Source organism: Notolepis coatsorum (genome assembly GCF_963971535.1).
Source record: "Notolepis coatsorum genome assembly, chromosome: 5".
Classification (NCBI taxonomy): domain Eukaryota; kingdom Metazoa; phylum Chordata; class Actinopteri; order Aulopiformes; family Paralepididae; genus Notolepis; species Notolepis coatsorum.
The window spans coordinates 83041798-83185976 of NC_140169.1; the positions used below are offsets into that span (position 1 = coordinate 83041798).

The following is a 144179-nucleotide window of genomic DNA, read 5'->3' on the forward strand; positions in this document are numbered from 1 at the left end:
GTACAGTCCAGCCTCTGGTTTTGTCATGGCCGGAACAGCTGCACCATATTCCCTCTAATCACCAAGCTGAAAAATAGAAATCACAAAAAAAAACAGGAGAGTATTTCGCCAAAAAGATAATTTCCCCTTAATTCAAAACAAAAACATTCTCACAAAACTCTTTAGCGAAAACAGATTAACAGCAAGAAACAAAAACAAAATTTGCAGACTCTTCACAAAGAATGAAAATATAATCTCAGGGAAGTCACACATAACTCAAGTTCACCATTGCAACGTACAGCATATTCAAAAACATCTCCATTCTGAACCAAGTTCAGTACATTATTACCTAATATCTCTTAGGATGATACCGTAATATCTGTATGTGTTTTGGTTCAAACTTGCCTCATTTATCATCTGTGACGAATCCCGGAACGGTCTCTTCTCCTTCCCCCGGCCGACGGTCCAAACAACCCCTCCTCTGCAGTCCATGGCTCCGATGCAAGACCGGCTGGCTTAGATCCTTGTCATCAGTTCATGCCCACTGAGTCTGGTCGAAAGCATGATGGAAGCCGCCTCTTAGATCTCTATCTCTGGACCACCCATAATATCAGGCTGGCTGTCAGTTGATGTTCTTAGCGTCCCATCAGCTGGGTGCACGCTTTCACCAGCCGATAGGCCTAGCTCTGCAGCAGACTGGGACAGCTTACTTTTAGGGATGCACGATAATTATCGGGCCGATATCAGCAATTATGACGTCATCCCGATAAACTCGATAACGTTATTAATAGCTCCGATAATATAATATATTTTTTGGTAAAAAAAAATGCGGTGTGGGTGAATTGGAATGAAGTGCGTTTGTTTTGACTAAAGGCTCCTCCCGTTTTGTCAGTACTGTGCTACGACTGACAGCGTGTGGTTTAGGAACAGGGCGTTTTACACAAATCCAGCGCTCCCTTTCTTGGCTGTGACGTAGCCACGCAAGTTAACGTTAACAACAAAGATGGCCGCGTCGGTACTCGGAGTTTCAGAGGAAAAAAAGATCGCTTGCTATTTGTAATAAATGCAATGCAGACGTTCCACAAGGAGGGAAAAGGGCAACAACTTGCAATACATCCAGCCCGACGGGTCATCTGCGGCATCACCACCGCCACGACGGTGTGTTATTGTGTTAACTTAGAAGCCCACGACGACGCGAGGAGCTAAGCAAAGCTAGCCCCTTTCGTGGCTGTGATGCAACCCTTGGTTGAATATGCAGTCACTTATTGCTCCGTAGTAGCCAGGTTAATTTGCACCACCAAGGACTGCTTAAAAGCTAGCGGCTTGAGCCCTTCTGCGGTTCCCTCGGTCTTCGACAGACAGACCGGCGCATGCAGTTCAGCGTCGCGGAGCATTTAGCCTGCTGGCTACCTAGCTCCACTTCAACCAGCATCGGGAGCTCCAGCAGCTTGTCGATGTGCTAATAGCCTCAGCAAGCTAACGTTAGCTGGCTCCAGCAGCTTGTCGATCTGCTGGAGCCAGCTAACGTTATGTTGCTGAGGCTATTAGCACATCGACAAGCTGCTGGATCTCCCGATGCTGGTTGAAGTGGAGCTAGGTAGCCAGCAGGCTAAATGCTCCCGACGACATCAACAAGCTGCTGGAGCCAGCTAATGTTAGCTTGACTGGTTGCTGGCTAACTAATGTAGCTACTTGTCCCGTGAGATAACGGCGCTGCCTGGCTGGTTGCCCTTCTGTCAAACTTCTTTAATTTAGCAAACGACTCGTCAATAGGTACAAGCGTGCTCGCGCCGTCGTCGCGGGCCCCCAACACCGTGGCGGTGGTGATGCCGCAGGTGACCCGTTGTTGTGGTGTAATATAATATTGAAGCCCACTCCCCTCTGATGCATCTGGGACGTACCAATATTGAGACTAAACATACACGCATCAAGAAGCTAGATGACTTGCTGGACGATATCCGATATCCAGACCACGCAATCCAACCGGCCGAACACTTCTTTATCCACCGCAAGGATCGTACAGCAGAGTCCGGTAAACAACGTGGAGGAGGTATTGCCTTCATGTTTAACAACAATTGGAGCGATCCAACTAACGTGAAGGAATTATCCAACCACTGCTGCTCCAGACTCCACGACGAGGTAAATAGAATACAAGCGGCGAACGTTAACGCCGCCATTTTAGTGCTGGGTGATTTCAATAGCGCCAATCTGAGAAAGGTATTACCTGACTTCTATCAGCATGTGACTTGCAACACCAGAGGCGGTAACATCCTAGATCACTGTTACACGCAATTTAAAGGTGGCTACAAGGCTCATTCTGATAGTGGCTTTGGTAAGTCAGATCACGCGTCCATTTTTCTTTCACCAATGTACAAACAGAGAATCAAAAGTACTCCTGTAGTCTCGCGAGAGGTGCAGAAATGGGATTTGACGTCAGAGGAGACGCTCCAGTCTGCGTTTGACTGCACAGACTGGAATGTGTTCCGCGACACAGATAACATTAATGTCTACACGGAGACAGTGCTGGACTATGTTTGTACTTTGGTGGAAGAAACAATCCCCACTACCAAAATGAGAGTTTACCCAAATCAAAAACCCTGGGTAGACAAATCCGTCCGTGAAGCTCTGAGAGAGCGCACCAAAGCATACAACGACGGCCTAGTGGCAGGCAACATGAATGACCACAAGGTGGCGCGATACAACGTAAGGAGGACAGTGTCAGAGGCCAAACGGCGCTACAGGGATAAAATTGAACTCCAGTTTGAACAGGCTGACTCTAGAGCTATGTGGCAGGGGCTCAAAACGATGACAGACTACAAAGGCGCCTCCCTCAAACTGAACAGTGACATCTCCTTAGCAAATGACCTCAATACCTTCTATGCGAGGTTTGATGCTGGTAATAACAACACCAGCTCACAAGCCACGGCAATGGGGGGGGGGGGGGGGTCGGCTGCTGATGGAGGCGCAGTGTTCAGGGTAACAGAGCATGAGGTGAGGCGGACCTTTAAAAAAGTGAATATCAGGAAGGCAGCAGGTCCGGACGGCATCCCCGGCCGCGTCCTAAAAGTCTGTGCCGACCAACTGGCCCCAGTATTCACTGACATATTTAACCTGTCCTTAGAACAGGCTGTCATCCCCACCTGCCTGAAGAAGTCCACTATTATCCCTGTACCCAAAAAATCCAAGCCTGCTTGCCTCAACGACTACCGCCCTGTAGCTCTCACCTCCATAGCCATGAAGTGCTTTGGGAAGCTAGTAAAGGGCTACATCTGCTCCTCCCTCCCCATCAACATGGACCCCCTGCAATTTGCATACCGCCCCAACAGGTCCACGGAGGACGCCATAGCCCATGTGCTGCACACAGCAGCATCACACCTGGACAAGAGGCAGGGGAACTATGTGAGAATGCTATTCATCGACTACAGCTCGGCATTCAATACCATAGTCCCCTCCATACTCATAGCCAAGCTCAGGGACCTGGGCTTGAACTATGACCTCTGCCAGTGGGTCTTGGACTTCCTGACTGGCAGACCCCAGGTGGTGAGAGCAGGCAACTGCACCTCCTCATCCATCACCCTCAACATAGGGGCCCCCCAGGGCTGTGTTCTGAGTCCCCTCCTCTACTCCCTGTACACACACGACTGTGTGGCTCAGCGGAGTAGCAATACAATCATCAAATTTGCTGACGACACAGTGGTGGTGGGCCTGATCTCTGCCAACGACGAGAGGGCCTACCTGGAAGAGGTCAAGGTCCTGGCGGGATGGTGCCAGGAAAACAGCCTCTCCCTGAACGTCAGCAAAACAAAGGAGATGATTGTGGACTTCAGGAGGTCAAGGACTACAGCGCCCTCAGCATCGACGGGGCACCGGTTGAGAGAGTCAACAGCTTTAAGTACCTCGGAGCCTACATATCCGAGGACTTGACATGGACCACACACATTGCCAGTGTTGTGAAGAAGGCACGACAACGCCTCTACTTCCTCAGGCGCCTAAGGAAGTTCCAAGTCAGTCAGAAGATCCTTAAGAACTTCTACTCATGTACAATAGAGAGCATCTTGACCGGCAACATCACCTCCTGGTTTGGGAATAGCACTGCACAAGACCGAAGCAGACTACAAAGAGTGACACGTTCAGCCGAACGCACAATTGGAGGGGGGCTCCCCACCCTCCAGAACATTTACAACAAGCGTTGCAAGGGCAAGGCTAAGAGAATCATTAAAGACTCCAGTCACCCGAACAACTGCCTCTTTGAACTGCTGCGGTCAGGCAAGCGATACCGGAGTCTCAAGGCGAGCACAGAAAGACTCAGAAGAAGCTTCTATCCCCAGGCCATCAGGCTGCTAAACGAACAATGAACACTACACAACAACAACCACCAAACGCACATAGCACACACATCCACACGCACACACTCACTTTAAACAAACACACTGTAGCACCCACTCCACACACTTTATAGCACACACCCACTTTAAACAAACACACTGTAGCACCCACTCCCCACACTTTATATTTATTGATGAAGGATTGCACTACAACTCGTACACCTTACTGTAAATTGTACCTAAATTGTACCTCATCCCATTTCTGCTTTGCACTATATAGTACTGTACATTAGTACACTGCATAGTATTGTATATTATATGGTAACTCAGAACATTGTACATATGTCTATACCGAACACTGTGACCTCATTTTCTTCTCCTAAATTACATGCTATACTATGTTATTTGATACTATCTTGTCTAGCACAGTCTCTGGAGCGTAACAGTAAGAAGCATTTTGTATGAAAGTATTCTGTACTTCTGTATGACAACTATTAAAGAAACTTGAACTTGAAACTTGACTATGAACAAAAACACCCTCTAACTACCAGACGGAGCTGTGGTTCCCAAGTCTCGGTTTTGATTAGAAGACTCTTATTGGGGGTCGTATTAATTAACCTGACTGTTTGTGTGAGTGTCATACTCCTATTTGGAACTGTTGCCTGAACTAAAAACAACCTCCTAACATATCCAAAACAAATATGTCCAATTTGAAACTCAACAGGTTTTTAAATAGTCAGCACGCTACGCTTTCCTGAAGCTGGATGAAGATCATTCCATTATAAAGCTCCATCTGACGTCTATTTCTGATTTTTAGATAGGTCATTGTACTGTATACTTGACCTCTTTATTTAAAATGAGTTGGTGAATGGGGGTGTGGGTGGCACAGAGTGAGCAGGCTACAGTAACCGCATCTGTACATGTGTGTATTGTATTGCGTAATGCATACCACCCACAAGACTAACCCTGTGAAGTCACATATATATATATATATATATATGTAGACATTTATCCCAAAAATAATGGAACAAACGCTCTTCATCAACACAAACAAAGTGAGGCAAAGCCTCCTGCGTTACCCTCAAGCAACATCTAATAAACAAACTCAAACAAACAAATCCAAACAATTCAAACAGGTGCTCCTTACAATCTGATATGACTCACAAATAGCTTCTAAAACCTACACTGCAGCCAAAGAAGGACTGCTAGGCCCACCACATGTCTGATCTAACAAAAATACTTACATCAGGTCCTAACACTAATTATATTTCCCGGCCCCCTAACCTACCTATACTGAAAGCTAATGCACTGTAGACCTAGCGTTCTTCAACCACACCTGCTACCAGCCAAAGATCATATCGACCATATACCCGTCAAGTATATTGTATAATACAAGACAAGTATATCGTACTAATCCCTTCAATGACTGCCCCAGGGTTACGTGGTACACAGGAAGCTAAACAATGAAAGTACCTACTTGTGGTGTCCACTAAACTAAATATTTAAACAGCATATAAGTGGTCAAATCAAATTATAAATTAAGAGCATACTCACCTGTTTGAAGACCGGCTAGAGCCCCCATGTTACATTCAAGCCTAAAGTATGGCTCGTGTAGGCCTTGAATGCAAAGTGGTGGACACAGGACAAGACAGGAGTTTATCAAAAATAACAATATCTATTGGAACAGCTATTTAAATGGACAAAAGGGTAAGAGCTGGGCGTTCCAGACTCCAAAGGTCAATAACAAAACTAAGGCACATAGGCCAAAATAGAACAAGCAGCAAAAAAATTAAGCAGTGAGAGCAGATGAGACTCTTGTGAGCTGACATCTCTTGTGAAAATGGGAGACACTGCAGCCTGCACTCTGCTCTGCTTTGTAGGGCGTGGTGCCTCATCACCACACCTGTGTCAATTACAAGGGCGGCCATTTTAATAACATGGAAAACAAAAACAGGAAGAAACAGTGTGACAACACACTACAACCACAATGTGAATATGCACCACAGACAGTAAGTATCCCTTCACCATGTGAAAGTAATACCCTGCAAAGAAGTTGTGCCTGCATTATCCCACTGTCCCCCCTAGATGGCGGCAAACTCAGTCTAGAGTATTTTAGCTGACGTGTCACTCCCTGGTCCTAATCTCCTCTGCGCAGCCATCTTGTCTTGGTGCAAATTTGTTGACCTTTCCTCTGCCCTGCACTGTTCTGGGCCCACACTCGCTATCAATGTTTTGTCTTACATTGGAATGTAAACATTCAGCCGTGCTAGTTGTCAACTGGCAGCTGCACTAAATTGGTATGTGTTCCATACAAGCTCTCGCCAGAGGCACCAAGCTCCCAGTAGCACCGCAAAAAAAAAAAATTGAATACAAAAACATTTCATACATTTATTTATAATATTAATAATAATATTATTTAATCTCCTGACAGCCGGGCTGCCCCCCAAAAAATGTAATACCTGTGCAAATTAAATTTAATATCTTTTAAGGCCTTAATTTTTTGCATTTTTTGCATTTTGTACTTAGTATATATTGTAACAAAGGTAGCAGACAGGGGTAGGTGGAAGGTGCAATATGGTTGTACAAATAATCAAACACACAGTCAAACAGCTTTAGCTCCCCGCTGGACAATGGCCAGGGGCATTTATTTAAACAAAACAGAAAATTAAGAAACAAACAAAAATCATACTGGCTCCCAGTGAAGCACCGAATTGTCTTTGCTATAGTCCAGTCTTTAACTAGGCCGGGCCGCTGTCCGGCTTACCGGCTGTTTAACTCACGGTTTGGTTGTCTCCCCACAGCTCTCCCACTCTCCATTCCAAGACACCCTCTGATGTTCTTGGTCTGTCCTCTTTGAGAGGCATGCTGATTGCTAATTGAAAGACAGCTGTGTGTGTGTGTCTGCATGTGTGCAGCTGTCAGTCTTCTTCTCTCCATTGGGGGGAGCCAACAGGCAGGAACATAGATCACCATTCCCCTCAGTCCCTTACAATATATATAGTATATTTTGCAGTGTTTGGACTTCCTTTTACGGCATGAAGCACACTCTCAGAAGGCTCACACAGAACCAAGCATTTCACTGTAATGTACATGTATGTACCTTAATAAAACTTGAACTTAAATGAAGAATTATGAATTTAAAACCCTTTTCTCTGTACCACTGTCCTGCTATTAGCCCTTGACAGCTCAGAAGCTCCACATATTTTCCACAGCTCAAACGGCACTGTTTTTTTTGTTTGTCTAAAGATAACCCTCGGGTTTCAAAACAAAAACGTGCCACTCTGATGTTATTCAAAACACACTCCTACATCGCAACAATTTTCTCTGTGTCTCATCCTCCTGCTCTCTCCTTGCGGCCATCTTGTCTCGCTCATAATCCAATGGCTACTCTTTCTCAGAAGAGCGTTTGTTTATATCGAATGATGTTCTAGCTAGGAATGTAAACATTCTCTCGCTGGCAGTGGGCTGCCAGCCACTAGACTGCTTCCTTCACCGTTCAAACCACCACCATCACCATGCACATTTCTGACCTGTCTATCACTCTTTTAATAACGACCAAAAGGCAGTAATTATAAGTGATTGTAGTCTATCGTTCTTACCCACGGAGAGCTTTTTGTCCTTTTACCCCCCCCCCCCTTTATTGTCTCTGTTAAATACACAGTGATGGTCAGATATAGGTAATTTGATTACTGATACTTTATCAATTAAGGCTAGGATGTCACCTAGATTATTGTGCAGCAGTATGGTCCTCTGCATCCAAAGGTCAACTAAAGAAATTGCAAACTGCCCAGAACAGAGCTGCAAGGTTAGTTTTACATTGTTCCATGAGAACAAACACCATCATCTTAATGCTGGTTTTCAATACAGTAAAAATTTTCAGGAACACTGTCTTTTCGTCTCAACCTGTTTTCTTATACAAACTAATTGTCAGATGCAATCAGGTTCATTCTTATTTTACTAGGTCAGCTGATGATGGACAGATTATGTTACCACGTCCAAAATCAAATGCTCTAAAGAGGACTGTTGTTTATCGTGCCATCAATCATTGGAATAACTGCCCACTGAACATAAGTAAATTGAATAGTAAAGTGTCTTTCAAATACCACCTGAGAATGCACTACTTAAATATGTGAGCAAAATATTCTGATGTTGATAATGATGTCTACAATGTTTACTGTTTTTAGATTATCATTGTTAATTGTGATTGTCATATGTATCTCATGTTGTTATGTTTTGTGTCTTCTACTCGCTCTGTTCCCTCTGCCCTGCCTCTGAAAGCCCACAACACATGACTGCACCACACTGCTTACAATATGTAAGGTACATTTTATTTGTTTCCTTATTGTACTTTAACCCTCACCTCAATCTTTCTAGGGAAATAGGATGCGCTGCCCCTCTTCTTGCTTGCCTGTTCTGGTGTGAAGGAAACGCACACAAACAGATTGTGGGATATTTGTGGATATCCTGATGAAGAATGTTCTCAGTCAACCGAGGTTTGGATAATAACAAGGTTTATTAACCAAACAGATAGAATACATAGAGAGAATGGCTGAGGGCTTCCCCCAGGTGATCAGCTGAAATGACCCAGGTAAAAGACCCCGATAGATCTCGGGAGGAGACCTATATAGGTAACAAGGGGGGGGTGTGGTCCAATTTGATAGGTCAGATGGGGGGGGGGGGGGGGGGGTACAGGTTTGGGGAGAGGGGAGGGGGATGTCTTATTCCACAGATAGGGGGGGGGGGCACAGGTAAGGGGATATAGGGGAGGGGAATATATTTACATGAGAACATTATGTTATAATTATACCACAAGATACTATAGAAATGTGACCATTAATTTGCTACTGTCTGTTTTAGTAAACTTTAGAGCATATTGCTTTTGACACTGGTGGTGTTCTGCTTATCACCTGTTGAAGTGCACGTGTGGCTGCTGGCTGTAAGGATGATTTTCATGCTGCCATAGTGAAGCGTCTCTATATATTAGTTTATAAACCAAATATACATTGAAAAACTCTCTGATTCCCCCCCCTATGATTCTAATAACCCCAGAATCATAAATCATTATTTGGTTTCTCAATTAATTATACCCAAAAATAGGCCCCCTCCTCCTGCTCCCATCAAACCTGTCTCAATGTATAGCAAATGGACCCTTTATCCATGATTGAATGAGTTTGAGCAAACTGAAACTGGACACAAGCCCTCTGTCTGGCTCTTTGTCATCCTTTTAACATGTACATGTATTATTAATGTACCTTGCCCCGCAGTACCAAGTACAAAATGTTAATAAAGTGTGAGGAAACAAACTGGAAACCTTTTTTTATTTATTAGGTTTCCATAATCAAATAAAGACCAAAATGTACACTATCTCTATTGGAATGGAGACTTCAGCACAGGATAAACTAGGGATGGGCAAAAATAATCCAGATTGACCGATCACATGATGTACTAGAGTACTCACGGAGGAAAACGCTGTACAAAAGAAACGTATTTTCCGGTGCTTTAGACTTTTATTTTGAAGCCCACCGCTCCGTCTTTTCCGGTGTTCTAGACTTTTATTTTGAAGCCCACCGACCGGACCGGAAGTATTGTTGTGTGATTATCCTATGCGCGAACAACTTGTCTCGTCCGGTTCCGTGTTTTTGAGCCAATGATAAAACAAATGTTGAGATTGTTGGTGAACAACTAACTTTAGGTTAGTTTTAACGTTAGCTACTAACGTTAGATGCAGCTACTACAGGCAATCAACGATGAGGAGGAAGCGTCAAACCCGTATATACTAGAATAGTAGCCCTGTGGTGCGTAGGCTACCTGTTATAATAAAGTAATTCATGTTTATTCTTGTCCCCCTGTCCAGTCCTTTGACTAGCCCCACCCGTTCATTGTAAACAATGATGCATGTAATTGTATTAACGTTATTCTGTGTTGTAGCTATGCTATACTTTGTATTTAGTTTGTCAGCTATTTAGCTAATGTTGTTAGCATCGAATGATCATAGATCTTTAATCTTTATTTAGCAGTCCAGTTTCTCCGGCAGTAGCGAGTAACTACTTGGGTCTAAAAAACAGCTAACGTTACCCTACACATAACGCTACTTGGTTAAAAGGAGCAACACTATTGAGAAATGTAGTTAAGCTATGTGCCGTTGCTATAGGCGAGCTACCGTGCTGTGCTCTGTAGTAAGGCCAGCGGCCCCCCACACGGAGATGACGAGGGGTAGGTACTGGTTCCGCCTCATTAAAACAAAATAGCAATTAATCGCGCCCGTCAAAATCATTGCATTGATTTTAATCATCGCAGCAATTAATCTATTTATTTATTGTATGATAGCGCACATAATTCCAGTGGGTCCTTTTAGACCTAGTGTCGTCTCTCTATGTGATACGTGCTCGTATCTCTGACCATATGCCTGTTTTATTTTCTACTGTTGTCCCATGCTCCACTGTTACCTTTCACTCTGACCCACTGCACTTCACCATTGCTCGTCACATGTATTCCCACTGTACTGTATCTGTGCTGTACAATGATAACACATTCGACTCTAATATCACAGACATGTAGGATAGTTCTATGTATTGATCACAGACATGTAGGATAGGTCACAGACATGTAGGATAGTTCCATGTATTGATCACAGACATGTAGGATATGTCACAGACATGTAGGATAGTTCTATTTTAGAGAAATGTCCATCGTCACTAAGAACTCCTACAGAAATATTGATGAGTATTTTGGTGGCTGGTACAATGTGATGATGAGCAAAAACAGTCCAGCTCTACTGTCAATAACAAGATACTAAAATGACGTAAATTCACCCATGCTAATGTCAACACATACAAACGATGCAGATAAAATAGCAGCACCCCTCCCCCTCTTCTGTATTGGGGAGAGGTGATAACAAACCCTTCGCTTATAAAAATAATGCCACCTAGCCGGTCTCGACTAGGAACATGCATTGCAAACTACTTTCAGTTATCAGATCATTGATTAAGAAAGATTTGTTGCTCAATGATCTAACATTCAGAAGGGCCATTGTCAGTGATTTGTTTACATGGCCGGTCTTAGTAGATTTCTGTACCTGTATTTCTATCGATCAGCACTTTGCTGTGTGCAGACCTCAATGTACACTGTGCTCTTCTATGACACTACAGGCCTGTTATAAATCTGATAGGGTTTTTCAGTGGAAATATCTAATGAAAAATTGCATTTCAACTAGAATTGTTTTCTTCCCTTTTCATAAATATCTAATGAAAAATTGTATTTCAACTAGAATTGTTTTCTTCCCTTTTCATAGCGTGCGTGCATGTAAGCATGTGTGTACGCTATACTCTGCCTGCCATCATCATGTCCTCAGGTCGATGCCTTCCAGCCGTGCCCCCCAGCCAATGCGCTGCCGGCCTCCGTCCCGCCTCGCAACTCTGTTTTCTTCCGTCTCGGGATCCTCTGCCCCACGGAAGCTGTGAGAAAAGTCCTCACCAGGGCTAACTGTGACTGCCCGACCGTCCAATCTCCTCGCAACGAGGCTGTTGTCGTGGCGGGAGGGCCGGTAACGCACCCGGGAACCTGCAGATGGGAAAGCACCGCCGTGGGAGAAGAGAAAGAGAACAAAGTGTTAGCTTCTTCCCTCACACCCCCCACAGGCTGCTCCCTGCTCCTCTAAATTGTCCACATCCTCCATTCTTTAACACGCTTCTTTTTCCTTAACAGACAAAACCTAAACAAAACAAAAATAAAATATGTGGCCCCCAAAAAATTTGTTTCCTCTAAGCACTCGGGGATACAAAGCTCTGTGAAACAGCGTATTAACAACGCCCTATCCTATTTCTTTTCAGAAAAACTGCAGTTTTGACCAGATAGGTGATAGAAACTAATCACACAACACAGCACCTGCCTCCCCTCTTGGTATTCCCCACGCACGGACTCTCTTCCCGCCTCCTTGTGAAAGAAAAACCCAAAAAAACAGAATCAGTGCCTAAAAGATAACCCACGCCTTGTGTCTAAATAGTGGGATTTATTGCATGAACTCTTGTAATTCCCAACATGCTCACAGTACACTTTGCACACGCCTACCTTATCGGATACAAATGTAATTCTCGCTAATTACCAGAACGTACCCCTTAAATCCAAGTGGTCAGAGGAAAACAAGAGGGTTACACACAAAAAGAAAAACTATGTTCTAATGTTAGACACCCACTTGACCCAGAACCCCAAAAATAACTTCAATATCCCACTCGCATCCCCATAGGATGCGAGTGTTTACCTGTCAGAGTTGACAAGACAGTCGTAGACAGGCGTCCCCCTTCTCCTTGTTTTTTTTCTCTGAGGATCTGAGGCAAGAGATATTATTTCTCCCCTGGACTGCTCGTCTGCAATCACCACTCTGTGTCATTCGCTGTCTGGTCAACCTAGACGCCCTAATCTAATCGTAACCTAACTACTAGGTCGGCTTGAGAATCATGTTGGCATTCGGGGTCTCGCACTAGCTTGGTTTAAATCCTATTTAACTGATAGAACACACTGCGTGGTCTATAATGATTTAACATCTGAGACCCTCCCAGTGCAATGTGGTGTCCCACAAGGCTCTGTCCTGGGCCCTTTGCTATTTTCGATTTACATGCTACCCCTCGGCGATATCATATGCAAATTTGGCATAAACTTCCATTTTTACACTGATGACACCCAATTATATATACCTATTAAGCCAAATGATTCCTCCCAACTACAAAACCTTGAGGCCTGCTTACTTGCCGTCAAAAAATGGATGTCGCAAAACGTTCTACTCCTTAATGCAGATAAAACTGAGATGTTAATTGTTGGCCCCCCAAACCACAGAGGCCTGTTTCAGGACATCTCCCTCAACTTTGATACCTGTCATGTATCCCAGAGCTCCACCATAAAAAACCTCTGAGTCATTTTTTATTCCTCCCTCTCATTTAATGCACATATAAAAAATGTCACCAAAATTGCATTCTTCCATCTTCGTAATATCGCATAAATTCGCCCCATTTTAACTCTGGCTGATGCTGAAACCCTGATTCATGCTTTTGTCTCATCACGTCTGGACTACTGTAATGCACTTTTTTCAGGCCTACCTAATTCAAGCATCAAAAATCTTCAACTCGTGCAAAATGCGGCTGCACGGATACTAACTAGAACTAGAAAATTTGATCACATCACACCAGTTTTGTCCGCCCTACACTGGCTTCCTATCCAAGCCCGATCTGACTTTAAAGTGCTACTCCTCACCTACAACATTTTAAATGGGCTTGCACCGCTCTATCTATCCGATCTCATCTCCCGATACTCGCCCGCTCGTGCTCTGCGCTCACAAAATGCGGGGCTTCTATCGATCCCTAGGGTTAAAAAGAAATCCGCCGGCCACAGAGCCTTTGTCTACCGTGCTCCCTACCTGTGGAACAAATTACCTGCCGTCATCAGGTGCGCCTGCTCTGTCGAAGCTTTTAAATCCCTGCTTAAGACTCATCTTTTCTCTCTCTCCTTCAACCTACCCTGATCTCACCTGGTCGGGGACTGACCTTTAGATTAATCTGTCTAGTTTAGTTAGGGTACAGGGTACTACATGGTACCACTGGGTAGTTTACTACAGGGTAGTTTAGTTAGGGTACAGGGTGCTGCATGGTACTACAGGGTACTGCATGGTACTACATGGCACTACATGGCACTACATGGCACTACAGGGTACTACATGGCACTACAGGGTACTACATGGTACTACATGGTACTACAGGGCACTATGGGGTACTACATGGCACTACAGGGTACTACAGGGTACTACAGGGTACTACGGGGTACTACATGGCACTACAGGGTACTACATGTCTGCTCTTTTGCAGCACCACAAACATGGGAACTCTCTAACTCACATGAGCTGTCTAACGCCTGTCCCGTCTCCCTGTCCCCCTATGACTTGCTGTCCTGGAGTGCTGACCGGAGTGTCGGACATCCCGTGATGAAGGCCGGGAGGTTGCGACCCCCTCTGCGTGCCCCCCTGTCTCCGGAGGTCTCGTAGTGGTGACCGGAGTGCTGGACGTCCCGCGATGATGTCGGGGAGTTTGCGACCCACTCTGCGCCGCCCCCTATCTCCCTGTCTCCGGCTGTCCCTGAGCAATGACTGGAGTGTTGAATGTCCCGTGACTAAGACGGGGAGGACGTGACCCTCTTTGCGCCGCCCCTGTGCCTCAAATAGATCCGCTATCAGCTCTATCTTTAATCTTTCAAAATGTTCAGTTGCTATCGCTATTAGCTTTATCTTTAATCTTTCAAAATGTTCAGTTGCTATTGCATGCACTCATCTGTGTTTCACTACACACATGAGTGCATGCTTACCAACTGTCCGTCTGCAACACTACTATCACCAACATCTAAGAAGGGAGATCCCCCCTTGAATGGCCCTTCTAAGGTTTCTCTCCTCCACACTGCCTGTGGAGCTTTTTTCCCTATTGTTAGGTTTTAGTGAGTTTTTCCTTACCTTCGCGTGGGGTATGTCTGGGAGTGCTTGCATTCTTTAATTTTAATTTTTTTTTGCATTCATCTAAAAATGTTTGGACCTTATGGTGTTCTTGTTCTGTTCTTGACTTATTGTTATGTTTTCTTCTTGACTTGTTTAAAGAAGACCTGTACGGCCCATGGGGACATTAACGTGTGTTGTCGGGCCTTATAAATAAATTTAATTTGATTTGATTTGATTTGATACTTTATAGATGCAAAACAAAACCGCTTTAAACAGAATGCCAACAGCTCACCGAATGTTCCCCACGCGTTCCCAAGGTTCAAGCCGGAGATGACAGCCAAACGGACGGCGCAGACTGTTCTCTCCCTCCCCCAGTGCGCGAAGGAGTTTGAAACAGGGCAGCGCTCCCCTGGAAACCAAAGATTCACCCTGTCTGCAGAGCCCGTTCCGCGGCCACCTCAACTCCCATCGCTTTAAAATCTAATAAACTAGTTTAAAAAAAATATCCCATAATTTCACTCGTCGCCATCTGTAATTGGAAATATTAAAGGACTAAACGATGAGCCGTTTACAAATCATTCTGAGTCATTATTAATGATAAGAAGAAAGTTTATTAACAATAAGAAGAAAGTTTATTTCACCGTGGCCACGTATGAAAGGACAGTCTACAGCCAGAGACAATATGTTAACCCACTAGCCTCTGGCCATAGACTGACCCAGATCGCTGTTCACACGTATGCCAAATACACAGTTGTCAGACATAACATAATATATCAGATATGATGACGAAGGTAAACAAAAATGGTTCTCAGTCAGTGGGAGCAACAACTTTGTTATGACTGGTGGGATGTCAGTGTGTTCTTAAAGAGACATACACACATCAACCAGTCAACCTGGTCATACTAAGTCAAGCTGTATAACATGATATCTCAACACAGATATATAAGAACATGATAATATATTTCCACGACACTAGCTAACGTTTCAACATACTTGTCTTGTTGCCCATCAGCACTGGCAAATGCACTATTACTAAACTAGTTACAGTAGGTTGCTAGCTACTATTTTTTTTATAGTTGACCAATGAGGTCAACAGGCTACTACCGGCAATCTATGTCTGTAATAATAATAATAATAATAATAATAATAATAAAACAAGAATAAAACATAAAAAAATGTAATTACAAAAGAAATTATAATAATAATATTTTTTATCTTAGGGGGGCTAATATCACATTCAGCCCCCCTAAAAAGGGTCTAGAACCGGCACTGGCTTGCACACAGATGGTTATTTTTGAAAATGATTTTGTTTATGGAATTCATTCTTATATACGTATATAAAATTCATAAAAAAATTAAATCAGAGTTGATAACTTGACACTTTAGGGAGTACAATTAACACTCCCAAATAGTAAAAATTTAACTCGGAGCAGTGTTATTTATCTAATCCCCTTAGTGTTACTTTAACTCTGTTTTGGAGTTAAAGAAGGAACTGGCATAGTGTTAAATGTTTAACTATTTTACAAGTGTTAATTGGAGCTATATAAACCCTGAAAAAGTGTTGAAATCAACTCTGGGAGTTAATTCAACACTGGTCTTTTTGCTGTGGGCCGGTCCTTCAATGTGTCCAATAGACTGCTGCAGTTAGTCTGTAGTGGCCAGCGTCCTCTTCTATGCTGGGGGCGCTACATCAACTCAAGGGACACCTGATGTAAACAAGACAAACGTCTTTCTCTGGTCTGCATCCCCTTAACAATTGTGTGTATTGAGCCGTACTGTATTGTACCCATTCTGCAATCTGTTAAATAAAGTTTTCATTCATTCATTCAACAAACTGAACAAGCTGAGCTCTGTGGTGGGAGTCGAGCTGGTCAGACTAGAGGTGATGACAGAGAGGGGGATGAGAAGGAAGCTGGCTGCTATCTGAAGTGTTATCGAGACATGCACCCCGGCATTATATGGTACCTACTGCCACTGCATATCACTACACTATCCTCGAGAATCCCTCCCCCACCCCCTCTACGAGCTAGTCAAGAGGATAACCAGTAGGATAACATTGATGTGTGTGCAGTGAGTTTGGTGACACTACACTCTATAAGAGTGAAGATATTTAATGTTTTTTTCCAATACAAAATCCCCAGAATTATGAAAAAGCATTTTTTTCAAATCTTAAGTGTTGTAGTATAACCAATAGGATACCATTGATGATGTGTGCAGTGATTTTGGTGACACTATACACTGTATGACATTGAAGTCATTCAATTTTTTTGTATTGTCTCTTTTCGGTGTTGCACTTTTTAGACGGTCCCTGGCTGCGCACTTGCCCCAAGGCCGACTGCACATATAGATCAATATATTATTAAATGTACAGCTCCGAGGCCAGCTCGCCTCGTTTAGGTGAAAGTAAGGTTGTAGCTCATTGTCTACCTTACTACGATAGGAAAGAGGTGTCCTTTGTGTTTTAAAAACATTTCGCTTAAGAATTATTGACCGCGGAAATTCGAATCTGTGAATATCTTTCTAACTTTACCTAAGTCTCCCGATTCCGATACAATAAAGCAAGTCTTCATCACAAATCATATTCTCAAAATAATCTGACCGGCAGATATTATTGCTGGCGGACCTATTTCGGCCTGCGAGCCGCCTATTGCCGACCACTGCACTGAACTAGGATATCTGTATAACGTGCGTTTAGACAACAACACTATTTGGGACAGACCACACAGGCTATTATGTAGGTTAGTTTATTAGGACAAGTGCATGACAGTAAGGTTAGTTAGGGTTAGATTTCTTTTAATTTAAATTTTTTAATTCAGAATGGTTGAAGAAGTGCGTCTTTAGTCGACGGCGAACGATTGGACGGGTTTCGGCTGTCCTAACTGGGGTGGGTAGTTCATTCCACCATTGTGGGGCAAGGACTGAGAATAGGCGACTGGTTTCAAACGGAAATAGGAAAACACCTCGTATTTCCGTTTTTTTCGTTTTTCCGTTTTAAATGAAAAACGAACTATCAAAACGTACACGGACCCACCAGGTCGCCTAAGGAGGGGTGCACCGGCCCAGGCCGGAGACAGAGCAGGCCAAAGCGGTCCGTGTACGTTTTGATAGTTCGTTTTTCGTTTCAAAAGGAAAAACAAAAAAACGAAAAAATACGGAAATACGAGGTGTTTCCTATTTCCGTTTGAAACCAAAATCGAAAAAACTGGGAAAAACTGAAATACGGACCTGTTTTTTGTATTTTGGTATCAGAATCAAATGAAAAAAAGGAGTCAATAATGGGCCGTGTACGTTTTGATAGTTCGTTTTTCGTTTTTGATGTGAAGAATGGAGAACGGAACCACGTGACAAGTACATTTTTCAATGTAAAAGCCATGCACGATCTAACGTTAACGAATATGTATAACGTTATGAATAAATACATAAATACATGCATACAGATCTATACCAGGGTAACGTTATGATACATACATTTTTTGTTTTGTGCATTTCATTTAGACATGATATTTTATGTGAAGTAATAGCCTAATAATATGGAAATAGCCTGTGTGGTCTGTCCCAAGCAGTGTTGTCTAAACGCACGTTATACAGATATCCTAGTTCAGTGCAGTGGTCGGCAATAGGCGGCTCGCAGACCGAAATAGGTCATCTGCCGATCAGATTATTATAAACACAAAGGACACCTCTTTCCTATCGTAGTAAGGTAGACAATGAGCTACAACCTTACTTTCACCTAAACGAGGCGAGCCGGCCTAGGAGCTGTACATTTAATAATAATAATTAATTGATCTATATGTGCAGTCGGCCTTGACGAGGCAAGTACGCAGCCAGGGACCGTCTAAAAAGTGCAACACCGAAAAGAGGCACTGCAAAAAGATTGATTGATTGATTGATTGATTGATTGATTGAAAAGTTTATTAACAGATTGCAGAATGGGTACAGTACAGTACAGCTCAATACATACAATTGTTAAGGGGATGCAGACCAGAGAAAGACTTTCGTCTTGTTTACATCAGGGTCCCCCATTTTCAATTCATCATAACATATATGACATACATGACATACAGATAGACAGTACTGCTACATCTATACATTTATGACATATCAGATTTGCAAATACAGTACTGTTTGTGATACAAAAATGTCCAGAAAAAGAGTGTATATACATTTGGCGTAGAAACTGTACATTGGAGGAGGTTGGGTGGGTGGGGTGGGGTTGAGTGGGTGAGGGCTGTACATTGGAGGTGGGGGGGGGGGGTTGGGTAGGGGACACACACACATTTTACACTGTACATTGGAATACTGACAAAGCCTTACTTGGTCATTTACTGTACAACTAGGTTAGGACATTTGTAGGGGCCAGTTTCGAATTTCAGTCTCACGTAGGTGTTTTTTGAGAGTGTTTTTGAAAGTGGGTAGTGATTCACATTTCTTTACAGCTTTAGGTAGGGCGTTCCACATTGATGTGGCATAATTGCTAAACGTGTTTAGTCCCTTGTTTGAGCCGAATCTGGGTTTTACATGATTTGTGGAGCTCCCTCTGGTGTTGTGATCGTGGTATTCACTGACCTTTGGGAAGTATTTTGACATGTACATGGGTACCTTGGTCGCGTAGTGTATCTTGTAGACCAGGCCCATTGCAAGTTGCTGTACTCTGTCGTCTACTCTAAGCCATCCTAGGTTGTCAAAGTGGGCAGGGGTGAGGTGGGTTCTAGGAGTCAGGTCAAGCAGTAGTCTGACTAGCTTGTTTTGAGATGTTTGTAATTTGTTTTTTAGTGCCTTTGAGGTGCTTTGGTACCATGAGGTGCAAGCATAGTCGTAGTACCCTTGAATGAGTGCTCCTGCTAGAGTCTTCAGGGTATTCTTGTTTACCAGAGAGGAGATCCGGTACAAGAATCGCGTTCGTTTGGTTGACTTTTTTTATTACATTGGATGCCATTTTGTCACAGGAAAGATTAGCCTCTAGGATGGAACCCAGGTAGGTAATTTCATCTTTCCTTGTGATAATATTGTCACCCACTGTAACCGAGAAGCCGTCGGTCTTGCTGAGTTTGTTATTTGAACCGAAGAGAATGGACTCTGTTTTGCCCATGTGTAATGATAGTTTGTTGTCGGCGAGCCATATGCAGATTTTGCCTAGTTCCGAGCTGAGGGCTTTTTCAACCTGTAACTTGTTCTTGTCAGAGACCAGCAGGGCTGAGTCGTCCGCAAACAGGAACAAGTTGCAGTCACAAGCTGACGACATGTCATTTGCATAAATTAGGAATAGTAGCGGTCCTAGTATGCTTCCTTGTGGAACACCACAGCTCACTGTGAGGGGGGGGGATAGGGTACCTGTGCTGAAGGGTCTGCAATTAGGTAAAATTAGACCTAAAATAATCCCCCTTTAAGTTAATATGTGGGAGTTAAGTTATTATTTACCACATAATGTTACACTGTCTGCCTATTGATTGCATCTCAGGTTATATGACGGTGCTGCCATCTAGTGGGCCAGAGGTGGTTTAGTGTTCCCTCGTATCTGCGTCACTTCCTCTCTATGAGCTTGTGACGTTGAACTTGACCGGACACGCAAGAGAGCGGACGTACACACAGCGTTGCTCTCGTTAACGTTATAAGTTTGACGGTGACCAAGTATGTAAAGTGGCTTACCAAGCGGACATTATACCACCAAGAGAGAGTGAGTTTTAGTACCCAGCTAATTTGATGTTTAGTAAACGTCTGGGATTAGCATATTACAGCAGACTATAGTATTCCCCATCTATTGTTACCAGTTAGCCGAAGCTAGCTAGCTCGGCGCTAATACCTAAAGTAGCTTCGGCTCATGCTTCGATAGCTGCTCTATACTGGACATATCAGTCGATATATAACACAGACCAGAGAACATTTAGATAAGGTCTGTGTCGCTGTAAAAGGAGTAAAGGACACAACTAGTCCTAAGCAGTAGCCTGTGGTACAGAGGGGACCAGCGTGTCTGCAGCAGCTGTCGGCGTGCGCCGTGCAGCACCACGGAGCGGAGCGAGACACTCGGACCACCACAGCGGAGCATCTGGTCTGCAGGAGCAGACTGGTGGCGCCTATTGGACCGGGCAGCGTCTTCCCGCCCTCATCAACACGCAGCGGTCTACTACTCCTCATCACCTCCATCTCTCTCATCCTGCAGAGGGAATTGTTCCTCTGTCACAGTGGTAACCGCGGCAACTTGGCCAGAACACTTTATTAGAACTATTTGGGCGCCCATCTAAATTTAGTAATAGTATTTAATTAGGCTTTGTGTAATGTGATAACAATATTTTGTATGTATCCTTTTTCCCCTTTTTGCTTATATAAAAGCATTATGATTCAAACAGTTTCCTCGCTCTTTCTAGTTTAGGTGACTCCATTTTAAGTTATTCACTCAGTTGTGTATTTGGTACAATTAGTTTAAGAGTTAAGGCATCCTACCACACCCCCTAAGGTGATAATTATATACAGTCCTCTAAGCTCCCGCACAATTTGGTCACTTCGAGCCGGAGTTAAACCAGATAGGATGTCACAAAAGAGCGAGGTAGGTTCAAAGGCCCCCCCCCCCCCCTTCCCTGAAGGGAAGACACGTGCTCCTAGAGAGCGTAGATTACCCTCCCGACTAGATGACTGTGTCCTGGGTACACCCAGTAGCCCTAGTTCGGAGAGCAATCAGAATGTGCTAAACACACCAGCTGACCGGACAGTAGGGGACTTTACAACCCAGACGGCAGGCACACCCCAGCTAGTAGAGGGTGCTTCTGCCACACCACAGTTAGATCAGACGGCAGGCACACCCCAGCTAGTAGAGGGTGCTGCTGCCACACCGCAGTTAGATCAGACTCTGAGAACAGAGTCAGACCCGACTGACACCCCCCAGCGGCCTGAAGAGAAGAAGAGACACCAGGTGGCAGTCTCATGTAGTAAAGACATAACTACCTTCTCGCCACTGGATACCGCCAACCAAGATGAGTATGATGAGCAAGATGAGTCTGAAGAAGAAGAGGAGAGTGACTCCGCTGAAAACGACTCGCAACCTGGAGAGGATATTAATCCCCCAGACAGAGTGGAGCCACGCGGCAGGCAGGACTTCAATCACTTCCAACCGGGAGAGTTCTTCCTAGACACTCGCAGAACTAGTAGGCCCCCCAGCAGAGCACAAAGCAGAGGGAGCGTTACCAGCCAAACAGGACTCATGTTCCAATGCATGCAACAACAACGCGAAGATGCCCTCGCAAGAGAGGAGTGGCTCCACCGAGATGCGCTCGACAGAGAGAGAAGAGCCGCGGAAGCACTGGAGCGGGAGCGCGATAGAGCGGCAGCCCAGGCCTTGGAGTACACCCGGCTCGCTACCGCCCAACTGCAATCGGCCTCTGCCTCCAGGCAATCATCAAGAGCATCCACTAGGAATAACTCACCCCAGCGCCGCCAGCCTGAAAGGGAGGAGCACCCGGCTACGTATCCCCGACCCCGAAGAAGGGACAAGGCCGACTCCGAAGACCTGGAAAGGCGACTGGCTCGTCTGCAGGAGGAATATACGGCACCAAGAGAGGCGCCACCCCGCTCTCAATGTGAGCGGCTACCCGCCACACACAGAGCAACCTCCAGATCCCATCAACATTGGCCCGTAACTGCACCGGCCCCTAGGTACGACCCGCTCCCACAGCGCCCACCAGGGAGCGCCATCCCATTCTTCAAAGACAATTCTAGAAGTCAGTACCATGACATGAGGATGTGTCTGGAGTTCCTCCTGGGCGCCGCCAACCACAGCGAGCAACAGAAGTTCCTCGAGCTGTCTATGCACTGTACGCTGCCTGCGGCCAAGCTCATATGCACTGCCAACGCATACTCCCCCACCCCCTATACTTCGTCTCTCCAGGCCCTGGACGAGCGCTGGGGACGCCCGTGGGACCACATATTGGAGGAGATCCACGAGCTGGGAGAAATGGCAGACATAAAGGACGACCACGCCCTGGACGCATACTCCTTGAAGGTACAGGCTCTGGTAAGCCTCCTGACGTTCCAAGGAGCCGCCGGCCGCACTGAGCTCTATGCAGGCTCCAACGTAGAACGCTTCGTCAGGAAGCTTCCAAAGGAAAGGGAAGAGAGGTTCCGACGGGAACACGAGCGTCTCCACCCCCAACAGCCACTGTCTACCCTGATGGAGCTCTCAGAGTTCCTGAAGTCGGAGATGAGGCACATCCGCCTCCCCAAGCGGGAAGAGCCGAGAGGCAGTGGACGAGACAAGTCCGACCGAACGGGGCGGCCCGTTAGGGTGCTGACCACCGTACATGAAACCAGATCAAAGGAGCACCAAGGGCCCCCGAAAGGCCAACGAGGCTTCTCCTCCCAGAAGAAAGGAGAGAAGAAGACTCCGCCGCCATGCCAGTGCTGCACAGAGGTCCACTGGCTAGACAACTGTCCCGTGTTCAAGGAGAAGACTACAGAGGAAAAGAAACAGTGGATAATAGAGAATAAGCGGTGCTGGAAGTGCGCCCGTGAGCACAGAGCAAAGGACTGCACCCTCAAGGGACCCTGCAGACAGAGCGGGTGCGGGAAGATCCACCTCACGGCCCTCCACGACCTCAACAATAGAGACGACAAGGCTAAGCCTTATGTGGCGGAAGTCCGTGATGAGCCCTCTAGAGAGCTACGCAACTACTACGTGGGCCCCGTGAGAGGCAGCACTCCCCGCGTGCTGTTGAAGATTGTGCCGGTGGTCCTGCGGAACCGCGACAAGACTCTGGAGACCTACGCGGTTATTGACGATGGCTCGGAGCGCACGCTGCTGATGCGTGAGGCTGCCATCGCCCTTGGACTCGTGGGCGACGCAGAGGAGCTGGATCTCCTCACCATCCAACCAGGGCGCACCACTATTCGAGGAGAAAGTGTGGCCCTCACCCTCACACCGGCCGGACGGCCGAAGGAAGTCTTCAAAGTGAGCCGCGTATTCACAGCTGCCGGGTTGTGCCTCTCCAGTTACGGCTACCCGATGGAGTCCCTCATGAAGAGGTACCCACATCTCCGTAATCTGGGGATCAACGCTGCAATGGAGGTGAAGCCCACCCTCCTGCTCGGCTCCGATAATGTGAACCTCACTTTACCCAAGCACATCATCCCGGGTCCACCCGGATGTCCCGTCGCCCCCGAAGACTCCGCTAGGCTGGACCCTGCAGGGCCCCATCAGTCTAAGAAATCTGAACGCCCGTCAGACCCACTGCCTCTTCATTGGAGCGGGGCACGAAGACGAGGCATTGCTGGAGAATGTTCAGAGGTTATGGCGGCTGGACATTGCTCCATACAAAAACGAGAAGATACACACTCGCTCCAAAGAAGATAAGGCGGCGATGGATCTTCTCCAAGCCAAGACCAAGCGTGTCTGCGTGCGCAGTGTCCTCAGATACGCCACACCGCTCTTGAGAAGAGAGCCCATGCCGACCTTCAAGGTTCCCCCAGGAGTAGCGAAGCCGTGTCTGCTTAGCACTGAAAGAAGACTCAGCAGAGACCCCGAGACGGCTGCCGCCTACGCCACAGAAATGAGCAAGCTCATAGAGTCTGGACTCGTCAGGAGGCTGAAGCCTGAGGAGGCGGAAAGGAGTACCGAGTCATGGTACCTTCCACACCATAACGTTAAGCACAACGGAAAGAACAGAGTGGTCTTTAATTGCAGCTTTCAAGTGCGCCAGCAGAACCTCAACCGCTATCTCCTGCCCGGTCCGACTCTGACCCCTCCTCTCCTCGGAGTCATGGTGCGCTTCCGACGACAGAAGACCGCCATCAGTGGCGACATCAAACGCATGTTCCATCAGGTGTGTTTGCTCGACGAAGATAAGCCACTCATGAGGTTCTTGTGGAGAGAAAACCCAGACGACCCGGAACCGTCCATCTATCAGTGGGAGGTGCTGCCCTTCGGGACGACCTGCAGCCCGTGTTGCGCCACCTACGCCCTGCAGCTTCATGTCGACGACGGCGCCGCACCCCCCGGAGTCTCCGATGCTGTCCACCACAGTTTCTATGTGGACAACTGCCTCCACAGCGTGGAGACCGCGGAAGAGGCCTACAAGCTGGTGCATGACATACGCACCTTCCTGGCCACCGCTGGCTTTGAGGTCCGCCAGTGGGCCACCAACGACCCTGAGGTCGTCCGAGACCTCCCAGACGAAGCGAAGGCTGACAGCAGCGAGACCTGGCTCTCCCAGTCAAGTGAGGACGCCCAGGAAATGACTCTGGGTCTCCTCTGGCGTTTCAAGTCTGACACCCTGTGTTACCGGCAAAAGAAAATCGAAACTCGCCATTACGTAACCAGGAGGTCGATCTACAGTACTCTGGCGAGTCAATATGACCCGTTGGGTTACATCAACCCTTACACGACTCGTGCCAAGGCTCTGGTCAGCGAGCTGTGGACTGAGGCGAAGGGATGGGATGACCCCCTACCAGAGACACTCGGGGCGAAGTGGAAGAAGTGGGAAGAAGAGCTCCCCACCCTCCAACAGATCGAGTTTCCCAGGAGCTACTTTCCCTCGAGCGTCAGTCTGACCGGCAGCCAGCTCTCCCTTCATGTATTCTGTGACGCGTCTGAGAAGGCATATGGTGCAGTAGCGTACCTGCGCGCGGTGGAGCCCGACGACACAGTCCACGTCTCCTTCATTCTTGCACGCTCAAGAGTTGCACCCAAGAAGCAGCAATCCATTCCCCGGCTGGAGCTCTGCGCAGCTCTAAGTGGAGCCCAGTTGGGAAAGATGCTGAAGGAAGAGCTGCACCTCCCCCTTCACGCGGTGTCGATGTGGTCTGACTCCACAACAGTCATCCAGTGGATCCAGTCGACTTCGTGCAGATATAAAGTATTCGTAGGAACAAGGGTGACAGAGATCCAAGAGCTTGTGGGGATCAGCTGCTGGCGATACGTTTCGACAGATGTCAACCCGGCGGACGTGATCACCAGAGGTGCGACCCTCGAGGAATTGGCACGTCCCAACCTCTACCACCGTGGACCCGACTACCTACGCAAGCCAGAAGAAGACTGGCCTTCTCCTCCGAACTTGGAGAACGCAGAGGTGGAGGTGGAACTTAAGAAGTCCATCTTCTGCGGCCTCACTGGACTCCAAGACCCTTCAAATACTGACGGTCCCAAGGTTGAGGATTGCCAGACCCTAGAAGAGCTCCAAGTACGTACCTTCCACCACCGGAACCCCGGTCCCGGAGACCCGACCCCTCTCAGCGCCGACGACTACGCCGCAGCTGAGATCATGTTGCTGCAGAGGGTGCAGCGGGAGGTCTTCCAGATCGAGATGGCGTGCTTGGGACGGAAGATGGAGCTACCAAGAGACAGCAAGCTGAGGCTACTGGCCCCCGAACTGGACGAGAAAGACCTCATACGTGTCGGAGGCCGCCTACGACGGGCTCAGGGCCTCACTGAGGACAGCAAACACCCCATCCTACTCCCCTCGAAGCATCCGGTGACTAACTTGGTGATTCGTCACTATGACACCAAATTGTATCACCCTGGAGCGGAGCGGCTCTTCGCGGAGCTCAGGAGAAGGTTCTGGATACTTCGCGGCCGGGAGGCTGTGCGGCGTTACCAACGGTCATGCACAGACTGCCAGAAGCTCAGAGCCCAACCCATCATGCCACGAATGGCTGACCTCCCATCCTGCCGCCTCCGTCTCCAAGAAGCGCCCTTCCACAACACGGGCATGGACTGCTTCGGGCCCTTCACCATCAAGGCGGAGATCGGGAGAGCAACTGCTAAGAGATGGGGAATCATCTTCAAGTGCCTCACCACGAGAGCCGTCCATCTCGAGGTGCTGGCTGAAATGACAACAGACAGCTTCCTCCAGTCATTCCGTCGATTTACTGGAAGGAGAGGGCGACCCCATACCTTATGGTCTGATCACGGGACGAATTTCAAGGGAGGAGAAGCTGAACTCATCAAGAGTTACCACCAGATGAGTGAGGAGTTGAGGGACGAGCTGGCCTCCCAACAGGTCACCTTCTCCTACAACCCTCCAAATGCACCCCACTTCGGTGGAACGTGGGAGAGAGAGGTCAAGTCAGTAAAGGCTGCTCTAGCAGCCGCGCTCAGAGGACAGGTTCCGAAGGCAGAGGTCTTCAACACCGTGCTGGTGGAGATTGAAGCCATTCTGAATTCCAAGCCACTGGGGTACGTCAGTAGCGACGCGGCCGATCTCGACCCCATAACACCCAACAGCCTTTTGATGGGGCGGCGAGACGCGGCCCTTCCCTTTGCGGTCTACGCCTCCACCGAGATCATCGGCAGAAGACAATGGAGGTATAGTCAGGCTTTAGCCGACCAATTCTGGAAGAGGTTCACCACCGAATATCTCCCATCGCTGCAAGGCCGCCGCAAGTGGATCACTGAAAGAGGCAACCTAGAACCAGGAACCCCAGTCATGATCGTGGATCAGGCGCTTCCCCGAGCCCGCTGGCTCACCGGAGGGGTGAAGAGTGTGGTAAAAGGGCAAGACGGAAGAGTCCGCTCTGCTATCGTGGAGGTCGGAGGAAGAACATACCACAGACCAGTGGCTCGACTGATCCGACTACCCCCGTACTCTGACTCTGACCAGCCTGAGTGACTACTAGACATTCAGCAGACCTCAGTACTGATTAGCGCCGCAAATCAGGGGGCGGCTGTGCTGAAGGGTCTGCAATTAGGTAAAATTAGACCTAAAATAATCCCCCTTTAAGTTAATATGTGGGAGTTAAGTTATTATTTACCACATAATGTTACACTGTCTGCCTATTGATTGCATCTCAGGTTATATGACGGTGCTGCCATCTAGTGGGCCAGAGGTGGTTTAGTGTTCCCTCGTATCTGCGTCACTTCCTCTCTATGAGCTTGTGACGTTGAACTTGACCGGACACGCAAGAGAGCGGACGTACACACAGCGTTGCTCTCGTTAACGTTATAAGTTTGACGGTGACCAAGTATGTAAAGTGGCTTACCAAGCGGACATTATACCACCAAGAGAGAGTGAGTTTTAGTACCCAGCTAATTTGATGTTTAGTAAACGTCTGGGATTAGCATATTACAGCAGACTATAGTATTCCCCATCTATTGTTACCAGTTAGCCGAAGCTAGCTAGCTCGGCGCTAATACCTAAAGTAGCTTCGGCTCATGCTTCGATAGCTGCTCTATACTGGACATATCAGTCGATATATAACACAGACCAGAGAACATTTAGATAAGGTCTGTGTCGCTGTAAAAGGAGTAAAGGACACAACTAGTCCTAAGCAGTAGCCTGTGGTACAGAGGGGACCAGCGTGTCTGCAGCAGCTGTCGGCGTGCGCCGTGCAGCACCACGGAGCGGAGCGAGACACTCGGACCACCACAGCGGAGCATCTGGTCTGCAGGAGCAGACTGGTGGCGCCTATTGGACCGGGCAGCGTCTTCCCGCCCTCATCAACACGCAGCGGTCTACTACTCCTCATCACCTCCATCTCTCTCATCCTGCAGAGGGAATTGTTCCTCTGTCACAGTGGTAACCGCGGCAACTTGGCCAGAACACTTTATTAGAACTATTTGGGCGCCCATCTAAATTTAGTAATAGTATTTAATTAGGCTTTGTGTAATGTGATAACAATATTTTGTATGTATCCTTTTTCCCCTTTTTGCTTATATAAAAGCATTATGATTCAAACAGTTTCCTCGCTCTTTCTAGTTTAGGTGACTCCATTTTAAGTTATTCACTCAGTTGTGTATTTGGTACAATTAGTTTAAGAGTTAAGGCATCCTACCACACCCCCTAAGGTGATAATTATATACAGTCCTCTAAGCTCCCGCACAGTACCGTTTACCTCCACCATCTGTTCCCTCCCCTCCAGGTAGGATTGTATCCAGCTCACTGATAAACTATCAAAACCAATTGCTTTTAGCTTCACGTCATACAGTGTATAGTGTCACCAAAATCACTGCACACATCATCAATGGTATCCTATTGGTTATACTACAACACTTAGATTTGAAAAAAATGCTTTTTCATAATTCTGGGGATTTTGTATTGGAAAAAAACATTAAATATCTTCACTCAGAGTGTAGTGTCACCAAACTCACTTAACAGATCAATTTTATCCTATTGGTTATACTTAGATTAAAAAAAAATATATATATATATATATCCTTTTTCATAATTTGGGGGATTTTTGATTGAGGAAAATAGTATAAAATAGTTCACTCTTGTACACTGTAGTACCACCAAATTCAGTTAAAAAAAGCATTGCAAAATCATCACAGTAGAAAAAAAAGATTGCACATCGGCGGAAAATATTGCACATGAACCATTATTGCATTATTGCACATGTCCCAACATCTGTCATATTGCACATACAAGTATAAATTATAGTGAGGTGGATGTAGATGTGGTGGCAACAATAGGGGGGGGGGGTGATTGTTCAGTTCAGTGATGGCTCTCTGCAAGAAGCTGTTCTGCAGCCTGGAGGTGGAGCTTTGAAGGCCCTGTATTGCCTCCCAGATGAAGGCCCTGTATCGCCTCCCAGATGAAGGCCCTGTATCGCCTCCCAGATGAAGGCCCTGTATCGCCTCCCAGATGAAGGCCCTGTATCGCCTCCCAGATGAAGGCCCTGTATCGCCTCCCAGTTGAAGGCCCTGTATCGCCTCCCAGATGAAGGCCCTGTATCGCCTCCCAGATGAAGGCCCTGTATCGCCTCCCAGTTGAAGGCCCTGTATCGCCTCCCAGTTGAAGGCCCTGTATCGCCTTCCAGATGAAGGCCCTGTATCGCCTCCCAGATGAAGGCCCTGTATCGCCTCCCAGATGAAGGCCCTGTATCGCCTCCCAGTTGAAGGCCCTGTATCGCCTCCCAGATGAAGGCCCTGTATCGCCTCCCAGATGAAGGCCCTGTATCGCCTCCCAGTTGAAGGCCCTGTATCGCCTCCCAGTTGAAGGCCCTGTATCGCCTCCCAGATGAAGGCCCTGTATCGCCTCCCAGATGAAGGCCCTGTAACGCCTCCCAGATGAAGGCCCTGTAACGCCTCCCAGATGAAGGCCCTGTATCGCCTCCCAGTTGAAGGCCCTGTATCGCCTCCCAGATGAAGGCCCTGTATCGCCTCCCAGATGAAGGCCCTGTAACGCCTCCCAGATGAAGGCCCTGTAACGCCTCCCAGATGAAGGCCCTGTATCGCCTCCCAGATGAAGGCCCTGTATCGCCTCCCAGTTGAAGGCCCTGTATCGCCTCCCAGTTGAAGGCCCTGTATCGCCTCTCAGATGAAGGCCCTGTATTGCCTCCCAGATGATTAGTTTGCACAGACTAAAGACAATGCCTAATTTCCTCTACGAATGGAATGTAACACATTTCATTCACAAGTTTTGTGTTAATGTATCTGAGAACGTATTTGAACACACTTGACGACCTGAGCTATTGTTATGCAAGGTAGGCAGGTGGGTACTTAGCGAGTTGGCGCATCAGTCGAGTGCAGCGCATTCCTCATGAGGTTTGGTGTGAACGATGGTCTGACTCAGGCAGAGCACCGTTCACACCAAACCTGTGAATGTGATTGCCATGAATTGTTATGCTTATGCAAGGTAATAATAATAATAATAATGGATTGGATTTATATAGCGCTCTTCGTGACACCCCAGAGACCCCAGAGCGCTTACAGAGTCCATTATTCGTTCATACACAGTCATACCGGTGGTGGTAAGCTACAATTGCAGCCAGAGCTGCCCTGAGGCAGACTCACGGAAGCGTGGCGAATAATCATCGCCTACGGCCCCTCCGACCACCACCAACATTCATTCACATGCATACACATTCATACGAGGCAAGTAGGTTAAGTGTCTTGCCCAAGGACACAACGGCAGTGGGATGGACATGGGCTTGAGCGGGATTCAAACCACCAACCCTTCGATCATTGGACGACCCGCTCTACCCCTGAGCCACGCCGCCCCCACTGCCCCCCAAGGTAGCCAGGTACACGCGACGAGTCGAGTGCAGCGCTTTCTTGCATGCACGCGCTTCTGCTCACAAAAGCTTGGTTGCCCGGTGTGCAACCCCGTCCCATGAGCAACGCACCTCACACCAACACCATGGAACTAATGACCAATTTTACAACGTTCCCTGTCAGAATAGTCAGTAATTTTATATAGTGCTAGCTAACGTTTCAACATACTTGTCTTGTTCCCCATCAGCACTGGCAAATGCACTATTACTAAACTAGTTACAGTAGGTTGCTAGCTACATCTGCTTCCACGTCTTGTGTTGAATGTCGGACTGGGACTTGACATGACATTACCAACATCTTTGAATATTTATTTTTTATTTTTTTATAGTTGACCAATGAGGTCAACAGGCTACTACCGGCAATCTATGTCTGTAATAATAATAATAATAATAATAATAATAATAATAATAATAATAATAATAATAATAATAATAATAATAATAATAATAATAATAAAACAAGAATAAAACATAAAAAAATGTAATTACAAAAAAAATTATAATAATAATAATAATATTTTTTATCTTAGGGGGGCTAATATTACATTCAGCCCCCCTAAAAAGGGTCTAGAACCGGCACTGGCTTGCACACAGATGGTTATTTTTGAAAATGATTTTGTTTATGGAATTCATTCTTATATACGTATATAAAATTCATAAAAAAAAATCAGAGTTGATAACGTTAGGTTATGGCTATAACCAAGTTCTGTTAGTTAGGGGTGACGCTTGGCATCACACTGCACTCCCTCGCGTACGTGCACGCGCACTGAATAAATTCCACAAATGTACCTTTAATACCAGTATTAGTCTGACCACACCCCTCATCAGCTTACCTTCATAAGCAGGTGTGTGGTCACCTGCTCTCCTCCTTCCCAAGCTTTCACCACAAGGTGAGGTCAAGGGCTGCAGCGGCCGTCTGATGCCAAGCGTCACCCCTAACTAACAGAACTTGGTTATAGCCATAACCTAACGTTCTGTTCCGTTAGGGGCTCTGCTTGGCATCACACTGCACAAAGGGAGGCCAAGCGGAGCCGCTGGCTGACAAATACACCCCGCTGACAGCCCCCCACAACCATCAGAACAGGGAGGGCCGAGCCCCCCCGACCCCCCCTAATGGAGGGCATCCCCCCTATTAGGGGCTTCACGGGAGGGCGACGGACCCGACCGTGCGAAGAGGCACTCAAGCAACTCAACGCACAGGGTGAGCAGACCGTGGCTTGACCCCACGACTACACACACGCACAACCCACATGCCACCCGGGAACAAACGGAGGAACAACCTCGTTACTGCCCCCAGAATCACGGGGTCAAGGGCAAACCCAACCCCGTGGCAAGGCCGTAGCAGCGGAGCGCGAAGGAAGACCCAGACCCACCAAAAGGACTGGACTCCCTGGAATGGGGGCCCGGAGAAGTCCATGATGCCAGCATCAAGACCCCACCAGGTGGGCACGTAGTGCCCCGCCCCCCACATCGCCAGCGTATTCGGACAAAGGCCCCTCAGTTACTGCACCTGGTATTCCCAGGCGGTAACCCATCCAAGTACTAACCAGGCCAGAACCTGCTTAGCTTCCGAGATCGGACGAGATCGGGCGTGTTCAGGTTGGTATGGCCGTAAGCCGAGCGGGCCCTGTCCCCCCAATAGTACACCGCCTGGCACACTGACCCCGCAGAACAGGCAGTCAGCATGGCCGTAAGCACACAAAAAAGGTTAACCAACGGAAGCAGGCAGCGCACCGGGGAAAAACCAGGCAACAGGCTGTTAACCCTAGCCTGGAGACTGCGGATGAGACAGGCGCCAGAGGGGACAGCTGAACACAGCCGCCCCGGCGGAAGGGGCGTATGCTGGCGTTGTTGAATGACCAAGCCTCCATTAAAAAAAACCCACCCAGAGGGGTTGAGGCAGAGAAGGCTGACACGATTGGCAGACGTCATGAACGTGCAGGGGCACCCTCAACCGGTGAACCCGAGAGTTGACACTGCTCCAACACACCAGGGAATCAACCACCTTGGCGTTACCCAATGCGGTGGTTGTTCCTATAACCCCTCAAGAAAAAACTCCAAAACACACCTGCGGGTATACACCGGCTATACCGCAGTACAAGTGTCTCAGTTTTCAAAAAAGGGTTAACCCAGGCCTACGGGTCGACGAACATTACCTCGGACCGGGCCTGGCGATACGGGAAGCACAGGGTCACCAGAGGAGGTCAAAGACCACCCCAACAGGCCCCTCTTCGCCATGCGCGAGAGAGGAGCGAAAAAGAATGGAGAACCAGCCCCTAAGCACACCGCACCTGGCCTTCCCAGGCGGTCTCCCAACCAAGTACCAACCAGGACCAACCTGTGTAGCGGCCGAGATCCGACGAGATCGAGCGTGTACAGGTTGGCATGGCCGCAAGCCATTAAGACAGTGCTGAGTAAAACGTACCCAACCAGGGTCCCCATAGCGCTTAACCCTGTGACACCCGGACCGACCTGGCATTTTTCCCCCTGAAAAAAGCCCAAGTCCCTCAGGGTACCAGAACAGCAGATCTGCATCCCCGGCGGACAACGGGTTCAACTGATCCGGACCAGCGTGACCAGAACCAGTCCCGTGCCCTAACCACGCCGACATGCCTACTCCAGGAGAAAGGGCAGATATGCGTGTCGATCTTAACATGAAAAGAAGGCGCCACCCAGACGTTCGGGCGAACCGCGCCTGGTGGCCCACCCCAAGGGCGTGAGACCCCTCTACATATGTTCAGATCCATTCCGTCATCATCCCCCAGACATGAACGAGAATCCGTCGAAAAACCAACCCAGGTCGTGGGATTTGGTCGTCGGAAGAGGAAAAACCCCCATCTCAGTTGCTTTATAAAAACGCTGTTTCAACCACAAGCAACCAAGGCGTGCCAGTCAGTCGCCTGTTTACAGCGAGCTAGCACTATACGTGCGTCGGGACACACCCCCATCAATGAACAGGCTATTTAGACCTGTCATTGAATCCCCAAGGCGCCCAGGGGAACGACAAGAGGGGTGTGACACTCCCTAACTCCAACACTTTTTGAATAGAAAAGAAGGAAGCATCAACAGTATGTATCCCAGTCTACACAGCCAGGGGTAAAACATTTTCACATTTTTACATCCCACCACCCTCCCATAGGAAGGAGACGGGGATCCCCAGAGAGACTTCCCACGCGAGCTGTACAGATTGAAAAGAATATATTGCACCTTGAGCCATGTAAAAAATTGGTTTTAGGGCTCTCCGGGGAAGAGGCACTGAACCCATACACACTCAACAATCGAATTGAATCGAATACATATACAATAGAATAGGACACCTTCTAGAGGGTCCACTCACTTTGACAATCTGAGGAGGAAGGCTCTGTACTCTGATGGAGGCTCCCTCACATGGAAGAAGGAGTCCGAACTCACAGAAGGCCCGAATAGGCGCTTGGTGAGGAGGAGCCCTGACCACCCCCCTGAAACAGATCCATCACATGGACCTGAACAGCACACGGAAGTCCTACCAACAGAGACGCGCACGGTGACTACTCTATGGCGGGGGAATTCCTGCGGTGCACACGCCCAATATACCAGGCCGTGGAACCAGGAAACTCCCCCCCCCCCCCCCCCCCCCGTAACGTGCCGAACCGCCACGTGACGGGAACCTTGAAGGACAGGGGGTGTACCCCTGACCGACAGAAACAAGGGGGAGAGGAAAGGTTGCCAGTTCACCCCTTTACGACCCCACACCCATGATACGATGTAATGACAAAAAGAGAATATGACACAGTCATAGTCAGCTCTATGAAGCGTTTGACAGCTCCACACAGCGCATGAGCTAACCTGCTATCTGATTTTTACTAAGGAAAAAACACAGAATAGAGAGGGCTCTAAGAGCCCCGGTCCAACATACACATGTGCTTCTGTGGCCAGTCCAACCCAGTTGTAGGTCACATGACACACACAACCCATCATCACCTACAAAAAATGGCAAAAACACTCTACAGAGGAACGCCGTTTTTCACAATGAGAGAATACATAATTCTCGATTAGTATCGGCCACAGGCTTTGCTAAGCACACACGACAGCGACCAAACCATCTTTTCTTTTAGGAAAATAAAGTTTCTCCAGCAGTTTTAGCACAACCCCAGCAATCAAGCTAAGGGTTACATCGCATCCCTACCACACAAAAGACACAATTCTAGTGCACAACATGTCTGATAGGAGGATGAAAAAGTCCCCAGGGAACCGGGGGGAAACACAATCCTCTTATTTTACCCTCAATACGGCCAGTTAAAACAGGAAAACGTGTTAATATGTGAACACACTGTTCATTGTCATCACAGGCTGAGAAAAGAACATTCTTTTACTCACTTGTCACCAAGCATAGCTTCATAGGTTAGTTACCTTAGTTGTGAGTACACGGTACATATAAACACCATGATGTTTCTCACACAACAACCAGATCATTTTCACATCTGTAACAACAACCCGATTTGCACGGAGAAGCTAACTGCCAGTGACAAAAACAGTACACACATAACTCGCGTCGTATCCTAAATGCATTGCAGCAACACACGTTTGGGAAAACATCGTTATCCACAAAACATTTAAAAAAGTAAAACCAGAAGACGTGTTATAAGGTCTGGTCAAACCTTGTCCTACCCGGAACGTAGATCAGCGAAGTGCAGTCACAGACACCGTAGGAACACAGCCGCTCCTGTGTTGTTCGAACTGGGCAGCGTCGCCGCTCCAACCCGCACTACAGTCCTCTTTGTTGACGCAACCTTGCCGTCCTGGCTCAGGGCAGGGTCGACGAAACATCCCCTGTCAAGGATGACGTCGTAGTCAAGAGTGTAAAACATGTTACAATCAAAGCACGTTCAACAGAGTAGCATTAAGCTAACGGCCGCTCCAACCGTTCGGGCGCTACTGCCCCTGCTCGCGAGACGCCGAGCTAACGGCGCACGCGACCAGAAGCGAGCTCGCGGCGGCGCGCGAGGAGCTGAAGCTCCCCGCGCCAGGCCTTGGCCTATAGCAGCAAGCTAACGTTACCTAGTGATCACGACATGCTAGCGCCGCAGCTAACAGCTGACTGGCTAACAGTAGGCCCAACCTAAGTAGGCCATGCAGCGATCCCAGCAGGCTAACGCAGCAGCTAACAGCTGACTGACTAACCGTAAGCTAAGCAGCTATCACCTGAACATGTATACAATGACATAACACTCACCCAGACAGGCCGCCGTTCTGAACCTCTCCTCACTTTTTAAGAGAAAAGAGAAACAAGATGTCAACACTGCTTTACAACGGTGATTTTACCAACACCCGACGGAATCAGCACAATACCAAACTGGCCTGTGTAGCTGACTTGAACATGGATCTGCCGCTATCGCACATCCATGCACATATCTCCTCGTGAAGGAACACTCTCATTTGGATATGAAAGAAGGGGCTTAACACGGGACAGAGAGAAATCCACTCGTCCAGAACACACAGGGATCACCAGCGTTAATGGTCGCGGCCCACTAGTTAAACTACCATGGTCTTCAGACCAAGGTCTTCTGTCGCCTAGGTGGCTGAACAAAGGACCCTAGCCTGGGGCCGGTTTCCATAAACATTGTCAAGTAGCCCCCATAGCACTAACAGACAAGTGAAGCCCGCCAGCAACAGTACTCACCCAACCTGAAACCCACCGCTTCTCACAACAGCGGCGCGTCCGACAGTTCAGCTGTGGCCTGACAGGTTTCACCCCAACAAACACAGCAAGGAACTGCAGTTGAGAAGCATGCAGCGGCGTGCTCCCAATACGAAAACCGGTGGAGGGTTTTTAGAATGATCATCATCTTCCAGACACTCCAGTACGAAGACAATATCGCCGTATTTTCTCGAAAATAGTGAGAGAGAAAATAAAGATATGATGTCAACGTATCTCCTTCCTTGTAAACAATATTTTTCTCCACGTCAACTAACAACACGTCAAGTGGGGTACTACCGAGGCACTTCCTTGTGGTGAAAGCGAGAAGGAGCAGAGCAGGTGACCACACACCTGCTTATGAAGGTAAGCTGATGAGGGGTGTGGTCAGACTAATACTGGTATTAAAGGTACATTTGTGGAATTTATTCAGTGCGCGTGCACGTACGCGAGGGAGTGCAGTGTGATGCCAAGCAGAGCCCCTAACGGAACAGAACTTGACACTTTAGGGAGTACAATTAACACTCCCAAATAGTAAAAATTTAACTTGGAGCAGTGTTATTTATCTAATACCCTTAGTGTTACTTTAACTCTGTTTTGGAGTTAAAGAAGGAACTGGCATAGTGTTAAATGTTTAACTATTTTACAAGTGTTAATTGGAGCTATATAAACCCTGAAAAAGTGTTGAAATCAACTCTGGGAGTTAATTCAACACTGGTCTTTTTGCTGTGGGCCGGTCCTTCAATGTGTCCAATAGACTGCTGCAGTCATTCTAGTCTGTAATGGCCAGCGTCCTCTTCTATGCTGGGGGCGCTACATCAACTCAAGGGACACATGATGTAAACAAGACAAACGTCTTTCTCTGGTCTGCATCCCCTTAACAATTGTGTGTATTGAGCCGTACTGTATTGTACCCATTCTGCAATCTGTTAAATAAAGTTTTCATTCATTCATTCAACAAACTGAACAAGCTGAGCTCTGTGGTGGGAGTCGAGCTGGTCAGACTAGAGGTGATGACAGAGAGGGGGATGAGAAGGAAGCTGGCTGCTATCTGTGTTATCGAGACATGCACTATATGGTACCTACTGCATATCACTACACTATCCTGGAGAATCCCTCCCCCACCCCTTCTACGAGGATAACCAGTAGGATAACATTGATGTGTGTGCAGTGAGTTTGGTGACACTACACTCTATAAGAGTGAAGATATTTAATGTTTTTTTCCAATACAAAATCCCCAGAATTATGAAAAAGCATTTTTTTCAAATCTAAGTGTTGTAGTATAACCAATAGGATACCATTGATGATGTGTGCAGTGATTTTGGTGACACTATACACTGTATGACGTGACGTTATTGAATCTTTTTGCAGTGCCTCTTTTCGGTGTTGCACTTTTTAGACAATCCCTGGCTGCGCACTTGCCTCGTCAAGGCCGACTGCACATATAGATCAATTATTATTATTATTAAATGTACAGCTCCGAGGCCGGCTCGCCTCGTTTAGGTGAAAGTAAGGTTGTAGCTCATTGTCTACCTTACTACGATAGGAAAGATGTGTCCTTTGTGTTTTAAAAACATTTCGCTTAAGAATTATTGACGCGGAAATTCGAATCTGTGAATATCTTTCTAACTTTACCTAAGTCTCCCGATTCCGATACAATAAAGGGAGTCTTCATCACAAATCATATTCTCAAAATAATCTGATCGGCAGATATTATTGCTGGCGGACCTATTTCGGTCTGCGAGCAGCCTATTGCCGACCACTGCACTGAACTAGGATATCTGTACAACACTGCTTGGGACAGACCACACAGGCTATTTCCATATTATTAGGCTATTACTTCACATAAAATATCATGTCTAAATGAAATGCACAAAACAAAAAATGTATATATCATAACGTTACCCTGGTATAGATCTGTATGCATGTATTTATGTATTTATTCATAACGTTATACATATTCGTTAACGTTAGATCGTGCATGGCTTTTACATTGAAAATGTACTTGTCACGTGGTTCCGTTCTCCATTCTTCACATCAAAAACGAAAAACGAACTATCAAAACGTACACGGCCCATTATTGACTCCTTTTTTTCACCTCGTATTTTCGTTTTTCCTTTTGAAACGAAAAACGAACTATCAAAACGTACACGGACCGTAAAGACATACATTTGGTTATTTTGACAAAATATTACAACAAAACAAGACAAAATGGCATGTTCGTGACTGCCTCCTACTGGATATCTGGGGTAAATACAACCCTTTTTCTGAGCACTTTCCAAAGACGTCCAAAGTAGGCACTGTTTCACCAACAGATTACACTGTTATCACTTACCGGTGCAAAACTGATACACAAATGCAAAATGTGAAAGCGAACCATGCATTTAACAGCTATTACATTCGTTTTTAAATGACTGCTGATTAGCACTGCCACTAGTTTCTCATCAAACATTTGGTTAAATAGGTGTATCGTAATACTGGTACATCTGTACTCTGTATTTTATCTGTGCCTTTGGTGTAATTTAATTATGATTGTAATTGATTATCCAAGAAAGACATAGGCCTATACTTAGTTAATTCGATATTTGTTTGTAATTCGGTTTCATTCAAATTCCTAAAAAGTTATTTATGCTACTAACTGAAAACTATACACAGTATATTTCCCAACATCCTCTCTACAAGTGGCTTCAGCCTTCAGAGGCCATGTGTTTTTTTCCCTCCTTAAAAATGTCATTGAGCTGTTAACTTAAGCAGATTCAAAGGTGAGCAAAACATTTCCATGTATCCCAGGACAACGCCAAGCACATTATTCTCTGATGATTCTAGCGCTTCATGTGTGCTGTTAGCATGTCTGGAATGAACACATTTGTCCATTTTGCTCATATGTCAGGCTCAGATTGGGACAGAAAGGGATCCTGAACCTGAGCAGGACATAAAAGAGATATGGACACCATGCATGTGAATATTAATTTCATGTCAATTACATGAAAATACCTTTATTATCCACGTTTCCCTGCTACCTAGCATATTTGATATTATCACAAAGCTTGGAATCTCTCCTCCGATTTAAAGCTGTGTGCTGTAGATAAAAGCAAAGGCAGGCTACTATTACAGTAATCTTTCCGTTTGATTAACACAGTAGGGGTGTGTTATTTTACATTAACACACCCCTACTGGACTAAATACAGTACTTGCATAAACAACCAAACATACCTGTTCATACTTCACTGACTCATACTCTTTGCACATAAGTGCCCAATTGCACAGCCCAGGCTATTCTTATTTTATTGTACTATATTCTATTGTGCTATATTTAATTTATATCCCATTTAATATTATTCGACCTCTTTATTTACAGTTGTACAGCCCTGGCCTATATTTTATTCCATAATTATATTCTATTGTGCTTAACTTAGTTCATAGTTCATTTGATCGTACTCCTCTTTATTGTATTATCTGTCTGTTAATGTCTGTCTGCCAATGTCGCACTGAAAATGACCAAAGCAAATTCCTTGTATGTGAAAACTACTTGGCAATAAAGACCTTTCTGATTCCGATTTAAAACTGTGCTGTATATGAGAGCAAAGCCAGGCTCACTGGTGGGCCTAGGGGAGTTTAAAGGGTTAATTCTACATGGAATAATTGTTGTCCAGATGGCATCACTCAAGAGGAGTTTGAGTTTTTCACTCCCAAACCACTTGAATTTGTGCTAGACTTGTTCACTTGTTTACAATCACCTTTATTTTCAGCGAAGCGCTCCTTTAATATAGTTTTTGACTTGTCGCCTACAGCAAACACGGTACAAGTTCAAAAAAAAAAGACACAAGATAAGTGAATAAACATTTTTATTTGATGTCCGGTGGTTAGAGTTTGTGGTCCTCTGAGTGTACTGTCTATCTGTATGTCATGTATGTCATATATGTCCTGATGAATTGAAAATGGGGGACCCTGATGTAAACAAGACGAAAGTCTTTCTCTGGTCTGCATCCCCTTAACAATTGTGTGTATTGAGCTGTACTGTATTGTACCCATTCTGAAATCTGTTAATAAAGTTCTCAATCAATCAATCAATCACAGCTCGCTCATCAGTCTGTAGATCCGGTGGTTAGAGTTCGTGGTCCTCTGGGTGGTACAGCTCGCTCATCAGTCTGTAGATGTAGGAGGGGGCGTTGCCTCCGATGTTGGAGATAAAGAGGGTGATGAGCTCCGGCGGGACGTAGTCGAACACGGGACAGTGCACGTTCACCTTGGAGAGAATCTCACCTGAAAAAGGTTAAACACAACCCCACCGACCAGAGACAGATTATTATGGGTCACGGTAGGATAAGTTCTTTATGCAAAAAGAGGTTATCAAGTCAAGTCAAGTCAAGTGAAGAGTTTTATTTGTCACAGCATACGAGTATACAATGAAATGCGGGTGGTCTTGCCCGCAACGATGTGCATAATACAATAGTAATAACATATAATAGAATCCAATAGAACGGCATTGTGCAATAAAACAAGTAAACAGAGTAGGGCATATCGGTATATGTACATACGTTATTTACAGAGCATGGTAGGACATGCTAGGTCCTGTGGTAGTGCAATACACTGTTAGCTACGGATGAGGCACTGGGTCTTTCTGTACATGCTATTTTATACAATCTCAAGTTATACTATACTATTCTTAAAGTGACCTTTCCTTAGTGGCCATAAGTGTGGGCGTGTGCAGCATGAGTGTGTGCTTGCTCATGTTAAAGTGGCTGCTAGTGTGTGAGCGTGTACGCGTATTGAGGAGTGAGATAAATGTACCACTTCATGAGTTGACGAGGACCGACAGAACGCACCATAACTAGGGTAAGCGGTGTGGGTTAGTAGACGAGGACCGACAGAACGCACCATAACTAGGGCACGCAGCCTCTGACGTGCTTCTAATGTGCAAATAAAAGCATGCAAAACACACTTAACTCTTTAATTGCCAGACCCGAGATATCTCGGGTTAACTCGCCATGCGTTGGACGATATCTCGGGTTTTGGTATTTTTTTCTTTTATTCAATATTTGTATTCATTATTCATCCACTGACCTGGTGTTGCCATAGGAAAGGATTTTGAGATCGCCAAAGTGCAATACCGGCCGCATCCTGCCAGATGGAAGTGTCGCCCACCCTTTGAAACCTTATATCTAACTCTGTGTTACACTCAAATGTCTCCGGCCGCTATATTTAGACGGAGCAGAGTAAGTCGCTTCATCCGACCACTTCGAAACGCATCTGGCACACTCAATCCATAAATTGTGCCAAATTATGTCCGGGACCAGATGGACACCAATACTGGAAATTGCGATCAGACAATTGGAATATTCTTTTTGGAATACCACCAACCACAGTTAATCTGACATCAATTTCAGCTTGATCCAACAATGTTTTCATATCCATCCAGCTGATCGGCTTCTGTAGTGTTCAACACGACGAGAAGGCCTACCGGGAGGAGGTTGATGTACTGGCACGCTGGTGTCAGGACAACAGCCTGCTCCTGAACATTGGTAAATCCAAGGAGCTGATCGTGGATTTTAGGAGAACACAGCAGGGGACACACACAGGGGAGGAAATTAGGCCACTTTACTGGCCAAATGCTGGTATTTTTTACGTTTGGCTGGTAAAAAAAATCAGATACCCGCCAGTTGGCTGGTAAGCCAGAAAGTTAGTTTCCTCCCCTGCTGGCGAGTATACAAAAAAATAAAACTTCTGCAATCACTGCACTGGCAAACGGTGCGCGTCTTCTGAGTGTTCGCTTTAGTTGACAGTGCCACGAGAGCACTGCACAAGACCACCCGCGGACATATAATGTTTAATAAACGTTTTCGCAGTACTGGCCAACCCGCGGACATATAATAATAAAAGTCCCGCGGTACTAGGCTAGCCATCAGGAGCACTCGCAAACAGATAACGTTAAACACAGCAGAAGATGGAAAACAGACAGACTGACCAACGGGAAACTGCATCCAACCCTAGTACAACCCTTGAGTATAAGTTACTAAGGACACATTTAAATCACAGAGGTGTAATGTTAGTCTACTGGAACTGTATACAGTGGTTAGCTTCTAGTTAGCGTTTTAGCTATAGCTGCTTGCTAGCTAACGTTAGCCCCGTGTGCTCAAAGCAGCCAGCTAGGTGTATCTGTTATGACTATAATGTTTCCAAAAAAGCACCGGACTACGACGTAAGGTTAGCCATTTTATTTCATGCTCAAAAGCCCCTGGCTTGCACATCGCAGTCACGAAAGGGGCTAGCTCAACCAGTGCACTGTGCACAACAGCACACCAACCCAACTGACGTTACCACAACACTTGACGGTACTTCACAGCACTGTCGTAAGACCACCGTGCTGTCTTAAAGGCACAGTGTGCCTACCCAGATGCATACACAACATTGACACGGCTTGACATACAAAGAAGTAATTATCACAATTAGCGATTCTTTTTGTCTGGTAAAAAATCTGTTTGGCTGGTAAAAAAAATCAGATACTCGCCAGTTGGCTGGTAAGCCAAAAAGTTAGTTTCCTCCCCTGGACACACACACCACTGTAGATAAACGGGGCTACAGTGGACAGGGTGAGCAGCTTTAAGTACCTGGGGGTCCACATCTCAGAGGACCTGACATGGACAACACACATAGACTCAGTCGTAAAAAAGGCGAAGCAGCGCCTCTACCACCTGAGACAGTTAAGGAAGTTCAGAGTATCGGGGAAGATACTCCAGTCCTTCTACTCCGGAGCTGTAGAGAGCATCTTGACTGGAAACATCACTGTCTGGGGTATGGAAACAGCCAGGCACAGGACAAGAAGGCCCTACAGAGTGGTGCGCTCAGCTGAGCGTACTACGGGTATTGCACTACCACCCCTGCAGGACTTCTATAACAAGAGGTGCAAATCCAGAGCCTGCAGAATAATGATAGACCCCCACCACCCCAACAACAGCCTGTTAAAGCTGCTGCGGTCAGGCAAACGCCTGCGCACACCAGCAACTAGGACAGAGAGACTTCGGCTCAGCTTCTTCCCCCAGGCCATCAGAGTCTTGAACACTGAACTCTCCACACACAAGCACACAGGAGCACACACACAACACACATACTGTATACGCTCACACACTAACAGTCACTTTAGCACGCACACACACACACACACACACATGCTGCACACGCTCACACGCAACGGTCACTTTACACAATGGAAAGCTCACCAAAAAAAAAAGAGAGAACGGGATTGGTTCTTGTATAGTAAATAGATGGATATAGCAAGATAGCATAAGGATATATAGTATAACTGTATATTGTATAGTATTGTATAGTAGTGTACATAAGACCCAGTGCCTCATCCGTAGCTTAACACTGTATTGTACTATCGCAGGACCTTAGCATGTCTTTTACCATGCTTTTTGTAAACTTTATGTACATTATACCTGTTATGTCTTATTACTCTTATAACTTGTATTATTGCACAATCGCTGCAGGCATGACCACCCGCATTACACTGTATGCCTTGTATGCTGTGACAAAAAAAACATGAATGCCGTTACTGGCCATCAAAACATAAAAAAACAACCCCCCCCCCCCCCCCCCCCCCTTTCATGCATTCATGATGAAACATAATACCTATTATATACATTTTATTTGGAAATAGTAGTGTGTCCAGGCAAGAAACGCCAACGCTTATAGTAGAATTCACATTGCACCCTATTACTCGCTTCCCTGGAATTATCCCGGATCACTCTGAAATTATACTTATATTCACCACGGGATAACGCGCGAACGTATGCATGAAAATATGATCTCTTTTGGATCATCTTGGACGGAAGAAAGTCACTGTCAAATGACCATAGTATTGTCCCCATAGCTATAATATAGAATATAGATATAGCTCTCCAAACATAGTGACGCACAGTGAAAATATGTAATGGAAATCTGGCACGTTAGCTAAAAGGCCAAGACTAATAGCTGGTGCTGAATGAGTTAAGGCACATTTCACAATTTCGACTTACAACAGTGGACATTCAATAATAATAATACATTTATTTTATATAGTGTCTTACATATAGTATCTCAAAGCACTTTACAGACATTGCATTACATGGACAAACACAGTACATGGACATTCACATTTCTACTTTATACTAAACATTGGTAGGAAAGTGGCTTTAAATCCAGTGTAGGAGTGTGTTTGTGTGTGTGTGTGTGTGTGTGTGTGTGTGTGTGTGTGTGTGTGTGTGTGTGTGTGTGTGTGTGTGTGTGTGTGTGTTTGTGTGTGCGCATTACCTTCTGTGAATGGAAGCACCTCGTGTGGAGAGACAAACTTATGGAATGTGTCTTCTTCATTTGGGAACTGAGAACACAGAAGACATTGCACATTATTGTCAGTCAGTGATAATGAAGCTATGAGATCTTAACAAACTAGAACGACCATAACACTTTCCGTGCCAGCCGTGCCAGTCCTATTAACGTGCCACCGCTCTATTCAATGACAGAGCTCTCACATTTGTGAACGCATAAACTATATCTTAAAATTATGGCTATGTGTCTAATACGACCGTCGCTTATCAATGAATTGTTTGCAGTCAACATTGTCGAAACGGATTGTTTTTTTTAATCGTTAATTTCCGTTTTATACCATTTTGAAAAACGCTCGTTTTTTGAAACTTTCAGAAAAAAATAGATTCTGCAGGAATCGCGCTTTACTGTAATACACAAAACACGTTGTCATTTTTCGGCCTATTTATGAATAGTTTTCAAATAAACGATAGATTATCGATAGTATATGTGTACCTATGCACACTATAGAAGCGGGCTGAAAAATCCATTATCTTATTTCCTGATCAGCTACACACACTCACAGCCACATACACACATAGGGGGAGTCGGGGGACACGCTGAGATATAGGTGAAAACAGCTCTGATTATCCCAATACTGGTCAAATAGATTCCTTACCTCAGATCAGATGTTCTCCAAAAAGATTATTCCAATTCCTGATCGCCATTCCAAATATCGATCGCGTTTATTGATCCAAAGCTGGGTGGTCAAAAGACATATTCCACGCTGTTCTGATGGTGGGCAATGACTGGGATCGTCTCCGGTTACTTGCCTGACAAGTAAAATGTGGAATCCGGACAATTTTTTCCCCATGCGTTTCATTCAATCCAATCCAATGGGGTGCAGTACTGTTTGTGTTAAATAACGAGACAGGAGACTAGAGCGTATCCACTGTGCGCCTGTATTGAATCCCAACCCATAACACAACAGCGTAGCTTACATCCTGGTCCCTGCTGGACCGTACCAACACACACACCATTGTGGGGGGGTTTATATAACAATCCCATTCTCTTGTAACATCTCCTTTTTTATTTTTAGATAACAACAGTTACAGCATCCCTTAGTGCAAATTACTATTATTACAAGAAACCCCATAAACGTCCTTATTTAAAACCCTAACCATCTTTTCTGTGCATTTAAATTTTTTTTCCCCCACCATACCATACCCATTACCCAGTCTCTATAAGTCCAGTCTTTGTGGCACTCTCACCAGCCTACCACTGGACGTCCTGTACTCTGGCGCTGGTGGAGGGTCCACCACAGGCTGGTACAGGTCGGACTTCCTGGGTGATAGTGTCATTGCCCGTGTTACTGTCCATCCCTTCGCTGGGCGGACTGCTGTGTCGCTCCTCAGGTGGGCCGCTGTGCTGCACTCTGTGTTGCTCCGGGCGGCGTCCAGTCACATCCACCTCCGCTGGTCGCAGGTCCACCCGGTTCCGCCGGTAGAATGTCACCTCGACATCCACCAAGTACGATCTGGGGGCCACCGGTTGCAGGCACACTCCTCTCCTCCACTTGCCCGTCCTGTTTCCAGGCAGGGGCTTCATTCTTATGTCCTGGCCGATACACAGCTCGGGCAGATCTCTGGCCGACTTGTCAAAACCCAGCATGGCCGGTTGATGCTTAACCCGCAGCTTCTCAGGAACCCCCGTAACCACGCTGGGGCCCAGGAGTGTGTCAGCGACCGGAAGTGGGGTCTTCAGCCTCCGGGACATCAGTCTCTGCGCTGGGCTGCTGAGCATGCCCTCTGTGGGCGTGTTCCTCCACTGCAAGATAGCCAACCATGGGTCGTTACCTGCACTAGCTGCCTTCTTGCACAGGTTTTTCACTATCTTCACCGCCGATTCAGCCTTTCCATTAGACCTTGGGTGCCTGGGTGAGGACATGATATGGTCGAAATCCCATTCCTTTGCAAACTTTCAAAATTTCTCACAGTCGAACTGAGATCCACAGTCTGTTACCACCCGGTCAGGCTGCCCGTGGCGTGCAAATTGGGCCTTACACCTTAACACCGTGGTGTCTGCTGAGAGGTCAGAAATCCGAATAATGATCAACCATGAGTAGGAAGTCTTTGCCCGCTTGTCTGAACAAATCCATACTGACAATCTGCCATGGCCGTGTTGGGAGTGCATGCGACATCATTGTCTCCCGCTGCTGCTCATGAGAATATTCATTACACGCTGAACACTGGCTCACGTAATCCTTGATTTCACCCTGCATGTTGGGCCAGTACAGTGTGTCTTTGACCTGTCTGTAGCAGGCATCTCCTCCTACATGGCTGGCGTGTATGCGTTTCAACATTTCTGCCCGTAACGTTTTCGGCACTATGACTCGCTGAGTCAGTTCCCACGTGCATACCCTACTGGCTGACCCTACTGGAACAGACCTGAGTCAGTTCCCGCGGTGCGTACCCTACTGGCTGACCCTACTGGAACAGACCTGAGTCAGTGCCCGCGGTGCGTACCCTACTGGCTGACCCTACTGGAACAGACCTGAGTCAGTGCCCGCGGTGCGTACCCTACTGGCTGACCCTCCTGGAACAGACCTGAGTCAGTGCCCGCGGTGCGTACCCTACTGGCTGACCCTCCTGGAACAGACCTGAGTCAGTGCCCGTGGTGCGTACCCTACTGGCTGACCCTCCTGGAACAGACCTGAGTCAGTGCCCGCGGTGCGTACCCTACTGGCTGACCCTCCTGGAACAGACCTGAGTCAGTGCCCGCGGTGTGTACCCTACTGGCTGACCCTACTGGAACAGACCTGAGTCAGTGCCCGCGGTGCGTACCCTACTGGCTGACCCTCCTGGAACAGACCTGAGTCAGTGCCCGCGGTGCGTACCCTACTGGCTGACCCTCCTGGAACAGACCTGAGTCAGTGCCCGCAGTGCGTACCCTACTGGCTGACCCTCCTGGAACAGACCTGAGTCAGTGCCCGCGGTGCGTACCCTACTGGCTGACCCTCCTGGAACAGACCTGAGTCAGTGCCCGCGGTGTGTACCCTACTGGCTGACCCTCCTGGAACAGACCTGAGTCAGTGCCCGCGGTGCGTACCCTACTGGCTGACCCTCCTGGAACAGACCTGAGTCACTGCCCGCGGTGCGTACCCTACTGGCTGACCCTCCTGGAACATACCTGAGTCACTGCCCGCGGTGCGTACCCTACTGGCTGACCCTCCTGGAACAGACCTGAGTCAGTGCCCGCGGTGCGTACCCTACTGGCTGACCCTCCTGGAACAGACCTGAGTCAGTGCCTGCGGTGCGTACCCTACTGGCTGACCCTCCTGGAACAGACCTGAGTCAGTGCCCGCGGTGCGTACCCTACTGGCTGACCCTCCTGGAACAGACCTGAGTCAGTGCCCGCGGTGCGTACCCTACTGGAACAGACCTGAGTCAGTGCCCGCAGTGCGTACCCTACTGGCTGACCCTCCTGGAACAGACCTGAGTCAGTGCCCGCGGTGCGTACCCTACTGGCTGACCCTCCTGGAACAGACCTGAGTCAGTGCCCGCGGTGCGTACCCTACTGGCTGACCCTCCTGGAACAGACCTGAGTCAGTGCCCGCGGTGCGTACCCTACTGGCTGACCCTCCTGGAACAGACCTGAGTCAGTGCCCGCGGTGCGCACCCTACTGTCTGACCCTCCTGGAACAGACAGCAACCAAGTCCTTTCTGACTTGCATCACTCTGGATGGTGACCGGCTTGGTCACGTCGTAATATTTCAGGATCGGGGCCACTGTGATCAGACGCTTGATCTCCTCGATCGCCGCACCATGTTTGGGAAGCCAGTGCCATGGGACGGCCTTGTCCAACAGCCTCCTCAGTGGCTCGCATATCTCAGAGAGGCGGGGCATGAACCTTGCGAGGTATGTCACAAACCCAATGAACCGCTGCACCGCCTTGGCGTCCGTGGGGTGTGGCATGTCTTGGACCGCCCTGATCTTCTCTGGGTCTGCCCTGAGCCCCTCTGCTGACAGGATGTGTCCATGAAACTTGACTTCTCTGAGCCTGAACTGCAATTTCTTTAAACTTAGCCTCAACCTAACCTCTCTGCACCTCTCCATGAGTGCTATCAGTTTAGTGTCATGGTCCTGTATAGCCTCCTCTTCTGTCTCCCCACAGCCCACTATCAGTATATCGTCTGCGATGGGCTCTACTCCACTGAGCCCTGCTAAAAGCTCATGCTGCTTTCGCTGGTATATCTCTGGGGCCACAGACACCCCAAATGTCAGCTTGAAAAGACATCCTCCAGCGTCGGCATTAAGTAGTGAGATCTCCTTAAAGCCATATTTAATGACTTTGGGTCTATACATATCCTCAGCTTCTCTGGCCGTCTGACAATCACCATATTGCTGATCCATTCTGTTGGCTCCGACACTGAAACCAAGTGGCCATCTTTCTCATATTTATCTAATTGTGCCTTCACTGCCTCCCTAAGTGCCACTGGAACATTACGTGGAGCAGCTTGCACTGGGGCTACATTACTGTCCAACTCAAAATGAACTTCACCTGGGACTGATTCCACAGGGGCGTTGAAAACCTCATCGTACGTACCGACAAGCTGCTGCCTGGTTAGTGGGACTGAGCTGCTATGTCCTACCATCAACAGCTCCTCAGGGATGGTGAAGCGCATTAAACCTAGGCGCTCACTGGTTTCACCTGACAAAAGGGGTCTCTGTCTGCTTCTTACTACCTCGAAGGTCAGCTTGTGTGTCTTCCCTCTCACTACACACTCTGTTTTGAATAAGCCAAATGAGGGAATTGATTGGCCTGAATACAGCACCAACCTTGTTTGACTGGGCAATAGCCTTGCTCCAGGGCCCAGCCTCCTCATGTCTTTTATGCTCATCACATCACAGGTCGCCCCTGAATCTAACTGGCACCTCTGCAACCCTCCGTTAATCTTTAAATTTGCGAACCATTTTTTTCCACCTCCCTGAACTGCCCCTATGCTCTCTGCTGTGTATATGTGAGCCTCTGCCTCCCCACTGTGTATATTCTCAAGGTATTCAGTGTCAATGTCTGCTGTATGTAGCTGTCGGGTGGCCTGGCCTCTCTGCATGCATACTACAGCAAAATGATTGAGTTTTGCGCAAATGCGGCAGGTCTTGCCATAGGCTGGGCACTGTTCCCGTTCCTGCCTAGGTGGATATTGAAGCCTGTCAGAGCGTTCCTGCCTAGGTGGATATTGAAGCCTGTCAGAACGTTCCTGCCTAGGTGGATATTGAGGCCTGTCAGAGCGTTCCTGCCTGGGTAGAACTCGTGGCCGCTGGCCATCTGACGCATGTACGGTCTCTGGTATCATTGCTGATGTCTGATGTCTATCCTGTGTCATTGCCTTTATTCTAATATCAGTTATTTCTGCAGCCCGGCATATCTCAATGGCTGATCCCAGTGTGAGATCTTTCTAGACGTAGACGACGGCGCACACTCTCATCACACACCCCCAGCACTACTTTGTCTCTTATCAACTGCTCTCTGAGTTGCCCATAATCACAAGAAGAAGCCTTCTCCCTCAGCCTTGTTATAAATGAATCTATGGGTTCCCATTCATCTTGATTGCATTTCCCAAACACATATCTTTCAAAAATAATGTTCCTTGTTGGCTTAAAATATGCCTCTAAAGCAGCAATGATGACGGCCACGTCCTTCCCCTGATCCGCCGTAAGTCCTGAATTATGTCTGTATATATGGCGACATTCACTGCCCATCAAGCGTCGCAAGGTTGCTGCTTGCACCTCTTTTACCTTGTCCTTCAATCCCGCTGCCAGTATGTAGTCCTCAAATTCCGATCGGAAATTATCCCAGTTACTTGCAAGATCGCCGCTCATCTTCATCTCCTCTGGTGGTGGTATCGCTGTTGCCATGGTGATGCTATGTTTTGTTTGTAGCTTAGCTCGCCGCAAACGCTCACCGCGTTTCGCGGGACAGTCCCGATAATGGGACGTTTGTCCCGCGTCTCGCTGCAACAGAACAATGTCCCGCATTTCAAAGATCATTATAAAAACAATCATAATTATTATTATTATAGACCATTATGGTCCTCGATATTCAATGTGCTCTCGATAGTACTAGATACCACAATACAGCCCTGTCCACTGTTGGCCATTTTCGGCGTACCGGCTGAGCCTCTCCCTATTAACACTTTAATCGCCGGAGACACCGAAACTCGTCTTTCCCCGCCATGCTCATTCTGCCGAAGACGCCGTAACACGTCTTTGATATCAATATTTCAAAAATCTGTGATCGAAATCATATTTCTCCCCCGGGGACCTGAGATATACTGCTGAGCTCCACTCAACTCTCTAACGGTTCAAGAGCGCCATCTGGTGGCCGATCGGGGGATCGCCCAGGGGAGAAACAGGATGTAGAAGCTGGTGCTCATTTCAATTCGGCCCGATCACTCGCTATAGGTCCCGGGACTCGAGCTCGACACAATACATAGCGACCTGTTGCCAATAACTCGATAAACAACATGATTTGGACGTATATACTATTATACAACCTGGAAATGGATCGGGTATTTCTCCATCCCATAATAGAAGAAATTCTGTTCCACGCTCATCTGCCAACGGCGCAAGGAAGCTACGGTGAGTTTCAGCGTTATTTTCTAATGTCCTCTATACTAACTGCTCTAATGATCATATCACCCACACTAGATGAATGATATAACGTTGCCCACGGAATTATAAACGACCCCCCGCCCATCCGGTCAACATCAGATCATACGTAGTAACTTCTAGAACTACGTGCAGTTGAAATTTTTTATCTGGCACCGATCGCTATCAAACTGTATTTGATCATCAATATAATGCATTTAGGGCTATAAATCAAGTTCTGGAGAAAGCTGCAGAAAACGATAAAAACATACTTATACTTTAGACCGTATTTTAGTATGAATATGTGAATGGAAAAAGTATAACGTTGCTACACCCTGAACAATAGATATAGGACATTGAATGGGCCATAATAATGTCAATTTAGCAATACAATTTAAAAAGTTATAGCCCTGCAAAGAAGGGGAACTTCTCCATAGACAAATAGAGCTGGCTATGGATGGTAAATTATGAATTTAACCATGGCGATCAAAGTGTTAAGCCAAACGATACTAACATGTTGGCTTTTGCCACGCTCTTGGCCAGACGGAGAATACTCCTAGCCTGGAAACTGTCTACACCTCCCCCCTTCTCCGCCTGGCTAAAAGATATGGTCTCGTTTCTAAAACTAGAGAAGATTAAGTATGCACTTAGAGGAGTTAACGAAAAATTCTTTAAGAAGTGGCAGCCGTTCATTTCTTACTTTAACAGCCTATCTGTTCTCCCTCCTGACTGAGTGTCTTCCTTCTTTGAGTGATCCTCCCATCTAACCAGGCCCAACAGTACTATGTAATACCACCAGATAACTATGTAGATCAGGGGTCAGCAACCTTTTTGACATGGAGTGCCTGTTTGAAATATAGTTGTAACTAGTGTGCCTCAACAATATTCCATGCATCGTAATTTTTTTCTTCTCATAATCAGGTCTTTTTAATGATAATTTTTACATTATTACATCATTATTGTTATTGTTATTATTAACAATATTATTATGATGGTTGTATCAACCCTAAATCTGAGTTGGGGGGGGGGGAATGCAATGCAGACAAACAGCTGCATACAGTGCGACCATTTCACTCACATTTGCCCATTAATTTTTGGACATCGGTGTGTGTGCTGTCATAGCTCCACCTACAGGCCTAATGGAGAACACCAGGAGAACACCAGGATGTGAATGGAGGGTGAATGTGAGGTATATCGTGTAAATAAGTTTTGATTGATCGCAAGACTACACTGTAAAAAAAAAATTATTAGTTACCAGAACTTAAAAATATTGAGTTCAGTTACTGTGCATTAAGGTTTTCAGTTTTCAATCCATAATAAGTTAACAGAAAAATAAGTACACAACCACATTATTTCAACCTAATAAAACTATGTTTATTGTCATTGTTTTAAGAACACAAGTTGACTTGGTAATACTCACATTTTGAGTAAAAAAATGGCTTTTAACATGTGCAATGTTCAATGAAATAGAAAAATAAATAATACAATTTGTTGATTAATCCCACTGGTCACAATGGTGACCGTAATAATGTTTTTGTTATAAGGCTCTGCAAATGTTACTGAATGATGTAGCAATGTATTTCCAGCTAAATTGAAATAATAAACAAATAAAGGGTCTCAATTAAATATGTGGAAGTAAAAAGAACCTGTGGGAGGATTTCAACAAGATAAATGCGACAACAGTGCAAAATAGTTCACTATAATATTTCAAAGCAAAAAAAAAAAATTAAATAAATAAAAAAAAAATTAAATAATTTTTTTATTTATTTTTTATTTATTTTTTTAGTGCTGCCCCCTGTGCCTATGCAAATGCCCCTGCGTGCCTATGCAGGCACGCGTGCCTAGGGTTGCCTACCCCTGATGTAGATACTCTATAATTGACTAATGTACCATATCTGACTCAGACTATTTTCCTTTTGTTTATTATTATTATTATTATTATTATTATTATTATTATTATTATTATTATTATTATTATTATTATTATTATTATTATATATATATATTTTTTTTTTATTATATTATTTAATTTGTCTTTGTTATTTTTGTATTATTTAACTTAATTTAATTGTATCATTGTAAGTAGCAATTGTTATTATTGTCTGTAATTTAACCTTTTCCCTTGTTGCATGTTATGTATGTACCCCTACCTGTTGATCAGTGGGGTGGGTTTGGGGGTGGGATGGGTGGGGTAGATTATACAAAAAAAAGGGAAAAAAGGGTGAATGAATAATTCTGACTTTGTAATTGTACAAACTTGCTTCACCAATAAAAACTTTTGCTTTAAAAAATTATTATTATTATTATTATTTAATTCTTTTTTTTAAATGTTGTTAATTTAATGCCTCACTCCAATTAAGTGTGTGAGTGTCACTCGAGTCAGAAGAAACATGCACCTCTACCCCTGCGGGGCCAGCCGTGTATAGTGTAACAGAGTGACAGCTGTCCAAGGTGCTGAACTGCTCTCTGGTGCAGCTCCGTGTTGACGGCTTGAATCCCACTGGGGGCAAAAGCCTGCTGCCTCTCCGCCGACCCCTCTGCCGGTCAACACGCACCTCTACCCCCCAATTGCCGTTTTTACGCGTCGACTTTAATAAACAGCACGGCTCAAATACTTGATATACCGGAAAGACAGTTGCGCTGTCTTTAAACTGCTAATAAATAATACTCCATGACTCCGGCGAGACGCGGACCTTGCCCCCGCCAGCGAGGGACCGAAGCTGTCCAGAAAACCGTGAGAGAAGCTCGCCACCTCACCCGCCACTAGCCCCCATCACTCACAGACACCGGGTCCGGTAGAGCTGGTCTAGGCCAGTGGTTCCCAAAGTCGGGGTCGCGACCCAAAGGTGGGCCGCGAGCAGCCACGGGTGGGCCGCGAGATGATTAAAAAAAAAAAAAAAAAATTTTTTATTTTTTATTTTTTTATTTATTTATTTTTTTGTCAGGCCACTGAACTTAGAAGCAGGCCAGGACAGTGTTTCTAGTTGTATTCTAAAATGCTATTCTATTGTATTCTAAAATGTGACTATATGGTTTTATATTAACTTAATAAATAAACAAAAACGAAAAATCTACTTATTTCAACGAACATTTCAAACTAAATAACAGATTATGCACATAAAACGCTGAAAACAACCGAAGCAACAATAGTATTTTAATGAGGCTATGATTATTATCATTATTATTTTGCAACAAGTTAGCCCTCTCATAAATAGCACATATAAATGAATAACTAACTTGAACTAACTTAATAGGATTGAAGTGATATTTGGCTTAAAAAATCGGTCGCCTGGCAAAAAAAATAAATAAAAAGCCCGACGATGTGCATTGGGCCGCGGCTCTCTGACGCCTTATTTTCTGGGCCCTGGCCTGAAAAGTTTGGGAACCCCTGGTCTAGGCTACAGAGTGGAGAGAGAGCCTCGCCGAGCCGAGCCAGCCAGGGCACGTTAAATAAATCAAGAGGGGAAAGAAGAATAAAAAGTTAAGCGCAGGCTGTGTGTTCTCAGTGAGAAGATCCTCCCGCAGCGGTGCTGTTGTGCAGTTACACATCCAGGTGCTAGGTGAAGCATCTACAGTTTAATAAGATTAATAACTAAATGTGCTATATATAGCCTACCGTCTGCGTTGAATATGAAATAAAGGCATTTAAATAATACATTTCTTTAATTTTAATTAAATTGGTCACCCTACCGTACCAACACACACACCATTGTGGGGGGGGTTTATATAACAATCCCATTCTCTGGGCGGCTACGTGGCGCAGTGGGCAAGGCGCTCGCAACGAATGCTGGAGACTAGGCTCGAACAGGATGCCTCCTGTTCGAGCCCCGCTCTCCACATTGCTTTCAGTTTAGCTGGTCGTCCACAGTAATACACATTGGCCGTATTACGGGGAGGGAAACTGAAGGGTGGGGATCGGGCGTTGTGGACAGCGACTCCTACAGGTCGGTTGGTGCGCCTGCGCAGTAGAATCAAGAAGCGACGGGGGCGGGGCCCCTCCAAAGCCCAGACCCCCGACGCTGAAAGATCGAGACGCGCAGGTGAAAAGATGCGACGGCTGTTACCTCGAGTATCGGAGGGGACTCGTGCTATGTGGGAGGCAAGAAACAACGTTCGAAGACAGGGGAGGGTTGAATTGGACGATATGAAAATTGGGATGGGAGAAAAATAGAAATAAATGGGAGAAAAAGTGGATACAAAAAAAAACAATCCCATTCTCTTGTAACAAGTACCATCCGGAGACACGATAAGGGGCGGTATTTTCCCTGTTTGAGCTCAGACAGATCCCCACTGGTAACGTGAGGCTATATTGATGAAATATGAATGGAAATCGCTAATAAAAAATGTACGATTAAACAACGAGATTTCTCGTCGTTGGCACTCAACGGTTGGCATGAACTAACGAGATTTCCCGTCGTTGGCACTGAAAGTGTTAAAGACGGTTTTCAGTGGAATGGAATTCTTTGTGCGTTGCTAGGCAACAGCTATAGCTACAGCTGACTTCCTGCCAAGTTTTATGCTTGTGTTTAGCTAATGTCACAACATGTTATTATACAGTTTAGATAAATAACACTCGTTTTCTATTTGGAAGTAAACAAATAATATTGCCAATATCAAGATCGATGGTCCTCATTCACCAATGGACTTACGAGAAAAGTTAAGTTAAATTTCATTGTAACTCCACCTACAAGCTTTTCGGGACGATTTTTGCATTCACGAACGGTTGCTTCTCGTGGATTCGCTCGTAGCTAACAGCAGGATTTACGAGCACGGAAAGGCAGTCGTAAGTCCGACAGACTGGTGTGCGCCTTGTTCTTAACTTCATTTAGGAAAAATCATGGCGATTGCGTTCCCGTCGATTCTACAGACATCCTCGGATTAAAATAATTATAATAAATACGACAATATTTGTATAATAAAAAATTATGTTTTACATCTATAGTCATGCAGAGGCATCGTGATGTCCGAAAGTAAATATAAGCACAACACGAACACTGCAAATGACGGTGAATAAATACATAAATAATAACTAAACTCAATCGCGTGGATATAGCTATAGTGGAATAGAATGGACACCTCTACATTCTGCTCTCAGCACACCCCATTCCTTTCATGTAGGCTATATATTTAATTAGAAATCTATAGTTTATTAGCAACAACGTACTTGTTTATTGTACTGTATAATGACAATACATTGGAATCTAATCTAATTTAGCAAATCGCTTCCGCGCTACCAGTTGAATACGGGGATCAGCACAACCCAGTTGTTTAGCCTCTCCCTTCCGGAGGAGCTGTTGAATCTGTTTGCACACAGTCCTTCATGCCCTTATAAGGAGCTGGCGGGGCATTTCTGTATGCAAATTCAGGTGTACGAGAACACGCTTTCAGTTTAAGAATGAGTGACGTTCTTCATTCAGTTGCGATCATTTTGGCAACTTACGACCACCTCTCCACACGTTCAGGAATCCAGGGAGGACTATCGTAGGGTTCCTCTTACGAACTTCTTACGAGGTTATTTACGAGGAAACTTACGAGAATGTTAGTGAATGAGGTTCAATGTATTCCTTGGCTGTAGTGAGAGCTGGCTGGAAATCACCCGTAGTCAGTTGGAGAACGTAAGGTTTGTAGTTTATTATTGTTGTCAAGTTGAAACCACCTATAGACATAGTGGTCAGTATCTCAAGTTACCTGCGGTGAGAGTTTGAACATGGGAGCGCACACGATGAGGGGTGTTGAGTGGTGCTTGGCTGCTAGAGCTAGAGTGTGTGTCCCATTAACGGCCCTCAGTCCTCCATTTGCCAGAATGGTCTGCGTCCCGATAATGACCTGAGGAGAGAAATCGTCAAAACAGGATGATATTAACGCTGCATTCCTTTATGGTCGGGGTGGGAAGTTGGAAGTGGGAAACGCGTGTCTTGGAAAATATTATCATGTCCATAGCTCTGTGTTAAATCTCTGTACAGCTTTGACTGGTTAATATAGTTAACTAGTATCAGTGCATGTGAGCGGATCGGAGCGTGAGCGGCGCGGGGCGCGGAGCGGCCGGTTTTGACGTGAGCGAGGAGTGGGTTTTAAAATGAGTCGGCGCGACGTCCGGAGCGAGAGTTCTCCTCCGCTCCAATCCACTCCAGGCCGCTCACAGTGGTTTAACACTGATGTAATATATACATGCAGTACAATGCCAAAGCAACAGATGGCGATGTACAAACATGAAGGCCATTTTCAACCAATGAGAAGGGTGAACCTGTGATAGGCTAGCCTGTTCAGGCTTTGTCACTGTAGAGACGCCCACACTCACTCCAGTTAGAAAAAGTATCAACGCCACTGTTGTTGACGTTAGCTTACATGCTAACGTTAATGGCAGCGACCATAGCATTGTGGCTCGGCTAGCCTATCATCGCTTAATAGAACTAGTGAATGGATAAACAACGTTATTTAACATTGCAGAATGGCTACAATTACAATGCGGCTCAATACAAACAATTGTTAAGGGGCCCAGGGGGTGTAGACTGTGGTAGTTTGAGCTAATTTACACCATGCTCCAAAAAAAAAAAAAAAAACTGCTGAGCGATCTGGCGCGGGGAGTGGGGAGCGCTCGATTCAAGGTGAGCGGGGAGCGAGCGGAGAGCGACTTGGGGGCGGGGTCAACATGAGCGATTAGCGGAGCGGACCAAGCTTTAAAGAGCGAAGAGCGGATTTCTCGGCCGCGCCGATCCGCTCACGTGGCCTGACTAGTATACAGTATACAGCTCAGACACTAGGGCGACAGTCTTAACAGTGTTCTTAAAACAAACAGCCAAAGGGCCAGGAGATATGACATTTGGCCATGTCTCCAGTTCTTGTGTGAGACACAACAAAGCCCCTAAACCCATCTTTTGTTTTCATTTTCTCATCTTTGGGCATTTTTGTTTACCTTTCTTGTCATATCTGCCTGGTCATCTTATGTACGTCATGTCAATTATGTATTTATTGTAAGGCTGACCAGAGCTCGCTGTCACTTTCTGATCAGACGCTTGTATGTCTCCGATTATAAACTAATCATACTCTTTCTGTGGCCATAGAAACAGATAATAAACTAAACTATGTTCTATTTTTATACAATTTAACTCGTCTGAATTTCTAACAGTTCACTGTCATGGCTGATTAAAAATATTCCACAACACGCGTCATCTCCGGCCTATGTGCCTTCCAGCTAGAACATCTGAAAAACACGAATGCTCAGCTATGTCAATTTTCTTGCCGATTTCTTTCTTACAATTTTTCTTGCATGAACTACAACTCACTAAGACAGTTTACAACAACATATAGCTAATATATTTACAAATGTAAAATGGCTAATAACAACATTAATGTTTATAGGATGCGGGGTGGCCATGTTGAAATGTGAATAACATGTGAATAACACTGTTTTGTTTTGTTTTTTTCTTTTAGAATACTGTTTTGGAATCTAAATTTTTGTATTTCTTTGTAAAGCTAATTTTGAAAACTACAAGGGTGAATAATACTGTTTTGCTTGCTTTTTTTTCTTTAGAATACTGTTTTTGGAGTCAACATTTTTGTATTTTTTTGGTAAGAATATAGGACAGGCACATATAAGCACTATGCTTCAGTCTGTACCTTTTCAGTCACTGTAAAAATCAAATATTGATAAATGATGGTGTATATTGTATTGTGTGAGATGATGACTGAAAAAATAAACTACTACTACTACTACTACTACTACTACTACTACTACTACTACTACTACTACTACTACTACTACTACTACTACTACTACATCAAATGACACGGAGGCTTGAACTGGGATTTGAGAAATTATACCAGAGTTTGCGACTAGGAACTTCTGAGCTGACACGTTGTTTTATTCGATTTTTCCAAGTAGGGCGTCAGAATTTCTGACCTAAGCGAATGCAGCATAAGACTGAAATGTTGTTTTGAAAAACATACGGTTATCCTATAACCATAGTTATATGAGTATAGTGAGCGCTCTGCTCGTAGTGGAACCTTAGGCCTAACAAAAATAATGGTTTGGTTCCGGTTGCCGACCGACCCTGCCGATTTCGGTGCGACCCAATTTATTTTATGAGTTTAAAAAAATAAAAAAATTTAATTTAAAATGTTTACAATAAAGTTTCATAAAAATCTAAGTCAAACCTTTAGTATTATGGATATTAAACATGCTGGCAGAGTACATGCATCCATGTTGTCGTGAACATTTTAATTAAATAAAGAAATTCCCTATCCTAAATTTATCCTATCCATGGGAAGAGATAAAATAAAATAAAATGTATTAAATAAATTCCCTACCTACTCATGGCCTTAACTGACAACCAAACAATCTTTTTTTTTATGCCTTATCCCTTTCAATCTAATTCTGAATACAATTTCTCCACATGTACACACCCATCCGCCTGGCCACACCCACATCTGCTCCTCTACATAAGTGGGGACGTGGCCATACTAACAGCTCCTTCCCAAGTCTTTCACCACCGAAGGCGAAGACCACAGGGTCCTCAGTGAGTCCGAGCAGAGCGCTCGCTATACTCATATAACTATGGTTATAGGATAACCGTATGTTATATTATCGTATAGCTTACGCTCTGCTCGTAGTGGAACACAGGAGCTGAGCAGAGCGGAAGCTCGACAAATGTACCCGCTGAGGCCCCCCACAACCATCATAACCGGGGAGGACCCGAGCCCCCGGACCCCCCTAGAGGGGGACGGGAGGGAATCGGATCCGACTGTGCGAAGAGGGTTTAGCAACTCAACGCACAGGGTGAGCAGATCATGGGACTTACCTTCACACAGAAAGGACCTGCGACTACACAGGCGCGCATCCCACATGCCACTAGGGAACGAACAGGGAAGGGGAAAAGAAACGTTACAGCCCCTAACATCACAGGGTCAAAGGTCAAGAACCCAACCCCCAGGCCAGTGATGCGGGAGATTACCTGTCCCTGTTTCACGTAGGCCTCCATTGACGGGAAGACGTTGCCAGGAACAGGTGCAGGCAGAGGCTGCGGCAACGCCACGCCATTAGCGGCTGCCGCCATGAGCTCGGGGAACAAGGCAAGCAACTCCCCTTGCGTACCTCCCTCCACGTCACTCGCGTCCCTCGCGTACGTGAGGCTGCCACGGGCGCCACCATCCGACGCGGTAGATAGCTGGGCATCTTGTCTGAGGGTCGGAGGTTCTAACCCAACACCGGAGAACAAGGGACCCCAAGGAGATGCAACACTCCCTGCCACACCCCGAGGGGGAGAATGATACGTCTCCACTGGGGCATCGAACAAGAGAGCTCTCGCCCCCTCCATGTGATCCTCAGTCTCCATCGGAAATGGAGACGAGGCAAGAGAACTCTCGTCCAGCTCCAGCACAACATCAAAGCCAGGCCGTTCGCCCCTGCAGCTCGCCGCCTTACGACGAGAGCGAGCAGAGGCGAAGAGTCTGCGTTGCAAATCCCCAGCCACCAGAGGAGCTGTTGGCCTATCGGCCGACTGTCCACTGGCGGGGGAACCAGGGCCGGAACCAGACCATCTCACGGGAGATGGAGGCTCAACGGCCCTTCGGAGAGGCAAACTCACCACCGGGCGCCGCCCGGGCATATGTGACCGCCACGACCGCGGAGCCAGAGACGCCCCACGACGCACGGAGGACGCGGCAATGGAGAAGCGCTGGTGAAGGGTGACGTTGTGAGCGTCCAAACCCTCCGAAGGTGCAAACATTATGTCTTGGCGAGAGAGAAAAATAAGATACAATGTCCACGTAGTTCCTTTCTAACAACTATTTCGGCACTAAACTCAAGTGGTGTATACAGACACTTGTCGGTGGTGAAAATAGGGAAGGAGCTGTTAGTATGGCCACGTCCCCACTTATGTAGAGGAGCGGATGTGGGTGTGGCCAGGCGGATGTGTGTGTACATGTGGAGAAATGTTATTCAGAATTAGATTGAAAGGGATAATGTTCCACTACGAGCAGAGCGTAAGCTATACGATAATATAACAGTAATAGCCTATATTAACGGTTGCTTTGAGGGTTCATTTCTGCTTCTGAAACCGGCAGAAACCAGGGGTTTATGGACACACAGCCCAATTATACAGTAATATATTACAATCCAAAAATATGCTTTCATTGTTATCGTAGCAAAGCCTATCTCGATTCATACCATTTTATTGCACAGCACTAGAACACTAGTATGACGTGTTAAATGTACCTTATTAACGCGAGACATCACAGCAAATATGGCAGCGTCTGCGATCACGGTCGTCTCAATGCCAGCTTTTGAAAGACTGGTGGCCATTTCATGTCCCTGGTGAAGAACGGTAGCAGAGGTTAGAGAAACAAACAACACATCCAACCAGTCCTCTTAGATAGTCTTGGTAAGACAAATCAAACGGGTTAAATTAATGGAAGCTGTGGCTTGTTACTGTGATCAGCAGGTGCAGGGGAGAGTACTAATGTTCCACTCGGCTTAAACTCTACCTCTGCTGCATCTTTGTGATGATGTTGATGAATAAAAAAAGTCTATTTTGGGATGTTTGGCCGGAAATGATGGCAGCTACCTGGCAGAAGGGGGCGCACTCCGCCACGATGACGTGGTTATGGCAGTTACCTGGCAGAAGGGGGCGCACTATGCCACAATGGCGTGGTTATGGCAGTTACCTGGCAGAAGGGGGCGCACTACGCCACGATGGCATGGTTATGGCAGTTACCTGGCAAAAGGGGGCGCACTCCGCCACGATGACCTGGTTATGGCAGTTACCTGGCAGAAGGGGGCGCACTCCGCCACGATGATGTGGTTATGGCAGTTACCTGGCAGAAGGGGGCGCACTAGGCCACGATGACGTGGTTATGGCAGTTACCTGGCAGAAGGGGGCGCACTACGCCACGATGACGTGGTTATGGCAGTTACCTGGCAGAAGGGGGCGCACTACGCCACCATGGCATGGTTATGGCAGTTACCTGGCAGAAGGGGGCGCACTCCGCCACGATGATGTGGTTATGGCAGTTACCTGGCAGAAGCGGGCGCACTCCGCCACGATGACGTGGTTATGGCAGTTACCTGGCAGAAGGGGGCGCACTACGCCACAATGGCGTGGTTATGGCAGTTACCTGGCAGAAGGGGGCGCACTACGCCACGATGGCATGGTTATGGCAGTTATCTGGCAGAAGGGGGCGCACTCCGCCACGATGACGTGGTTATGGCAGTTACCTGGCAGAAGGGGGCGCACTCCGCCACGATGATGTGGTTATGGCAGTTACCTGGCAGAAGGGGGCGCACTACGCCAAAATGGCGTGGTTATGGCAGTTACCTGGCAGAAGGGGGCGCACTACGCCACAATGGCATGGTTATGGCAGTTACCTGGCAGAAGGGGGCGCACTCCACCACGATGACGTGGTTATGGCAGTTACCTGGCAGAAGGGGGCGCACTCCGCCACGATGACGTGGAACTTGCGCTTGCGCGCAGCGTCTTTCAGGAAGGCCTCGACGGTGCGGGAGCGGCCGATGGTCATGATGACCTCGTTGGAGTGGATGTGCTCCAGGGCCTGCATGGAGATGTTGTCTGTGGTTCCCTCTGGGACGCGGAAACAACAGAGGCAACAACAGGAGATAAATACAATCAACGATTGTGGTACATTTCCAAAAGCACATGTTTTAAACTAAATTGTTAATATTCTATACTAGCGGCTATGAGACAGTAAATAACAGCTATGAGACTAAATGAATAAAGGGCACCCCACCCCACCTACCCAACCTCCTCCAATGTACAGTTTCTATGTCAAATGTATATACACTCTTTTTCTGGACACTTTTTGTATCACAAACAGTACTGTATTTGCAAATCTGGTATGTCATAAATGTATAGATGTAGCAGTACTGTCTATCTGTATGTTGTGTGTGTCATATGATGAATTGAAAATGGGGGACCCTGATGTAAACAAGACGAAAGTCTTTCTCTGGTCTGCATCCCCTTAACAATTGTATGTATATTGAGCTGTACTGTACTGTACCCATTCTGCAATCTGTTAATAAACTTTTCAATCAATTCAATCAATCAATCAAAAGGCTATGAGACACTGTAAATAACAGCTATGAGACACAGTGAATAAAGGCCATGAGACACAGTGAACAACAGCTATAATGAGACAGTAAATAACAGCTATGAGACACGGTAAATAATGGCTATGAGACACAGTGAATAAAGGCTATGAGACACAGTGAATAAAGGCTATGAGACACAGTGAATAAAGGCTATGAGACACAGTGAATAAAGGCTATGAGACACAGTGAAGTGAATAACAGCTATGAGACACAGTGAATAACAGCTATGAGACACAGTGAATAAAGGCTGAGACACAGTGAATAACAGCTATGAGACAAATAAAGGATATGAGACACAGTGAAGAAAGGCTATGAGACACAGTGAATAAAGGCTATGAGACACAGTGAATAAAGGCTATGAGACACAGTGAATAAAGGCTATGAGACACAGTGAATAAAGGCTATGAGACACAGTGAATAAAGGCTATGAGACACCGTGAATAAAGGCTATGAGACACAGTGAATAAAGGCTATGAGACACAGTGAATAAAGGATCTGAGACACAGTGAATAAAGGATCTGAGACACAGTGAATAAAGGCTATGAGACGAATAAAGGATCTGAGACAGTGAATAAAGGCTATGAGACACAGTGAAGAAAGGCTATGAGACACAGTAGTAGTAGTATTCCCATCACATGTGTTGCCATACAATGTGGCTCAATGCCACAGTTGACTGGTTTGATTACAATCACCCGTCTGTAATCAAATACTATGACTTACAATACTGCCATCTTAACGAGCTGCTGTACTTGCAACATGCAGTTTCTTACCGAGCTCCGTGAGCAGCTCATTGATGGCCTCGATGACGTTGGCTTTCAGGGGAGCGAAGTGCTGCCTGAAGTTCTCCTCGCTGAGGCCTCCTGACGTCAGCAGCTTGTGGAGAGACTCCTGCTGGTCCGTCTCCTCGCTGCTGCCGCGAGACCTGCGGACAAAACATCAAGAATCACAGACACTGTATCGGCCAAATACAAAGAACCACCATAAGATTTAGTTTATGGTCGAGGTTGTGTTTGTCAGATTAGAACAGTGGTTCTCCATCCGAGGGTCGGGACCCCGTTTTTTTTCAAATACATCATCATGTCCCTAAGCTTTTCTTGTGGAATAAGGAACATTTTAAGCTTTTTTCCTTGTGGAATCATTTACATTTGAAGTTTTTTTCCTCGTGGAATAGGGAACATTTAAAGTCTAAAGCCCTAATTATGAATCAAGTGAAATAGCCTGAAAAGGGGACATTTTATTTTTTCTTTGGTGTCAAAATTTACCATTCTGTCTGTTGACCATGTTAGGGGTTGAAAAAAGGGCATTCCTGTGTTTTTAGGGGTCACGCATAAAGAAAAGAGCTGAGAACCAAATTGATTATGCTTAATGCTTTGATCATAGCACTAAACATGCAGAGGGTTAGCGGTTCGATTCCCATTGGGGACACACCCATAGTAAAAAATCAACACAATCACAGTAAAAGCGCTGTAGAAATGTGCTACAGACACATGCAGCTGTTCATTACACATAATTACTTATGTTACAAAGTTATGCTATATTGTGTTATGTAGTGCTGTACTATATTCACTGCTGTCAAGTGAATCAAGTTTTTTTTTTAATATAAGTAAAAGTATATTCTATATTGTAAAATACTAAATTATGTTCTATCTAGTAAAATTAATGGAAGAACAAATATAAATGTAAGGGGGTAGGGATCAATAAGCTTAGCTTCCCTCTACTCCTTTTTTGGACATGTCTGCTAACCAAACACATTGCTCTTGACCTTTTGTTTATAATTCCTTTTTTTAATGTTTTTTAATTTGTTGTTATGATTGTTTGGTTTGACGGAACAAGATACCGTGATTTCTTTTGGAGGAAATGGAGAATTACATGTTCAAAAATAAACGTTTCATTCATTCATTCATACTTAATCTGAGACACACAGAAGCCGAGGTCTCAGTGGAAACGACAGCAATCCTGAATGAGATGCGGCCTCACCTGGCATATTCCTCCCTGATGATCTTCAGCACACGTCTCACCATATTTCCCACATTCGTCTCTGAGGGCTGGGCAGCCATCATCCTCCGCCCCTCCTTACGCACAATCTCCATCAGATCCCCTGAAGAAGACTACATGTTAGTAAATAGTATCATGTCTGAAGAAGACTACATATTAGTAGCATGTCTTAAGAAGACTGTCTGTTAGTATCATGTGACTGTGAAGAAGACTACATGTTAGTATCATGTCTGAAGATTACATGTTAGTATCATGTCTGAAGAAGACCACATGTTAGTATCATGTCTGAAGAAGACTTGCATGTTAGTATCATGTCTGAAGAAGACCACATGTTAGTATCATGTCTGAAGAAGACCACATGTTAGTATCATGTCTGAAGAAGACTTGCATGTTAGTATCATGTCTGAAGAAGACTTGCATGTTAGTATCACGTCTGAAGAAGACCACATGTTAGTATCATGTCTGAAGAAGACTTGCATGTTAGTATCATGTCTGAAGAAGACTTGCATGTTAGTATCATGTCTGAAGAAGACCACATGTTAGTATCATGTCTGAAGAAGACCATATGTTAGTATCATGTCTGAAGAAGACCATATGTTAGTATCATGTCTGAAGAATGGAGGTCTGTCGGTCCCCATTACTATTAGAGCAATGGCTCTCAAAAGATTTTCATGTCAAGGACCCCAGATTGCTAACACATTAGCTAGGCCACAGCCTCCCATTTGATGAGATTTTGTCTCAGACAGGGACGCATATCTTTTTAATATGTTTATTGTTAGATATAATATGACTGTCCAGAATTCTATAGATGAGATACCAATGCTGGAGAAAGTGAAAACTATGATCAGAATTGATCAAATGTGAGTGAAAAATACTGAAATGAAAAACGACTGGATGGACATCACATTGATCTGAAGAGCACCTACGGGAGGCTGCAATTCGAAACTGGCCACCGTAAATGTCCAACCCCCCCCCACACACACACCCCGTCCTAATAGACAGTCTCCTTCCCACCGACCGTATGTATATATTCTCTCCCACCCACCCACCCCCTCCTAATGTACAGTCGCCTCCCCATCATATGTATATTTCTCTCCCACCCACCCCCTCCTAATGTACAGTTTCCTCCCCACTGTATGTATATATCTTCTCCCCACCGTTTGTATATATTCTCTCCCACCCACCCGCCCCCTCCTAATGTACAGTCTCCTCCCCATCATATGTATATCGTTTCCGTTAGGATCTCTGGGTAACAGTACTGTATATTCGGATATCGTATGTCACAAATGTAATAGTACTATATACCTGTATGTCATGTATGTCCCTATGCCATAAATGTCATGATGTCATGCATGTCATAAATGTCATGATGAATTGAAAATGGGGGACCCTGATGTAAACAAGACGAAAGTCTTTCTCTGGTCTGCATCCCCTTAACAATTGTTGAGCCGAACTGTATTTGTACCCATTCTGCTAATCTGTTAAATAAATAAAGTGTTCATTCATTCATCAGTCTAGCAGCTGAGGGCTGCTTCCATCCTCACTGTGTAATAACTCGGCTGACGTGTGTTTGACTGACAGCTGTCAATTAGCTCTCAAACTAGTTTGAGCGAGTAAAGTCAGCTAGGTGAGAATTTAACAAAGAGGTTACTAACGTCAGTCAAAAGACAGATGTAAAAATTTGTATATTTTATGGCATGATGATTGATAGATAAGAGTGAATGAATGAATGAATGAATGAAAACTTTATTTAACAGATTGCAGCATGGGTACAGTACGGCTCAATATACACAATTGTTAAGGGGATGCAGACCAGAGAAAGACTTTCGTCTAGTTTACATCAGGGTCCCCCATTTTCAATTCATATTGACATTTATGACATACACAACATACATGACATTTATGGCATAGGGACATATAGGTATTTAGCACTGATACATTTGTGATGTAGAGAGCACTACACCGCGAGCAGCGTTGTAAGCCTGTAACGACCTGCGCTGCTCCATCGCGCCTGGGATGTGATTCTGCGGAGCAAGGCTGTCGTTTCTCGGGCCGTCTCTGCCGACCCTCGGAGAGGTCCCGTCCCGCTCCCTCCGCGCTTCAAGTCGGCTAGAAAGGCCTCAATCCTCTCGGTGAGTTCTGTTTCTTTATCGGCACCAGGCATTTTAGTAACTAAATGTTGTTGTTGTTTTTCTATAAGGCTAACAACAAGTGTCTTAACAACAGAAACCGTCGATGTGTTTGCATCAGAATTATGACCCGGAAGTGAAATGTTCTAATTCTTCTTGATTTTTTTTTTTTTTTTTACTGCGGTTGGCATATAATAATGTTGCATTAGCGCCATCTAATGTCGGACCACTTAATTCCATCCTATCACACAATCCGGTTCCTTTATAAAGCATATTAATTAATCAGAAACGAGGAGGAATATATTCGAATATATATCACCTGTTTGGTTTCCTTTTTATATCTATGGTTTCCTTCTTATTTTTGTGAAATGTACAGCTTCGAGGCGTATTGCTGCCCTCCACAGGCAGATGTAGGCTATTTGTTGTTGGAATCATTACTGTTTTATAATAAATAGATTAACTGTTCTTCTTGAGTCCAAAACAGTTATATCAAAAACAAAAAAGGAATTTGGTCCAAATTATTTTAAAGGAGCCAAGACAGTGAACTGTAGAAATTCAGATAGTATATTTTCTGTGGCCACAGAAAGTATCCTCAGTTTACAATCAGAGACCAGTGTAACACAAGCGTCTGACCAGAAATTGAGAAAGAGCTCTGGTCAGACTTACAATTAAATACACCAGAGTTGGAAAATACAAATGAAAACAAAGATGACAAAATGGAAAACAAAGATGGGTTTAGGGGTTTTGTCGTATCTAACACAAGATTGATTATGAAACAAAAGACAACAAAGAAAAGATGTGATTTTCTTGGACATATGTCATATCTAAGTTCTTTTAAGAACATCGTCAGACTGTTGCCTATAGTGTCTGACTAGTTAAAGCTTTGTACAGAGAAATAATATTTAGAACAGAGAAACAAGGGCGGCTAAGTGGCGCAGTGGGCAAGGCGCTCGCCACTAACGCAGGATATCCTGGGTTCGAGCCCAGCTCTCGGCGTTGCTTCCGGCTTGGCTGGTCGTTCATACTAATACAATTGGCAGTATTAGGGGGTGGGAAAGCCGGTGGGTGGGGATCGGACGTTCAGGGGACACGTGATGCAAGGCTTTGTCCACATTGCAGCCGACCAGTGGGAGGCATGGTCTAACAACGTTCAAGACCCCTCACCTCCATCTCGAAAGTCATGGAAAAAATAGTCTACGAACAGGTCGAAAAGTACCTAGCGGAAAAAAATCTAATCTACGAATTCCAATCTGGCTTCAGAACATCCCACTCCACTGACACATGCCTTCTCTATTTGAATGACCACATCAAACAAGAGGTGGACGCAGGCAAATACTGCGGCATGGTCATGCTGGACCTACAAAAGGCCTTTGACACGGTCAATCACTCCATTCTGATTGACAAGCTAAAAGCAATTGGTTTTGATAGTCTATCAGTGAGCTGGATGCAATCCTACCTTGAGGGGAGGGAACAGATGGTGGAGGTAAACGGTACCCTATCCCCCCCCCTCACAGTGAGCTGTGGTGTTCCACAAGGAAGCATACTAGGACCGCTACTGTTCCTAATTTATGCAAATGACATGTCGTCAGCTTGTGACTGCAACTTGTTCCTGTTTGCGGACGACTCAGCCCTGCTGGTCTCTGACAAGAACAAGTTACAGGTTGAAAAAACCCTCAGCTCGGAACTAGGCAGAATCTGCATATGGCTCGCTGATAACAAACTATCATTACACATGGGCAAAACAGAGTCCATTCTCTTCGGTTCAAATAACAAACTCAGCAAGACCGACGGCTTCTCAGTTACAGTGGGTGACAATATTGTCACAAGGAAAGATGAAATTACCTACCTGGGTTCCATCCTAGAGGCTAATCTCTCCTGTGACAAAATGGCATCCAATGTAATAAAAAAAGTCAACCAACGAACTCGATTCTTGTACCGGATCTCCTCTCTGGTAAACAAGAACACCCTGAAGACTCTGGCAGGAGCACTCATTCAGGGGTACTACGACTATGCTTGCACCTCATGGTACCAAAGCACCTCAAAGGCGCTAAAAACAAAATTACAAACATCTCAAAACAAACTGGTCAGACTACTGCTTGACCTTACTCCTAGAACCCACCTCACCCCTGCCCACTTTGACAACCTAGGATGGCTTAGAGTAGACGACAGAGTACAACAACTTGCAATGGGCCTGGTCTACAAGATACACTACACGACCAAGGTACCCATGTACATGTCAAAATACTTCCCAAAGGTCAGTGAATACCACGATCACAACACCAGAGGGAGCTCCACAAATCATGTTAAACCCAGATTCGGCTCAAATAAGGGACTAAACACGTTTCGCAATTATGCCACATCAATGTGGAACGCCCTACCCAAAGCTGTAAAGGAATGTGGATCACTACCCACTTTCAAAACCTCTCTAAAGGGACACCTACGGGAGACTGCAATTCAACACTGGCCCCTGTAAATATCCTAACCCAACCCCCTCCAATGTACAGTCATTTACCTAGTATGGTTTTGTCAATAGTTCAATGTACAATTGTGTTTGTTTGTACAGTGTCTCCTCCCCCCCCCCTCAATGTACAGTGTTACTTGTTTATACAGTGTGCCCCCCGCCCCCCCCCCCCCCAACCACCTCCAATGTAAATTACCCAGTATGGTTGTCAATATCCCAATGTACCCAACCCCCCCCACCCAACCTCCTCCAATGTACAGTTTCTACGTCAAATGTATATACTCCCTTTTCTTGACTCCTTCTGTATCACAAACAGTACTGTATTTGCAAATCTGGTATGTCATAAATGTATAGATGTAGCAGTACTGACTATCTGTATGTCATGTATGTCATATATGTCTATATGAATTGAAAATGGGGGACCCTGATGGAAACAAGACAAACGTCTTTCTCAGGTCTGCATCCCCTTAACAATTGTATGTATTGAGCCGTACTGTATTGTACCCATTCTGCAATCTGTTAAATAAAGTTTTCATTCATTCATTCATTCATTCATTCATTCATCATTCATTCAAGACAGGGGAGGGGAGAATTGGCAATACGAAATTGGGATGGGAGAAAAATAAGGAGAAAAAGTGGATACAAAAAAAAATGTCATGTTTCTCTGTTCTTTTTTTATCTACTTTTTCTCCCCATTTTTTATTTTTCTCCCATCCCAATTTCATATGATCCAATTCTACCCTCCCCTGTCTCGAACGTTTCGGCTGTAGTGAGGATAGAAGCCTTGCATCACGCGTCCCCTCCGGTACACGAGGAGGCAGCCTGTCGCATCTTTTCACCAGACAGCGCGGACTCTCAGTGGCGAGGAGTAACGCATGGGAGGCTCACACTACCCCCGCTACTTCCTGTCTCTGCTGTGCAGGCGTCACCCAACCGACCTGCAGGAGTCGCTGTCCACAACGTCCAATCCCCACCCATCGACTTCGACCCACTACCTCTTGTCAATTGAGATAGTATGACGACTGGCCCAAGCCGCAGGCAATGCTGACATCGGGATTCGAGACCGGAGTCTCTTGCACTGGTGACGAGCGCAATCTCCGCTACACCACCCAGCCGCACCAAACATGACATTTTCTATACATGTTGTAACATGATATTTGCAACAATATGGGGCAAGCAATACTTTCCCAATACAATCCTACTGTATGAACACTCTGAGAGCAGACCCTGCAGGCCTTTCTCCAGTATCTACCAATTGAACTTGATTGTAGATCAGCTGTTTCCCCGGCGAGTTTTGTCACCAAGTACGGACAGAGTCCAATATCATTGTATATATCGACCTTTGTCTCAAAAAACATTGTTTACATTTTGCTGCCCCAAACCAAACCTCATGTTGGTGTATCTCCAATAATATTCTACCTCATTTTGTTTTATTATCCAAACTGAACTTACCAAGTATTGGGGAAACTACTCTGAAACTGTAGTTACTAGCTACTTCACAATGAAACGTATTTAAAGGGGCTATATAACATTTTTGTCGAGTAATCATAGACGGAAAAAATGTGTGGGTCCAAAATGAATGTTGTTGTTTAAACCCTACTTCCCATTTCCCCACATGGAATGCACCTGAAAAAGTGGTTTGTCAAACTAAAAACGACTTTGAAGAAGTAGTTCCAACGACATCATGTAAAATGATCACAATCTGAGTCTGGAATCGTCATATAGTCACATGGAGCAACAACCAAACTGAGTAAAGTGGGTGTTTGATGTAGGGATCACTGGGCAGGCCTGTATATTGTGTCCTATATTTTTACTTTTGACTTTATAGTCCATCTTTTTTATATACACCATGGGAATGGGGGAACGCAATTTCAACTTTCTGTATGTCTTGCATAAATAGAAAATGTACAATGAAGTTGACTTTGACTTAATCAATAACATTTTGGGGGGAAAGCAATAATTTCATTCTGCACCTTTCTAAAGGCGTGCTTGTATTTATGAATACAAAATAAAGATTACTCTACATAAAATGTTATCTATAGCACCTTTAACTACTGAAAAAGCGGCTGAGAGTAGTAGTTAAACTACCACCCACCCAAATAGTCATTGTAGTTAGCTACTCCCAAACACCAGCATCTGTAAAATAACATTGGGTTGAGAGTGAGAAGGAACATTGCCATTGATCAACTCTATGCCCACAAATCGCTGCCTATGTCTCATGATGTTAAAGCAGAAGGCATACACTTCGGTAAACCCATCCAATATTTTATTGAATAAAAGCCCAACACAAACCTTTACAAAATGTCATCAGTCAATATAGAAATCATTGATTGCGCACAATGCGCATGTTCACCGTTAAAATTGTACCCACATAAAATATGCCGTAATTAAACTGTCAAACAAGCTAGAACCTGTAGTCATCACCAACCACATCATCACGTCATCCAAGCCCTAGAATTCACTTCCTTACTAAACGAAAAGAAACAAGAAAAAAGCTCATTGGTTGGATCTGTAATTAGGTACTGTAACTTGGTATCAATTACTGTGACCAGTAAGCACATTTTTACCCAACAATGTATACAGAAAAATACTACTCTGTGGAAAACATCAAAGGGAAAAGTTGGGATTTATTCCACAGGCCCTTCTAAAACCACCACCTGGCTAAACTGGCATGTGAAAATTGCAGAATTATATTCATTTAATAGCCAGAATTGAAGCACAGAAAATGGCTTACATTTTATATCTGCAAATAACTGAGACACACAGAAAGTGTTGTAAATGTTTTTCCTATAAAAAGGAGAACAATCTACACATGGTTGTTAGGTGTCTGGATATTGTTGTTGGATGATATAAATGTATGAGATGGTACATTTATCTTTGTAAAAACAATTCCAGAACATGCATGGGTTGATGGAAGTGACCTATTGTATGACAACTCTTTCTGATAACTTACAACTCTTTCTGATAACGTGTAAAAGCAAGTAAGTAGCATTTACTATATGAATACAAACTAAAAGACGCTGCCAAATTTAGCTACCAAACATGTATGCAAATTAAGTGACAGAACACAAAAATCCAGTGGTTGCTATAGTTTTCTCTTCAAAAGTAACCACAATCCACTTTCCGCAATCAAATAAGCCTTCACTTGATAAAAGGGCACCAAGGATCTAGTTTGCTTGGCATGGCAAAGATTTTGTACAATAGACATTCTCTCGTGGCACATCCAGTTAACCAATAAACTGAATCAAACTGTACATAAAAGAAAATCAGCTGAAACAGGAAAGTACTCAATGGGATGGAACCGTCGGAAAAAAACAGCGCAGACAGAAACGCGAGGCATCACAGAAAATGAAATATCTCACTTATGCAGTGAAGTAAAAACCCACCCCCGTGTCTTAGTGCATTTCTCCCTACAGCGGTTTTCATGGTTCAGCCCACTAAGTAAAAAGAGGATCACTTTCCAGAGGACAGCCTCTGTGCTCTTCCTCTCACAACCCTGAAAACTAGAGTCTGAGCCCCTTGGCTGTTTGCTGAAGCTAGTCCGAGGAGGGTGGATCTTGGGAAGCACGGGCTGACGGGGCTCCTCTCCCCTGATGTGGGGGCTTGGGGGGGAGGCGCTCTACTCGATCAGCTTCTTTGCCTTGAAGAAGCGCCGCAGGTAGAAGACCTGCCAGGTGGCCAGGCCGATCAGGCAGCACATGGAGAAGATGCTGAAGTACAGCACACGCGTGTTGGTGGACTCTGGGAGGGGACACACAATGGTTATGTTTATTAGCCACGGGGATGCAGTAGGGTGGTGGGGGAAACATCTATACAGTGCAATAAACACATGATGTATATATTTTAATTGCAGATGTTGACCAACTTTTCCATTGGGGACATAATTAGCAGTTGAAAAAGGGTGATAAATCACAATATATAGATATTACCAATATCGTGACTAATATGATCTTGTGGGGCCCGCTGGCGATTCCCACCCCTAGGATGCAGTATTATTTTGAATTCATCTCTTAACCCTTTCACTACCACTCTACCAAAGGGTTAACCCTTTCACTACCACACTACAGAAGGTTAACCTTTCACTACCACACTACAGACTGTTAACGCTTTCACTACCACACTACAGAAGGTTAACCTTTCACTACCACACTACAGAAGGTTAAACTTTCACTACCACACTACAGAAGGTTAACCTTTCACTACCACACCACAGACTGTTAACCTTTCACTACCACACTACAGAAGGTTAACCTTTCACTACCACACTACAGACTTCTGTAGTGTGGTAGTGAAAGGGTTAAGACTTGGACTGAAAACAGACTCACACTGAAGAACCCACAAGCCTGTTACATTCTTCTTCTTCTTCACCCGAGCAAGTTCAGACTTCCTTTTTTTCCTTCCTTCCTTTAGAATTCTATTACCGGTATTTAATATGTTTCTCTGATTGACCAAACATTCTCTTCTAAAACTACTCTTCCAGTTTAAAGTTTATTTTACTGCCACAGCCAGGCAGGTGGAATTAGTTTCAGTAATAAATATGTTCTTAAAAAAATACCTACTAATTACTATGGAAAAAAAACTTAGGACATGGGCTTGAAAAGCAGGGGGTGTAAAAAGTACCCAGAAATTATACTTAAGTGAAAGTATGGGTACTGTCTCAAAATCTGACTCAAGTAAAAGTCAAAGTATCTGGCTAAAAACACACTTGAGTCCTACTTTTAAATGTACTTAAGTACTAAAAAGTAAAAGTAATTTTTTTTTAAAGGGATAAACCAGGGGTCTCAAACTCATTCCATCGTGGGCCAAGTTTTCATTTTAACTATACATTGCACCAGGTGAGTTAGTTGAAGAGGTGAGCCAATTAGTGAAATCATCAGCTGGTGTTTAGGCATGGCTGGAATGAAACCAAGCAGACACTCTGCCCACAATGGAATGTGTTCTGCGATAGACAATGCTGAAATGAAAGAACAGAGGACACTTTTTTGCATTAAAATTATTTAATGCACTTCTCCATTGAAGGTAAACTAACATGGACGGCATTCACATCACAGCATGAATAATATGACAATATTAAAGACCGAATACTGTAGTATCCTGAATAATATGACAATATTAAAAACAGAATAATGGTGTATCCTGAATAATATCACAATATTAACCACAGCATACTGGAGTACCCTGAATAATATCACAATATTAACCACAGCATACTGGAGTACCCTGAATAATATCACAATATTAAAGGCAGAATACTGGAGTACCCTGAATAATATCACAATATTAACCACAGCATACTGGAGTACCCTGAATAATATCACAATATTAAAGACAGAATACTGGAGTACCCTGAATAATATCACAATATTAACCACAGCATAATGCCGATCTGACTGTCTATTCTTCTGATAGCAGGTGTTTAATCAAATATCTTCTAGTGTTGCACAAGGACCAATCAGCATGGGTATGGGCGGGTTCATTTTCCATTGATGGGGATTTGATTGGCTGTTTACCTGCGGTCGCAGGATTAATAACGTTAACGTTAGTTCGACCAGATAAACAATTCAAATATACTAATTAAAATAGTTGGACCTGTGAGATTTGTACTTTGTACTTTGTAGGTCTGCATTTTAAATGTAAGGAGTAAAAAGTATGTTTTTTTTCTCTGAAATGTAATGGAGTAAAAGTACAAAGTATACAAACCTAATAATACTTGAGTAAAGTACAAATCCCCCAAAACAGTACTTAAGTATTGTAACGAAGTACAATTACTCAAGTATTTACACCCCATGTAGCTCAATAGGTAGAGCATATAGCTCTAACGCTTTCTCTCTGGAGCCACTATCCATCAAATGGCATAGGTTTAACAAATAATAACCCAAGCTCTAATCCAGCTGTTCTCAAACTACGGGTCGCGACCCAAAGTCATGGGTAGGTACTTTAGAAATAAAAAATTAGAATGTTGGCTAAATATGCCTAGTTTTATAAATGTGTATTGATAACATAGTGCTGTAATAAAAATTTCTAATAAATATGCATGATCAAGTTCAACAATGTATGCCTTTATTTTGATATTCCTTAATTCCACGTTGAAATTCCACAATACATTAAGCGTGGGGTCGCCAAAAAGAAATCCTAAATAAAATGGGGTCGTCGTGGTATAAAAAAAGTTTGAGAACCCCTGCTCTAATCTATCCCCCGACTATGTATGTGCCATTTCAGACGTCTTCTTACCGTTGGTATCCCTCATCTCCTCCTCCCTCTTCTTCATGTAAGCAAAGTCGTTGACGATGGACTCCGACAGGTCCTCCAGCCGTCTCAGCTCCACCTCCAGAGGCTTCAGCTTCTCCACCTTGGCGATCTGAATGATGGACACGTGAAACACACATCATCAAAACCACAGCAAACACGATGGGTCGAGTCTGTGTACCAGCCAACCCGGCAGTATACCGGGGAAACGGAGCGCTGCTGAGCACCACCCTCTAGTGCAGGAAGCATCACCACACCCTCTCTGGACGTTCAGTAGAAATCTATCTGGCTGCAAGCTATAGCCTAGCTTAGCACAAACTGAACAAGCTATAGCCCAGCTTAGCACAAACTGAACAAGCTATAGCCCAGCTTAGCACAAACTGAACAAGCTATAGCCTAGCTTAGCACAAACTGAACAAGCTATAGCCCAGCTTAGCACAAACTGAACAAGCTATAGCCTAGCTTAGCACAAACTGAACAAGCTATAGCCTAGCTTAGCACAAACTGAACAAGCTATAGCCTAGCTTAGCACAAACTGAACAAGCTATAGCCTAGCTTAGCACAAACTGAACAAGCTATAGCCTAGCGGAGCACAAACTGAACGGACAGAGAGGAAATTGGTATCGCTCTAGTCTGAAGACGTTAAGCACATTTCACATAATGAGTTCTAAACTTTCAGTATCGATCTGTTCCGTCACTTTTACTTAAAAGAATAGACTTAAGACCATCGGTTTGGGGTCACTGGAGAAAACAAGTCATTCTGCTCCGATTTCTGACATGTTACATAGATTGGATTCTAGTATTGGGTAAATTCTCTGATACAGACACCTTATTTTAGCCTGATATCAGTGCATCACTAGTTCCACTGTGGGCTTGTGAAGCCTGTTGAGACATGTTATGTGATTTTGGGCTATACAAATAAACTTGACTTACATGACTAGAGCTTCTGGCAAAAATGCAAGATTAGATACCATGCAAACATAAACCCAAGGATCTCAGAGAGATCATAAAGCAACATAAACCCAAGGATTTCCGGGATCATAAAGGAGTTGAAAATATTTATTGCCCAGAAAATGGCAATTCAAAGTGTCAATGTCAAAATGAGGATGAATGAAACCCATTGTCACCATGTCGATTTCATATTAAATATATGCAACCTCTTTGTAACCTGGGAGGATCGTTGGTTTAATTGCAACACAGTAAAACGTATGCTACCAATTTTAAAGGAGCACTTCACCAAAAAAACAATGCAGATTTATTTTGCACATAATCTCACACACATCCAGAAACTCTTTAACAGTTTTGCACACATTAATTTAGTCTAGACAGTTATTGAGGTTGAATATGTCCCTCAAAGATGTCATTGGGAACATTGAATCCTTGTGTTGTATTAATTACAGCTCCATGAAATGATGTAGATGGAAAAAATAGCAATACTTTGTCTTATAGGGACTGATACCAGATTATTTGAGACGTCTCTACAAAAAAGGGATGAAATAATGGAAACATAGGGTAATCTCTTCAAACTCCTTTGGAATGTCAGGCTGTTGTGATACACTTTGTCCAGTAGGGGTCACTCTTGTGCTACGCAGCTGCAGTGTGGAGACATGCAGGAGACGTATGGTGCATGACGTCAGAACGAGGGGAAAAAAAACATTTGCCATCCTGCTAAGAGAAAATGCAAGGAAACCTTCCTCCAAGTGGTATTTGTACGGTCTCATCAACAAAGGTGATGACCGGGCCTATAAAAAGGAGATACTCATTTGTCCATGCGATGCATATTTCTTGGAATTAAACATCGAAAAAACCAAGGAGTTGGTCATCAACTTCAGTAGGAAGAAGGTGAATGTCTCGCCTGTCATCATTAGGGGGCAGGAGGTTGAAATAGTCCAGTCCTATAGATATCTTGGCGTTCACCTGGACTGGAAGCAGAACACAGATTCTGTGTTAAAAAAAAAAGCCCAGTCTCGGCTATTTCATTTGAGGAAACTTCGATCCTTCGACATCAGCAGGTCACTTCTCTATGTATTCTATCAAGGTATCTCCTGGCTAGTGTCCTGTTTAATGCTGTTCTCTGCTGGGGGGGCAGCATCACGGTTTCTGACAAAAAACCTATAAATAAAATCATTAAAAAGGCTGGCTCAGTGATTGGCCTTCCTCCTGATTCCCTGGAGATCACCATAGCCAAGCGAACCAGGACTAAACTGAACACCATTTTATCTTTTGAAGGCCACCCACTGTTCAGTATTTTCGATGCTCTGCGAAGCTCATTTAGACATTTAGTGATAGATTGTTGATGCCTCAATGCTCTACTGAGCGATTGAGAAGGTCCTTTGTTCCTGCTGCGGTTAAATTTTTTAACGAACACCGATAGCACTCCGAGGCTCTCCTACTGTGTTGTGTATCCTGTAGTGTATTGTATCATGTAACTGTTTCTTTCATTTGTATGAATGTTTCTTTCAATTTGTATTTGTGTATTCGCTCTGGTGGCAAACCATGTTTCCCCTGGGATTAAGAAATAAACCATACAGTATGTGACCTTCCTCCAAGTCGTTCTTGTAGGAAACTCAGGTGTGACGTCAACAGTTCTCTAATGTCATGTCAACATGGCAGCATAAACTATGAACAACGTCATTTTAACATGTTTGTAATCTTTAGAACACAAGTGAAGCTAGATTCTCAGCAGTACCAGGATGGTAGTCCAATTCAACAGTTACTCAGCATAAATTGTGCTCAGAAACCAGCCACACAAAAAAACAGCTTCTGTGCTTCTCCCTTAGATAAACTACATATTGCTTTTTTTTTTTTTTTTTTACTTTTTTTTAAGCGTTTATCGCTTTTCTGGTCAAGCATGACCGACAGAAACAGGTTGAAACGGGATGTAGAGCAGGGGAAGACATTCTGATAAATGACGGCGGGTCCGGGAATCGAACTCGTGTCCCCCAGATCCGTGACGAGCACGGTTTTCCCCGACGCAGAAATAGCGCAGAGATATGCGGTGAGCTACTGGAGCTCCCCATATTGCTTTCTTTTTATTTATACATTTTCCCCCTGAAATGTCCATGATGTGTCCAAAAACATTTTGGACAGGCATCATTTTCCTGGAAAACACAATTCTTTAAATTCCATCGACTCTTCAGGTTCTCCATGACTGTGTGAACCCTGTCTTTAGCACGGCATACTAATTATGTTAGATAACTGGACAATCAGGACGTACAGGTTATACAGACGGGACCCATACCTGATCCCAGACAAGATCAAGCCCAGAACTGGAACAAAATAGATATTTTTTATGATGCCGTTTTTATATATAGTTTAAAATTTTGATTTAGACCAAAACCTGAGATCAAGACAAGAGCTGGATGGAGGTTAACTGGTCTGGGTGTCTGCAACACTGCTTGTGTTTCAGCATTGTGTAAGAGACAGGGACTCTTGCCAACTCTTAAAACCTCACCCAGCCTGTAAGATTACTTCCACAAGCGTTTGCATACGTTTTCTTAAACACACCCTTCATGCACGCACTCACACGTATGCGCACGTACATGCATACAACACGTAACACGGTGTAGCCGCCCACTCCGGCAGGCGTCGTGCCGACAGTCACCGTTTCACATCTCCTCCTTTCGCACTCGTATAGGCTGAGGTTCACTCAGGAAGAGTAGCTCACTGCAGTGGTGTGTGCACGGTACGGGCGTGGGATTCACTCAGGAAGGGTAGCTCACTGCAGTGGTGTGTGCACGGTATGTGTGTGGGAGGAGGGAGATTCTCCAGCTTGCAGGGCTTTTCTCGCTTCTCTGCTCTGTGTTTAGAGGGTTCCCTTAGCGGGACCCAGGCAGCTACGGCTGTTGTAATTCACAGCAGGCAGGACTGACCTCAAACTCAACCGTAGCCTTGAGGTTTGAAAGCAAAGCACTGCAATACAGCAATACCACCATCTACAGTATGAGAGGCCCCTCACTTGATTCTCTATGTTATAAAACACGACAGAAAAGGTACTTTTTCAATTCACCAGCCGCAGAGGCAGATGGATTCATGAATGTTCTAGATACTTTAGGATTAGTCTACCAGCCGAAAATAAATTAAGTATTTTTAGTAGAATATAAAATAGTCTTTGTTTACCTGCCAAAGTGTCTATTAAAATGTAGACAAACTTACTAGTAAAATAATATTGACCAGCATTTGGCTGGTGCTAATTTCCTACCTTGATGACAAATACTTTGTCACTTTATCATCTATTACGACTATCTTTTTTTCTTCTTCTTTTATATTGATGGGATTTTGAACCGAACAGAATTCCTCAATGATTGAATATGGATTTATTACTGTAATTAATACAGTATGCTTAAGTTCTTTTCAACAAAGACAAAAAAAATTATAAAAGATTTGTATTAAATAAAATAATAAAAAAAAGTCTTGAACTACATTATTTCCATGGCATGTGATCGTATCATTTGAACCAAAGGGCCTACATTTTCTTTATACCAATAAGCAGAGCAGGGGACATGAGGCTCAGACTTAGAAATAACTAAACTGTCAGAATATGAGCATTATAATTATAAATGATATTGGAATTGAAATAGAAGAATGACAATGAGGTTAAAGTTCAGACTTTCAGCTTTAATTTGAGGGTGTTTACATCCATGTCAGGTGAACCACACAGTTGTAGTCCTTTTTTATTGTATACAGTCCCCCCATTTTAGGGGACCAAAAGTAAGTAAATAAATGTATACCGGTATATTTAAAAATAACAAATAAGTCATATTTTGTTGCAAAAAAATGTGCGACCCAAAATAAGTCCCTGCTTTTCCCCCAGCAACGGGTCTAACATGCTTTCACGGAATTCAGAAGATAGCATATCGCTCTTTAAGAAATAAAGTGGGGCGGTCAGGTGGCGTAACGGAGATTGCGTTCGTCACCAACCCCGGAGCGGCTGGATTCGCCTGTTCGAATCCAGCTCACAGCTCCGGGGTTGTCACCAGCTTGGCTGGCCGTTCACACTAATACAATTGGCAGTATTAGAGGGTGGGAGAAGCTGGCGGGGTGGGTCCGGGTCGTTGTAAACGGTGACTCCTACAGTTCGGTCGGGGCGCCTGCTAAGCGCGGATAGGATCTAAGTGGGATAGTGTGATCCTTCCACACGCTACGCCCTCTCAGTGAGAATCCACGCTGCCAGGTGAAAAGAAGCGGTTGATTGGCTGGACGTGTGTCGGAGGAAGCACGTGGTAGCCTCCACTCTCCCAGACCGACTGTGGGGGGGTAAGTGGGCAGCGACCAGGAAGGGGATTGGGAATTGGCATAACGACTAACATTGGGATGGGAGAAAATCGGAGGAAAAAGGAGGGGGAAAAAGAATTAAAAAAAAAAAGAAATAAAGTGACCAAATTAAATTAATTCATTAATTCATTAAATTCAATCCAGAATTGAAGAAACAAAACATGGTAAAAAACTCTGGAGTACTCTGAATCAAATCATGGGTAGAGACAAAATGGGTAAAATGCCATCATTTATTGAATCGGGGGATGGTTTCATCACTAAGCCCTTGGATATTGCAAATTATTTCAATAACTATTTCAGAAATAAAGTAAATACTATAAGAGACAACATGCCACCTGTAAATGGTAACTTATCAGATTCAATTATAAAAAGTCAGATCATGAAGGACAAAGAATGTGAATTTGAATTTTTTGTCACAAATCTTTCAGAAATTGAAAAGCTATTGTCTGAATTAAAATGTGACAAACCCTCTGGTCACGACAATCTGGACAGTAGACTTTTGAAGCTATCAGCTGGAAGTATTGCTGGTCCGATATGTCATATATTCAATTTGAGTCTTAACACTTTGACTGCCGGGAAACGTCTTTAGACGTCATTCCCGGCCATGCTCAAGTTGCCGGAGGACGCTTTACGTCGTCCTTATATCAATATTTCAAAAATCTGCGATCGGATTCATATGTCCCCTCCGCTGGCCTGAGATCGACCAGCAGGACCCACTGAGCTCTCTGGCGGTTCAGGAGCGCCATCTGGTGGCCGATCGGCGCAATCGCTTAACAGGATGTGCCATAGCGGTTGTGCTAGACGTCCGTAGTACTTCCGGGTACTCGCTATAGGTCCCGGGACTCTGGCTCGTCACGCTACACAGTGATCGATTGCCAATAACTCGATAAACAACATGATTTGGACGTATATACCATTATACAAGCTGGAGATGGACCGGGTAAATTTACATCCCATAATGATAAGATCTCTACTCTACGATGATCGCCCAACGGCGCGCGGAGACTGGGGTGAGTTTCAGCGTGTAACGTTACTGTCTTCGATACTAACTGCTATTATCAACATTTGACCCACATTAGATGATTGGTATAACGCTGCCCACGGAATTATAAACGCCCCCTAGCCCATCCGGTCAACATCAGATGACGTGTAGTAACTTCTAGAAGTACGTCTAGTTGGAATTTTTTATATCGCGCTGATTGCCATAAAACTGTATTGCATCATCAATATAATGCATTTGGGGCTATAGATCACGTTCTGGAGAAAGCTGCAGAAAGAGATGAAAACACTTATACATTAGACCATACTTTACTATGAATATGTGAATGAAAAAGTTTAACGTTGCTACACAAAGAACAATACATATAGGACTTTGAATGGGCCCTAATAATGGCAATGTAGCAATAGAATTTAAAAAGTTATAGCCATGCAAAGAAGGGGTACTTCTCCATAGACAAATAGAGCCGGCAACCTATGGTATATCATTAATTTAACCCAAGGCAACCAAAGTGTTAAGGAAGGAATTTATCCGCAAATATGGAAGGTAGCTAAGGTCACTCCTCTACCAAAAAATAGAAAAGAATCATTCACTGGACCAAATAGTAGGCCAATCAGTATTTTACCTGTTTTAGGTATACTTATGGAAATAATTGCATTCAAACAAATTCAAAATGACTTCTCCCTTAATAACAAAAATTCTGACTTTCAACATGCTTATAAACCTGGCTATTCAACATGCACAGCACTTACACAATTGGCTGATGATTGGCTAAGAAATATTTACTGTAAATTATTAGTTGGTACAGTACCGTTAGATTTTAGCGCAGCTTTTGATCTCATTGATCATGAACTGCTGCTTACAAAACTAGCTAATTATGGTTTCAAACACTCAGCTACTAACTGGATGAAAAGTTATTTATTCATGAGACAACAATGTGTCCTGTTTAATGGAACTTTATCAAGCGTTAAAACGCTACAATGTGGCATTCCTCAAGGAAGTTGCCTTGGACCATTATTATATTCAATATTTGTAAATGATATGCCACATAGTTTAAAAAATGCAAGCAGTTCCATTTATGCAGATGACACTACAATATATGCTTCGGCAAGCAATGCCAAAGACCTCAGCAGTCTTCTTCAAAGCGAGTTAATGCAGATTTCTGAATGGGTCACGGTAAATAAGCTGAAACTAAATGCATCCAAAACAAAATGTCTAATTATTTGTTCAAAGCATGCTCAGAGAGAGAATCACAGATTAAATATTTCTTTGCCGGGTGCAGATATTGAACAAGTTAAGGAGGCCAGATTGCTAGGAGTTATAATAGATGAAACACTCTTGGTCAACTCACATTAACAATATTGTAACAAAAATGAGCAGAAGTATTTCAATTATTAGACGGAATGCCTATTTTTTAACTGACACAGCTAGTCATACAATCACTAGTTTTGTCACATCTGGACTACTGTCCAGCAATCTGGTCAAATGCATCCAAACAAGACTTAAATAAAATACAGCTTACTAAACAGCGTTGAAAAAATGCACAAGGAACTGTCATGGATGAGAGTCAATGAGAGACTAGTGTGTAGTCTTATTTGGTTTATGAGAAATATTTATACTTTACATAAACCTGTGTGCCTCTTTTTGCAGCTGGTGCTTATTAGTGATGGTCATGGCTATGGCACTAGACAAGCCTTGAGGGGTCGATTTCAATTTAGGTGGGATTCAAGAGGAGACTAAGAGTGGCTGTAATGCAGAAAGATTGATTTTGGTTGGGTCTAATCTGTGTCTAATGAATGGGTTCTTGTGTTGGGTTATGTGTTGATTTGGAATGTCTTTGTCTAGTGGTTATGAGGAGTATTGTCGTGCTGTTTTTGAGCATGTTTTAGTTTTCTCTGAGATGTCTTCGTTTGTTGTTTTATTGATATTTGTTGTTTTATTGATATTTGTTATTGTTCTATATTAGAAAACTTGGCATACATATTTGTTTGTATGTCTGATTTTGATTGGTTTAATGTTCTATAATTGTTTGTATATTTTATTGGTGTCTTATTGATATTTGTTTTGTTTTTAGGTTGTTTTATTGATTATTCTTGTTTAATTCTATATGTTTGGATCCAGACCCCAGGAAGAATAGTCGCTGCTGAGGCAGTGACTAATGGGGATCTGAAATAAAGAAATAAAAATGCTTTGCATCCTCACCAAAACTAACGTTAGCTGCTAACGCTAACTAAGCTAACCCTGCTCAGAGGCACAGAGAAAAACAGCAGAGTTCCATTAGTGAGGAAAGGGGAGGGGGGGTTCAGCCTCTCTCTACGTTCAATGATTTTAAGTGGGAAAACGTTACAATATGAAAACAAACTGGATAGTTGATGATAAACCATTCAACTTCATTAGCTGAAATATTATAAAATCATTAAGTCTGCTATAAGCCATTCTAACTTTCTGTGTGTTTGGAAAGACCAGACCAGATGAGGTCAGAGGAGTTTGATAGTATTTACTGAGGATGGCCAGATAATGTTGATATTTAAACATAAAAAATATAATACATAATAAATGTATACTGTATGCAACATAAGAAAAATAGTTGTAGGAACGGTTTTGGAGAGAGAAGGGTTTTAGGTTGTGTGTTGCCAGTTCCAAAAAATGAAACTTAGTTATTTCAAGTTTAAAGCTCAATATTTTCATTGAAATCTGGAAGAGCTAAAAAATGTAAATGTCTAATTATATTTCCGTTGCCTTTTTTTTGTTGATCTAAATAAGGGTGACCATATTTTTATTTCCAAAAAAGAGGACATGCTGGCCCCAGCCTCGAGATACTTAACACAATTGGGACGGGCCACGTATATATCCGTGTTTCGAATCCATGCTTAACCCTTTCTCCGCCGATGACGTGTTTACATGTCTTTCCTCGCCATGCGTAATCTGCCAATGACGGGTTACGGCGTCTTTGAGATCAATATTTCATATTTTCGTCATGGTATTCACATTTCACCCACGGAGTCTTTGCTGGTGTTGTAGGACTCCGCTCAACTCTGTAACGCTTCAATACCGCCACCTGGTGGCCGATCGGCGAGTTGCCAAAACCGGAAGTGGCCGGAAGTGCTTAGTCCGTCCCCTATTCTGGCATGAAAGACCAAATGCAGTCATTGAAACTGCTCAGTTTTGCTTCCCAGGTCTGGCCACAACGTGCTTCTTCTGCCAGCTCCAATACAAACTTGGCAGCAGGGTTAAAACAGAACATTTATTTAAAGTAAAGTCTTCAATGTTAAACAGTGCCAGGTAGGGGTGGACGGTATGGTCTAAAATTTATATCACGGTATAATTTGACGCATAGACGGTAACGGTATATATCACGGTATCAGTGTTTCCGTTAGAATAATTTTTTTTGCCTGATAGGCAGGCTATATAAAGAATGACATCCTCAAGGCATGTAGATTTATAATATTTTAACTTAAAACTAGGCTACTTTTGCGTATAAAGTCATTATATTCCAAATAAAATAAGTCCCGAGTCGAGACTCCGTGCTGCTCCCATTGCCACCCGAACAACTGCCTCTTTGAACTGCTGCGGTCAGGCAAGCGATACCGGAGTCTTAAGGCGAGCACAGAAAGACTCAGAAGAAGCTTCTATCCCCAGGCCATCAGGCTGCTAAACGAACAATAAACACTATGCAACAACCATCAAATGCTCACAGCACACACACCCACACACTCACTTAAACAAACAACACACTGCAGCACCCACTCTCCACACTTTAGATCACACAAACACACTTTATATTTATTGATAAAGGATTTGCACTACAACTCGTACACCTACTGTAAATTGTACCTAAATTGCACCTCATCCTATTTCTGCCTTGCACTATATAGTATTGTATATTAGTACACTACACAGTATTGTATATTATATGGTAACTCAGTTACGTCTACTCTGCATCGAACATTGTACATATGTCTATATTGAACACTGTGACCTAATTTTTTTTACTTCTAATTTACATGCTATACTAGGGGTGGGAATCATCAGTTTCATCACGATACGATACGATATCGATTCTTTGGACAACGATACGATATTTGCCGATATCACACAGTCTGCCACGATACGATACGATACGATTCAATTCAGGTGCCTGCGATCGATATGAGGCGATATTATGTGCCCATTTAACACAATCAGTCACATTTAGATCAACTAAAAAAAGGCTACGGAAATATCAATTGATGTATTTATTTTTGAGCTCTTCCAGACATTTAAATGAAAAACAATCTATTGTTTTTAATACAAATAGACCTCCTGTTCACTTTTGTTTTTATATATTGAGCTTTAACACACACACAGACACACACACACACACACACACACACAGTCCCCCACAGCCCCCACCCCTCCTCCTTCCAAGTCCCCTCTCCATTCTCCTGTTCTCTCTCACGGTTAGCTGCTTAGCTTTTAAGCAGCCAACGCGACGTTCATTTAGATATTTAACGCGACGTTGGCATAAAGGAATGGCGACGATGCAACGCCTGTTATATGCATTTGACCCGTTGCGGGGAAAAAACTGCACAGACTTATATCGGCTCGCAAAATAGACGCTCTGTAGTGCTTTAGAGCAGACGCAAACACTGCTGTAATGTATACACGGAGTTTCACAATACTGGGCGCCGGCGGATATGACTCGCGGGGATTTTCAAAATAAGAGTATCGCAATATGAATCGATCTTTTTACGTTGCGTCGATCCTATTTGATTATTGATAATAGATCGATATATCGATCTGGATCGATGTATTGTCCCACCCCTATGCTATACTATGTTATTTTATTTCATATCTTGTCTTGAACAGTCTCTGGAGCGTAACAGTAAGAAGCATTTTGTATAAAAGTATTCTGTACTTCTGTATGACAACTATTAAAGAAACTTGAACTTGAAACTTGCAAACAGCGGGGCTGGATTTTGCTAGAAGCATATGTAGCTGCAGAGCCGCAGAGCCAGTGGCTCTTTCAGGTCGTTCAGCCGTTTGGTGGGGGGGCGCTGTTGAGCGGACCTGTGACCAGACCTGAAAGAGCCACTGGCTCTGCGGCTCTGCAGCTGCATGCTATTTCGCAAATCCACTGCTGCAGCCGTCCTCCCGTCGTTATCATAACACTACACACATAAACATCATAATGTTTACAGCAAACTGTAGTTGATCACCAGGTATGTTTTATTAACGTAGAATAATTTGTATAAAAAAAACGATAGGTAAGATCTCTTACCTTTCTCCACTGGTTAAAAATGCCAGGAACTGAAATTGAAATGACAATTGCGTGTTGACACGCCCAGTGCGCCCACTGCGCGAAGCCTCCTAAATAACTTTTTCCAGTTTGCACATATCTATTATCTATGACTAATTCGATCTATTTTTAGGGGCAAATGCGATTGAAATAGTCGCGCTGTGGTTACATTACGTCATTGCTATTTTAGAGCTGCTCTACCGGTTAGACGGTATAGTCAAAATCCATACCGTAGAGCAAATTCATACCGTTTATACCGTATACCGTTTATACCGTCCACCCCTAGTGCCAGGCATGAAAGCCCAAATGCAGTCATTTAGGGATGCACCGATATGAAAATTGGCCGCCGATACGATACCGATTGTTCAACTAACACCATCGGCCGATACCGATACCGATATTTGTATATAAGTATTTGTAATTCTTTTTTATTTTTTTTATTTTTTTTTATTTTTTAATGAAACTATTGTATATTTGTATGTGTATGTTTGTATTTGTAGGCCTCTTTACTTACTTAAAAAAGGAAACATCAAGAAATATGTTTATGGTATCACTATCTCTCTCCTAGAGCCATATGAAATCCGTTTTATTATTTTCCAAATTCCATTTTATTTTTTCCCAAATTCCATTTTTTCTGTTTTAATATTTCAGAATTCTGTATTTTGCCTTTTATGCTCATTTTACCATCAGAAATAGTGTCTAATAAGTGGGAATGAATAAATGTCCACAATTGAATAAGATATAACAGTCCATTTAATGTTTTTAAGTGCTGCAACTCAGAAATACAGTTCAATTTTACACAATATTTTTCAATTAATATTGTGACAAAATAAAAATACATATTTCAAGTGTAAACAATAGATACAGCTAGCTACTACTGACATTATCACAATGACAATGTCAGTAACCTAGCTATATCTATTATATTGTGATGAAATATAGTAATGCATAATTTAGGCACCTTTAGTTTAGTTTATTTCGTTTATAAAGGACAGTGTATAATGGCAATCGTTTGCATTAAACAAATGGATGGGTGCACTAGATTTAGCAAGAAGCTATCATTTCCATCTATAGTCCTATGTACTGTAACGTTTCATAGCTATTTAAGTTTATTTAGATTATAAAGGGCAGTGTATAATGACAATCGTTTGCATTAAACAAATGGATGGGTGCACCAGATTTAGCTAGAACTTCTAGAAGCTATCATTTCCATAGATAGTCCTATAACGTTACATAGCTATTTAAGTGTATTTAGTTTATAAAGGGCAGTGTATAATGACAATCGTTTGCATTAAACAAATGGATGGGTGCACTAGATTTAGCTAGAAGCTAAACGTCCTAACGTTATAGCTATTTAATCACAATAGTGTCGCAAGTGTTTTTGCGGGTCCAGTCCACGGAACGTTGACAGAATTAGCAAAACACCTTATCACCGGAGGCATAAAAGTCATTAGGATACTGTTCTGCTCTGAATTGAGGGCTTATTGTGGAATTGTTTAGCTTCTTGACGATGTTAACACTGAAGCAGCCAGACGCTTGAGCACCGCGGCTGTGTTGTGTGTAACACGCTGTAGAGTCCCCGGCTCCCTGGTCGCGTGTGCACCAAACGTTCCACCCAAAAACGAAATTTCAGTCCAGATTAGGCCAAATTCTGCAATATTCCACGTTTTGCAGTCGATTCCATTTTTATTGGTTAATTCCGCGATTCGATTCCGTCCGCGATTCCGTGAACGCGGATTTCATATGGCTCTACTCTCTCCCAGTATCGTCTTGCGGCCTGCAGAGGGATACTATTTTCTCAACCAGAGCTTTCAACCAATGCAATGGAACCATTCTTGCGGCCTGCAGCGGGATACTATTCTCTCAACCAGAGCTTTCAACCAATGCAATGGAACCATTTTGATTGACAGTCGATTCGGCCAATTACGCCACACCGCTAGCACCCACCTCCTGCTGTCCTTACCACCAATCGGCAAGCGTTTATTCATTTTTCTACTTTCGGGCATGCCGCCATTGTTCTGTTTGCGAGAGCTGAACACACTTAACGTAGCTACGTTAGCTGCCCGGCCCGCCGACCGGCGCTCCACAGCATGGAGCGCCGGACCAAATGAGACATAATGATTTTACTGCAACAAGTTATAATAAAACAAAGCCTTTCTATACATTTGTCTGGTTGAAAACTTTATTAACAGATTGCAGAATGTGTAGTTGGGTACGGAATGAGCAACGGAATGGAACCGAGCTATGAACGGACTAACGGAGTAATGCCTTGTTTACTGCTATCTTCGGGTAAATAATATGCTTGTTATTGAACGTGTAACACTAACTATATAACGTTAATGCCACAAAACGAATGTTTGTGTCATTTTAAAAGCAGATACTTTCTTAAATGCCATCTTCCAGAGAGAGGGTGTTGACGGGGAGTTGTGTTATTAATAGCATTGAACAGCTAACCGAAAGCTAGCGTTAACTATTGTTAAAGGTTTAGCCATAACGTTACCTTGGCTAAAGTTGGGGCTATTCATAATGCAGCAATAATGGCTGCAGACCTGCAAGCAAAGTACAGCAAGTTGGCAAAGGAGTATTACAACGCAAATCACATTTTCACCAGTAACGTTAGTCTTGCATCTCCCGGTAGCTAATGAACGGACTCGGAGTAATGCCTTGCTGCTATGGGTAATAATAATATGCTGATGTTATTGTCCGTGTAACACTAACTATATAACGTTAATGCCACAAAACGAATGCCTTGTTAATCATAAATAGTAACTTTGATGCAGTAGCTTGTGTGTGGGGGACGGCGGGCGTTGTGCAGGTAGGTCGCGAGTGAACTTTTTTTTTTTGCCTTTTGACGCTACACAAATTGATGGGTATTTATCGGCGACTGCTATCGGCACATTTGAGCTTATCGGCCGATAGGCCGATAGCAGTCAACAAGGCACTTATCGGCCGATACCGATACCCGACCGATATATCGGTGCACCCCTAGCAGTTAGTATCGAAGACGGTAACGTTACACGCTAAAACTCACCCCAGTCTCCGCGCGCCGTTGGGCGATCATCGTAGAGTAGAAATTTTATCATTATGGGATGTAGATTTACCCGGTCCATCTCCAGCTTGTATAATGGTATATACGTCCAAATCATGTTGTTTATCGAGTTATTGGCAATCGATCGCTGTGTATTGTGACGAGCTAGAATGCCGGGACCTATAGCGAGTGCCCGGAAGTAATACGGCCGTCCAGCACAACCTCTATGCCACTTCCTGTTAAGCGATTGCGCCGATCGGCCACCAGATGGCGCTCCTGAACCGCCAGAGAGCTCAGTGGGTCCTCCTGGTGGATCTCAGGCCAGCGGAGGGGACATATGAATCCGATCGCAGATTTTTGAAATATTGATATAAGGACGCTGTAAAGCGTCCTCCGGCAACTTGAGCATGGCCGGGAATGACGCTTTTAAGCGTTTCCTGGCAGCCAAAGTGTTAAAATAATATGAGACGGCAAAAAAAAGGAGGTTTCTCTCTTATCAGCTGCTCCGTTACCAGCAAGGTCTGGCCTACATTTTCAAATAATCCATATTGTGGTATAATGCAGCAAGTTCTGTCTTAAACAAAGTGCCATGCCTGTGAGCCACCACTAGGTGCAGAGTGGCTAAGGGGGCTTTCACACTAGCCATTCAGGGTCGAATCATAGTGTGATCGCACCAAAATAGGGTGTGATCGTCCCTGATGAGAACGCCCCCCCCGGGGACGCTGATTCGCTCCAAACCTGGACCGCTGGAATAGGTGGTCTCGGGTGCAAACCAGCGTCCCCGACGACGGAGCGGAGGGCGTGGTGTGCAAGCTTGTACCAAAACACGGAAGAGGCTTGTTGTATCAACTTGCTGACAGAATGCCTTCATGCTTGCTTGAATTTTGGGCAGATAAAAAACATACAGCAACAACTGGACAATACCAACAAAAACTATATTTATGGGCAATTTGGCGAGTTCAGACCTCAACCAAACAAGCATGTTGAGCCTCACGGCTCAGTGGATGAAAACATGAAGCCACGTTACAAGCACAAGACTTCCCTGGCTCGCATTAGGCCTGGCCATTTTTGTTGCCATTGCTATGTCTATACATTAGTTTCTTGTTCGAATGCATTTATTTCTATAGACCAGTGACATGCAATATAATTGACGCAAGCTATGGGCTAACGTTAGCTGCTAAGTTATCCCATAAATAGGCTAAGCTAACTAGCATTAGCCGCTAACCCTGGAAACGCTCTAAGCGGACTCCACGACACAAGTTCCATTCGTGAGAAAAAGGGGGTGGGTTATATTGACGACGCTTGACAACAGAGGCTCAAAGATAACTTCATATTTATTGGTTATTAGTTTCTTTATATCGGGCATCCAGTTTCCATCACCGTGTGTTCAACTGCTCGTGTTGACGTTCGAGAGTGACATCGCCTACGGCAGCTTACACGCTCAAAACGCAAACCGTAAACAAAAACCGGAGCGAACCAGACTGCAGTGTGTACACAAACCAGAGGGGGAGAGGGAGGGGGGGGGGAGTTCGCACTCAGGACGGAGCAAGGATGGAGCGGAGCACCCGTTCCTAATGAGAAAGCCCCCTAAGTGTGAGTGAGTGAATAAATGCACGAAGGAGTGAGTGAGTGGCATTGCTGAAGATAGAGGTGCTTCACATCTAATAAAAATAAGGTATATGGTCAAATATAACCAGAATTTTCCTTAAGAGCGTTTTTGACTTACCTCTTCATAGTTTTTGGCCTCCACACCGTGTTTCATGTCAAGATTTACCAGTTGGTCTGGAACCCTCCCAGTTCCTGGTGGACAACAACAGCACATTAAAGGAAAACTCCAACATTTTGGGAAATTTGCTTATTTAACATCTTCCCTGGAGTTAGACAAGAAGATACTAGGCTTGGGCGGTATCATTTTTTTCATACCGTCATACCTTGCTGACAATATACTCGTTATCACCATACATAACGCTTATATTGAAACACGTTGAGATTAGGGCCGTTCTTTCAACCTGAAAGTGCACTTTATTCAACCTCGAAGTAAACAAATCACAGAACGGTAGCCAGTTAGTAGGTATCAACGTGAGCTCCCGGAACGGTAGCTAGTTAGTTAGCACCATCCAGGTATCAACGTGAGCTCCCGGGACGGTAGCTAGTTAGTTAGCACCATCCAGGTATAAATGTGAGCTCCCGGGGACGGTAGCTAGTTAGTTAGCACCATACAGGTATCAACATGAGCTCCCGGGACGGTAGCTAGTTAGTTAGCACCATCCAGGTATCAACGTGAGCTCCCGGGACGGTAGCTAGTTAGTTAGCACCATCCAGGTATCAACGTGAGCTCCCGGGACGGTAGCTAGTTAGTTAGCGCACCATCCAGGCATCAACGTGAGATCCCGGGACGGTAGCCAGTTACCCCGCACCATCCAAGTATCAACGTGAGCTCCCGGGACGGTAGCTAGTTAGTTAGCACCATCCAGGTATCAACGTGAGCTCCCGGGACGGTAGCCAGTTACCCCGCACCATCCAGGTATCAACGTGAGCTCCCGGGACGGTAGCTAGTTAGTTAGCACCATCCAGGTATCAACGTGAGCTCCCGGGACGGTAGCCAGTTACCCCGCACCATCCAGGTACTACTATAACGTTAGCTCCCAGTCCCAGAACGATAGCCATGTAACCCTCTGCTGGCGTGTGCTGTGCACTACAATCAACTCAGTGTAATAGCAGTCTGTGACGTCACGGTATTGAGAATCATACCGGCGGGATCTCGAAATACCCTGGTATACCGTAATACCGTCATACCGCCCAAGCCTAGAAGATACATACCTTTTTCGTCTCTCTGCATGCATTAGGCTTAGGGAACGCCTGGACCGTTAGCCTAGCTTAGCTTCATCACTGGAAGTGGGTCAGACATTTACCCGAGTTCCCTACAGTCATGAAATACACACTCCAAATACAATCAAAATACAACTCCAAAACGTTCCTGTAAACATGTTGTGACCTATGTATTTACCACGTCTCCCAGTCACACAAGTCTCCCAGTCACACAAGTCTCCCAATCACACAAGTCATACGAGTCTCCCAGTCACACAAGTCTCCAAGTCACACAAGGCACCCAGTCACACAAGGCACCCAGTCACACAAGTCTCCCAGTCACACAAGTCTCCCAGTCACACAAGTCTCCCAGTCACAAGTCACACGAGTCTCCCAGTCACAAGTCTCCAAGTCACACAAGTCTGGAATCAGGGCTGGCGTTCTATCGCCATGCTCTAAGACAAACTCTAACCTTAACCAACTTCGAAAGAGGGCCTAAGCTTAACCGTCCAAAGAACTTGCCGTCACACGATTGGGCGCACATGTCACATGACCAGAAACGTCAGTGGCCAATCAGATCGCGCAAAAGGACAACTTGCTTGTGGGAAGTATAGACGCCTCCCAGTCACACAAGTGACTTGGAGACTTGTGTGACTGGGAGACTTGTGTGTCTGAGAGACTTGTGTGACTGGGAGACTTGTGTGACTGGGAGACTCATGTGACTTGTGTGACTGGGAGACTCGTGTGACTTGTGTGACTGGGAGATGTGGTAAATACACAGGTCACAACATGTTTACAGGAACGTTTTGGAGTTGTATTTTGATTGTATTTGGAGTGTGTATTTCTTGACTGTAGGGAACTAGGCTAGATGTCTGACCCACTTCCAGTGATGAAGCTAAGCTAGGCTAACGGTCCAGGCGTTCCCCAAGCCTAATGCATGCAGAGAGACGAAAAAGGTATGCATCTTCTTGTCTAACTCCAGGGAAGATGTTAAATAAGCTAATTTCCCAAAATGTTGGAGTTTTCCTTTAAGTATAATTTATAATCAACAATAGCAAATGCACATTTATATTTCATACTAGAGAATTCCATGTATCCAATGCTGTTTACTCAACTCTCTCAAGCTCTTTTTGATCTTTTCACGTTCATGGATTAAGGTATCCAACAAAGTTTTCTTGTAAACAGCTTGCTTTTGTTTATATTCACATCTCCACCCTGAATAGACAGTGGTTGTTCTATAGCAGGGGTCGCCAATTAGGTTTTGCGGCGGGCCAGATTTTCCCCAAGCCGTTGCTTCGCGGGCCAGGATCAAAAACAATGGCTAATTTAATATACTGATATTGAAAAAAGACAAACGTTTTTCTCTGGTCTGCATCCCCCCAACAACCGTGTGCACTGCGCCGCACTGCACTGCACCCACTCTGCAATCCGCCAAACAAAGTTCTCACTCATCCATTCATTCATGAACAGCTCTCAGCTGTTGCAGATCAGCTTAACAATTGTGTGTATTGCGCCGTACTGTATTGTACCCATTCTGCAATCTGTTAAATAAAGTTTTCATTCATTCATTCATGAACAGCAGATCAGCTGTTGCAGATCACCGCGGCGGGTGATGAACAGATCAGAAGACAGAATGCATGAAAACACGACTCACCATACCTTGTTTGTTGTTCAGTCCTCCAAAATCCCTGCTAATGTTTGAAACATGTCACATATCCACTCGCCGCCCTCCAATTCCAGATTGGCGTTGAATGCAGCTACTTTATCTGCCAACTTGAACACAGTTGTAATAACAACCATTTCCTCGTTGTTGTTGTCGCCACATATTATGCAGAGAGGACGTCGGCTCGGCACGCAAGAATCACCGACCTGTTGCAATAAACCCGTATTTTAAGTATGGCTCCTGTTTATTAAAAGAAGCGTTATATTTCCCTGTTGCATTTCCCTATCCAAAGATGTTTGTTTTGTTTTTTAACACATTTTGTTACTCGCTCCATCTCGAACGCGGAAGTGAAAGTTCGTTAGGGACTATTCCATTGGTTCTCCCAGTCCACGTGACCATTTCTAGCATTTCAATTGGCTATAGTGCTATTGATGACTACCGGTAGATAGATACAGCTTCACAATAAAAGACACCCTGGCGTCCCGAGTGAATATTTCCTGCGCGTAAAATAAATATCATATTCTCAAAATAATCTGACGGGCCAGAAATTATTGCTGGCGGGCCAATGTCGGCCCGCGGGCCGCCTATTGCCGATCCCTGTTCTATAGTCTACAAGCTGAATACATGTCCTACCTCACATAACCTCTGCAAAGTCCATTTTAGCAGTTTTCTTTGCTCTTGCAATATATATATTCACTTTCAGTTTTAGCGAACTTGTAATGAGTCCGACCTTCTTTGATTGACAGGCAGTTATATTTTGTTCGGATAGACCAATCAAATTGAAGCACAAGGGCATGTTCACACGTCTCCGGTAACCTCATTTCGAGTTTTATCTCTGTGAGATAAAGCCTGGTAAAGAACTACTGCCGAAAGTGTCTATGGGGTAGAATTTCCGCACTTCACACGTTTCTATAATTGTTTTGTCGGAAACGCCTGTACTTCCTGTACTTCCGTTTAGACACTTTAGGAGGCATATCTTGTCCAGCCTATGTCTCCGGTGCACCAGCCAAGCTTGTGGCAGTGCTCACGTATCCTCGTGTGAAGCCTTTCCTCCTACCGTGCGTTAAAGCGCCAATTACGGCAACTAGTACTCAAAAACTCCATTGTAAGTGGTATTTTGTACTTTTTTGCAGATCTCTTGTGGGAATGTGTTGTCACTTCCTATGTAGTCACTTCCTGTTTGTCTTGTATAAACTTGGGTCACTTACCCTTCATGCTTCATGCAAGCCATTCTGAAGAAGGTGTGTTCACACCGAAACGTCATGATTACAGGCTGCCAATAAATTTGGAAAAACCTGGAGTGCGTGCCTGGACATTGTTTCCCTATTTTTATGTATTATACTTTTAACATAGAAACATAAGATAAGCAGAGGTGTGCCTGCTGTGTCCTCAGACAAGTTAGACCCAAAAGGATATTATAGACTGAAGCATGAAACCTGCACAAGTGTATCCTGTGTGCGTGTGTGTGTGTGTGTGTGTGTGTGTTCATCTATTTTCTGCAGTGAAATTTGTCTTTGCACAGTTACACTAGTTTTCTTCATGGAAGCTGCCTCGCTTGAAGTCAATATGCCCCCCAATTAGTTATTGAGACATACAGCTGAGAGGGAGACACAGGAGAGAAGGTTCTAGTGAGATTCAATCCATGGTCAGCAGGTGTATATGTCACAGGGATCTTAAACCAGTTCACCATCTCAGAGGCCAATAGCAATACACTTACCCATGGGCGATTTGCTCTCAAAGCAGACCTCGAACATGTCATAGTCCTCTGTGGTAAAAGCAAACTTCCCTTTCGTTGCATCTTCCTTTGAGTAAAGAGTGTGGCTTGAGGAGTCTGTGATCTAAAGTGGGAAAATAAGGATACATCTGTGACGGGTGGCATTAATGAGAAAGGAGGAGGGGCCTCAATGAGCCAGGTTCCGTTATAGGGGGATACCTGCGGGAGGAACGTTAGTTGGAATTGTTTGTTGCGGCCGGTGCAGTGAGGTAGGTGCACACCTCACTCCGGAATGCAGGAACAAGCATTGCACGCTAAGGTAGGCAGTGGTAGTATTATGGTATAGGAATAGCGGGTTTTAAGGTGCTCGGCAATATGTGTGACATGGAGTGTTTGTTCCAGATCACTTGCCTGGTTCCCAGCGGGATTGAAAGTAGTCGGTAGGATAATAGGACCACCGACGAACCAGGTATTTTAAATGTAGTACTTTGTTTTAGCATGTAATGTTGTTTAATAATTATGCGTGTTATTGTTTTAATAATAAAGTGTTTTAATACTGTTGTGTTTGTTTCCCGGCAGAGCACCAGTGGTCCAGCTGCTCTTGTCGTGAAACACTTTTAGTTATTGTTTGGTAGTTATAATATAATGTCTAATCCGCCCGGGCCAATGGGCCGGTAGACGGGCAAAAATAATTGGGTCTTGCCCTTGGGCCGGATTAGTTTTCTTTACATGTATGTTTGTTTGTTTATTTGTGTGTCTGTTTCCCCCCACACCATAACACCAACCCATGTACAAGGTACCTCTCTCAGACGTGAACACGGGCAGGCTTAGTGTGCCATTATCATATGGATGCTGTGGTTATGCACAGTTTGCACAAGTTGAATCACCGAGTGGTAGGATATCTGTTTACTTCATTGTGAGAAGTTTGATATCCCTTTTTATACAGTTCTTGACGTGGTATTTATTGATGTGTGATAAAGTTTCCTTCATTGTGTGAAGTGCTATTTATTGACGATCGATATCGTATGAAGTGCTATTTATTGACAATTGATATCGTATGAAGTGCTATTTATTGACAATTGATATTACTCTCCTTCATTGTGTGAAGTGTCACCAGGTTGCTGTGAATAAAACCCTGCCCGGTCAAGACTGATTGGGGTTCCTGAGCATGAGGTTGAAGTGGGCTTATATAGTAATTTTGTCCACCCCTTTTTATGTAATAAATATTATGGTTAAATTAACCTACACTCTTGTGTCTTTCTTAAAGCTAGGAACTTAGCGGGTGTAACACATCAATTCCACAACGTCAAAAAAGCCCAACACAGAACAGTATTAGGTAGGTAGACTCCTAACTAGTCTACTAATAACCTGGTACAAGAATCACTGGTTACTCTCCCAGCAAAAAGATATCGCTCAAAATGTAGGAAAATCATAGTATTACTAACTTTGTTGACAGCTGTTGCAACATCTGACAGTCATTTTCTGATAAGTATAAAGTAATTTATAAAAATATATATATATAAAATAGTACCATCTTCTGGCTTCTATTAATGTGTGACTGGAAGTTCAAGCCGAAATCAATAAAGGCGTTAAATGTTTGCTTAATAACTGTACAACGTCAACATGTGAAGGTGCTAATCTGGCTCAACTGGTAACTGGCTCACGTTAATTGAGTAGTGGTGGTGGTGGGTGGGGGGTAAGACTGACGTGTAACCTCCTGAATGGAGCATCGAAGCTCAAATACGTTCAAATCTAACATAATGTACATTATATAATAACATTTAACTCAACACGAAACGCGCGAGAAAAGATCAACAATCAAAGAAAGCTCGGGTGTGTGTCCAGCACTGTTGAATCAAAAGATTTAAAAAAAGATCTCGCCATCATCAAACTCTCACACTAGGAGGAAGAAGAAGGGCATCATGTCAGCGAAGCTAACGGGAGCTAACACAACAGCTGTCAGTGCCGACGCTGCTGGCGCCATGTCTTCACAACAACACACTATCTTGAACGCAATTTAACCTGCTATTGTATACATTCAACGTCTCGTCGTTTCACTCATTCAGAAGGTGAAGACGAGGAGGTTGAATCCATTACAGCTAAAGAAGGCCCACCACCACCGGACTCACACACCGAGCTAACGCAGAAGGCGACGTTGTTAGCTAAACTACCTTAGCTAGCGTGATGAGTTAGCCTGACGTTGAACTGCGACTCTTACAAGAAAAAATCCTCACCTTCAAATTCGTTTTGGTGTTCGATTGTTCGCTGATTTCATACTCCCCCGTGACGAGGACATCTTTGTGGATCTCTTCCCGTAAACACTTTCTCGAATTGACGGGTAAAAAGAAAGAAATTGAGAATACCGACTCGAAGAGAACCGGTAGCAGCAGGAGGACAGCGAAGCGAGCCATGGCTGACGATGTCAACCAACCCGCGCGAGCCAGCTGGTCCCTGTAGCTTCAGTTACGTCGCTACGCGGGTCGCGTGAAGCTCTGAGCCTGTAGCGCCGCCGCTGTCCTGGAGGCGTAAAGATTTCCCCTAACGCACTTTCAGTTCCGCGTTCGGGTTCCGCGATCTGATTGGCCGCTGACGTTTCTTGATTGATTGATTGATTGAAAAGTTTATTAACAGATTGCAGAATGGGTACAGTACAGTACAGCTCAATACATACAATTGTTAAGAGGATGCAGACCTGAGAAAGACTTTCGTCTTGTTTCCATCAGGGTCCTCCATTTTCAATTCATCATATGACAAACATGACATACAGATAGACAGTACTGCTACATCTATACATTTATGACATACCAGATTTTCAAATACAGTACTGTTTGTGATACTAAAAAAATCCAGAAGAAGAGTATATACATTTGACATAGAAACTGTGCATTGGGGGAGGTTGGGTAGGTGGGGTGGGGCTGTACATTGGAGGTGGGGGGGGGGGGGGGGGGTTGGGTAGGGGGGGGGGACACTGTACATTGGAATACTGACATACATTTGACATGGAAACTGTACATTGGAGGAGGTTGGGGTTGGGTGGGGCTGTACATTGGAATACTGACAAAGCCATGCTTGGTCTTTATTGTACAACTGGGTTAGGACATTTGTAGGGGCCAGTTTTGAATTGCAGTCTCCCGTAGGTGTTCTTTGAGAGTGTTTTTGAAGGTGGGTAGTGATTTACATTCCTTTACAGCTTTGGGTAGGGCGTTCCACATTGTTGTGGCATAATTGCGAAACGTGTTTAGTCCCTTGTTTGAGCCGAATCTGGGTTTTACATGATTTGTGGAGCTCCCTCTGGTGTTGTGATCGTGGTATTCACTGACCTTTGGGAAGTATTTTGACATGTACATGGGTACCTTGGTCGTGTAGTGTATCTTGTAGACCAGGCCCATTGCAAGTTGCTGTACTCTGTTGTCTACTCTAAGCCATCCTAGGTTGGCAAAGTGTGCAGGGGTGAGGTGGGTTCTAGGAGTCAGGTCAAGCAGTAGTCTGACTAGTTTGTTTTGAGATGTTTGTAATTTGGTTTTTAGTGCCTTTGAGGTGCTTTGGTACCATGAGGTGCAAGCATAGTCGTAGTACCCTTGAATGAGTGCTCCTGCCAGAGTCTTCAGGGTATTCTTGTTTACCAGGGAGGAGATCCGGTACAAGAATCGAGTTCGTTGATTGACTTTTTTTATTACATTGGATGCCATTTTGTCACAGGAAAGATTAGCCTCTAGGATGGAACCCAGGTAGGTAATTTCATCTTTCCTTGTGACAATATTGTCACCCACTGTAACTGAGAAGCCGTCTGTTTTGCTGAGTTTGTTATTTGAACCGAAGAGAATGGACTCTGTTTTGCCCATGTGTAATGATAGTTTGTTGTCGGCGAGCCATATGCAGATTTTGCCTAGTTCCGAGCTGAGGGTTTTTTCAACCTGTAACTTGTTCTTGTCAGAGACCAGCAGGGCTGAGTCATCCGCAAACAGGAACAAGTTGCAGTCACAAGCTGACGACATGTCATTTGCATAAATTAGGAACAGTAGTGGTCCTAGTATGCTTCCTTGTGGAACACCACAGTTCACTGTGAGGGGGGGGGGATAGGGTACTGTTTACCTCCACCATCTGTTCTCTCCCCTCCAGGTAGGATTGTATCCAGCTCACTGATAAACTATCAAAACCAATTGCTTTTAGCTTGTCAATCAGAATGGTGTGATTGACAGTGTCGAAGGCCTTTTGTAGGTCTAGCATGACCATGCCGCAGTATTTGCCCGCGTCCACCTCTTGCTTGATGTGGTCGTTCAAATAGAGAAGGCATGTGTCAGTGGAGTGGGATGTTCTGAAGCCAGATTGGAATTCGTAGATTAGATTTTTATCCGTAAGGTACTTTTCGACCTGTTCGTATACTATTTTTTTTCTCTCACCGCCAATCGCGTTACGCCTAGTTCTATCACTGGTTAAGCTTGGCGACTCTTTCGAAGTTGGTTAAGGTCATAGGCGGCGCGTATATAAGGCCAGGGGAGGCTATGCCGACCCAGTCTGCGCATTATTATAGGCAGCCTAGGCTACGATATTGTGTGCGTGTGGGCTGCTGCAGCCCGGTGGTGACAATACGCAAGGGTCGGCCAACCAAGGTGTCAATGGCAGTAGGTGTGGTGGCCGTTAACATTCCAGACTGCAGGCAGTAACCAATCACGCCGCATCATCAAACTAACCGATGCCAGTCTGGTCTTCAAAATGCTCCATGGTCTAGCCCCACCCCCACTTTCCGATTGTTCACCTCCAGGTTCGCGTGTAGTCTTTTACCAACAAACTTGCAGTTCCGCGTTCGGGTTCAGAACTGTTGTACCGGGTGGCGTCTATTCGCATCCTAACACTAATTTCCATTAAGGACAAGTACATTTAGCAAATCAGCCCTCTCCGTGAGAGCTGCCAAGACCTGGAACTCCATTCCAAGTTACATGCCGCCTGGGCATAACACTGGATCACCTGAGGCCAAGGGCTTGCTCTACGAGGGCATGATGAGACTGAGTCAGAGTTAATCAAACCGTGGACACTTTTTAGAGCTACTATGTACATTGTTTTCAAAGCATGATGAGATCCAAATTATGGAAAACGTTTCCTTCATTGCCGTCGGCACCGCAACTTGTGAACGGCCTTTCCCAATGAGGCGCATCCGAAACTTTTGCTGCATTAAGGTAAGACAATGGTTAATCATATTGGATGCCTTCATTTGAACAATTAATTTGCACTATATGAAATGAGTGGGACTCGCTGTAGTAGCCTAGATGTGGGTGTGACATCAGAACCTGGACAGCACCGTTTGCGTGCAAGCAAAAAAGAAAAAGGGAAAATGTTGCGCGATACGCGCGAGTCTCATCCGATCTATAGCCTACCCTAATGTCCAGCTCACCCGCCACCTATGGTTAAGGTTAGAGCAGGGCGATAGTCGATAGGCCGTCCACCAGCCCTGATTCCAAACTCTAACCTTAACCAACTTCGAAAGAGTCACCAAGGCGGCCAAGCTTAACCAGTGATAGAACTAGGCGTTAGCTAGCTGGCAGACAGACATTTGTTTTTAAATGGTAAGGCTAATATATTGTGTTTCACAGAAACAAAACTAGACTCATCTGTTCAGGATCCAGAGATTGAAATCGAGAACTATTCGATAGTCAGGAGGGATAGAAACCAGTATGGAGGTGGCGTCTGTGTGTATATTCACAAAGATACCAAATTCATCAACCGTACTGACTTTAACCATGACGAGATTGAAACTGTTTGGATTGAAATCTTATTTGAAAGGGTGAAATCAGTACTAACCCTTTCTCTGCCATGCTTATATCCATCCTTATACCATCCTCTGCCAGCTCTATTTGTCTATGGAGATGTTCCCCTTCTTTGCAGGGCTATAACTTTTTAAATTGTATTGCTAAATTGACATTACTATGGCCCATTCAACATCAAGTATCTATCGTTTAGGATGTAGCAACGTTCTACTTTTTCATTCACACATTCATACTAAAATATGGTCTAAAGCAGGGGTGGGCAACTTTGTATATGGTGAGGGCCACACAATTTCCACAATCAATCTGGTGGGCCGCATTGTTTATCGGCAGTCCCGCCAGTAGTACCCCATCACTCAAATAGCCCATAATAGTCACAGATGTGATAAATAAGGTATATAAACAATTATAATTTGTTGTAACTTTGTTTTTATTCCATTTCAAATGCATTTAGTAATGCAATTTTAACTTTATGAATGTATAAACAGCTGAATTTAAAAGTATTGCTGTGTAACCCCAAATATATACAAAAATGATCAATTATAATTAAGGCTTCTAATAAAATAAATGAATGAACTTAAAGCCCACTGCTCAACAAACACAAAGCAGCATTCCTGCTGCATTTCACTACAACAGTAAATCAAAAGTGCAATAATAAATGATTTTGTTAAATATATAAACTTGTATCCTGCTACTAAACAAAACATTATAACACTGAAATGCATGTTATGGATATGAAGCACTCAGGAATGTTTTGTTTAGTAGCAGTATAAAAGTTTATACATTTAACAAAATCATTTATTATTGCACTTTTGATTTACTGTTGTAGTGAAATGCAGCAGGAATGCTGCTTTGTGTTTGTGTTAGTGTTATCTGAACACTACAAAAGTAAACAAGTAAAGTGCAAGTAAAGTAAAGTGCAATACTACATGCCTCCCATTGACCCTTCATCAAATTGGCATGACATTCACCCTCGCCCCACAGTGGGTCAATAATGGTTATAATAATAATAATAATAATAATAATAATAATAATAATAATAATAATAATAATAATAATAATAATAATAATAATAATAATAATAATAATAATAATAATAATAATAATAATAATAATAATAATAATAATAATGGTCCCCTCTCTACACCTCTCCATCACCCCCCCCCCCCTCTCTACACCTCTTCATCATCTCTCCCCCCCTCTCTACACCTCTTCATCATATCCTTCCCCCCCTCTACACCTCTTCATCATCTCCTCCCCCCCGTCTTTAATGAGACACTTGTGGTCTCTCTTGTTGGCGCACAATAGCAGGAATGTCAACGTCAATGTTTGTGCATGCGATCTGCATCAGATGAAATAATGTGTGACAGCCTGTTTCTCTCCTTTGACTTGATGTGCTTCATGTTTGAGAAATTGCTATATGTATGTGCTCCCAAACATACTGGCCATAGAGAGGGCAAAGTCCCTGAGGAGTGGGAAGCGGGGCTCAGGTAGCAGTTTCCAAAACGAAATTCCCCTCTCATTTCTCTTTGCTTGAAAAAAAGGATCTGACTGTAGCTCGCACAGTTCAAGCTGCAACGGTGGGGGCTGCTCTGACACCGTAGCGGTGAGGGGGCCGGAAAACAGCGCTATCTGTGACTGCCTGCCGTTGAAATCTTCAAACCGATCATTGAATTGCATTTGCAGTGTTTCAATGTCGCTCCTGTACTTTCCGAATGTGTCCTTATATTTGGGGTCAGCTGTGCGCATCTCTGTGCGCATTTCTTCACATGCAGAAAAGTGTGTGGACAAGTCCGGGTGGTCAGATAAAAGGCAATGTTTGAAAAGGGCAAGTTTCATCTTAAAGGCGTTAATGTGTGCATAGAGATCCGATACCGTTTGATTTCTTCCCTGCAATGGCAAATTGAGGCGATTAGGGTGCGAAGTGATATCCGTGAGGAAGGCCATGTCACAGAGAAACGCTGTATCTGAGTTTAGTGCAGTATGCGCTTGTGTCGCTCGTCAGTTGCTCATCCAAGAATGTGGGGATTTCTTTACGCAGCGCAAAAAACCTCTCCAAGCACTTCCCACGGCTCAGCCATCGGATTTCTGTGTGTAGCTGCAAGTCGCCATAATCAGTGTCCATCTCTTCCAAAAAGGAGACAAACTTTCTATGGTTTAGTGACCTGGCCTCCACGAATTAGATTGGTAACCTTGGTAACCAAATCCATATCATGCTGTAGTCAAGCTTCTTGGCACAGAGAGCCTCCTATATCAGATAAAAAAAAAAGAAAAGCGATTTAACGACTCTCGCATAATAATTTGACTACACTCGACTTGCATTGGTCATTATTAGTGACCCACAATAGATGGAAATTATGTTAGCGAACTTACCTGATGTATAATGCAGTGCAGCATTGGACACTCAACGCCACTCTGCCTTAGAAGCCCGGCGAATCCATCGGTAACAACAGCCGACAGTTTATCAAAACCCCCATATTGCTGCATGGCACTTTCAACAGCGTTGAATATGTCCACACTAGGGCTGACCCCTATTAGTCAAATAGTCGACTAATCGATCGAAAGGAGCCATAGTCGACTGCCAACTCTTCTTAGTTAAAAAAAAAAAAAAGTATAATTTTTTTTCTTTTTTTTTTTTTAATATTGGCCTGTGGCCACATGGAACGTCGGTGAGGGCCGCATGCGGCCCGCGGGCCGCCAGTTGCCCCTCCCTGGTCTAAAGTATAAATATGTTTTTATCGTTTTCTGCAGCATTCCATAGAACGTGAGTTATAGCCACAAATACATATATTAGATCATCAAATGTAGTTTGATACCGATTGACGTCAGATAAAAAAATTCAATTGTACAAGGTCCTAATCGTCATGCCTCATCATCTGCTGGTGACCGGAGGGGGGGGCTGTATCAGTTCCACAACCGTTCCTATTTCCGGGATAGGCCTGATTGGCCCCGACAGGCACGTGACCCGCCGCGGCCACGCCCCGCGGCAGCCCCAGGACGCGGCAACGAGGCTGCCGTGGTTCACCGCCGCTTTCCGCCTTCAACGCCGCAGAGTTACCATACGCTATACAATATACTATGCAATGTACTAATATACAATACTTTTCCCACTTCAATGACAGAGCCGCTGTTTAATAATATTGTTGCGGCGGAACTCCGTCGTGGCAGCATTATGTAGCAGTAATCCCCCCTTTTTTACCATCAACAACTAGCTCAATTGGTAACGCTGCTTGGCTGTGGATCCTATCGTCCGCAAGTTTGATTCCCTTAAATTTTTTATTTTTTTTTAACATGCATTCTTTTGATTGTTTTGATGTGAAAAGTGATGCTGCATAAGGCGTCTGCACTTAGCACTGACTGAGAAAGTACATAATGCTTCTTACTGTTGCGCTCCAGAGACTGTTGCTGTACCATACAATATACTATGCAATGTACCAATATACAATACGCTATAGTGCAAAGCAGAAATGGGATGAGGTACAATTTACAGTAAGGTGTATGCGTTGCAGTGCAAATGCTTCTTACTGTTGCGCTCCAGAGACCTGCTTTGGTCCAACATTAAAACGTCAAAGTAGAACTATTATGTACTTTCTCAGTCAGTGCTAAGTGCAGACGCCTTATGCAGCATCACTTTTCACATCAAAACAATCAAAAGAATGCATGTTAAAAAAAAAAAATATGGGAATCAAACTTGCGGACCATAGGATCCACAACCAAGCAGCGTTACCAATTGAGCTAGTTGTTGATGGTAAAAAAGGGGGGATTACTGCTACATAATGCTGCCGCGACGGAGCTCCGCCGCGACAATATTATTAAACAGCGGCTCTGTCATTGAAGTGGGAAAAGTGAGCCGTATTGTATATTAGTACATTGCATAGTATATTGTATAGCGTATGGTAACTCTGCTGCGTTGAAGGAGGAAAGCGGCGGTGAACCACGGCAGCCTCGTTGCCGCGTCCTGGGGCTGCCGCGGGGCGTGGCCGCGGCGGGTCACGTGCCTGTCGGGGCCAATCAGGCCTACCCCGGAAATAAGAACGGTTGCGGAACTGATACAGGCGGAGGGGGGGGGGGGGGGTTATAAGTCCGTGGCCGACGTTAAATGATTCATGTAGTATGGGCAGGGGTGTAAAAAGTACCCAGAAATTATACTTAAGTGAAAGTATGGGTACTGTCTCAAAATATGACTCAAGTAAAAGTCAAAGTATCTGTCTAAAAACACACTTGAGTAAAAGTAAAAAAGTCCTACTTTTAAATGTACTTAAGTACTAAAAAAGTAAAAGTAAAAAAATGTTTGGAAAGGGATAGACCATGGATCTCAAACTCATTCCATCATCGGCCAAGTTTTCATTTTAACTATACATTGCACCAGGTGAGTTAGTTGAAGAGGTGAGCCAATTAGTGAAATCATCAGCTGGTGTTTAGGCAAGGCTGGAATGAAACCAAGCATACACTCTGCCCACAATGGAATGTGTTCTGTGATAGACCATGCTGAAATGAAAGAACAGAGGACACTTTTTTTTGCATTCAAATAATTTAATGCACTTCTCCATTGAAGGTAAACTAACATGGACGGCATTCACACCACAGCATGAATAATATCACAATATTAAAAACAGAATGGTGTATCCCTGAATAATATCACAATATTAACCACAGCATACTGGATTATCCTGAATAATATCACAATATTAAAGGCAGAATACTCGAGTACCCTGAATAATATCACAATATTAAAGACAGAATACTGGAGTACCCTGAATAATATCACAATATTAACCACAGCATAATGCGGATCTGACTGTCTATTCTTCTGATAGCAGGTGTTTAATCAAAGATCCCCGCTTTCTAGTGTTGCACAAGGACCAATCAGCATGGGTATGGGCGGGTTCATTTTCCATTGATGGGGATTTGATTGGCTGTTTACCTGTGGTCGCAGGATTAATAACGTTAACGTTAGTTCGGCCAGATACACAATTAAAATATACTAATTAAAATGGTTGGACCTGTGAGATTTGTACTTTGTACTTTGTAGGTCTGCATTTTAAATGTAAGGAGTAAAAAGTATGTTTTTTTCCTCTGAAATGTAAAAGTACAAAGTATACAAACCTAATAATACTTGAGTAAAGTACAAATCCCCCAAAACAGTACTTAAGTATTGTAACGAAGTACAATTACTCAAGTACTTTACACCCCTGAGTATGGGTGATATGTTGATCATAGCAGTTTGCATGTATGATAATAATCAAACACGCTGAAACTCACCGCGGCTTCCTCGTAGCGTTGGGCGATCAGCGTGGAGCAGAAAGTTCGCTATTATGGGATGTCGATCTAGTTGGTCCAGTTCCAGGTTGTATAATACTATATACGTCCAAATCATGTTGTTTATTGAGTTATTGGCAACGGATCGCTATCCAGTGTATCAAGCTGGAGTCCCGCTAGCGATAGCGAGTGGCCGGACGAAATATGGGTGAGCACCACTTCCGGTGCGTCACTTCCGGTTTTGGCGATTCGCCGATCGGCCACCAGATGGCGGTCTTGAACCGTTGGCGAGTTGAGAGGAGATCAACAGCAAGTCTCAAGTCTCCGTGGGTGAAATATGATTGCCATGACAGATTTTTGAAATATTGATCTCAAAGACGCTGTACGACGTCATTGGCAGATTACGCATGGCGAGGAATGACGTCTAAAGTCGTCCTTGGCGATTAAAGGGCTAATAGGCACAATCTATAGACCGCCAGAACACAGTGGCTTCTATGACTCACTTGATGGGTGTTTAGCTGGGGTGGACGGAGTAGAAAAAAATCCTTATTGGGGACTGGAACACGGACATGCTACGTAAAGCAGCACCCGTCTTCAAGGCCTTCAGTAGGTTTTGTGATCTGCACGGCCTCAGCCAGCTAATCACCCAACCCACAAGGGTATGTGAATCAACTCAGACTACCATTGACCTCATCCTGACCTCTGACAAGTCCAAGATCTCCAATAAAGGGGTTATAGCATGCGGGTTAAGTGATCATTATATGATATTCTGTACCCGCAAAAAGCTAAAGCAAAAGGCTGGCTGTCACAAAACTAGAGACCTCAAAACCTACTCTAGCGAGGCCTTTAACCTTGAACTGGAGAGCCTGGACTGGTCAAATGAGCTCAATGGTACACTGGTTGAAGAAACCTGGCTTGGCTTCAAAACCAAATTCTCAACAATACTAAACAACATGGCCCCCCTAAGAACCACCAGGGTAAAAAATCGCGCTGAGCCGTGGATGCACACTGAAATACTGACCGCTATGAAAGCCAGAGACAAAAAATGCTCTGAGTTTCGTAAAAGTCAATCAAAGCTTACCAAAAGCACGAGCAGTGAACTCCAAGCCCACATGACTGAACTCAAACTAGAAAGAAACAGACTAAGAAATGATGTAAACTCCATGATAAAAACGGCTAAAAAAAAATTCATCAATGACAAAACTGAGGAAAACAAAAATAAGCCACGTGAACTTTGGAAATTACTCAATAATCAACTAGGCTGCAGTAAAAAACTTAAAACCAGGTTCTCAAACATAAACATAAAGACGGACAACACGCTCATCACAGACAAGCTGGATGTAGCCAATTACTTAAACACTTTCTTCACAAACATAGCCACAACACTGGTAAACAAACTACCCTCCCACTCAGGGCAGTATGGGGTAGAACACATAGTAGCATACTACAAGAACCTAGGCGTCCACAAAGACGACTTCAAACTGGTAATGGTAACTACAGATGAGGTACTCAAAAAACTGAGCGCCCTCCAACCGAACAAGGCCACTGGCCATGACAACATCCCCTCCAAATTCCTCAGAGACTCAGCAGCCGCCATCACCCCAGTCATCACACACATAATAAACCTCTCCATAAAACAGGGACACGTCCCCAAGGACTTCAAAATTGCGAGAGTAACACCCCTGCACAAAAAGGGCAGCAAATTACACCCAGGCAACTACCGCCCTGTTTCTATCCTTACATCCATCTCGAAAGTCATGGAAAAAATTGTATACGAACAGGTCGAAAAGTACCTTGCGGAAGAAAATCTAATCTACGAATTCCAATCTGGCTTCAGAACATCCCACTCCACTGACACATGCCTTCTCTATTTGAACAACCACATCAAGCAAGAGGTGGACGCGGGCAAATACTGCGGCATGGTCATGCTGGACCTACAAAAGGCCTTCGACACTGTCAATCACACCATTCTGATTGACAAGCTAAAAGCAATTGGTTTTGATAGTCTATCAGTGAGCTGGATACAATCCTACCTGGAGGGGAGAGAACAGATGGTGGAGGTAAACGGTACCCTATCCCCCCCCTCACAGTGAGCTGCGGTGTTCCACAAGGAAGCATACTAGGACCACTACTGTTCCTAATTTATGCAAATGACATGTTGTCAGCTTGTGACTGCAACTTGTTCCTGTTTGCGGACGACTCAGCCCTGCTGGTCTCTGACAAGAACAAGTTACAGGTTGAAAAAACCCTCAGCTCGGAACTAGGCAAAATCTGCATATGGCTCGCCGACAACAAACTATCATTACACATGGGCAAAACAGAGTCCATTCTCTTCGGTTCAAATAACAAACTCAGCAAGACAGACGGCTTCTCAGTTACAGTGGGTGACAATATTGTCACAAGGAAAGATGAAATTACCTACCTGGGTTCCATCCTAGAGGCTAATCTTTCCTGTGACAAAATGGCATCCAATGTAATAAAAAAAGTCAACCAACGAACTCGATTCTTGTACCGGATCTCCTCTCTGGTAAACAAGAATACCCTGAAGACTCTGGCAGGAGCACTCATTCAAGGGTACTACGACTATGCTTGCACCTCATGGTACCAAAGCACCTCAAAGGCACTAAAAACCAAATTACAAACATCTCAAAACAAACTAGTCAGACTACTGCTTGACCTGACTCCTAGAACCCACCTCACCCCTGCCCACTTTGACAACCTAGGATGGCTTAGAGTAGACGACAGAGTACAGCAACTTACAATGGGCCTGGTCTACAAGATACACTACACGACCAAGGTACCCATGTACATGTCAAAATACTTCCCAAAGGTCAGTGAATACCACGATCACAACACCAAAGGGAGTTCCACAAATCATGTTAAACCCAGATTCGGCTCAAACAAGGGACTAAACACGTTTCGCAATTATGCCACATCAATGTGGAACGCCCTACCCAAAGCTGTAAAGGAATGTGAATCACCACCCACTTTCAAAAACACTCTCAAAGAACACCTACGGGAGACTGCATTTAGAAACTGGCCCCTACAAATGTCCTAACCCAGTTGTACAGTAAATGACCAAGTATGGCTTTGTCAGTATTCCAATGTACAGTGTACAGTGTGTGTGTCCCCCTACCCAACCCCCCCCCCACCTCCAATGTACAGCCCCCCCCCCCCCCCCCCCCACCCACCCAACCCCACCCCACCCCACCCCACCTCCTCCAATGTACAGTTTCTACGTCAAATGTATATGGACACTTTTTGTATCACAAACAGTACTGTATTTGCAAATCTGGTATGTCATAAATGTATAGATGTAGCAGTACTGTCTATCTGTATGTCATGTGTGTCATATATGTTATGATGAATTGAAAATGGGGGACCCTGATGTAAACAAGATGAAAGTCTTTCTCTGGTCTGCATCCCCTTAACAATTGTATGTATTGAGCTGTACTGTACTGTACCCATTCTGCAATCTGTTAATAAACTTTTCAATCAATCAATCAATCAATCAGGCTGTTAGAGGCAGAAATAGGCGTAACGCGATTGGCGCTGAGAGAAACGTCAGTGGCCAATCAGATCGTGGAACCCGAACGCGGAACTGAAAGTGCGTTAGGGAAAATCTTTAGGGCCTATGGCCTAAAATTTTACAAAAAATCTGAGGGAACAGGGCTGAGGAAACATAGGGTGAGGAAAAATAAGACAGAGACAGACTGTGCAGACTGGAGGGGTAAGTGAAGCAGACTAACCCTTGAGACCTTGTATAAGCCATCTCCCTTGGATGTGAATGTTCGTTTCGTGAGAAGTCTGACCATGCCACTGTTTCATTTTAGTGTGTTAGTCTTTTGATGGTTCTTAATAAGCTACATGGCAAGCATGGCTTTCATTCTTTGTGGAAGAATATCGTGGTCACACTTTACTTCGGCCAGTGCATCTCAGACTTCTTCACACCAAGGACTCTAATCATGATATGCAACCAGGCCACAGACACTCATTTGATGAGATCTTTCTCCATGGAGGGAGAAAGCTAGATGTGATTACCCAGAATTATATAGTTGCCCATATTGTAGGTAGAAGAGGTAACAGTGGAGAGAGTCTTCAGAACTGTCTTCAGAACAGTCAATGGTCATTCATATACATCATGGTGCTAACTTCTGGTGAATTAAATAATAGTGAAATTAAACTATTCTTAATTTTGCTTAAAAGTATTTTAAGAATGATCATTATACATGTGTTTATTGACACATATAATGGCTCATGATTCCCTATACCAATAATCAGATTGCATTTGAGCCAAGATGGGTCAGTTTGTAATTTGTTTCTGTTATGTTATAAAAGAACAGCATGGCTGAGGTAACCTAAAGGTTGGTGATAAAATAAGAACAAAAATGTGATTAGATTAGATTAGATCAAATAAGAAGATAAGAAGAACTGTATTGTCCCTGAGGGGAAATTACATTATTATCACAGTACAGTAAGGCAAAATATAAAATATTATAATATGATAAAAGGTAAATGGAAAAAAATGATATATATATATATATATATATATATATATATATAAACAAATAAATGAATGGATAAATAATAAATATACAAAATAAAACAAAAATAATGATAATTATAATATATATATATAAATATACAATGTTAACAATAATAAACAATATACCACTTGGCTGGTCAAGTATACAGATCTCAACAGGTATAACATGTAACGTTATGTACAGGGTTATAGTAGCAGTTATATACAGTGTAGTGTACATACATAGTGTATACAGTACATAATACATATGTATTCAGGTCATATGTAGTGTACATACATAGTGTATACAGTACATAATACATATGTATTCAGGTCATATTCAGGTCAGTGCTAAATAAGTTATATGTATATAGAAGATGAGCAAGGCTACAGAAGGAAATATGCATATATTTGTGTTTTCCTTCGGTCATGGCATGCTTTATCGGGGGTGTGTCTTGGATGGGGATGTGGTCGGATTGATGTGTGAGGTGTTCGGGGGACTGGCTGTTCCCGGGGGGATTCACATGCCTTCGAGCGACATTATACTATTGTACTTATTTTATGCCTATTCTTAAATCTGCACGTCTACATTACACTACTTTTATTGTCTTTTATACCTATTCTTATGTCTGAAGTTTATGCAATTTTTTATTTTGTCAATTTGTGTGCTGATTTTATGCCCATGTTCATTTTTATTTTCTTTTAAATTTTTTTATACGAATTGCTGTGGTGCACTCTGGACTGAATGAATGAATGAATGAATGAATGAATGAAAACTTTATTTAACAGATTGCAGAATGGGTACAATACAGTACGGCTCAATACATACAATTGTTAAGGGGATGCAGACCTGAGAAAGACGTTTGTCTTGTTTCCATCAGGGTCCCCCATTTTCAATTCATATAGACATATATGACATACATGACATACAGATAGTCAGTACTGCTACATCTATACATTTATGACATACCAGATTTGCAAATACAGTACTGTTTGTGATACAGAAGGAGTCAAGAAAAGGGAGTATATACATTTGACGTAGAAACTGTACATTGGAGGAGGTTGGGTGGGGGGGGTTGGGTACATTGGGATATTGACAACCATACTGGGTAATTTACATTGGAGGTGGTTGGGGGGGGGGGGGGGGGGGCCGGGGGGCACACTGTATAAACAAGTAACACTGTACATTGAGGGGGGGGGGGGGGGGAGACACTGTACAAACAAACACAATTGTACATTGAACATTGACTGAGAGTACTATGTAGATAGCTATTCATGTTTATTATTGTTATATTGTAGAAATGTGTGCATTGAAATGTCTGTAAAGTCTCGACTACATTGAAAATGAGGGTGACCTCAATTGTAATTTCGAGAATAAATAAAGGTAATTTTTTTTTTTTTTTAAATGTCTTAACTGCATGAGCTCGTCATACATATGTTTGAGAAGCAGGCTTTTGGTTGGAAGGAGGTCACAAGTTTGATCCCTGGACCGGGGGAAGTGAATAAATAACTCTCTCTCTTCTATCAACACCCTATCGTTGAAGTGCCATTGAGCAAGGCACTTTCTGCTCCAGTGGAGATGCTCAGTGGCCAACAATAGAAAACCATGGTTAAACCGGGTAGCTCCCAGGTGTGAATGTGTGTAACTGCGAAGCATGAACATCGCTCAGCAAATCTATCCTGGGTAAATAAAGGTTAATGGCTCATACATAATTATAGCATATTAACATTCATTATAGCTGTAATCTTTAAATAAAGTGCTACCAATATATCATTAATTGCATAATACCCCCTTTCCAGTACAGAAGTGGTTAATCCAGATTACAAAACTGTAATATCACACTCTGGGTTGGCTGGGGCATTTTGAAAATCCCTGAAGCTATTATTTTGCTGTCAGAGACTCAGGGATTACCCAATTACATCTGACAGAGCTGTCTGTTGCCATGGGTAACAACCCTGTTGTTACCGATCCCTCAAGTGGATAGTCTGTCACTATAACTGAACAGTAATTATTGGACGAAGAAGAAGTCTCTGAAGTGCTGTAGCTCAGCACATCAAATAACCCCCACGAATAGTATATCAAACACTCTCATGCACCACAGCGATATTAAACCTCGGATGTTAATTTCCAGCTATAACATCATGCTTAATAACCTGTGTTACAATTTGACTTTTGTTCTTTTTGCCCTATTGAAGTGTTAAAATAAACCATACATGTCCTTTTCTAAACCAGGAAGCTCACCATATAATCAGATGTCTTCATATGATGTGATGTATACAGTTTGCAACCATTTCCTCAGTAGAACATATGAAGTTTCAAGTACCTCGGAGCCCACATATCCGAGGATTTGACATGGACCACACACATTGACAGTGTTGTGAAGAAGGCACGACAACGCCTCTACTTCCTCAGGCGCCTAAGGAAGTTCCAAGTCAGTCAGAAGATCCTTAGGAACTTCTACTCATGTACAATAGAGAGCATCCTGACTGGCAACATCACCTCCTGGTTTGGGAATAGCACTGCACAAGACCGTAGCAGACTACAAAGAGTGACACGTTCAGCCGAACGCACAATTGGAGGGGGGCTCCCCACCCTCCAGAACATTTACAACAAGCGGTGCAAGGGGAAGGCTAAGAGAATTATTAAGGACTCGAGCCACCCGAACAACTGCCTCTTTGAACTGCTGCGGTCAGGCAAGCGATACCGGAGTCTTAAGGCGAGCACAGAAAGACTCAGAAGAAGCTTCTATCCCCAGGCCATCAGGCTGCTAAACGAACAATAAACACTATGCAACAACCATCAAATGCACACAGCACACACACCCACACGCACACACTCACTTAAACAAACAACACACTGCAGCACCCACTCTCCACACTTTAGATCACACAAACACACTTTATATTTATTGATAAAGGATTTGCACTACAACTCGTACACCTACTGTAAATTGTACCTAAATTGCACCTCATCCTATTTCTGCCTTGCACTATATAGTATTGTATATTAGTACACTACACAGTATTGTATATTATATGGTAACTCAGTTACGTCTATTCTGCATCGAACATTGTACATATGTCTATACTGAACACTGTGACCTAATTTTTTTTACTTCTAATTTACATGCTATACTATGTTATTTTATTTCATACTTATCTTGTCTTGCACAGTCTCTGGAGCGTAACAGTAAGAAGCATTTTGTATAAAAGTATTCTGTACTTCTGTATGACAACTATTAAAGAAACTTGAAACTTGAAACTTGAGACACGTCTGATTATCCTGCAAGCTTCCTATTTTGGAAAAGGACATGTATTGTGGTTTTACAAGGCTAAAACACATTGCCCCATTGCAGCATGTTGGGGCCCGGTGAAAGGGTACAGCACAGGTTCTCAATAATAAGGTGATCAGTGAAATGATTTTTGGGGGCACCATAGCCCCTTTCGTGACTGCGGTTTGCAAGCCTGGGGATTTTGTGACCGCAGTCACTTGTTTATGGGACGCAACCACTTTAGAAAATACCAACCAAGCGTGATCGCATGGATGACTTTGTGTCAAATATATATCAGATATGAATTTCAAAGATACCCAGCGTACAATATGGGTTTAACACAGCTTTACAGTGTGGTCTGGAAGCTCGGAGTTGCTAATAAACAGTTTAAAACATTGTTAGGAAAAAAAAGTGGTACTCACAACGAACTTTGGCAAGATGTGAAAACTTTTTTTGTCGCATGCCTGGTGTGTCCAGCAATCACTGCGCTCCCTATCCCTAAAAAAGTTGCAGAAGAAGAAGACGCCATCTTGCCAAAGTTCGTTGTGAGTACCACTTTTTTTTCCTAACAATGTTTTAAACTGTTTATTAGCAACTCCGAGCTTCCAGACCACACTGTAAAGCTGTGTTAAGCCGTGATTTTCTTTATCATAAATCGATCAATAAAGACTGTATTAGATCCCCAATTATCATATCATGGGGTATCATTGGAAAGCCACACTCATTGGCTACAACCCTGTCCAGAATATTTCGAGATCGCCAAATGATTGACGGAGCTAGAGCCCCCGGAGGTCGAGGGTGGTAATGTGTACTTTGGCGCACGCCTCACATATCGGCATGTAACTAGAGAACCGCTGAACGGATTTTGTCACCTGAAAGGGCAATCGACAGGCAACAAATAGGGCTATAATTCTATCTATATATTGTATTAAATGAAATGCACACGCGAGCCGCTAAAGATCAGCAAAGTGGCGCGTCACGAATCGTCCTCATGAGGGCCCACATGTGGGCCCTTGGATGTTAAGAGTTTTTATTTTTTATTTAATTTTTTTTAGCCAAGAGTAAAGAACATAACCCTATCAAAACAGCAGTCAAAGTGTATATTTTCATTTTTACCGATGTTTTGTAAGATTTACCGAAAATAAGAATTTATCGATTTAAAATGCTAATTATATCTTTTTTTATCGTAAAACCGTGAGGAAATGACTAAATCCATATTTAACCCTGCCATTGGAAAGAGGAGCCTTTTCCCTATCCATAGATGTATGATTTGGCCATAATAAGGTCAAGGTCAAATTCAAGGTCAAATATGAATTTATAATTAAAATCGATTATCATTTATTACTGTATCTACAAATCCTTCTGTTTAATCATCTTCCCTTTATTCATTTGCTTAGATTTTTTGTACACTTGATCTCAATAAGGTGGTGAATGAGCTCAGTGAGCAAGCTCGGTTTGCGCACAATTGTAACATAGTGTTATTCACCGGCACAGATGCAAAATAATATCATCATTTATATTCTCCTTTTTTTATTACAATTTACTCAAGCCTAGTAACAGACACAATACATACCCCCAGGTCCCTAGATGTTCCTAGATACCAAGAACATGCAAATTGACCTTGTAGAAGTGGAGCAATCTTTCATTTACTTAGGCATGTACCTTTAGGCGAAATTTCTGAAAATAGGGCTGTTCCACCCGACGGGGTCGGTACCGACCCCAAAATGGCATATGGTCATAAATCAATATTTTTCAGAGTGTTGCATATTTTTAGCGATTTTGTAATCAAACGTTTTCAAGTATTAACATCACTAACATGTTACAAAAGCATGTAGAATGTATATTATCATCAATACGTTAGTTTAGCAATAGGTTAAAAGTGCCATTAGATAGTTTTAACTTCTCGATTTGCTGAAGTCTATTACAAGACGGCGACCATTTTGGAAAATTTTAATCATGGGAATTGTAGTTTTGTCGAGGGGATGCATAGCTGTGGATCAGCGTTGGAATTATTCCGAACTACACTTCCTGTCAGATACTGTGGGGGTTCAAAGTTCAGCGTTCTGAATGAATTATTTCAATAACTGTTATTATTCTGGATAATAAGCCACAAAAGGTAACGTATTTGACAAATATTGAAACGCAGTTAGTTTCTCCTCCCTATTGTTAGCATGTAGCAACAATTAGATCTGAAATTAGTTTCAAAATGGTTGCACTGTGGTGAAAATAAGAAGGTACAGTAAATTACAGTAGATATCATTATCTGTTCTTATGCACGCCTGGTGATACTAAATCCAAATTGAACTTCGGCATTTGAAAGATAATATATGTATATATATATAAATGTGCGAATTGGCTATAATAAGGTAATTTATAAGCATCATATTCTATATTCTATAATAATATTTCAAATTGCATTGGTCCGGATGGGAGAATTCAGTACTGTATCTACAGAACCTTCTGTTTAATCATCTTCCCTTTATTAATTTCCTTAGATTTCTTGTACACATGATCTCAAGAAGGTACTGAACAAGATCAGTGGCAGTTTTCTAAGTTTGGTCATTATTATCATGGTGTTATTCACTGTCAAAGATTCAAAGAAAAATCATAATTCATATTCTCCTTTGTTTCATCACAATTTAAGCAAGCCTAGTAATAGACACAATATTTCTGACACTGTGAATACATTCCCTGTATCCATAGATGTACCTAGATACCAAGAATATGCAAATGGTCCGTGTAGAAGTGGAGCAGTATTCCATTTACCTAGGTATATATTCTAGGCAAAAATATTCCACGGGTGGAACAGGAGCCACGCCCATATGACCAAATTAGGTCTAGATTGCCACCGCTTTAATCAATGCGAGGACGGGGATATTTGCGAACGCTTAAACTATATCTTAAATTATGGCTATGGGTCTAATACACCCGTCGCTTATCAATGTCTTGCTTGCAGTCAACATGTACGAAACGGATTGTTTTTTCATCTGTACATTTCCATTTTATACCGTTTTGAATACGAGTATAGTTTTGGAGATTTCTAGTAATTCCAGAGAAAGACACCATAATAGCCCTTTAGTGGAATACACAAAACACGTTGTAATTTTTTGGCTGATTTATGAATAGTTTTCAAATAAACGCTAGATTATCGATAGTATATGTGTCCTCATGTACGAAGAGAAGCGGGGTCTGAAAAATCGCTTCTCCGTACTTTGGTCGGCGCGAACCTCACACACACACACACACACACTCCGATGGTGGAGAAAGGAACATCTGATTACCCCAAGATTCGTAACATAAAGGCCTTACCTCATGTCATGCAAAAAGATTAATCCAATTCCTGATCGCCATTCCAAATATCGATTGTGTCCATTGATCCAATATTATAGTCCAAAACACAGTGATCCACGATGCTCCCAGTCCCCCAGTCAATGCAATAGTATCCAGCTGCATGCCCAAGAAGTAAAACCTGGACCGGACTTATTTTTTTGATGCACAGTCCCAGCCAATCCAATCCAATGATGTGTAATACCATCCGGGAGACGATAGGCGGTGGTATTTGCCCTTTGCGAGCTCAGACCCATTCCCAATGATAACGTCAGGCTGGATGGATATGGATATCGCTAATAAAAGAAATAACGATTAAAACCCGACTATACTCGTGATTGGCACTCAAGCGATGGCGAGTTAACCCGACTATACTCGTGGTTGGCACTGAATGGGATAACAGGCTAATAGAAAGACATAAATATACAGTAGACAATAAAATGTTATCTGAATATAAACATTTGAAAAAATAAACAGTGCAAACAATATAATTAACTCTGAATATAAAAATATGAGCTAAATAAACAACGGTGCAGATGAGGGTCTGTATGCCCTATCGCTTATATATTATATGTTATCCCTTTCACTACCACACTACCAAAGGGTTAACCCTTTCACTGCGACAATACAGAAGGTTAACCCTTCCACTGCCACATGACAAAGGGTTAACCCTTTCACAACCACACTACAGAAGGTTAACCTTTTCACTACCAACAGAGTGGTAGTGAAAGGTTAACCTTCTGTAGTGTGGTAGTGAAAGGGTTATATAGGCAATAAAGTGAAATGATGGCCTGTAGGCCATACTAGTCATATTTAAATACAGCCTGGGTTTTAAAAAGAACCCGTCCTTTAACCGTACTGTTGTGTGGGGCGGCTACGTGGCGCAGTGGGCAAGGCGCTCGCAACGAATGCTGGAGACTGGGCTCAAATAGGATGCCTCCTGTTCGAGCCCCGCTCTCCACATTGCTTTCAGTTTAGCGGTTTTGTCCACAGTAATACACATTGGCCGTAATACGGGGAGGGAAACTGAAGGGTGGGGATCGGGCGTTGTGGACAGCGACTCCTATAGGTCGGTTGGTGCGCCTGCGCAGTAGAATCAAGAAGCGACGGGGGCGGGGCCCCTCCAAAGCCCAGACCCCCGACGCTGAAAGATCGAGCCGCGCAGGTGAAAAGATGCGACGGCTGTTACCTCGAGTATCGGAGGGGACTCGTGCTATGTATGACTTAGTCCACATTGCAGCCGGCTTGTGGGAGGCAAGAAACAACGTTCGAAGACAGGGGAGGGTTGAATTGGATGATATGAAAATTGGGATGGGAGAAAAATAGAAAATGGGAGAAAAAGTGGATAAAAAAAAACCATACTGTTGTGTGTGTGAGGATTGGTTCTTTCCCCACCACAGGCTTCTTAAAGTACTGTGATGATTGGTCCGTTCCCCACCCACACGCTCCGTTCCTTTAAGGTACTTTGTTGATTAATTGCATTCCCCGCCACACGCTCCGTTCCTGTAAGGTGCCGTGTTGATTGGTGCTCTCCCCACCACACGCTTCTGGAGCAATGATCAATTTCATCCCGCAGCTGTCACAGCTTGTCATCAGCGCCCTGTGGCTTTATATACCCTGATCCCCCTAATATCGATGTTGGATCGTTTTGAATATACTCCTGCATTTGCCTGTCTTTCCCGTCGCTGTTCCCTGTCTGTTGCTCCCCAGGACTTTCGTGAAGTAATCCCTGTGGAGAACCTGATTCCCCGTACGAAGCTGCGCCTCGTTTATCTGCCCGCTTTACGCGTTGCGCTCTGGTTAGTTTTTGGAAACAGTTCTTTTTGGATCACCAGTTTTTTGTGTGTTTGTGAAACACCGAAGAGATCCCGTTTTTGTTATACTGTTCTCACCTATTTTTGTATTGGAATTACACTTTGGATTACCGTATTGTTTTTTCTCTGGACTCTGCTAACTGTGTGTGTTACACCGAAGATCAAGTCACTTGGATATTTATTTGGATCAGTCACCTCTCTGTTTCTGTTGTGCGCTGGGCTAACTCAGATCTCTCTCTCTCTCCGTTTCCACCTGGAGTGAAAGCTGGGAGGATCTGCAGAGCGGCTTCAGACGTCACAAGCTAATTCCTCACCACCACCTACTGGGAGAATCTGCAGAGCCGCAACAATCTTCACATGCCAGATTCCCTGTTTGTTCTGTTGCTCAACTTAATTCAACCTTGTGACTCTGAGAATAAATACGCCCTTGCTTTGGCTAACTCTGAAACAACTCTCTCTGTGCCGTTGCGCCTGAGGTCGGTTACAAACCCTAACATTACGATCCAACCATGACGACCTCAGCCGACACAGAGAGGGTTAGGGCAGCGTTGGCGGTCCAGATCGAGTTGGTCAACGACCACACCCAACAGTTGGGTGCGGTTGCGGCCGCTTTACAGGACCTCCGGGCCGAGGTCCAGCTTATTCTGGATGCCATTGGCACTCAGGAGTATCAGCAGGCTGTTGCTCTGCACCAGCTTCAGGCTCTCCGTTCATCATTAAACACTCTGCTTTTGACCCCACCTGTCCCAGGAGTCTCGGCCAGCTCACCACCGCGGCAGACCTCGCACCTCGGGAGCCCCGTCTCTCCGAACCACGTCTGTTCAATGGTAACTTCGAGGATTGTGCCACATTCATCATGCAATGTGAGTTGGTCTTCCATCATCAACCCAGCCGTTTTTCGTCAGAGGGATCCCGAGTAGCCTACATGACTAACCTGCTCACGGGCCAAGCAGCACAGTGGGTTACTGCCTCTTGGGCAATGGGGGCTGTTTTCTGTTTTTCCTACCCAGACTTCGTGGCAGAGCTCCGCAGGGTTTTTCACCACCCAGCCCGTGGCCGGGACCCAGGAGCTCGGTTGGGCACCTTCCGGCAGGACAGTGGCAGTGTCAGAGACTACGCGCTGGAGTTCAGACTGGCCGCAACGGAGAGCGGTTGGAACGATCAAGCGCTTCGTCTCACCTTCCTGAGGGGGCTCAACGACGCAGTAAGGGACCAGCTTGCGACCCAAGAGGAGCCCGATTCTCTCGAGGGCCTGATCAGCCTCGCTATCCGCATCGACGGACGCCTCCGGGAGAGAAGGCGTGGGCGAGCACGACGGGGACCCCCAGACGTACCCCCCGAGTACCACAACCTCGAGGAGGTTTTCAGTACCCCAGACGTACCCCCCGAGTACCACGACCTCGAGGAGGTTTTCAGTACCCCAGACGTACCCCCCGAGTACCACGACCTCGAGGAGGTTTTCAGTAAGTCCAGGGCTCAGGTCTCTCCGCCTCACCGGCCTTACGACTGTGCCATCGACCTCCGCTCCGGCCTTTGCCTCTACTGCGGCCGGGATGGACACCGTGTCTCCAATTGCCCTACCCGGCCAAGAAGACCAGGCTCGCCGGGACCCCGGGAGATCCTGGTGAGCCGTTTTTCCTGTTCCCCCACCCGTGCACCACCTAACCGTCTGGCGGACGTCACCCTAGCCTGGGCGGACCAGCGGGCGACGGTGGGTGCACTCATTGACTCTGGTGCTGATGGGAGTTTCATGGACGTTGGGTATGCCACCCGGGCCAACATTCCACTTGAGGACCTCGAGAGGCCCTTGGAGGTCTTCGCGCTGGATCATCGCCGCCTGGCTGACGTCACTCAACGCACCTGTCCAGTCCTTCTCACCATTGCTGGTAACCACGTTGAGAGACTCCAGTTTTTCATCACCAGCTCTCCTCTTGTCCCTGTGGTCCTGGGCAGGCCTTGGCTCGCGCTGCATGAGCCCCACGTCGCCTGGTCCTCCGGCACCATCAGGGGGTGGGGCCCCTCCTGTCGTGCCCAGTGTCTTCAGGTGCCGTCCAGCCCCCTCACCGGGTCCCAGTCCCCGTCTCCGGCCTCCCTCGCCGGTCCTCTGTCCCCGTGCCCGGCCTCCGCTATCGGGCCCCAGTCCCCGTCTCCGGCCTCCCTCGCCGGTCCTCTGTCCCCGTGCCCGGCCTCCGCTGTCGGGCCCCAGTCCCCGTCTCCGGCCTCCCTCGCCGGTCCTCTGTCTTTGTCCCCCTCTCCAGTGCCCCTGGTCGCCGGCTTCCTTTGGTCCCGTCCGGGCAGGCCGGGGCCGAGTGGGTCGCTGTGTGGCTCCCGTGGAGGGGGGGGGTACTGTGAGGATTGGTTCTTTCCCCACCACAGGCTTCTTAAAGTACTGATGATTGGTCCGTTCCCCACCCACACGCTCCGTTCCTTTAAGGTACTTTGTTGATTAATTGCATTCCCCGCCACACGCTCCGTTCCTGTAAGGTGCCGTGTTGATTGGTGCTCTCCCCACCACACGCTTCTGGAGCAATGATCAATTTCATCCCGCAGCTGTCACAGCTTGTCATCAGCGCCCTGTGGCTTTATATACCCTGATCCCCCTAATATCGATGTTGGATCGTTTTGAATATACTCCTGCATTTGCCTGTCTTTCCCGTCGCTGTTCCCTGTCTGTTGCTCCCCAGGACTTTCGTGAAGTAATCCCTGTGGAGAACCTGATTCCCCGTACGAAGCTGCGCCTCGTTTATCTGCCCGCTTTACGCGTTGCGCTCTGGTGAGTTTTTGGAAACAGTTCTTTTTGGATCACCAGTTTTTTGTGTGTTTGTGAAACACCGAAGAGATCCCGTTTTTGTTATACTGTTCTCACCTATTTTTGTATTGGAATTACACTTTGGATTACCGTATTGTTTTTTCTCTGGACTCTGCTAACTGTGTGTGTTACACCGAAGATCAAGTCACTTGGATATTTATTTGGATCAGTCACCTCTCTGTTTCTGTTGTGCGCTGGGCTAACTCAGATCTCTCTCTCTCCGTTTCCACCTGGAGTGAAAGCTGGGAGGATCTGCAGAGCGGCTTCAGACGTCACAAGCTAATTCCTCACCACCACCTACTGGGAGAATCTGCAGAGCCGCAACAATCTTCACATGCCAGATTCCCCGTTTGTTCTGTTGCTCAACTTAATTCAACCTTGTGACTCTGAGAATAAATACGCCCTTGCTTTGGCTAACTCTGAAACAACTCTCTCTGTGCCGTTGCGCTTGAGGTCGGTTACAAACCCTAACAGTGTGCAAGTGTCTGTTGGCTGGTTCATGAAATTATTACTATTTTAAAATGTAAGGATTCTCTCTGTCTCCTTCTTCAGTCCTCCTCAGTCCCATTGAGGATCTATCTCTGCACAGTTTTAGGAGATTCTTAGGCCAACTGACCTCCACTGGGGAAGAAATTCACTTTTATGACTACTGTCTTTTCAAGGGAAAGGCCGACAGCAGACAGGGCTGGGCGATATATATATATATATCTATTGTAATATCTGTGTTATCGTGTCGTGTTTTTTTTGTATTGTGAATTGTGACACATAATTATTTTGGTCTACATAATGATAAAAAGCAAATATGAAGTAGGGCGGCTAGGTGGTGTAGTGGGCAAGGCACTCGCCACCAGTGTGGAGACGCTAGGATTCGCGTGTTCGAATCCAGCTCTCCACATTGTTTTCAGTTTAGCTGGTCGTCCGCAGTAATACACATTGGCCGTATTACGGGGAGGGAAAACTGAAGGGTGGGGATCGAACGTTGTGAACAAGCGACTCCTACAAGTCGGTTGGTGCGCCTGCGCAGTAGAATCAGGAAGTGTCGGGGGCAGCGTGAGCCTCCCACGCGTTACTCCTCGACACTGAGAGATCGAGCTGCGCAGGTGAAAAGATGCGACTGCTGTTACCTCAAGTACCGGAGTCCACATTGCAGCCGGCTTGTGGGAGGCAAGAAACAGCGTTCGTGACAGGGGAGGGTTGAATTGGATGATACGAAATTGGGATGGGAGAAAATATAGAAAAATGGGAGAAAAAGTGGATCAAAAAAAAAAAAGCAAATATGAAGTCAGACTTCTGAGAATCGGTTGAAAATGTTTAATTCAACACAAACACTGATTACTTAACCCAGCAAGTATTTTCCATATGGGAATATTGCAATGTAAAAACATTTGTGCGACACTCTATCCATTCAAAAAATATACTGTAGGCCCTATACATCACTGTTTTAACGAGAATAAATTATGTACTTTTAACAGGAGTGTCACACTTCCCTTGTGAAATCTGAACTCATATTTAACCCTTTCACTACCACACTACAGTGTCCTTCTGTATAGTGTGGCATGCAGTGAAAGGGTTAACCTTTGTCGCGTGGCAGTGAAAGGGTTAACCTTCTGTATTACCGCCGTGAAAGGGTTAACCCTTTGGTAGTGTGGTAGTGAAAGGGTTAAGCAGCACCTACACACCTGGTTATTTGAGCATGTCATTTTTTTATAGTCCTATTTATTTTTCCGCCCCACCTCTAGCAGTAAACCACTCAGATTGAAACTGTGGTAATCCGATACTGTCACCACAATAATGATTGCAAAGCTTTTACGACCTCCTGGCTAATGGTCAAATGTTTCACAACATGGCGCTTACTTAACCAAACCATGACACTGTGACACAGATGTCTCTCCGCATCCTTAACCCTTTCACTACCACACTACCAAAAGGTTAACCCTTTCACTGCGACAATACAGAAGGTCAACCCTTTCACTGCCACACAACAAAGGGTTAACCCTTTCACAATCACACTACCAAAAAGTTAACCCTTTCACTGCGACAATACAGAAGGTTAACCCTTTCACTGCCACATGACAACGGGTTAACCCTTTCACTACCACATTACAGAAGGTTAACCTTTCAATACCACACTACAGACGGTTAACGATGAATACTAGTGACGCTCAGCGTCATTCTATGAATACTAGTGACGCTCAGCGTCATTCTGCACATATCTCACTTCGTGCATATGCACTGAATAAAAACTCACGATGTACCTTTACATACCAACATTCGTCTGGCCACACCCCTATCCGCTACCTTCATAAGCAGGTGTGTGGCCCCACACTTGCCTCCTTCCCAATCTTTTACCACAAGGCAAGATCAAAGGCCGCAGTGGCGTCTAGACGCTGAGCGTCACTAGTATTCATAGAACTACGGTTATATTCATAACCTATCGTTCTATATCATACTAGCTTCCGCTCAGCGTCATTCTGCACAACGGGAGCTGAGCGGGAGCTTGAAGCTCAACAAATGTACCCCACTGAGGCCCCCCACAACCATCAGAACCGGGGAGGACCGAGCCCCCCGACCCTCCCTAATGGAGGATACCCTCCCTATTGGAGGACGGGAGGGAGACGGATCCGACCGTGCGAAGAGGAACTCGAGCAACTCAACGCACAGGGTGAGCAGACCGTGGCTTGACCCCACGACTACGCACACGCACAACCCGCATGCCACCAGGGAACGAACAGAAGGAACAAACCTTGTTACCGCCCCCAAAATCACGGGGTCAAGAGCAAACTCAACCCTGTGGCAAGGCCGTAGCAGCGGAGCGCGAAGGAAGACCCAGACCCACTGAAGGGACTGGATCCCCCGGAAAAAGGGGGCCCGGAGAGGTCAACGACGCCACAGCATCAAGACCTCACCAGGCGGTCACTAGTGACACCGCCCCCCACATCGCCAGCGTATTCGGACAGGGCCCATCCAAGAGCGGGCCCTTCCCCCCACTAGCACGCCGCCTGGCACACTGACCCTGGCATACTCAGGCAGTCAGCATGGCTGTAACTCGAAGTACTCAAGAGGCTACACTACAGCGGGAGCAGGCAGCGCACCGGGGAGACGACCTCCAGAAGAGGTCGATCCCTCAATCCAGGCAGCAGGCATTTGACCCGAGCCTGGAGCACTGCGGACGAGACAGGCGCCAAAGGGGTCAACTGAAAACAGCACCCCGGCAGAAGGGGCGTATGCTGGCATTGTTGCGCACCATGACAAAGCCTCCACCAAAAAACCCCGACCCAGAGGGGCCGAGGCAGAGAAGGCTGACACGATTGGCAGACGTCATGAACGTGCAGGGGCACACTCAACCGGGTAACCCGGGAGTTGACTCCGCTCCAACACACCAGGGAATCAACCACCCTCTTGGTACCATATGCGGTGGTTGTTCCTATAACCCCTCAAGAAAAAACTCCAAAACACACCTGCGGGTATACACTGGCTATACCGCAGTACAAGTGTTTCAGTTTTCAAAAAGGGGTTATCCCAGGCCTACGGGTAGACGAAACACAACTTCGGACTGGGCCCGGCGAACCGGGAAGCACACAGGGATGCCAGAGGAGGTCCATAAGACCACCCCAACAGCCCCCTCTTCGCCATGCGTAAGAGAGAGGCGAAAAGAATGGAGAACCAGCCCCTTTATGATAGCACAGGGTACAACATGTACCCAACAAAGGGTCTCCATAACGCCCAACCCTGTGACACCCGGGCCGACCTGGCATTTTTTCCCCCTGAAAAAAGCACAAGTCCCTCAGGGTACCAGAACAGCAGATCTGCGTCCCCGGCGGACAACGGGTTAACTGACCTGGACCAGCGTGACCAGAACCAGTCCCGTGCCCTAATCACGCCGACATCCCCACTCCAAGAGAGGGGGTAGGTACGCGTGTCGATCTAAAACATTAAAGAGGGCGCCACCCAGACGGTCCCATTCGTACCGCGCTCAGTGGCCCACCCCAAGGGCGTGAGACCCCTCTACCTATGTTTTGATCTATTCCGTTAACATCCCCCAGATATGAACGAGAATTCGTCGAAACCTAGTAACAGGCGCTCGGAAGAGAAAACCTCCATCCCAGTTGCCCTATAAAAACGCCGTTTTAATAACGAGCAACCAAGGCGTACCAGCCTCATGCGTGATTCTTATCAGAAACACCCCGAACCAGCACTATGTACGCGTCGAGACCCAAACACATCAATGGATAGTCCAACAAGACACCAGATATTGTTCCTCCAAGTCGCCTGGGAGAACGACAAGGAGCCGTCGTGCTTCATGTCCTTTCCTCTTTTTATTAAAAAAGAAAGAAAAAACACAGACTGACATGAATCCCACGTGACACGGCTGAGGGTAAAACATTTTCATTTTTACATCCCGCCACCCTCACCACAGGGAGGAGACAGGAATCCTCAGAGAGACTTCCCATTGAAAAGTCACGGTAACATTGAGCCATGTGACCAACAGACTCAAGTTACACATATATCGAGCGTAGCAGAACACCAAGTTCCTACGCTCTGCCCCGACAACTTGACAATAACAGAACCACACATGGGTCTGAAAAAACTCACGGAAGCCGTCGTCCAATAGAAACGTGCCCAGTGACGTATTCTATGACGGGGGGAATCCCATGACTCAACTGCCCGTGATAGGTGCGGAGTCAGGGAAACCCTCGCCCCCCCCCGTGCCAAGCTGCCTAACAGCTTGGCCGGACCGAATGAAAAAGAGGGTAAAAAAAACCTGACCAATCAGAAGAGGGAAGGAGGGGTTTATCCGGTACCCCCTCGCAAGCCCAACCCTCGAATACGACAACAACAAATAGCCATATGATACCTTAAGTAGCCAGTATGCTAATGACAGCGCAAAGCTAACTCAATGCATGCTAGCCACAGACAAGTCTGTGAACAGGGTTTATAACAAGGCCAAGTTTTATATGTGTGAACCCGACACCCGTGTTTATGTTGCAAGACACAGAAGATTTGATAGAGAGAGAGAGCGGCCTGAAAGACCGCGGTACCTTTACACACACGAGCATTACTGCAGACCAACACAACAGTGTTGCGGCTCAATATCACTGTTTAAGCAACAGAGCACACAACTAACCTCTACCTTTATGTGAAGAACCTAATCTTCAGGTCGAGGCAGAAAAAACCTTTTTCAACCGAGTGTAAGCTGCAGGCCTTGCTTAAGCTCTATAACATGAAATGTAGCGACCAACAAGACTATAAGTCTAGCCCTCCTATCAAACCCACACTAGCGAAGGTTCACACATCGTATCCCCATCATATGTAGTGAATAAACACACAGTTTGTAACAAAATACAGTCCCTCCTAGGAGGGACCTTTTATTTTAGACAAAAATCATATGTTGGGCCGGGAAGGGAACAGGGGGAACCAATAGAGGGAAAAAGTCACTAGCAATGCCTCCCACGAGCCGCTCGGGGTTTGCCACCCCGGGGAGCCCCGGAGGGACGGTAAAGGACTGGAGGCTGGTCTCGACAATCCCTACCATCACTTCCACGCGTGGATGGGCCGGCTGCAGTGGCCGAGGCGCCCTCTCTCCTCCTGGCCTTCTTCGCTGAAGGACCAGCAGTGGCGGTGGTAGCAGCGGCGGCTTCGGCGGCGGAACCTCGACGACGAGCCTTCCGTCTGACTCCACCGGCGACATCGGGCAAGGGGAAATGAGGCTGGAGCACGGAACGCTCCTCCTGCATTTCCCTGCATGTTAAGGTCATCAGCTGCAACGCCGACCCAAAGAGCCCAACATCGGAGAGGGGTGCCGTCAGAAGTGGAGTCCTCTTCCTCTCCGGCACACGCGCCTGCTCCAGCCAAAGGTGGCACTGGGCTAGAGTGGCCAGGGCGCGTACTTTCCCAGCGGCGACGGCCTGCAGCTGGATCAGATGCAGGATGGCTCCTGCCGCCTGGGCGAGCTGATCACGTTGTACTTCGGTCAGCTCCGTACCGCCCGTCATTATCCCGGACATGAATCTCGCCAGCTGCGCGATGTTAGATGTGGCAGCCAGAGATTGAGTCGCGGAGATGAATGACTGGTCACTCCAGTAAGCCAACCGCCTCGCCGATTTCCCGTGGGGAACTGGCTTCCGTAAAGGCTCCCACACCACCTCAGGACAAAGGAGAGCTGCCATCGGCCTATCAAGCCGAGGCACCCCCTCCTTCATACCTTCTACCAAACCCACCACCCTCGTGACTCGCACGTAGGCGGGGGTGAGGCCCGTGATGTGGGAGACCACCTGTCCCTGACGGACGTAGGCCTCCATCGAGGGGAAAAATGGGCAGACAACGCCCGTCTCTCTCACAGGACGACGTTGCCATAGATGACCTATGAGATCATCAGGGACAGGAACAGGCAGTGGCTGCGGCAGCGGCACGCCGTTTGCGACTGCCGCCGCCGCCGCCATGAGCTCGGGGAACAAAGCATGCAGTTCCCCCTGCACACTTTCCCCCACCGAGCTCGCGTCCCTCACATGCGGCAGACTACTGGACATCGCAGAGCCACATTCCGATGTGGCTGATAGCAGGGCATCCCGCCGCTGAGTCGGAGGTTCTAACCCAACATCAGCGTATGAGGGACCCCAAGGAAACCTATCACCCCCCACCAGTGTAACCTGGACGGGAGGCGGACATGTCTCCACCAGGGCGTCAAACAAGAACCTGTCTGCCTCTACCATGTAGTCCTCATTTTCCATCGGCCACGGAGAAGCAGACGCATCCTCATCCGGCTCCAGCAACTCCCCAAAACCAGGCCGTTCGCGTCTACAAGCCACCATCTTACGACGGGAGCGAGCAGACGCAAAAAGCTTGCGTCTCAAATCCTCCGCCACCAGAGGAGCCGGCCGCCCAACAGCGGACGACTCTCCGGCGACAAAGGAACCAGAGCAGGAACCAGGCCATCTCACAGGAGACGGCGCTGGTGCACCAGCTCCGTGGAGAGGTAAACTACCCACCGGACGCCTACCGGGCGCGGATGCCGTCCACGACAGTGGCGTCAACCCCACTCCAAGACGTACAACAGAGGAGAAAATGAAGAACCGCTGGTGAAGGGTAACGTTGCTAGCGCGACCCTCCGAGGTAAACATTATGACTTCGCTTTTTTCTTTGTAAAAGTATGAGAGAAAGAAAAAAGCAAGAAAAAATGTAAACACGTAACTCAACTTTCTTCAGCTTAATACCCTTGTCAAGTGATTGGTATACAGGCACTTTCTTGTGGTGAAAGTGAAGAAGGAGGCGAGTGTGGGGCCACACACCTGCTTATGAAGGTATCGGATAGGGGTGTGGCCAGACGAATGTTGGTATGTAAAGGTACATTGTGAGTTTTTATTCAGTGCATATGCACGAAGTGAGATATGTGCAGAATGACGCTGAGCGGAACCTAGTATGATATAGAACTACAGAAAGGGTTCAACTATTTGCCATCATGCTCTTTATCACTTCGAGCTGCTGTAATGAGTGACAAAGGGGATACTTACCCACCGACAAGTGGGTAAGTAACGATTAAAACCCATGCAGTAGGGCGGCTAGGTGATGTAGTGGGCAAGGCGCTCGCCATCAACGCTGGAGACACTGGGTTTGAATCCAGCTCTCTGCGTTGCTATCAGCTTGGCTGGTCGTTCATACTAACACAATTGGCAGTGTTAGGGGTGGGAAAAGCTGATGGGTGGGTCCTGGGCGTTGTGGACAGCGACCCCTACAGTTCGGTCAGGCGCCTGCACAGCGAGGGTAAGATCTGGAGGGAGGTAGTGTGACCTTCCACACGTTACACTCTCCCGGTGAGAATCTGCGCTGCCAGGCTGGCTGCGGGCTGGCTGCACATGCGTCGGAGGAAAGCATGTGACAGTCTCCGGCCTCCCGGACCAACAGTAGGGGGGAGTGCGCAACAACCAGGAAGGGGGTTGGGAATTGGCATAACGACTAACAGTGGGATGGGAGAAAAATCGGAAAAAAGGAGGGGGGGAAAAGATAATAAAAAATTATAATAATAAAAAAAATAATAAACCCAGTAGTGTAGACCTTCTCAGCAGAAGTCTGTTGTGAGGGGAACAGCTTGGGCTGAAGTTAAGTTAAGATAACCTTGGAGGAAATTTGGGGTGTCATAGCACCATGGGGGAGGGAGGAGGGGAGGTATATATGGGCAGGCTAATAGAAAGACATAAATATACAGTGCAAACAATATAATTAACTCTGAATATAAAAATATGAGCAAAATAAACAACGGTGCAGATGATGAGGGTCTGTATGCCCTATATAGGTTATATTATATGTTATATATGTAACGGTTGTGACAATGTCACCTCAAACTTCGATGCCCCGAGGGAGTTTCGAACACAGGTCTCTCACGCCGCATGCAACAGCACAGACCACTATACCAAGAAGTGAACCCATAGCACCGCTATACTCACCCCAGCCCTCCGTGACTGCGCTTCACAATACCATCCGTTACATAAAGAATTTGAATCTGAGTATACTCTATGATTATAGGAGAAATAGTAAAAAGTATACACAAGGCTCCTGTCAGCTATTGTGTTAACAAACATCGCTATACGTGAACATGAAAGTGGGCCAATTCAGAGTGTTCACGTTGTCAGTTTGAAAAGGTCTGGTCACTTTATGGAAATGTCCATCTCACTGCCACATTCATAGTCAATACTCTGTTGACACAGCACCCATGATGGTACAATAGAGATGATATGGGAATTCTGAGCATATGATATTATAGACAAGCACCCGGTGGACCATGGAGTCCACAACCCCTGACCCCTGACCCCCCATGTTGTCATTGGATGGACCTTCTGGGATGTCATCCACTTTCGCACAATTATAGGGTTTTGTGCATGGGAGTCTTCCCCTGACCCTCAGTGAGTTTCCTTTCCCAAAACAGGATAATCAGAGTGTCTTGATATATATTCTACTGAGGACATATCAAAAGTGATGCGCTTCATAATCACAGGCCATTTACGCGGCCATTTAACAAGGCCAATGAAACTCATTATAATGTCTGATACGAATGTACGGTTTGCAACCGTTTGCCCAGAACACATAATGAGGGTTAAGGTCAGGATTGTTGTTCCATATAATATTGGGCTACATGATCAACTTGACTTGACCAGGAACGCATGTAGGAGGACTGTCCACGGACCACGGACGGAGTAAACACAAACAACTGGAGTGTCACTCACTGTCATGGTGAATTATCTGAACTGCTTTAGTTATTATTTTCCTCGGCACACAAGGTCAGTACTGTCTCCGTTATCTTGACGCCTAACCGACTTAATCATAATATCACTTTGTTACTAAACACGGGGGCGAGGGCGACGACGCTGAGGTATTCATAGATAGAACGTCCGAAGCATTTCGCATCCTCCCTCTCGAGAGCAGAGAGGTGCCACGTGCCAAAGGCCTGTTGTCGTGGCGCGGAGGCGAACTCTGCTATTGCGTCACTGCTGCGCTCCAAATTACACACGGCCAGGGTTCTCTGTGTGTCTCTCTCTCTCTCTCTCTCTCTCTCTCTCTCTCTCTCTCTCTCTCTCTCTCTCTCTCTCTCTCTCTCTCTCTCTCTCTCTCTGTCTCTCTCTCTCTCTCTCTCTCTCTCTCTCTCTCTCTCTGTGTCTCTCTCTGTTTCTCTCTCTCTCTGTCTCTCTCTGTTTCTCTCTCTCTCTCTGTCTCTCTCTGTTTCTCTCTCTCTCTCTCTACCTCACCACCTACTCATTGTCGTCGTCGACCCCCCTCTCCTCGTTCTTATTCCCCCCCACTCTTTCTCTCATGCACATAATGCTGCTGCCTGTTTCCTCCCCTGGGTGGCTGAACCGACGCAGGTTGGCGTCAGTGTTCTAATTTTACTGCTGTTGATGCTGATGTTAAAAGAAGCAATAGGCACCTGCTATTTCTGCCACCTCTCCCATCTCCCTATGGCCTGGCAGGGAGGTATTAATAGAGAGAGAGTTATTAAACACAGCATGATTGCACACAGACGTATTATCGAGGAGAAAGGGGCTCTGTTTTTGCAAGGGGACAGGCATTTGGAGTTCAGTAGTTTGAACATGCTTATGAAACACGCGGCGTAAGGTATTGTATGTGAGGAGAGGTTACATTTTACAGAAGGAGTAGTAGTGCCAATCATCACCCATTCGGGTGCAATCTTAATCCTTTGATTTTCTTTTTTTGGAATAGGCTGTGTGGAAGAAAAGGCCTGTAACCATTAAAGGAGAATGGGATTCTGTGTGATGCAATATGATGATGGTGAACATCTGTTGAGTTTAGTGTTGCTGGAAGGGGTGAAACAGAGTGCGGATGTTACTCTTGTCTTGACGTCCACCCTTCCCATCCTCCCTGCACGGCTGCACGCACAAGGCATGTCCTGGGTAGAGCCATTGAGTAAACTCCCTTCAGTTGAAACTACAAAGTGTAATATCAGCACAGTTGGAAATGAGCAAGTTAGTAAACAGGTGGGATGGGTGAGATTGTATAATATGTTGACTGGCATTTCACACCATGCCAACTTAAGAAATGCAGAAATCATCAATAGGATTATTTTATTTAAAAGAATGTGTGTGGTCCTTTTCAGTATGTATATAATGCAGTGTATGTATGTATATATTCAGTATAGGCTATATTATATATATATCCAAAGCACCATAGCAAACTTCCATTATAAGCTGATAATAACATGCTTCTCAGAAAGACTATCAAGATCAATAAGTATTTTGGTTTAATAATAATTTAGTCATTAAAATGCTACTGTAGACATCATGAAGCAACTTTTGCTAAGTCTTAGAGTCTTAGACTTGGTGATACATTCACTAATCCATAGAATAAGACGGTGGTGGTAACGTTAATCACGCTAATCATGTTTCACCTGGGAATAAGTTACTCTCTCCCGGCTGAGATCCGCTCTGCTACATCCTTGGACTCCTTCAAGACAGTCTACAGCCCCTATAGTCGTCTCCCTGTCCTGTTATTACTAATTACTTAGTCTATACCTTATGTGGTTTTTTTTTGCCTTTTGCAAGGGGACAGGCATTTGGAGTTCAGTAGTTTGAACATGCTTATGAAACACACGGCTTGAGCCGTAAGGTATTGTATATGAGGAGAGGTTACATTTTACGGGAGGTTTCTTGAAAGGCCCTATATAAATCCAAGATATTAATATTACATGACGTCTGCAGACAAAAATAAGCTTAAAGTTAACAAAATAGTCTTTGGAATATTATTTTTCAATCAATTTCTGTGTTAACCCTTTCACTACCACACGACAGGTTAACCTTCTACCACCACACTTAACCAGAAGGTTAACCGTCTGTAGTGCGGTAGAGTGAAAGGGTTAACCTTCTGTCTTGTGGCAGTGAGAGGGTTAACCTTCTGTATTGTTGCAGTGAAAGGGTTAACCATTTGGTAGTGTGGTATCGTGAAAAGGGTTAATTGATAGTGGAAATAAGCGATGGACCAGGAGGATTGGAGAGAGGGAGAGTGAGAGAGAGGACGTGACACGGTTACACGCATGTTCAAGAGCCAGATTTAGACACACAATGTTGTGAGTACATGATGCACCTTAACCCGTCTGGCCAAGAGGACACCCTGCAATGTTGTGAATTTGCAAGTGATGAAATAGAGGTTGTCATTTCTCCAATATGTAGGATTATGATGTAACGATCTCTTTATATTTACTATACCACTGCTGCTAGAAGATTTGCACTAAGTTCTCTTTTACCTCTATATTTATTTCACTCATTCATACATTTTTAGCTACTGTTTATATTGTATATATAGTCTATATTGTGTGTGTACATTGTGTCCTATATGTTACTTTATGTTTATATTAGACATTTGTATATACACCATGGGAAGGGGGGGGGGGGGGGGCGTAGTTTAATTTGTCTGTATGTCTTGCACATTATGGGAAATGACAATAAAGTTGACTTTGACTTTGATATGTTTCATTGAGGCCGGACGGACCCTGACACCTCAACCTGGATATACCAGTGAGTTGCAGCATCCTGGAACCACCCTCCTCTCACCAGGACCAACACTGTGTCATGGCTCATGGCTACCTGTGACCTACTCTATTCTACTCCAAAAATTGACATGCCAATAAATAAAGCAATAATATTTCCAGCATTGCTAAATCAAACAGACCAGATTGATCTCATGACCGGCTAATTCAGTCCAGAGAAATCCCAGTTTGTGTTGATATTCACCCAATAAAGCCCATAGGATCCTATGTCTGTGTGAAAGACCAATATTGGTCAATAATATCTATTAGGCTTTAAAGCATGCAGTGGTACTAAAACGTTTTGACCTTTTAATGCCTTTTCGCGAACCCTGACATGGTCAAGCAGAGACAGAATGGTAAACTTAGACCCCAAACATGGTTGAGAACCCCTACTCGAATGTACTCTGCACCCCTGTGCCTGCACTTGGGACAGCAAATAAAAATATCTATATGAGAACACAATAGTTATATCAGTCAGATACGATGCTATATAACTGATGAGGTTCTGGGTTTGCAGAGTATTCCTCTGGCCTTTGCTTCCCTATATGTTTGCCATTAAACTAATGTTCCATTACAAATCCATGGACAGAGATTATGCCTCCAGTATATCAGTGCTACTTTGAGAAACTGGACCATGGTGTGTCAAAGCAGACATGTACAGGCTATTTCTAAGCACCCTTCCCTCTTGACAGTTTGGTGAGATGTAGACCCAATATTACAGACAAATTAAAATTCGAGCCTAGTTATTCCTCAATTTAGCATCAATATGAGGGGGGGATATGTCTGGCTGTCACTCCACTCCAGTAGCAGGCCTCTGGGTATTTTGGTTGCAGTAAGTAGCTTAGGCATAAGGTAATATATCATTATTTTGTGGTCTTTAACACTTCAGAGCTTTATTATGTTTTATTCTAAGCCATCTGTAAAAAAGAAATAAAGGTACAATAGAGATGAGTGGACAGAGAATAGAGATAACCTAACGCAGATCGTAATTTTCCAAATGTATACGTTAACTCTCGTCATGCCTCGGTAAGCAGCATCCCGTTGTGCAGTAGGTCTTGAAAGAACAAAGGCAATTTACTTCCTTTGCATGTCAAGAAAGAGACACGATTCAGTCCAATGATTTACATAAATTAATCGGCAGATGTACACAGTGGAAAGCGACTGGTCGGCTGAGTGCGCAACATTCCATACATATTCTCACCAACTCTCGATGGCTGAAAGCAGAGGCAGCAAAATCTATATTTGGGCACGGAAGCTGACGTCATCGCGCTAGCGTTGCACAGTATGATAATGAGGGGAAAAAACGCACTGACGTAAGAGCCTTGACGACGTGCAGTTAACCTTGGCAACAGATGGAACATAAATAACAGAGATGGTTGATAGAGCCATTGAGGTGTGGGAATAAATAGACGACTAGCCTTTTATGAAGTCTAATTTTAAACATAATTGTAAAAACCATTCCAGTTTATATTCTTTCCAATGGTTAGTTAATTCATTATTGTATGCATATTAGAATAGGCTGTAGCCTAAACAGCAGTGTAGCCATATGTGAGGCATATTAATTATGTCAAGACACACCACAAGAGGAAAATCATTGAATTTAAATATATTTATTTATACATTATTTGCAAACAACATTCAACAGTTTGCGTTTTACTCTTTTTGTAAAAAAAATAATGGGAAATTTCATAAATTAAAAACTATAATGTTTTCACAGAAAACGTTCATACTAAAGATAGACCACTCAGACCATGGTTAGACAAAGCATGTCAGTTTTAAATATCACAAACATTGTACAATAATACTCACATTCCATCAACCAGAAAACAAAACAACTATATTGCTCTGAACACTACAACAACTTGGTCATCTAGCACCAACCATTAAATCAAATATTAAGGTATTTTGTAAACAAAAACGATTAGGTGGTATTAGTTAAAACATGCTTTGACTTGCTACATAGTTGAAATAGGCAAGTATAGTTGAGGCGAATAATAATAAAACTCTAAATATTTAGCTCCCTGGTATAGTAGTGTACATGTCCATTCCATAGCCCTGTGCTCTACACGTCCACCTCATATACATCATGTAACTGTGCTTGATAGGAAGTGATGTCATTCTAGACTAGAGATCAAGAGTCTTTTTCCTAAAGGGCCAGTAGGGTGGGTGAGCTGAGTGAGTCGGAGGACTGGTCGTTGCTGCTGCTGCTGCCTCTCCTGTGGGCATCGCCGCAGGTGGGGAAGGTCTCCGCCTCGGGATACGTAAACGCAAAGGAAGACGTGTACGTGGTGCAGGAGGGGGTGCAGGTCACCACGGGCGTACACAGGGACTCAAAGTCACTGCTGTTGGCCGAGGTGTAGAGAGGCTCCCAGTCCTGCATGGTGGCGTACAGGGAGTTGGACAGGTCGACCTCCGGCACCGAGCGCGCCGTCGTCTGCAGCGCGGCGGTGGTCTTGGTGAGCAGCTCTAAGGACTCCTCCAGGGCGACGGTGTCGTCCTCCTCCAGGTCGGACATCTTGACCGTGCTGCCGGAGAGGGCGAGGCCGCTGGAGAAGAGCGAGTAGGACGCTGAGGCGAAGGTGGAGTGGTTGGTGGTGGTGGCGGTGGTTGCTGCCGACATGGAGCACTGCAGGGTCTGAGTGGAGACCTCGTTGGACACGGGAGACATGGAGAGGACAGGGAAGGTGGCGGTGTCCAGCTCGGAGGGGATCTTACAGATGGGCCTGTGGGCGGCCAGGATGAACTCCAGCTTCTCCTTCTCCTTCATGAGGCTGTCGATGTCGTTCTGAAGGATAGACTTCTCGTCCTCAAGCTCGTCGGTTTCCTATACCAAGGGAGAGAGAGAGAGAGAGGGGGGGGGGGGGGGGTATTGCATTAATTTGGCTGTTTGTCAACATTACTATATGAAAACTGCTACAAAATGTCAGACAAAATGATATAGATGTGGTCATTTGGGGGGAATACTTACAGCTTGTAGTGTGTCGGTGAGCTCTTGCCTCCTGTTGCGGCATTTGGCCGCCGCCTGCTTGTTCCTCTCTCTGCGAACTCTCTTCTTCTCCTCCTCCTCGGGCAAAATCTGAAGACAAGAGTAGAAAGAGAGAAAAAAATGTTTAGTCCCAATGCGTTAATTAATGCATTGTAATGCAGGGGACGCGGCAACTCGTTATGCAAACGCTTATGATAATTCCTCTTCTTTGATGGAGGAAGAGAGGCGGTGTTTACCTGTTGCACTCTGCCCCTCCTGGTGGACGCTGTGGACCTCATGGGTGTCCTGGAGTACGCCGGGGGGCTGGGACTGGAGCCGTAGGGGTGGGCTCTGTGAGAGGAGGAGAGCTGAGGCTGCACCATCCACTGCAGCTCCGGGCTCGTGGACACGGCCGTGACCGTGGGGACGAACGAGGCACTCGCTGCCGACAGGTCAGTGAAATCCTGGGAGGAATGAAGTGAAGAAGATAGTCAGTACATGGAGTATATATACAAGAGTTTGTGTGTGTGTGTGTGTGGGGGGGGGGGGTGAATTAAGTCGGGAGGTCTATAAAAAAAAAAAAAAAAAAAAAAAGCTAGAGGTGCTATAAATATCTCTGATGTAAGCCATGACGCTACACTTGCTCTCTGGAGTTTCCATGTGAATAAATGAACATTGCTCCTCTGATGCAGAGCAAAGACCGCTATAGCCTAGTATAGTAGTAATGCACAACTCCTCAGTATTGTGTATGTTCGCATTTGCATTGTTATATATATATATACTATGCGTGTGTTCGCATCTGTAGGCTATTTTTGCACTAAGCAAGTGAGATATAATTTGCGGAAATATAGTTTTTGCCTCTGCTTGCATTACAGAACAGGCTAAACTATTATAGCTTCCTGCGTTCACGTGTCTGCATGCCAGCGATATATAAACAATTGTACTACTATGTCAATGAAATATATACATATATATACTGTAGACCCGAACATACCTGAGACTGTGGAGATCCCATGCTCGAGTACGACCCCGCTGATGACGGATAGTATCCCAGAGTGTCGCCGGCAGGGGAAGCGGTGCTACAGCGGGAGGAAGAGTCGCACTCCGTGTTGAACGCGGTGTACATCATTGTTTCAAAAGGGCGAAAAGAAACTCGTAAATCCAGACAAACTCTTCTATAGTGAGGGGGGGGGGTGTGTAACTTCAGTTGTCAAAAATCCCTTTAGTAGTAGGTTTGAATGTAAATCCTGAGTGTTGCTCCCTTTGTATCGCGATGCTTCTGCTAGTCGTTGCGAGAGTTCTGAAAGTTGTACTGCCAACTCTGTTGCCTCGCAGGGTCTTTATAGTCTAGCAGGGATGGATGACGTAGGCGCCGCGCCCAAAATGCCGAATACAAAATACATCAAACCAATAAAAGATCTAAGCACTAGATATGGCATTTGTTGTACACAAAATAGTCAACATACAATATATAAAAACACTGAATGTAAAAGCATCTTAAATATATATAATTATTCAGTAGATATTAAGTAGATAAAGAGTATGTCAAGATTGGTATACCCGTGTCTAAGAAATGGAACGTTCCAGAAGGGAATCCCAACACGTCATTTTCCATATATGGTGCATCCTGTAAAAGGGCGGACCTTGATGGGAAATGCGCTCCACAATCCGAGGATTGGCCGACAGCACATGACGACGTTTATGTAAGACAACAAAACACACAGAAGCTGTACTGATAAGTGATAACTAGGGATAAATGCATCAAAACCACAGCCTACAACAACAAACTTTATTAGTAGGCTATTATGTGCGCCTGCAAAATGTTTCTAATTGGGTTTCAACACTACTGGAACTGAATGAATGTATATGAATTAAAGCCAGTTAGTGTTGTTTTGCCCAAAGGTTATTCAATGATAGCTCTCTATCTGATTGTTTAAATGTGAATAGAATGTAAAGAGTATAGTGAAAAGCCTAGAAAGGAAACCCCTAGAATAAAACAAAATATATACAATTGAAAGTGGAATATGGCCACACAAGTTATAGTCACTGATACTTGATCAATTAACCTGTTAAGAGTCAAGGGATTTCTGGCCTATATTGTAATTCTGGCCACTTTTGCACTTGAAGTTCAGGGACATATCTTGTTTATGCACTATAACCTATTAAAGCAGCACATGGCCCCTCCTATACCCTCTTAAGAATTTTTTTTTTAAAGTACACTCGTATGCCTCCTATTTTCCTTTCTTTTAATCTCAAGTCTGGGAGGTCTTTAGGATGATGTGCAGATTGGATGTATAAAATAAGAAAACGATAGTGCATTTTGGCATACATACGAACTCCTCAGGTTCATGTCACAACAAGATCCGTGGGTGTGTTTGATTCACGTGTGCACTCTGCCCTCAGGCACCGTGTGTACTCTTGTGTGCAAACCAGAGATGGGCGTGTCCAGTGTAAGAGCAACCTGAGGTCTGTCTGTGTACTTTTCCATGGTTGTGGTTTTGGACAACCTAGATTCTCTTTTTCATAAAGGTGTTCCCCAACTTCCCCACGCTTGTTTACATAGGAATCCCTCAGGCCTCTCCCTGTCTGATCTGCATAGCAGCAGCCTACTGGTAGGCAATTAGAAATATACTTTACATAAGCAATCTAGTGATTTATAGTAGGCTAGGCTGCTTGTTCACCGATTATTTTATTCTTTTTATATATATATAATAATAATATAATATAATGCTATAGTAGATATATAATATACTCTCTCTCTCTCTCTCTCTCTCTCTCTCTCTCTCTCTCTCTCTCTCTCTCTCTCTCTCTCTCTATATATATATATATATACATACATACATATACATATACACACACACACACACACACACACACACACACACACACACACACACACACACACACACACACACACACATATATTATACTATACTATACTATACTATACTACTAATGGCCACATAATTGAGAGCATTCTGAAATACTGGGTAATGGGTATGTAATAACAAAGTATTATAAGCAACACAAGACATTTAACAGCCAATAACATTTAAACTCAGAAATGTGCTTTGCTTCTCGTTCCCTACAGTTGAACGTTTTTAGCTTCACCGTGTAGAATGATGCATGTAGAGTTTGACACTAGAAGGCTGTTTTCACATTTACTTGCTGAAAGTTCATTTCAGGGATGTAGCTATATGGAGGGTACATGTTTACCCCCATTTGTGAATAAGAGTTTGCCCACCTTTTTTATTTGTGAAAGTTTGCTCACCTTTTCAAGCTGATATCCTAAATATTCATGATTCAAATTCATAGGCCTATAGATTATCATTTAAGTTTTTTAAAGTTTTATTTTTTTTTTACCCAGGGACAGTGTATATCAACGTTTCCAGTTTCCACATCAATGTAAATGTGCCAGAGTTGGTTTTCATCTTTTGATGTGGGAGGAAACCGGAGTACCCAGAGAAAACCCACGCAAACACAGGGAAAACATGCAAACAGAAAGGCCTCCTGCCGGGGTTCAAACCCAGGGCCTTCTTGTTGAGGTCGTATAGTGAGTATATCAGATTGATGCAAGTTACAGTATATTTCTTTGAGGAAATAAAACTAAAATAACACTAAATAAATCAAATTTGCACAATGGTGATTAGGTTATTAGGACATTATTGTGATCATCCTTAGGATTCATCCTTTTTTTTTTTCTTTTTTTCCTTGCATCACTAATCATAAAATAAATAATAAATATAAAACCATAAAGTCAGGAAAGGGGGGCATTTTCAGCTTGCTTGCTTTGCAGTAAACCTGTTTTATTATGCCGAAAGTGGAGTTCTGGGTCGTTGGACAAATTTGCCATCTCAGCTTTCTCAGAGGCTCGATATAGTGGGATAATAACTTGTTCCCGCGCTCATGTTTTGTTGAACATTCTTCGTTGTCCTGGTAACGCCCCACCCCTTCGCGTCAGTGACGCTTGCGCGTTGCATAGCGCGCTCTCTGTGCAGTGTGCACCGTGGAACGGGACACCAGAAGCCGCTGTGGGGCTGGTGAGAGAGAGAGAGAGCAGTGTGCCACGCAATGTATTTCAGTGACTTTTATTTGCAAATAATCACGTGCTGAACTATAGCATATAAACGAAGTTTTACAACAAGCATGGTCGTCACGCATGTGATCTGGTTGTGTGTGGCTGTTGAATTATAGTTGCCACTCATTCAGTAATGCCTATACATGCCTATGCTGTAAGATTTTGATATGACGTATTATTAAAGAGGGGGGGGGGGAAGCATCGCATAGCATAGCATCACCCGTGAAACGCCAGTCTGAATGATCGCGAGCCTCTCAGCCCAATTTGCATACATATATTAGGACTGATGTCATCTAGACCAAAAATAGACCCTCTATTATGTCTTTCCCACATTCAAGTGGCATCGCTCCCTTTGAACCGAGGTGAAGGGGGTCTTAATTATGTCCGACCTTCGCACTCTCATGCGACTGAATGAGCGGGGACCACCTAATGCTGTGTGCCAGTAAAGCAACAAAGGGGGGGTGGGACGGCCTGCCTGCCGGGAAGAGACTGAGAGCCGGGGGGCGCAGCCCCTCTTTCTGAGGAGGGTGGGAGACCCCCCCCCCCCGCTTTTCACTTGCCATCACTTTCACTTAGTTCAGAGGAGTTTTGAGGTCATCTGGAAGCTATATATACACACACACACACACACACACACACACACACACACACACACACACACACACACACACACACACACACACGCACACACACGCACGCACACGCACACACACACACGCACGCACACACGCACACACACACACACACACACACACACACACACACACACACACACAAGGTCACACACACACAGACACACACACACACACACACAAGGTCACACACACACAGACACACACACACACATGCATGTTGGAGGAATGAACGAATGAATGAATGAATGAATGAATGAATGAATGAATGAATGAATGAATGAATGAAAACTTTATTTAACAGATTGCAGAATGGGTACAATACAGTACGGCTCAATACACACAATTGTTAAGGGGATGCAGACCAGAGAAAGACGTTCGTCTCGTTTACATCCCCATTTTCAATTCATAGTGACATACACAACATTTATTTATGACATATACAACATACATGACATTTATGGCATAGGGACATACATGACATACAGGTATTAGTACTGTTACATTTGTGACATATGATATGCAAATATACAGTAGCCTACTGTTACCCAGGCAGAGACCCTAATAACAGTCGAGTCAAGAAATTGTGGAACGATTCGTCGGGTCGTCCTATAACAATACAATACACCATTATGACGCCATTATCGATGCCAATGAATGACGGGCATTG

At 44.7% G+C, this 144179-nt stretch overlaps 3 protein-coding genes across 3 annotated transcripts; all 3 read right to left on the reverse strand.

The window, feature by feature from the left end:
* Nucleotides 1-40261: 40261 nt before the first annotated feature.
* Nucleotides 40262-67717, reverse strand: eif2b2 (eukaryotic translation initiation factor 2B, subunit 2 beta). Its single transcript, XM_084314445.1, has 8 exons — nucleotides 67439-67717; nucleotides 65429-65549; nucleotides 64222-64373; nucleotides 62761-62924; nucleotides 61562-61657; nucleotides 57037-57174; nucleotides 44708-44774; nucleotides 40262-40681 (listed from the first exon to the last, which is right to left on the reverse strand). The coding sequence occupies exons 1-8, from the start codon at nucleotides 67608-67610 to the stop codon at nucleotides 40524-40526; spliced, it is 1068 nt and encodes a 355-aa protein (XP_084170571.1). The 5' UTR covers nucleotides 67611-67717; the 3' UTR covers nucleotides 40262-40523.
* A 4568-nt stretch (nucleotides 67718-72285) lies between these two features.
* On the reverse strand, nucleotides 72286-99486 carry tmed10 (transmembrane p24 trafficking protein 10). Its single transcript, XM_084313882.1, has 5 exons — nucleotides 99279-99486; nucleotides 97048-97168; nucleotides 92586-92659; nucleotides 76268-76394; nucleotides 72286-73777 (listed from the first exon to the last, which is right to left on the reverse strand). The coding sequence occupies exons 1-5, from the start codon at nucleotides 99453-99455 to the stop codon at nucleotides 73656-73658; spliced, it is 621 nt and encodes a 206-aa protein (XP_084170008.1). The 5' UTR covers nucleotides 99456-99486; the 3' UTR covers nucleotides 72286-73655.
* Nucleotides 99487-137438: 37952 nt separating this feature from the next.
* Nucleotides 137439-140079, reverse strand: fosab (v-fos FBJ murine osteosarcoma viral oncogene homolog Ab). The gene is made up of 4 exons (XM_084314884.1): nucleotides 139794-140079; nucleotides 139057-139263; nucleotides 138803-138910; nucleotides 137439-138658 (listed from the first exon to the last, which is right to left on the reverse strand). The coding sequence occupies exons 1-4, from the start codon at nucleotides 139926-139928 to the stop codon at nucleotides 137981-137983; spliced, it is 1128 nt and encodes a 375-aa protein (XP_084171010.1). The 5' UTR covers nucleotides 139929-140079; the 3' UTR covers nucleotides 137439-137980.
* Nucleotides 140080-144179: the final 4100 nt, after the last annotated feature.

What these genes read in the sequence shown, in the direction of transcription:
- tmed10 (XM_084313882.1), bottom strand. Translation starts at nt 99,455, where the DNA reads ATGGCTCGCTTCGCTGTCCTCCTGCTGCTACCGGTTCTCTTCGAGTCG. An exon ending in TGAGAGCAAATCGCCCATGG is followed by an intron (nt 92,660 to 97,047) that starts GTAAGTGTATTG and finishes GTTGTCCACCAG; the next exon opens with GAACTGGGAGGGTTCCAGAC. An exon ending in GGAGATGAGGGATACCAACG is followed by an intron (nt 73,778 to 76,267) that starts GTAAGAAGACGT and finishes GTCCCCTCCCAG; the next exon opens with AGTCCACCAACACGCGTGTG.
- eif2b2 (XM_084314445.1), bottom strand. Translation starts at nt 67,610, where the DNA reads ATGCCTGGTGCCGATAAAGAAACAGAACTCACCGAGAGGATTGAGGCC. An exon ending in ATCAGGGAGGAATATGCCAG is followed by an intron (nt 64,374 to 65,428) that starts GTGAGGCCGCAT and finishes TTTTGTCCGCAG; the next exon opens with GTCTCGCGGCAGCAGCGAGG. An exon ending in TGTTCAAACTCTCACCGCAG is followed by an intron (nt 44,775 to 57,036) that starts GTAACTTGAGAT and finishes CTGTGTTCTCAG; the next exon opens with TTCCCAAATGAAGAAGACAC.
- fosab (XM_084314884.1), bottom strand. Translation starts at nt 139,928, where the DNA reads ATGATGTACACCGCGTTCAACACGGAGTGCGACTCTTCCTCCCGCTGT. An exon ending in TGGGATCTCCACAGTCTCAG is followed by an intron (nt 139,264 to 139,793) that starts GTATGTTCGGGT and finishes CATTCCTCCCAG; the next exon opens with GATTTCACTGACCTGTCGGC. An exon ending in GGAGGGGCAGAGTGCAACAG is followed by an intron (nt 138,911 to 139,056) that starts GTAAACACCGCC and finishes TCTTGTCTTCAG; the next exon opens with ATTTTGCCCGAGGAGGAGGA.